Source organism: Oreochromis niloticus, linkage group LG17, assembly GCF_001858045.2.
Source record: "Oreochromis niloticus isolate F11D_XX linkage group LG17, O_niloticus_UMD_NMBU, whole genome shotgun sequence".
NCBI lineage: Eukaryota > Metazoa > Chordata > Actinopteri > Cichliformes > Cichlidae > Oreochromis > Oreochromis niloticus.
This window is the reverse complement of record NC_031981.2, coordinates 5,866,678-6,010,535: the sequence shown is the minus strand read 5'-3', so window position 1 is coordinate 6,010,535 and position 143,858 is coordinate 5,866,678. Positions and strand designations below refer to the sequence as shown.

At 41.4% G+C, this 143,858-nt stretch overlaps 5 protein-coding genes, 1 long non-coding RNA gene and 1 other non-coding gene across 17 annotated transcripts; 5 read left to right on the top strand and 2 right to left on the bottom strand.

Annotated features, from left to right (window-relative positions):
• The first annotated feature begins 12,473 nt into the window (after positions 1-12,473).
• Positions 12,474-17,365, top strand: pim3 (Pim-3 proto-oncogene, serine/threonine kinase). Its single transcript, XM_003445044.5, has 6 exons — positions 12,474-12,991; positions 13,245-13,354; positions 13,527-13,577; positions 13,753-14,116; positions 14,914-15,090; positions 15,490-17,365. Exons 1-6 carry the CDS (start codon positions 12,904-12,906, stop codon positions 15,690-15,692), a joined length of 993 nt encoding a protein of 330 aa, XP_003445092.1. The 5' UTR covers positions 12,474-12,903; the 3' UTR covers positions 15,693-17,365.
• Positions 17,366-68,963: 51,598 nt separating this feature from the next.
• creld2 (cysteine-rich with EGF-like domains 2) lies at positions 68,964-75,156 on the bottom strand. 2 transcript variants are annotated; one of them, XM_003445047.4, is made up of 10 exons: positions 74,780-75,151; positions 74,555-74,637; positions 74,208-74,318; positions 73,947-74,038; positions 73,124-73,300; positions 72,907-73,005; positions 70,373-70,456; positions 70,110-70,205; positions 69,460-69,600; positions 68,964-69,313 (listed from the first exon to the last, which is right to left on the bottom strand). In XM_003445047.4, exons 1-10 carry the CDS (start codon positions 74,921-74,923, stop codon positions 69,255-69,257), a joined length of 1,086 nt encoding a protein of 361 aa, XP_003445095.1. In that variant the 5' UTR covers positions 74,924-75,151; the 3' UTR covers positions 68,964-69,254. The 2 variants fall into 2 exon arrangements, 1 of the variants encoding a protein (XP_003445095.1); XR_266142.4 differs by lacking the exon at positions 68,964-69,313 and adding an exon at positions 69,719-69,830 and having other exon boundaries at positions 69,467-69,600; positions 74,780-75,156.
• A 289-nt stretch (positions 75,157-75,445) lies between these two features.
• Positions 75,446-81,310, top strand: alg12 (ALG12 alpha-1,6-mannosyltransferase). Its single transcript, XM_013271250.3, has 9 exons — positions 75,446-75,648; positions 77,847-77,979; positions 78,085-78,258; positions 78,359-78,553; positions 78,649-78,752; positions 79,308-79,531; positions 79,695-79,864; positions 80,022-80,097; positions 80,541-81,310. The coding sequence occupies exons 1-9, from the start codon at positions 75,490-75,492 to the stop codon at positions 80,776-80,778; spliced, it is 1,473 nt and encodes a 490-aa protein (XP_013126704.1). The 5' UTR covers positions 75,446-75,489; the 3' UTR covers positions 80,779-81,310.
• Positions 81,168-89,296, bottom strand: zbed4 (zinc finger, BED-type containing 4). 3 transcript variants are annotated; one of them, XM_005451745.3, is made up of 3 exons: positions 88,196-88,333; positions 85,728-85,962; positions 81,168-85,529 (listed from the first exon to the last, which is right to left on the bottom strand). In XM_005451745.3, exons 2-3 carry the CDS (start codon positions 85,767-85,769, stop codon positions 81,987-81,989), a joined length of 3,585 nt encoding a protein of 1,194 aa, XP_005451802.1. In that variant the 5' UTR covers positions 85,770-85,962; positions 88,196-88,333; the 3' UTR covers positions 81,168-81,986. The 3 variants fall into 3 exon arrangements, with proteins under 3 accessions (XP_005451802.1, XP_003445117.1, XP_005451800.1); XM_003445069.5 differs by lacking the exon at positions 88,196-88,333 and adding an exon at positions 89,162-89,296 and having other exon boundaries at positions 81,168-85,962; XM_005451743.3 differs by having other exon boundaries at positions 81,168-85,962.
• brd1a (bromodomain containing 1a) lies at positions 88,313-106,862 on the top strand. 6 transcript variants are annotated; one of them, XM_013271249.2, is made up of 13 exons: positions 88,313-88,409; positions 90,412-91,813; positions 91,914-92,082; positions 92,406-92,537; positions 92,661-92,789; positions 95,208-95,520; positions 95,626-95,946; positions 99,222-99,803; positions 100,217-100,358; positions 100,563-100,696; positions 103,590-103,699; positions 104,113-104,267; positions 104,990-106,862. In XM_013271249.2, the coding sequence occupies exons 2-13, from the start codon at positions 90,429-90,431 to the stop codon at positions 105,171-105,173; spliced, it is 3,756 nt and encodes a 1,251-aa protein (XP_013126703.1). In that variant the 5' UTR covers positions 88,313-88,409; positions 90,412-90,428; the 3' UTR covers positions 105,174-106,862. The 6 variants fall into 6 exon arrangements, with proteins under 6 accessions (XP_013126703.1, XP_005451795.1, XP_019202279.1 ...); XM_005451738.4 differs by lacking the exon at positions 88,313-88,409 and adding an exon at positions 88,430-89,195; XM_019346734.2 differs by lacking the exon at positions 88,313-88,409 and adding an exon at positions 89,404-89,543 and having other exon boundaries at positions 91,914-92,070.
• On the top strand, positions 94,928-95,000 carry trnak-cuu (transfer RNA lysine (anticodon CUU)). Its single transcript has one exon. It is a non-coding gene; the product is annotated as a tRNA-Lys (tRNA).
• A 1,733-nt stretch (positions 106,863-108,595) lies between the features above and the next one.
• Positions 108,596-129,655, top strand: LOC109195147 (uncharacterized). 3 transcript variants are annotated; one of them, XR_003214658.1, is made up of 6 exons: positions 108,596-108,835; positions 109,530-109,744; positions 123,818-123,899; positions 126,786-126,837; positions 126,964-127,145; positions 127,752-129,655. It is a non-coding gene; the product is annotated as an uncharacterized LOC109195147 (long non-coding RNA). The 3 variants fall into 3 exon arrangements; XR_003214657.1 differs by lacking the exon at positions 126,786-126,837 and having other exon boundaries at positions 127,756-129,655; XR_002056844.2 differs by lacking the exon at positions 126,786-126,837.
• The last annotated feature ends 14,203 nt before the right edge of the window (positions 129,656-143,858 follow it).

The window sequence follows — 143,858 nt, the reverse complement described above, 5'->3', positions numbered from 1 at the left end:
TGCTGAAAATAATGGGGACTCTTGATATTGATGAATCAACATCACCAATGCATTCAGTCCTTTTGGGTTCAAAAGCAATCCCATACTCTATTTGTTTTTGGCGATGTTACCTAACTATAGTCAGTACGAAAAATAAATATGGTGCCTGAGATCTGGTTTGGAAACCTTAAGAAGTGTTTTCATGCTAATGACTTGTCACAAGTCAAGAAGTTAATAATTCCCCTTTTCTGAAACTTAAAAAAAAAAAAAAAACAAGACACTGACATTATCTACAGCTACTCTTAGTACTATTGATATTCATTTAGTCTTTTTCTCAGATTGATCTTTCTGAGTTAACTTCAGTAATTACTTCCTCCAAACCATCAATGTGTCTTTTAGACCCCATTCCTACAAGACTGCTCAAAGAAGTCCTGCCATTAATTAATGCTTCAATCTTAAATATGATCAGCCCATCTCTAATAATCGGCTATGTACCACAGGCCTGCCAGCTGGCTGTAGTTTAACCGTTACTTAAAGAGCCTCTGACAGTGGACTCATCTCTGTGCTTGTCCTGCTAGACCTCAGTGCAGCGCTCGATACTGTTGACCATAATATCCTATTAGAGCGATTAGAACATGTTGTAGGTATTACAGGTAGTGAGCTGCAGTCCCCTTCACACACTAAGGTTAATTATGGAGTTCCACAGGGTTCATTGCAAGGACCAGTTCTGTTTACATTATACATGCTTCCCTTAGGCAGTATCATCAGAAGACACAGTATACATTTTCACTGCTATGCAGATGACACACAACTTTATCTATCCATGAAGCCAGGTAACACACACCAATTAGTTAAACTTCTGGAATGTCTTAAAGACATAAAGACCTGGATGTCCTCTAATTTTGTGCTTTTAAATTCAGATCAAACTGAGGTTATTATACTCGGCCCTGAAAATCTTAGTAATATGGTATCTAACCAGATTCTTACTCTGGATGGCATTACCTTGGCCTCCAATAACACTGTGAGGAGCTTTGGAGTCATTTTTGACCAGGACATGTCCTTCAATGCACATATTAAACAAGTATGTAAGACTGCTTTCTTCCATTTGCGCAACATCTCTAAAGTTAGAAATATCCTGTCTCAGAGTGACGTTGAAAAACTAGTTCATGCATTTATTACTTCCAGGCTGGACTACTGTAATTCATTATTATCAGGATGTCCTAAAAACTCCCTGAAAAGCCTTCAGTTAATCCAAAATGCTGCAGCAAGGCTACTGACAGGGACTAGAAAGAGAGAGCATATTTCTCCTGTATTGGCTTCCCTTCATTGGCTTCCTGTTAAATCCAGAATTGAATTCAAAATCCTGCTCCTCACATACAAGGTCTTAAATAATCAGGCCCCATCTTATCTTAATGACCTTGTAGTACCATATCACCCTATTAGAGCACTTCGCTCTCGCACTGCAGGCTTACTTGTTGTTCCTAGAGTATTTAAAAGTAGAATGGAAGGGAGAGCCTTCAGTTTTCAGGCCCCTCTTCTATAGAACCAGCTTCCAGTTTGGATTCAGGAGACAGACACTATCTTTACTTTTAAGATTTGGCTTAAAATGTTCCTTTTTGCTAAACCATATAGTTAGGGCTGGACCAGGTGACCCTGAATCCTCCCTTAGTTATGCTGCAGTAGGTGTAGGCTGCTGGGGGATTCCCACGATGCACTGAGTATTTCTTCTTCAGTCACCTTTCTCACTATGTGTAAATAGACCTCTCTGCATTGAATCACACTTGTTATTAATCTCTGTCTCTCTTCCACAGCATGACTTTTATCCTGTTTTTCTTTTCTCTCCTCAACCGGTTGCAGCAGATGGCCCCGCCCCTCCCTGAGCCTGGTTCTGCCGGAGGTTTAAAAGAGAGTTTTTCCTTCCCACTGTTGCCAAAGTGCTTGCTCATAGGGGGTTATATGATTGTTGAGTTTTTCTCTGTATGTATTATTGTATACAATATATATATTTACAATATAAAGCACCTTGAGGTAACTGCTGTGGTGATTTGGCGCTGTATAAATAATATTGAATTGAATTAAATTGAACTGAATTGACTTTTATTCAGTTTGACCCAAAATGAGTGGCTGAGGAAATGAATGACAGAGGTTGAATCTGCTATAGAGTCCAGCACCATGGTTTAAGAAATAAAATCCCATTCATATTGTCGATAAGGATTTTGGGATTTTGATTATGAGTCATAATATTGTAACTATCCAAAGTAGACTTACTACAAACTAAGGTTTTATGAAAGAAAGGCACAGGCTCTTTTAGAGACTAATGTGTGTGTGTGTGTTTGTGTGTATTGTCATCCCCATTTAAATCGGAATGTTATGAAAAACAACAACCCTGCGTATTACAAAAACTTGATGAGAAAGTGTTTTTAGAAGCTGAGACAGAAAGTCGTTTTCCAGACTTCTGGCCTCGACATCCATAGCACCAGAAATCATTTTGCAATTACAGATATTGGTCAGATTTAAGGCATTTCTGCATTGGACTCATTTTTCTAACCTTTCACGCATTTATTGTTTAACTGTAAGTCTGTTTGCAACCACAAGTATCTCACTCTGGTGGTTATTCAGAAACAATGCAAGTTTAAAGCATTTCCCTGTTGGCTTCAATTTTCAGACTCAGACTCTATGTCCATTTTCATATTGTCTATGCTAACAACAGCTAACCACCTGCTAATACAGATGAAATGCTAGCTAACCTAGTAAACTGCTTGAGTATGATATTGTCTTGAGTGGATAAGATCAGTTTGCCATTTGGAATTAAGTAGAAATATATGATACGATTGTAAAAAGCTACAATATACAGCTTCAGTCAGAGGTTTGCATACAGCCATGGTAATTAATGAATTTCTTTTTACAGGGTGATTCTACAGCAGACCTCTTTAGTAACTTTTTAAAATGTATTTTTAGTTAATTTATTTTGGTTTATTTATTCTCTCTAATCCACGCAGGATCAAAAGTTTACATACATTCCCAATCGTTTATCTTTTAATAAGTGGCGCTGAAGTTTCGAGAGTATCAGCTGTAGTGTTTTTTCACACTTTCTGAAGATAAAGGTTTTTCTAGAGGTCTACAGTAATGTATCTAATGCCTTTTTGGAGTCAGCAAAAATGTGTATGCTGAAACAGCCGTTAGATGAGTTGCCAATTAGTCAATTTGCATGTATAATTATCACTCAACAAATATACAGTACATTTAGTAATTATTCTTTAATCGTCAAACAGAGATGCAATAATGTTCTCACCAGTCATCCGGTACAGCAAATATTTGAACACCTACCAGCAGCAGCATCATCATCGCCATCATCATCAGCCTTGCATGGTGATGATATTACACATGCCAATAGTAACAAGTGAAGCGAAAAGCAGGAAATAACTGAACATGTTTCATATAATTATTTAATAACCGCTCTGTGTTATCTGCGACACGCACAGCTTCGGTTGGGGAAGTTGTGATTACAGTGCAAAAAACTAGCCAATTACAGCCCTGTATTTCAAACTGCTGAGCGTGCAAAGCCTGTTGACATGCAATTAGTCGGACCATCATTAGGAGGCATTTCATCGCTGACTCTTCTCGATTAATTCTCATTACCTCCCAATTTATGTGTGTGTGTGTGTTTGTGTGTGTGTGTTTACGTGTGGTTTGGCAAGGATAAGACAAAGTGGAGTGTGACTTTTTAATGCAGAAGGTCATTATGCTAATCAGTATCATTACAGAAGGCCACAGGCCCAAAATTGAGTCTAACCAAAGACCTCCTTCTACTCTTTTCGAGATTTCAGGTGTGTTTGTTCAGGGAACTAGGGACACTTCACCTGTTTTTCAGCGTATTTGTTTAGTAGCACTATTGTGTCAGTAAAACACTGAACATTTCCTGTTGTCTGATTGAACTTTGCAAAATTTTTAAAAAAAGAACTAGAATAAGGGAATCTACTGGAAAAAGTTATCGAGTTGTACTGCGGGAAAATTAGGAAATACAGGATCAGGTGATCTTAGCCCATCAAACAGTAGCCTATGAGAGGTCAAACTTTTGACCATTCTATTTTAAATGTATTTTAAAACCTTTAGTGGGCCTCTTCTGTTTAAGGATAGTGTCATTGTTGCTTTACACATGAAGAATTCCTGGAGACTATTCAGTTATCTTTTTTTCCCCCTTAAATAACACTATTTTTCCTTGTACATTAGTTTTGCACACATGCTGTCTTACACTATTGGAGGCTAAATTGCTATCCGTGCCACAGGATGTATTGAAGGTGATGAACTGCCAGTCATAATCCCACTTTACACCATTTAATCATCCTCATCATGTAAACCTAAATAGAGCCCATTTGAGCTTGAAGAGCTGATAACGCACACTCACGTCTCAATTCTCCATTCAGCGTTCATTTTAGTGCGAGTACTCAGGTGTGAAGGATTTAAGCGTCAGGGGCCGGCTTTTTATTGTGCCGGTGTCATAGGTGTCACAGAGAGGGGGTGTGCAGCTGCTTTGGCTGCTATTGTCACTGCGTCGTAACGTCGGGACCTATGGATTAGAGCTTCTGAGTGTTTAGTTTCTGCACAATGTGACAGAGCTCCGCTGTGACATGTGGCCATTAGCCATGCTCGTGAATAAGTAATGATGTGCCCATAGCAAAGATAAACACACCCTGAGATGTATAGCTTGTGTATATGGATGAGTAGCTCAATTATGTGTGTGGGTCTTTGCTTATTGGCAGAATTTCTTTTAACTGATATGTGTTTTTGTAAAATGTGTGCTTGTCTGTGTGTGCTTGTGCCTGTGTGTGTGTGGGCAGATACTGCTGACCAGGCAGCATATGCCAGGGCTCGGGCACTCAAAGACACACAGTCAGCACAATGCCTGTCACAGCAGCCAGCCAATCAGATCCCTTAAAGCATGGGCCAAAGGGCAGGCAGGAACCAATTGTCGTGACAGGGTCTTCGGTGCCCCGGTGTAACTGATGGCTCAGTTTGGCTCAGTTTGACTCTGACATTCAGCGCCTTGTATTTATGCTAACGGATGTTGCTTCTGTTTCTTTGCCACAAAGAAAACTTTCACTTATAACCCTAAATACATTTTGAATGACAGTTAATGTATTGTTTTGTATTAGATCATAATCATTACTTTGTGCAAATGTGGGCATTTCATACAGTGATGCATACACAATTACTTAAAAGTATCTTCCGTAACTTGTAATATAACCGTGTTACACAATATTTAATTATAGTTCCAAATGCAGAGATTGGAAAGCCTTATTACAAAGTACACAATGCTCACTATTCATTTGCTGTGGCAGATCATAGTAATACTACATTCTTCTTTTGCATTGTGGTTCTGCATTGGGCTTGAGTCTGTCAGTGTCAGACATTCATTTTTAGGCTATGCCAAGATATTCTAAACTGCATGTACACGAGCACCAAACGGAACTACACTGCTTTGTTTATTTCTCAAACTGTAAAAAGCTCGTCTGTTCGTCTTTTTGTTCACTTCCTTTTTTGGGGGATCGGTACATTGTAATACAAGGATAGATAAAAGGATAGCTCGATTCTTCGCACTGGACTGAATAACTAGACATGGAGGATACAATCGGAGCTCTGCGGACAAGCTTTTCTGCCTGTTCCTTCTGCGATCATAGGGTTAGGGGATTTAAGGCTTTGGTTTCAGTATCCTCTTAAGATAGCAATGGGCAGTTAGATGGATCAAGTTACTGGAAGGAAGGAGGCGAGGGCGGGGGGTACATATCTAAAAATTTTCATACGTGTACAGCGAGAGGATGATGCTGTATATGCGTCAGCTCATGTTTCAGAGAATTAACTACCAGCTGCTTGTGGAAAGGATTTCTGAAACGGTTTAAGCAACAGGCTACGAATGTGATTATTGACCGGTAAATAACAATTGCTTAATAAGGATAAGAGGTGAAAACTCCATTTGGAATGTAAACCATTCATGTCGGCTGTTAAGTAAAACTTGAATGTTGCTTTGATAACCATAATGGTATCCATATGGTCGCCTAAGGAGCCCATTAGAGGGAAAACAGTGAAAACAAGACACCTGTTTTGAATTTTGCCATTAAAATTGTGCTAATCTTTCCTACTGCAAAATGTTTTACTGCCTTTTCTCAGAGTTGGGCAGTGTGCCAGTCTTTTTACATGATGTACTCAAAGGCCAACCCAGACGCAAAACCTGAACTAACGCAATAAAAATGTGTTCCTATCCAAAATGATCAAATGGGATTTGTTTTTATGAAATCTCCTACACAAACCCTGCGGCCTGTTCTGTCCCCTCCTGCAGTGTTTATTCAAATGCTCAAACGTGCCCGCATTCACACTGACCATGTGCGCACAAGGATAAAAAGCCCAGATATGACTGTGAGCTTGCTTTTATGATGAAAGGTGTCAAAATAAAAGAAGTCTGAGAGTAGAAGAGAGTCCTTGCACTGTTTTGCATTACTTTTGCGCACTGTGTGACGGCGACTATGGAGCAAGCTGAAGTTCAGCAGCTCATTCACAAGTCATTGTTGCATTGAGCGGGCACACGTGCCACGTAGAAAAAGAAATCTCAGCTCAGCTATGTTTGATTTCCTTCAGACAAAACAAAAAGTATAATTATTGTAAATGCTAAAATACTGAGTGATTCAGACATGTAAAGGAAGAGATGCTATCTAATGCGTAAAGGATTTTCACTCCTTGTTTTGTCCTATACTTGCACCCAAACCTGCATGCAAGTATAAGCTTGGGCTGGCAGTGGAGTCTGTTCGGTAAATTCTGACTTGAACATTAACAGATGCGGTTAATTTTGTATCAATTAAAAGGAAAACCCTGGGCGTTCTTATTTTCATGGCGTTCGTATCAAAGTCACTCTTCAAACTGCACACAAGGGACCAGATTTACTGAACGGGCAAAATAATGTGTGAGCACAACCCCCTAAATAGTGCTTATATACACGTGTGGTTAGTTTTATGGGTGATTTACAAAAGTTGTGTTGTTTTTTAAACACATGTGCAGTCAGTTCATTTAAATATCAAGCATAAAAAATAAGACATGCAGGGGAGGGCAGGGGGTGGGGGAGTGGGGTTAAATACTGGCGCAACTAGAAGTAAATTGCATGTCCTAAATGTTAGTAAATCTGGCCCAAGGTGTCCTTTGGAGTCTGCCCTCGATGTAGCAAGTTAAGGTACTCCCAGCTCGTCTTATACAGATGCTTGTAAAGAATCCCTGGGCACTGCATTTGAAAGAATAAGCATGTGGTTGTATTCTACCGGGTTAATGATGTGAAGTGCATATCTGAATGCAAAAATTGATATTTAGGTAAACCTAAAGTTGTTTTCAGTGTTAAAAAATGAAAAAAACAAAAAACAATCTATGAGTAAAAGTAAAAGTAAAAAATGAGTGAAATCTGAATAAATCAGCAAACATAAACTAAGCGAAAAAAGTGCAAACAGCTTTCAAAGATAGCATGCAAATCCTGGTTTGTCCTAAATGACAAACTTTTGACTTACTCTGTCATAACCCCTTCAGTTTCCAAATGTTGTCTTTGTACGTCATGAAATCTGCAGAAAAGAGTGTGTTTGCAGCAGTAATAGACATACATTACTTCTGCAGCTGGTGTGCCAATGCACTGCCAAAGAACAGTTTTGCATAATTCTGAGACATCAGTAGTATCTGACATAGTATCTGATGTATAGTAAATGATGTTCTGGGATGAAAATGCATTGGGAAAAGGAGCATACTGTATCCAAAGCACAGAAGTGAAGGTGTAAGGGAATGTGTAGAAAGAGCTAATAACAGTTATGCAATGCGGCTGTCGGATTACCAGGCAGACTAGGGACCTGACATTGTTACATAACACAGAGTCCAGACTTTAATCCATATAGCGACCTGAATGGCATGCTCCACGCATGACTAGAAGCCTTAACCTGGCCTAGACAGGGAGAGCTGTCTCTCAGAGGAATATTAGAGAAATGCTCGCATTTTGATATTAAGGCATGCTCTCCATGTATTATATTTACTACTTTACCCATACTAATAAATAACATTGCTAAACCACAGTGAAGTCCTGGTTTTTAGGTTTACCAGTATTAAACTGTAAATTTACAACAACTGTTTCTTACTCTCAATACTCTGGATGGATGGATGGATGGATGGATGGATGGATGGATGGATGGATGGATGGATGGATGGATGGATGCAAGAAAGTACCCATCAGAACACTAAAAAATGAATGATTATAACTTAAGCATTGGATTGGACAGTAGATCAGATGTTAATATTTTCCTCAAATGAAAGGGAATTCCTCATATTTCCTTTCCGCATTGGCATTTACAGTATTCCCCTGTATTCACAGACATTATTACATTATAATCTACATCTATATTCACAAAAATATTACATACATTGTGCAGTATTGATGTAGTTTTACAGCAATTTATTAGAGTAGTCCTCTCTACCACTGTGAGTCGATGGCTCTAAGTCAAGCTGTTGCTTTCTCTGACTGCGCGGTAATACCCGGGTTATTCAAAATATTTGTATTCACTCTCATCTGATATCTACATGCAAATCGTTCACTTTTAGTACAGCGGCTTATATTGCTCTAGAGGAGGGTTAAGTGGAAGATTACATGAGGACACTGCTGAAGTCGACATGCTTACAGAGAACATAATACAAGTAGCTTCTATGCACACATGCAGACATGTTGGGGAATCTAACCCCAGCAGGAGGCTTGACAAATTCAGTCTCTAAGATTTCCCTGGCACGGAGAACCAGCTCAACCAAGCCAGATCGATTTCAATCGGCGGCTTACCAAAATGATGTGGCTGCCAGCGGGCCAGCGTGATGGGCCTAAAAATAGTTTCGACCAACCCCAAGGCTGTGATGTGGCCACGTAAGCTCTGGTGGCGTCTGGTTTTATGTGTCCCTACTGAAACCCATCAAATTACAGATGCAAATGCTTATCAAAACTATTTCCACTTGCTGACACAGTTTACTAAGGCAGCAATTAGAGCAAAGGAAAATGGGAGACATCCCAGGAATGTGGGAAAAAAGGAAGAGATGGGAAAAATGAAGAAATAGGAGAGATGAATAGGGAATGGGTGGACAGCGTCAGCCTGTCAGTAGGCCACAAACCAGTCTCTGCTCCCTCCCTCCCTTCTTTTTTTTTTCTCTTTTTTATCCAACATCCACAGATCAAACGACTGGTGAACATAAATAAAAGCCTTGATGATGATTTCCCATGAGAGCTGTGAACAACTGCATAGCATGCATTCGCATCAAGCTACGGCAAAACAGCTGTCCGCGCTTCTGCTGTCAGCACGCCTGGTTGGCCCGCTGCCTGACTCCCTCACTTGCTCCTCAAATGGTTCACATCACCGAGACAGAGGGAGAGAGAAAAGATTATGGTTATGAATACTTCATAACCTAATTGGCCCTTGTTAAGGGATTTATCAATACATAATACTGTGGATAATAAGATAAGGAGATCCATCCTGTGCGTTAAACACATTAGGTTATGTTCCATGGGGGGACTTGTGAGGCGGAAAAGCCTTTTTACATCCAAGGGCTTCACACTTTGCCACACTGTTTCAAACCATCAACCAGTACAATTGTGCTCTAATTAGTCATAGTAGCAGCAGCACAGCAGGTGTTTTGTGTAGTGGCACCTCATTAAGGGACATACAGAGAAAAGGAGGGGGTTCCCTTTTTATCCAACAGTAATATCTATTTCATGTCCAGGATCATGTGATTTCTGGGGCCTGGCCCAGCAGGCACTAGGTGATAGGCAGTAAACACCCTGGGCACTACATGGATCTATCACCTAATATCATTTCAGGTACATATTTGCCCAATTTGAGAGTGGATGAGAGTATTATTTTGGTCCGCATGTTGCACTTGATTATCTTGGGAAAATGGCAAGTACATGCTAATTCATGTACTCAGCCTTGAGTGTAAATTCAGGTGGAATGACACTATAGTAGTAAAAAATGAAAAGAGACAACACTGGAAAGAATCATAGTGTTAAAAAACTCACCAGTAGCTGGAGGTAAGTCAGCCGTTCTGGTTCACCTGTGCCAATTTGTTTGGACTGTGGGAGGAGCTTTGTATGGGAGAAACTGCGGGGCAAAAAGGACTGCCGAAAAGGAGCTTTAATTCAAAGATCTACAGCATCGTGAGCAATTACTAATAATAACTGCATGGGTCAGAGCCGTAATACTTCTAAAAATACATATGTGACCAGAGAATGATCCTGCAGGAGAGGCAGAGGGTGCTGCTGCAGGGAACAAATTTCCTTTTGAAGCATTATCCATTAAACGATTGAACTCTTTTATGCAAATGTTTTACAAGATAAAAGCATAGGAACCCTTGAGGTTCACCCATATATCTCCACACAATTTCCGTGTACATAGGAGCTTATCCTTGAAAAAAATAAAATGCAAGTGCCTGAAGCCTTCGTGTAACCTCTTGACACATTTTCTTTAGGGGATCAGTGCTTTGGTTCTCTTGTCAGCATCTTGTATGTATAAAGTTATACTACAAAATGCACAAATGCACTGATAGCATCAACTCCTTAGTCAAATTGTTCATCACATGAAGCAGCGTGTGATATCATTGGTTGAAAAGGTAAAAACACAGCAGGTTAGCCTACAGGCTGTTACTCTGTTCTCCAATGCAACCCGTGTCTGTGTGTGTATTTGCGTGTGTGCACACATTTACATAACTTTGCAGCCAGCAGGTCTATAGTGAGATAACGTTCCCTGGAACTCCGATGGTTCTATTTAGTTAGTAGTCACACACACGAACGTATAGCCTAAACACACACATACACATACAGAGGATCACAGGTAACATAAGATAAAAAGTGGAAAGTTCACTGAGAGCCAAGAGCACGTTTAATGTGCAAAAGTGAAAAGTCTACATTCAGAAATGGGGCAGCTGGCTCTACTAACCTTGACCAACTGATTATGTTTTTGTGGTCTATTATCTTTATACTAAGCTTGGATTTTATACTCCGGCCTGTGTGCAACATTGTATTGACCTTATTTATTATTAGGCATAGAAAGCAGCCTGTGATATCTGTAGAAACTCCATGCAACACAGTGCAGCGTGATCTGTTCAGGGTGTTCCAGTCTTATCATATTAGTTTAGATCATGTATATATGTGGGCTGCACAGTGACCAGTACCATGCATGGATCATCCAGTTACATAAACCTGGGAAAACGCCTGGCCCGCTTTCTTCTCCCTTCACTAGCAACAGAATAGTTCTCATCACACCTGTTTGTCACTGGAAAATTAAAAGTAACCACCACAGTGCAACTTCAGCCAAACATCTAATATTAAATGAGAAATGAATCAGTTGGAAGTTTTTAATTTTTTGATGGGCATAGTGTTCATTTGATAGACCGGAGCAGGTAGGCACTCCTAGATAAAAGGTAGCATGTTCACTGTTTGCCTGTGTGGGTTCTCTCTGGTTTACTCCAGCTTCCTCCCACAGTCCAATGGCATGCATGCTGGGTTAATTAGTGATTCTAAATTGGCTGTAAGTGGGATTATGAGACTATGTGTATGGCTCTCTCTGCTAGTGCTGTGATGGACTGGGTGACCTGTGCAGTATGTCTTCCTCTTGCCCTTTTTGTTTTTTTGCTTTTAAAAAAATGATGACATTCAGTGCTTTTTATCATCTTAGGCTTCTAACTCATTCCAGTCCCCCCCCCCACATACACACACATAAAAACTCTATTGAAAATGTTTTTTGCAGCATTAATAACACTTTGCCGGCTAAATAATGTTTAAACAGAAATAATAATTTTCTTATCTTGGATATATGACCATGCTCATTCAAAAAACAAAACAAAAAAAACATTAAATTATATGTCTCAAAAATAACAAACTGCTCATTTTTAAGTGATGGGAATTCTCCTGGGCTGTAAAAACAAAACAAATAACATGAGTGAGTACACACTGCAGCATAACAACGTGTAATCAGCAGGTGGTGAATAACAGTTAAGGCTGAACTTTCCCCTCCAGCCATACAAAATATGCGTTTCTGCAGAGGGACGGCAGAGGACCTATCAGAATTACCGCCACGTGAGCTCAAATGCCTGCTTTATTAGAATAACTTTTCCAGGATTGGTCCAAATGCGAAACATGGTATTTATAGATGATATCTAATTGGTCGTTGCCTTTCAACTTCATAGCGAACACAGCGCAAAGCTTCCAGACGATGTTCATGGGCGTCTCGTACTACGAGAAAGTAGTGCGCCGCGAAAATTAATATTGCAAGGATATTTTCGAATAAAAGTATGATTCAATTGTGTCGCGTGTTAAGTAGCTACATGGGAATGCATACGTGGCAAAAGGTCCCGAAAGTACGCGCGAATTAAACGATAGTGTCTACTTGTGTTGGTGGCGGAGGGATATCGTTTTCCTAGTGCGCGTCAAAATATTGGCTTGGGAAGACCGCGCCAAAGCTCAGACAGCGGCCACTGTTCAGTACAACAGTCCGCCGCAGAGGCCCTTTAAACGCACTCTTCTGTCGGCACGACTACTATACACATCGGAGTGGTCGGCTTCCCTTTCTTCTTCTTTTATTTTTACTTCTTAAGAGGACTGTTTTTTATCGGAGATACCTGAGTCGAGACACAGGAGTCATATTTGATGCTGGTTTTTGGGGAACGGTGTGCGACTTCGCGGTCGTGACACGACTTTGACGGGCGCGGTGCGGCGGAGTTGGCGCACTGCTGGACTGGATTTAATAGTCGCTCGCAGCCAAGACGGTCCGCACCACCATTTACACTGCGTCTGAACCCACTTCTTTTCTTACTTATATTGTTTCTTCGGACTCCCAGCGATTGAATAGACGTCGTCTACACGGTCGTTTCAGCTTGAATATGTTGCTGTCAAAGTTTGGTTCATTTTCGCATATTTGCAATCACTCGAGTATGGACCATCTACCAGTGAAAATACAGCTCCAGCCGGGTAGGTTACCGTTACACTTGAGGCGTCTTTTAACTTCATTTATATTGGATTTGTAATGTAATGGCTAATAAATTGGAAGCATATTCTTATTTGAACGTAAAGTGTGCTACTACGGTTGCAGCTGACCAGTTCGCACAGCTAGTAAACCACAGCTAACAAGTTTGACCTCGCAATGCGCGGTTGAAATGCTGCATTCACCTTTTTTTTTTTTTTTAATAACATTCCCCGTTTTATTTTGTTTTTCCCCTTGCAGTTAAAGTGGAGAAGGAGCCTTTCGAGAAGGTTTACCAAGTGGGATCCGTACTGGGAAGTGGCGGATTCGGAACTGTGTACGCCGGCAACCGTCTCTCTGACGGCGCACCGGTAAGGACGGGATCGAGAGGGGGGGGGGGTCTATGTTTTGGTCTTGCATGTGGCGCCATGAAAGTGGGGTATTTCTCATTTTCGGCAGCTCCCTAGCCCTCTCTGCCAGGAAACACGATGTGTGTCCCCTATAATTAACGCTCACATTGTATTCTTTTCTGTGTGATTTCAGGTTGCCGTGAAGCATGTCGCCAAGGAGCGGGTGACGGAGTGGGGCACAATTGTAAGTAGTCATCCGCCGACGGTTTTGTTTGTTTTGCAAACACCCCCACCCCGCCTCCCCGGCTGTTGCTGGGTGGTTTTTATATATCTATATTGTATTTTTTTTCCCCCATTCAAGAAAAAAATAAAATAATTTTACATGGTTATTAAATGCCTCCATTTGCCCCCCCTTACAGAACGGTACTATGGTGCCTTTGGAGATCCTGCTGCTGAAGAAGGTCAGCTCGTCTTTTCGCGGAGTTATCAAATTGCTGGACTATTACGAGCGCGCGGACGGCTGGCTCATCGTCATGGAGAGGCCGGAGCTCGTGAAGGATCTGTTCGACTTCATCACTGAGAAGGGCGCCCTGGACGAGGACACGGCTCGGGGCTTTTTCCGCCAGGTTTTGGAGGCGGTCAGACACTGCTACAGCTGCGGTGTGGTACACAGAGACATCAAAGATGAGAACCTGCTGGTGGATCTACGCACCGGGGAGCTCAAGCTTATCGATTTCGGCTCAGGGGCGATTCTCAAGGACACAGTCTACACCGATTTCGATGGTAAGCAAGCGCTCCTTTTTTTTAAAAAAAATTTATTTTATTTTATTTTTTTACTAAAATGTCTCATTAAATTCATCGCTGATAAGAAGGCTTCAGTGCTGGACGTGTGTGTTGTTTTGATGAATACGTATCCGTGTGGGCTGCGTTGTGTTTGCCCTTGATGCCCCGCTGTGCTATATTCAGATATGGAGGCGTTCACGAGGCGCTGACGCAGTCGTCTGTTTTTGGTCGAGGGTTTTCCTCTCCCAGAGTCTCTCTGCTTTTTCTTTATCGATGATCTGTTAAAGGATGCTGCTAATTTAAAAATAAATAAAAGATCTCTCATATCGCAGATATGACTCACAGCATAATTATCATATTGGTGGCCATTTTTAATCTGTGAATCATACTCGTCTTGTGATAGGGAGACTACTTTTAATGTTTCCGGTTGTTTTGTTTTTTTCCCTTTCAGTAAAGGTTGAGTCACTGTTATGTTTTGTGGATGCTTGGTCAGTGCCACGTAACATCTGTTTGTTGTGAAACCGGAGACGCTAGTTCACGTGATGGGCTCACGTTGCTTTTTTTTTTTTTTTTTGTTTGGTAACCAAGTTCCTCCTTCCAGGAGGGAAGGGAGGAGGGGAGATGCAGGCAGGTCACTCAGTTTGTGTTTTGTGGCGTAGGAAAAGATGGAAAGCTTTACTACGATGACTCAGCGATTTCAGACACATTATTCCCAATTTTTGTTTTTTTGTTTTTTTCTCTCCCGCCTGCTGTTTCATAACTCACCTCCCTCTTTTCCCCTCTTTGTTCTCTCACAGGTACAAGAGTCTACAGTCCACCGGAGTGGATCCGCTTTCACAGATACCACGGACGCTCTGCGACGGTTTGGTCATTAGGCGTGCTGCTGTACGACATGGTGTGCGGAGACATCCCCTTTGAGCAGGACGAGGAGATCCTAAAAGGGAGACTGTATTTCAGGAGGAGGATCTCAGCTGGTGAGTGTTAACACATGAGTTCACTCTGTTGCCCTCTAGCCATGATTACTGGTATAGCTCATGAGGTCTATATTTATAAATCAATTCACATTAGAGGAAGACCTTGTAATCATAATGGATGACCTGCTCAAATGGCTGGTAAACAGATTTATCAGTCATAAATAAAATTGAGGGTTTTTATTTTTGGGATATTTTGTTTTGTCTGTTTTTGATTTCCCTTGGTGCACTCTGTGCCAGTCCCACTCACCCTAGAGAGCTAACCTTAATAAAAAGGGATGTGTGTTCTGGTGCTGTGATTGTATACATAAGCTGTAGAGATGAATCCAAAATATCAGGTTCTCTCTTTCAGTTTGTTGGCCTTTTTGCCTTATTTTTTTTTTTTCTTGTTTTCTCCTCCAGAGTGCCAGCAGCTGATCAAATGGTGTCTGGCCCTGCGGCCCTCAGACCGGCCCACTCTAGAGCAGATCTGCGACCACCCCTGGATGAGGGCAGCGACAGAATCACCCAAGTCACCGGAGGAGCCTGTGGGCAGCGACATCCGCCTCAGGACCATCGACACAGATTCTTCATCAAGCACAAGCTCGAGCAAGGAGAGCCTCTGAGGGAGGCTCCGATAGACTTTTGTTGGGGGGGGACAAAAAACAAATAAGACTTTGTGGGGAAAGAAGGGGTGGGGATAGAAGGACTGATCTGCAGCCGGACCCTCTGACCCAGCAGGCCCGGCAAGAAAAATGTACTTTAATTTTCCTCTTTTGTAGGGAATTTCTAATTTATTACTTATGTGTTCTTTTTATCTTATAGTCCCCATCCCCTCTTTTCCTTTCAGTTGATTTTTACTTGTTTCCTAATGGGAAACATTTTGCTGTTTGGGCGGTCTTACCAGCACTATTTATTCCCCCCTCCCCAGTTTTAAACTTTAATTTTACTTTTTTTGTTATTAGGCTGGTATATACAGCTGGCAAGGCCCTCCTATTCAGACATGGCTGCTCTCATAGAGCATGGACATAACCCTTTTATTTAAATGTTTTAATTTTGATTTTGGAGTGCCTTTTTTTGGAAAGCTGCTTTTCGGGGGCGGGGGGACTTTTGTCAGAAACTGTTCTCTTTTCCTTTGTTTTCTTCTTCTTCCTGGAATAGCCCTCAGCGTGGCAGTTAAGTTGTCTCTGCTGTGATGGAAGGGGTGTTTAGGCTCTTTTTTGTTTTTGTTTTTGTTTTGTTCCCCTTCCTTCTTCTGTCCTCCCTCTCTCCATCACTGTAAGCCAACCAGCACCCAGCTGAGAGGCTAAAGTAGAAATAGACAGGAGAGAAGGAGGTTGGGGGCATGGGGGCTCTTCCTGGCAATGGAATACTTGAAACACACTCAACTCGACTCTGTGTCGCTCTCTTTAACGCTGCTCACTCACTCTATAGCCTGAACAGGTGTTTGGAAACTGGATCCTGTCTTTTCTGAATGTCTACAAAATGTCACCACACAGCCCACCCTTTTCTCCCGCTCTGCCCTCAAATGCCTGTTCCAGGGTTTATAGCCCTCCTGACTTGTCTGTTCTATATATACGCATACATTTTTATATTTTTTTGCCTCCCACCATCTCACTGCTTGACACTACATAGCCCCCACCCCTGGCCTTCCTCAGGGTTTGGGGTGTGAAATGCACAATCAATGCAATATTCATGGACTCAAATGTTTTTGTTTTTTTTTCTTCAAGCAAATATTGTATAGTGTGTAGTTCTTCTTTTTTCTCTTTTGTTTGTGTGTACATTTTCTTCCCTCCTCCATTTGGATTTAATTTATTCGTAAACATGTAGACATTCCCACAGTCTGTGGTTATTTATTTATTTATTGTCTATGCTTAAAAATCTCCCCCCCTTTTTTTTTTTTTTTGCATATCCTACTTGGCCTTTGGTTTGCATTCCTTTATAACTTATTTTTACATTTCAACTTTTTTTTAGATGTGGAAGATGCACTGAAAGCGGTTGTCATTGTAAAAGCAGAATAAAACGTTTACTTAAATTTGAAAAAGAGGATTTTTGAATGTTATTTAAATACTTAAAAAAGAAGTCTGTTAATGTTGAATGACTAAGTTTAAGAGAAATCCACCTAGTTTTCTGTGCTGTCGAGATTCATTTGAGTTCTATGGGGAGCTCGTACTCGTCACATAGCCTCATATTCGGAGACCCTTTCAGTTTAGCTGTGTGACTTGTGGCTGTGAAGGATGGATGTCGCTATTTTTTTATACAAAAGTTTCAATAAAAGCTCATTTTTATGTACAGAAAATGACTCTGGTGTCCTGATCTTTTTGAGCAAAAAACACCCCATAACAAAACCAGTGCATACAGGCAGCTATCTCATTGGTTGCCTCTCACAAACAGAAAGTTTGAACAGCAGGTGGGTGGGGCTTCAGTGCCGTCAGCCAGAGCTGTGTTTTCCACTCTGACATCTGCAAAGTCAACAACGCATATGATCACTTTTAGGTACACTGGCCTAATTATTTTAATATTTGGCTATAGTTAATAGGAGCGTGCACCAATGTAATAGCTGATTACTCACAGAAAATATTAATAAAAATAAAAATTCTAATAGGTTTCCTTTAGATTACCACCATTTGCAGAAGATGGTGAGATTCAGAGCCAGTGTTGTTCATCTGCTTGACAGCAAACCCCCCCCCAAGGAGGCAGGGTGAAGCTAATATACATGTCCAGTATACAGCACGCTTCATTTACACCGTCTATAGTGATAATAACAGCGCTGCAGCACGCGGTGGCAGCGGCTGCTGTCTGAGTGGCTGAAGACAAATCTAACAGGAGCCATTAACTGGATGACAACCTGCAGCAACCAGGGGGGCTAATAAGGGATAGATGTGCCTCTAGAGCTTAGGGGAGGAGACAATGATGGCGGCATGACAGAACAATGTTATGCATCATCACGCACACACAACACATGCATCCTCTTGAATTTAAGTGATTGCTTTTTCATTTTTATTCCCCCTGCTTGCCTGTCCGCTCTGCAAAAACACAACTCATTCCATTACAGGACTCGGAAAGCCCATGCCAGGCTGATGGCGCATAGGGACTAGGAGTGAGAAGCATAAAGTGTGTAGGGTATGCTTTTATTTTCTAGGGAGGTGCTGCCCCCGCTGGCCAATCAGTGTTCTCTCTGTCATCATACACAACAAATGCATGTCAACACTGTAAATGCACTTTTACAAATCTTGTATCAGGATTGTGTGAAGTATATAATGTTGATTTTTCAATTTGAGATATAATTTTATCTCTACGTGGAAATCAGCCAATCACAGGGCCTCACACCAAGAAAGCCATTATCCCTGCAAACGAGAGTCATCTCAAACACTCACCCACACATGTCCAATTTTTACTTGACTGGCTGCTTCCAATTTCACTTGAGTGGAGACATATGGGTACTTGAAGACTGTGCGATACAGCTGGTCCCTAAATCTTCTCAAGGATCTAAGTCATCTAAGGATCTAAGACTGATGCTGGGGAAAGACGGAGAAGGCTTTGCTTAAAAAAAATCCACTTGAAATATACACGTTGACATGTAGATTTAAAGCAGCCATGCAAGAGTCACCTGACTATATTTGTTCTATGCATCAGTGGGTTTCTAAATGATAGCACTACATGTCAAAGCCCTTACAGTCTAGAGAAGAAATCCCACTTAAATAGATGAAATGACCATGATATGACAGCCCAGCTACCGTATTTCCCCAAGCTCCAGCTTTCTTCTCAGCTGGGCTGGCTAAAGCAACATGTTAACCTTTGGCAAAAAAGAAGCAAATAACATCAAACTGTCCCTTTAATATTATTATTTATAAACCAGGATAACATCCAGACACACTGCAACTGGAGATGCCTCTATTAAATCAGTCTAACAAGCACATCTATACCACTGTGTGATGCAACACAGAGCCAGAAACAGTGGTTGGTGTCAGACTCCATACATTGACATCTGTTTCTATAAGACTCCTAGCTAATCCCTCTATTGTCTTTGTGTCTCTGGGTCTGGGTCTCTTTTTGGCATGCAAATGCCCTCCAACTTGTCTTCATCAGAATCCCCTCTCTCCTCGGAATGAGGCTCATCCACTCTCACCGTAAAATCCTCATTAAATGTAGCGTGGGGGATATGCCACACTATTGTCTCCTTGAGTTGAAGTCTGATCCCACAGGCTGATTAATATCATCCATCACTGCCACTTAGCTGTGGCAGCGAGGGAGTATTCAAATGTCCAAAATGTATGATTTTTCTTTCTTTTCTTTTCTTTTTTTTGATACTTGAAGATGTGTGTGGGTCTGGTGTGTCAAACTATTAAAAGAGGTCATATCAGTCATTCTCACTTGACACTTTTTGGCTTTTGGGTGCATAAAACTGTAAGTCTATGAAGGTTTAGGACTGATTACATCAATCTTTGTTTTCAATTCAATTTAATTGTGTTTATACAATTTATATAGTGGTGCAAGGTCTTTTATATTGTAAGACCCTAGAATAATGCAGGGAAAAACCCAAAAGTCGGATGGACCCCTATGAGAAAGCTCTTGGTGACAGTAGGAAGGAAGAACTCCATTCTGACAAGAAGAAACCTCCAGACGAACCAGGCTCAGCAAGGGGCCACGACCGGTTGAGGGTGATGGGAGGAAGATAATCTTATTCATCTTTATCTAAGTTGTATCTACAAAATCATTTACCTAAACCGCCTGTAATTAGCTCTGTATGCTAAATATGACATTAAGCTAGGATATAGGCAGTGGAAAAGATAGGCGTAACCACTGTGATGTCTCTCTCAATGAACTCCTGTTGAAGCCTCAAGCTGTTTTCCCAGTTTCAGTCTTGGTGTTTTGAAGCCACGTTGGTGTTTTTGACCTACAAATACTAATCAAGTCCATAAAACCATCATGAAAGGATTTACTGAGGTCACAGTGCAAAGGGGGCTGAGCGCCGTTTCCCTATAGACTTCTATATAACTGAAACCCACCAGGGTTTCCCCTTAGAGGCAATGCAGGTTTAAGTCACCTCTGCTTTGCTACAGTTTGTTTTATTCATTTCACCATAAATGTTTGTTCTAATTTCTTGAGAAACTCTTGTTTGCATGAAATAATATCACTAGTAACTAATGTGATGGTATGTCTGTGAAGGTTCTCAGTCATCCAGGTCATCGTAGTCTAAGGAGCTTAGAAAGAAAAGCGTCTGGACTTCTTTAAGTCTTCTTTAAGTTGCTTGAAGATGTTTCACCATTCATCCGAGAAGCTTCTTCAGTTCATTTGACCCCAGAACTGAAGAAGCTTCTTGGATGAGAGGTGAAACGTCTTCAAGCAACTTAAAGAAGTCCAGACGCTTTTCTTTCTAAAGCTCCTTAGACTAATGTGATGGTAGGTATGAGTCTCTCTTTTAAGGCATTTTCACACACTAACTTTAGATCATTTCATTGGAACCATGTCAGTATATTTATCAGTTTTCCTTTCTTTTCTTGTTCAAAGGCTTGTTAATGCACATATCTAGTCAACCAACCACATCAACTCATTTAGGTATGTAGCCATGGTCAGGACAGCTTGTTTGCGTTCAAACGATACATCAGAATGGGGAAGAAAGATGATTTAAGTGACTTTGAACATGGCACTGTTGTTTGTGCCATCACAACAATAATCTCAAACTGGTTTCTTGATCATAACAGTGATTTCATTGTACTCAAATGGCCTCCACAGTCACCAAATCTGTGTTGGAATGGGAATTTTTTATCGTGGGTGTTAAACCAACAAATGTGGAGCGACTATATTAAACTACCATGTCAACATGGACCAAAATCTCCAAAAAATGTCTTCCAGCCTATAGTTGAATCTGTGTTCGAGAAAAATTCAGTGCTGCTGTCCTTCAGTCATGACTCAGATACATCTCCTTTGAGTCTTACATTTACTCTCTCAAGAACTGATCAACTCAGGAACTCCTTCAGCTGTGGAATGTCTCATAAAACTCTTGTAGTACTTTAGATGTATAACTTGAGTGCCAGTAAGTTTCCATTCAGTCCACTTAACAGCACGGCCTTGCCCTACATGCTCTATTCTTCACAGGTGACAAGGGACGCAGCTTTCAGCTTATGACAAGTAGAAGAGCGAAAACAGCAGATGTTTGCTGAGATAGAAGGTGGCTTGAGAATAAAGTTGTCACAAAAAACACATTTATCACAGCACAAGCTCTGTCGAAAGGTACACCCATCTGCCTTTCTGTGGCTTGCTACTTAAAACGTTATATATGATTTGATACATATGACTGCGTACACTCAGAGCACAGGTTTCCATGAACCTTGGTTCACCTGTGAGAACAATGTCACAGTAATACACGTGGACAGTCAGGCAAGCTGTTTCTCTCTAATTCCAATATTTATGCAGAGCTCAATATGGGAACTTATCGGCTTATATATATGCAGATATATGTTTACAGAGATTATGCAAAGCTAAGCTAATCGCCTGCTGGTTTAGTCTACATATTTGGCGTGTAGAGATCAGAGCGATATAAAACCTCCCGTGCTACCAAGAAGGATGTTTGCCAAACTGTTGAGCTATTCCTTTAACAGCCTGTTGTGCTGCAATTATGCAACCGCTTTTGTCTTCGAAACAAGCATCAGTGGTGCTAGACAGTTATGGCGAGTTGATAAGTTGGACAGGAAAAAAAAAATTCTGCTGGACACATTTCTTAGCTTGTAACTTTTTCTTTTTAGCTCTTTAATGCTTTTAAAGCCATTTAGAGGGATTCAAATTGGCATTTTCTCTCTTTTATGATCCTGGAAAATCATTTTAATAATCTATGAATTAAATGGTTGTGTATTTTTGTGAATGTACACAAAGCCTTGAGTTGAAGCTGAGGTCACTGAATTCATAGGCGTTTTTTTGTGTGAGTGTGTACTCTCAGAGTAAACTTGCTGGCGCATTAAGGCTGTCAGTGGTGGCCGTCATAGGTGACAACTCGACAGACACAGAGGAAGATGCCAGATGGACTCTGGGCCTGAGGGCCCCGATGGGCACAGATGGGCGGGTGGGTGGCGCCCACACAGGAAGGACATGCGGCAGCATCAAGACATAAAAAAAAAAAGGGACAGAGAGAGAGAGAGAGTGATAAAGATCACACCAAAGCCAGTGATACTACACTTCTCACTCTTTCTCTCTGTATCCATGCCTGAGCATCTGACCTTTTGAATAAGGACATGTGGTCATTTGTATGCACGAGTTTACATAAGTGCATGCTGTTGACTGCAGTGTCCATGCGTGTATGTGTGCACGCTGTACTTTTTGGATGCCTCCCTGCCCGAGTCTGTTGTGCGCTCACACACCTCTCCCACATGAATATACTGAAGGGAAACAAATATATCCTGTGATTCATCTTTGTGACAAGTGCAGGTTTTTTAGAGCTGCATTTCAGCTCGTCTGAGCTTGTACCGGTCGGTCAGTTAGACCTCGGAAGATCATCGTCTTAGATGCTTAAACACATCTGCAGCACATTTACTTATAAATGAATGCAAGCTATAACAGGATATGCACTTATAAATATAGCCAGATCTTTCAGATCTTACCTAATGATGGGGTTATGATGCTTCTGAGGCATGCTTCTTTTCTCACCAGTGTTCCTTCCTGGCATTAAATAGACTTTATTTATATCGCACATTTCCAGTCTTACTGACCACACTGCCAACAGCATTCACACACACTCTTTGTATCTCACATACATTGGCTGCAGTGAATGATTTGCTTTAGAGTAGCTTGTGTGATGAGGTTAAACTCTTCTTGCTTTTCTAATATTTATCATTATGTTGAGTTTGTCGTGTCATTTCCTGTTTTATTTTCTTATTGTTGGTCTTTGTGTATTCTTGTCAGTGTTCTATCCTTGATAATTGAATACCAATTCTGAAACCAGTTTTGATCGATGTTTTTCATCATTGTCCTAATGGAACACCCAACTGTGTCCAAGACTGAACCACCTATCCATCCATTCTCTTTCGCTTATCCTTATCAGGGCTGGGGTGAGGCTGGAGTCTATCCCAGCTACGATAGGGCAAGAGGCAGGGTACGGCCTGGACAGATCACCAGTCTGTCACAGAGAGACAGACAATCATTCACACTCACACCTATGGGCAATCACCAATTAACCTAACCCCACTGATTGCATGTCTTTAGACAGTGGGAGGAAGCTGGAGTGCCCAGAGAACCGACGAAAACACAGGGAAAGCATGCAAACCACACAGAAAGGCCTCAACCAGGTTGAATTTAGGTGCTTGTTTTTTGATGTGAGGCAGCTGTGCTAACCACCGCACCACCATGCTACCCTTCATATTTAATATATCCTCAAAAACCATTAAACACCATAGAAGCTCTTGCTGAAATAATACAAACTAAAACCCTCTTATGCACATCTGAACACTAATTCAACAGAATAATACCTGCAGTCTATCAAATTCTTAATAACAGAGCAAAGATACTCTGTTAACGCACACAGTCTGCATTTTGCAAATTTCCTTCTTGGCTTCAAATATGCTAAGCTTTAGTAATATAGTAGGTCTATTGTAGGCTCTACCGTCAGCAGTGCTTTTCCTGTTGCACTCATACGGCTGCTTTATCTGCAGCAGCTGTGTGGCTTTCAGTCTCTATGGAGTGTTTAACCTCTTTGAATTTTTCTAATATCACAATTTTATCTGTTTTTTGTAAAATCATTAGCTCTTCTACCAGTAGACCTGTATATGTGTGTGATGTTTCAGATGCTGCCAGTGCCAATGCCACGTGACTGTGCTTGTAGCTGGATTGTTACTGAATCACTAGGATTTTTATTTTCCACAATAATTTGTTAATACAATAAAACACAACAATAAGAGACATCTTTCAGCTTTTCAGATATTTTGAAACTGGGTTTTTTTTAAACTTCTGTTTTCCCAAGGAAGCTATAAATAAAACAGTTGCGATCAGTCAACACAAAAAGGTTCAGACAATTTTCATAGTGCATGTTTGAGGTATATGTTTTTACTTTCAAAAATGTATTTGACAAAATTCAGTGGGCTACATACTGAATTTAGATGATAGAAAAAAAAGTATCGATCTTACCGCACTAGTATTGATCCTGTACCAGTACCAGTACTGGTATTGATACTGTCGATATCTGGATGGATCCACCAACCAGATTATACTAGTATTAATAATTTAATAATACGTTAATTTTGATAAGTGTGAAAACAGAATACCAACAGCTGTTGCTGTTTTGAACTCTTAAACACAGTAAGTAAATATTATTTAGTAGTGTATGTGTCCTTTGCCTTGAAACATCTTCAAGGACTTGAGTTGTGTGTAAGGCTTTGTTTTTAGCTGTCAAGGTTGCTGGATGCCTGGCTGCCTACTCCAGAGGCCTCCTGCTCTGTTACCCAGAGCAGAGTCTCCACGGGGACTTTCCAGTGGTCTGGCTCAGCATTCATTAGAAACTGTGCCGCTGCCAGAGAGGAGAACCTGGCTGCTTGTATGGTGGGAACCTGCTGCCGTCACCGCACACCGTGAAGGAACTCATTGTTCTGGGTCAAGAAGACATGCTGTAAACATAAAGGGTAGAGTGTGTTTTAAGAGACACTGAGAGAACAGGGAGACTCATGCAGAGACTTTAATACAGGGAGGCAAAACACATGCGCAATTGTACCAAGACATGAGACACACACACTCAAGCCCACCAACAGATTCTTGAGATGAAACAGAAACAAGGCTACAATGCTCCAATCATTTCTGTGCACCCTGCTTGTGTTGCCTAGCTTCCAAACAACACCAACAACTGCAGACCCCAGCAGGTGAACTGAGGTGACTGCAGCAAGTCAAGTCAAGTCAAGTCATCTTTATTTATATAGCACATTTAAAAGACATCAAGTGTCAGCCAAAGTGCTGAACAGAGGGATAATATAATAAAAGAATTAAAATAGAAAGAAAACATTTTAAAAAAGAATTGTAAGACATGTAAGAGTATATAGCATATAATGTACATGCAAATATGCACATACATATACAAAAACTGTACGCATTCACACACAAGCACACATATGTGAACATAACGTATATACACATACAACACCATCCAATAAGATAAGAGACCAAATAGACAGAATAAAAAAGGATATCAAAGAGATCCAAAAGCCTTGGAAAATAAGTAGGTCTTGAGATTCGATATAAAGACTTCCAAGGATGAAGAGAATTTTATGAAGGGGGGAAGACTATTCCAGAGTCTCGGGGTGGCAATGGAGAAAGCCTTGTCACCTCTAGATTTGAGCTGGGAGCGTGGAACTGATAAAACCATCTGACTGGAGGAGCGCAGAGATCGAGTGGGTAAGTGCAGGCTAAGAAGATCTGAAATGTAACCTGGAGCCAAACCATGGAGAGCTTTAAAAACAAATAGTAAAACCTTAAAATCGATTCTATGTTTAACTGGTAGCCAATGTAGAGATGCGAGTACTGGACTAATATTCTCTCTCTTTCTAGTACCCGTCAGGAGCCTTGCAGCTGCATTTTGAACAAGTTGCAGGCATGACACGCTTGAGTGACAAATGCCTAAATAAAGAGAGTTACAATAGTCAAGACGTGACGATATGAAAGCATGGATAACAGTTTCCAGGTCTTTAGATGACAGGATATTTTTGAGTTTAGAAATGCTCCTGAGTTGGAAAAAACTGCCACGAACAACTGAATTTATTTGCTTGTCCAGCTTGAGAGTGGAATCAAAAATGAAACCAAGATTTTTTACATGGGGATGTACATTAGCTGATAATGGGCCCAAATTGTTTCTTATGAGACTAATAGAGTCCTGCTTACCGAAGATTATAATATCGGTTTTGTCATGATTTAGTTTGAGAAGGCAAACTTAATGTGTGTGTTTGCAGAGAGAAAGGGTTGATCGGGAAGGCAAGAATGGAGAGGAAAACAAAGAGGAAAAGCAGAAGGTGAGAGAAAAGGAGGGATTAAAGGGGATGAAAGAGAGAATGCATGCGTGTGTAGAGAGGGAAAGAGAGAAAAGAAAAGACAGAGATCTTAATCGTTAAAGGTTTTTTTACAAGCTTGTAATATGATCAAAGGAACCATTGACCTGGTGCTCATTTTGCCCTGGGGCTGTTATCTGTTTCTCCGGCATGAGAACAGTCTTTCTGTTGATGAAACAGGACACTATCTTTGGAAATATTAACCAAAAAAACAACAGAAATTTGTTTCAGGATGTACTCTCGCAGGAACGTTCAGTACTTTATGTGTAAACGCCTCCCAAAACAATGACATTCAGCCTCACCTGTACTTTGTGTTAAGTGCTTTTCGGCAAATGGTTATATTTTAAAATGCCAAACATGGCGAGGGACTAACATTATGTCTGCTAATGTTTCAGTCATTTTATTTGTCATTCAGAGTACTCTAGGAGATTTTCAGTGATTCGAGCATGTGTGACTTTGAGCTTGATTATCTAAAATTGAAATAACTCCCCCCACAAATCTAAGATGTGATAAGTCATCCCAGTTAGAAGCATAAACTGTAAATAAAAGATGAAAGTAGTCATGATGACATCAGTCATTGGTTTATGAACATTTTGAAATAAATAAACCTCACCATATTTGGACAAGAGGGTTGAGCAAATCAGCTAAGGGCAGTGCTATTATGTTCATGTTATTAATTGAAATGGTAGGTCTGTCTAGATCAGGGGTGGGGAACTCCAGGTCTCAACAGCCAGTGTCCTGCTGGTTTTAGATATTAATATTTAGACTCGGGCAAATTCGTAGACTCCTCCGAATGCAGCCGACAAATGCGTCCTCCTTTTCCCCGAATTTGAAGGATGGGTCGGGTGTGTCCTTCGTGGCCCACCATATCCCATAATTCATAGCACGGCTCAGCCAAACTCCAGTTTCCGGCAATGGCGGCCGCTACTAAGTTTTAAAATTACTTTTATTAATCTTTCTGGGTCACAAAATAAACTTTTAACATATTTTCAGGCGAGAATGTAGCTGTGTAAACTTCAGATATCTGCTCGGTTTATCAAGGTATTGCATATTTGCAAAAGTGCTTCGACGTTTTCGGAGACGTCTGTTACCCACCAGCTTGATAGCTAACCGAGAGCTCGAGGGTCACTGAAGCCGCCGAGAACGGCACAACTCCCGGCACATCATTTTCAGATCACCGCGGACTTTCGCTACTCAGGTTAAACGTAATATATAAGTCACTTAGACAACCTAAAAAGGATATTGTTTGGCTTTTTTCAGTGTTTTATTTGTTCGTGAGTAAATCGGTTTGGCTGAGATTAAAGATATTAGATTAGATTAGATAAAATAAAACTTTATTAATCCCCCGGGTGGTTTTCACACAGCTGAATAAACGTCAAACAGAAAACTGATTAAACAGAAGTGTGAGACGGTCGAGAATTTATGCCAGTGTCCTGTTATATTTTACATAGCAAGGAGCAGACGGCTGAGTTTATTAAACTCCACCGAGACAGCGGTGACGCTAATCAGAAGGCTAGAGGGTCCAATTCCACAGCCGTTTACTTCCGGCCTACCCGACCTTCTGAGGACCCGGCCCACGTAGACCGCGAAGGCCGGGTCCTCAGGAGGATGCAGCCCATGAATTTGGACACGACCGTTGAGGAGGTAATTTAGCCATTTAAATCAGCTGTGTTGGATCAAGAACACATCTAGGACCTGCAGGCTCTTGAGGCCTGGAGTTCCCCCACCCCTGCTCTAGATGGAATAGGCTTAAAATAAAGTGTATGCAGCAACCAGCTAACTCAACAGCTGATTAGCTTAAGCATTCCCTGCTCAGAGTTATTATTTATTTCAATCTAAGTGGGATCATAATTTATGAAATGCACATCATGCTATGGGCTGTTCATTGATGGGGCAGTTAGCAAAGTTCTGGGTTCAGAACTCTCCAGAGCTCTCCCTGCACACATGCATATTAGGTTATCTGGTGATTATAGATTGTCTGCAGGAACAGTATTCTCTTTTGCTAGCCCTGTGATAGACTGGTGAATTCTTGGTATGGTAGTTAGTGATGCAGTTAAAAATGGTCGGAAATCATAGAAGTGGTCAAGAAGACCACTTGCTACCAAGTAACAAACCCTAAAAATATAATATTGAAGAACTTTCTCATTCTAGATGTACATTAAGACCTCTGTTTGACAATAGAATGAATGCATTAAGGACTTTGATGTAACTGTTGTTGTGATTTGGCACTGTATAAATAAAATTGAATTAAAACTGAATTTTAACAATGTACCTACAATGTCTCCCATCTTTTATATACAGTCTTTGATCAGTGGCTTAGTGATTCTGTGGCTAATGCCCTGGCTCTGACCATTCAACTTCTCACTCGGTGCTCAGATTTCTGTCAAACCAATTCCAGACATTTAGGTCAGCACAACAGAACTGAGCCCTGTGGTGCATGGCACCCAGGCGTGAGGTCTTCCTTTTTTCCACAATGTATGGGAGGGTGAGAATGAACAACTAGGACTCTGCTGGCCGAGAGTGCCGCAGGACTCCATTTGAGTCAGGTTTGGTTTCAAAATAACAGTCCGCAATTGTTGTCTTGAATTCAAGACAAACACGGCCCCTGCAGCTATCAAAAATTCATTGTGAGAGTACAGATCCTGGATACAGTGTCAGTAGAAGTGTAAACTTGAAATGAATATCTGCTCCTCTGTGACTCTCTGGTGTGAGCTACACTCACTTCCTCATTGCATGCCTTTTTAACTTATCGTACATATTTTTAAAGATATTTTGTTATTTATTATCGTATTGTTAAGGCAGAGCGTTTTATTTGGTCATTTCATTGCTTTCATCTGTCATTTTTATCAGATGTCATCTGTCCTCAGCTTAAAAACTGATGAACTCAATTCCGCCAGTTTAACTGTCACGATCGTATTAATTTCTTCCTGTTTCCGCATTCACTAACTCTCCTGTCATTTCAGATCCTACCACTCCCACTTGCCCTGAAGTAACACCAACTTTTCCCACCATTTAGAGTTACCTGATTCCCTAAACCTGGGTACTCACATACTGGACTTTAACTTTGGCCTGTCATTTTTGAACTGAACTCAGCTCTTCTTCTCCCTTTTCCTAGTTTGTTTCCCTCAGTAAAGATGAACCTGTTTGAACTCTATGACTCTGAGTTGCCTATTTACTGAACCATGAAAAAGCACCAATTGTCTTCGGTTATACGCATGCTAGTGAAGGGTCCACTATAGTCTACTCAACAATGAAACACTAAACAAATAAACACCTATTCATTTGTCTCTTTGTCATTTTAGCTGTAAGCTTAAGCAAAAGTCACATGTTAGTGGACACATCCAATGCAAATTTTGAATGTTTGGTCACTGAAAGAATTGGCTAAAAAAGTTCCACTGTGAATAATATATAGGTTTATGAGATTTACAAATTGCCTTCTGTTTTTATTTACTGCTCGATGTTTCTGTCTTTGTCTTCCTGTTTTGTTTTGGCAAATGCTTTTCTGTGTATCTTTTGCTTTTACTTCTTTACTGCTTTGACCTTCCTCCTTTCTGATCACCTTAACTGACTCAAAATGAAAATTAAAGCAGTGTTTGATAGACATGCGCAAAGAAATTCAATATTTTGGAAAAACGGGATTAGAGTTCTACCAAAGATGTGACAGTGAAACTTAGAGAGCGAGGTTTGGACCAGAGTGTCTCCTCTTCTGTGGTTAGCAGAAAAATAAGCAAAGAAGTTCAGCGTATGGACACCTGTATTTAAAAAATTCATTTTTGTTATGACTCATAACTCCTGTATACAACAATCAAGCTAAATGTATCATTTTGCATGATCACTAACCTTCAAGCTTTTTTTGCTTGTTTGTTTTTCCTTCACTGGAGATTTGAAAGATTTGGTGAGACCATTAATTTTATATTTCAGATTCTTTAGGATAATTTAAAGACTTATAAAACTTATAAAAACGGGGCTTCGATAACAAGCTATGGGAATGACAGGGCATTCATCCTCTCATTCAGGACGGTCACAAAAGCTTGCACTTCTCCTTGATGACTATGATTAAAGGGCACGTGTTTGCCACAGGTATGTAACAACCGCTCCCCTCACGCTACCAAGAATGTATGAGAGCTGCTTAGAAAGGGGAGAAAACTACCACTGTGTGGAGAAACTACTCCTTCATTTCTGCCCCTCCTACAGGCTTCTCACTCAACCGCATGCAGCAGGTCCACGATCAGGCTGCATTTTCACTGCTCGTTCAGCCTGAGAATATATGAGTTTGGGAGGACTCTGAGATTGAGAGGGAAGAGGAAAGGGTGTTATTTTGTCTTCTAAGAACTGAATGTGCTGAGAAGTTAAACAGAGAGCTTTTGATGATATCTGTAATGACTAGGTATGGACTTTTTGTAATAGCTTCAAAGAAACATTTAACATTTTTTTAAACTGTATTGTCACAGATTCTTCCAGGTGTATTATCCTTAACCCCTGTAGATGATAGTGACCCAAACCTTTTTTCACACCTTAAATCATTTAATGACTCATGTGATGATCAGAAAAAGATCTTTAGGACCCCCTCCAAAGGAAACCCCCAACATTAAAAACTCAGGACTCCCCACCATTTTTTTTTAAACTGAAGAAGCCTCTTGGTCTTTGCAAACCTAAAGATGTCCAGTTGCCTTCTTTTTTCAGTCTCTCAAGACTTTGGACAGGTAATTATTTACAGTATTTACTTTAAGAAAAAGACAAGATGGAGATGACAAATCCACTCATCTAACCCAGTATCAGTGAAACACATACCCAGCTGTGAGAAAGTGGGGAACCAGTCCTTGACAACATCCTGAAAAGGATCTTGGTGTGGTTGTTTTGGTCCATACCTAAGTGAGACTGGCCTGATCACATCTGCACAAACAAGGAAAGCATTTAAATGGACTAAACAGTAATTCAAGGTAGCTCAGAGTAGAGCTGATGGATGGATGGATGTATACATGGATGTGTTCCCATGATTGCATGTGGGATACGGCTTCAGTTATCAGTGCTGTGGCTCATACTGTGTGAATGTGTGAATGGCGTGGTGAGGAACATTAATGAAATGGAGCTGCCAGGCAGAAGGAAAAGATGGAGGGTGGAATGGAGGCAGGTGTTCAGACCTAAGTCTGACATAAAGTCATCATTTTATCAGACTTATGAAACTGGCAATGTTACCTATCCCATGACTGAAAGGAGCTCAAGGGTAACAATCTTCAACATTCAGATCGAACAGCAAGTATCTGATACAATCTTTTCCTAGAATTCTGAAAAAGTAGTGGTGTGAATATCATATGTTCGCCTTTGTTGGTATCAGAAATTGCAGATGCATATCGCTGTTGCCATAATAAGCCGTTCCTCCTGCTCTGCTCAAGGTGACTCTGTACACCTGAGGATCAGTGCCTCAGCGCTCAAACAGTGACTCAGCATCATTGTGTGTAAACATCAGCTCGGCTCCCTCTTATGAAAGAAGAAGTGTGTGGGGTGGGGGGAGCAGTCCGTCATAGAACTCTAGAACAGTGTGACCCCGATGCAGTGCCAGTGCGTCACAGGTAAAAACCCCCAAGGAGCTGGATTAGTGACGCAAGCTGCCACGTTCTCTGGCCTCTGTTTCTTTCCCTCTGTCTTTTACTAGGGTCCATTCATTCATAAAAATAGCATAAAAACTCTAAGAAACACCCCACAGTAAGTGCTCACTGCAGGAAAATAGCTTGAGACATTTTCGATTCTTCTAATTAAAAGAGCAGCATCTGCGCATTAGCATGTGCTCTCACCCTTGGGTTATTTCGTCAACGTGATCAGTGGTTTTCTTTTTCCTCAGAAGTTTCTCACTCATGCCAGCAGTGGTTTACACAAGAAACTCGCACTAACCTGAGAACATTTCCACTGTAAACAAAATAGGAGTCACCCAACAGGTTTTGGGAGTAGTACTGCATAAACAAAGGTGTTTTTCTTCTTTCCCACAGGGTTTTTAAAAAAAATTTATTTTTGTTTGTTTTTGTGTGTGTGTGTGCATGTGTGGTGGGGTGTGGGGTCAATTTCAGTCTGAAAAAAATAATCATAAGGGCAAGGTAACCTGTGCTGCTTACTCTTTTTTGCCCATTTTCACAGTTCCTGTTCAAGCCCCTCGTCTCGTCTCGTGTTTATCGCTCCATCCTCCTCTTCTGCTCCCTCTTGTTGTTCCTTTTTCCTTACCTCTACCTGCCTTTCCTCGACTCCCCATCACTCCTCACCCCCCTTCTCCTTGTTTACCGGTAACTCGTAGCTATGGCGATAGCTGCGGTTGTCACGGTGATCGTGTTACAACTAGGACAGCTAGTTCTGAGAAACAGGAAACAAGGGATTCCCAATAATAAGCCGCTATTGTTCCCAAAAGGCTCTCTCAGTGCCATTCTATTCCCACAGTGTGCTCACACACAAGACCACACACATGCACCAGGAAAGAGACACCAGATACACACTTGCACAAGAAAGGTGCAAATATGTACACACAAGCACATGCACAAACAAACCAGCCATATCATGTAGAAAGTGTCACGCAATCACAGTTTCACACCTGCCATGCACCGTTAAGAGGTAAACGTAACAGAATTCCAAGGATCCCTTCGGGCAACCTTAACTTCAAGCTGTGTCCCATTTTCATACCTAACGCTAACAGTGCATTCACTTGTTCCGTGTATTGGCTGGTTTGGGAAGTTTTTAAGAATGCTTGGATGCTTCCAATGAAATGTTTTTATTTTCTAGAGCATACAAACAACAGATTTATACCTATACAAAATACAAGATAAGATAGTGTTTATTAGTCCCACAGTTGGGAAATTGTGTACATATGACACAAAAGATACCGTTTGATAAGTGAATGAATGTTATTAGCAAGAGGGAGTGGAGAACATTGCACAATCTGATTGAAAAGTATTGCACATTGAGATATATACTGTACCAGTCAAAAGTTTGGACACACCTTCTCATTTAATGGTTTTTCTTTATTTTCATGACTATTTACATTGTAGATTCTCACTGAAGGCATCAAAACTATAAATGAACACATATGGAATTATGTAGTAAACAAAAAAGTGTGAAATAACTCAAAACATGTTTTATATTTTAGATTCTTCAAAATAGAATCGAAATTGTTTTCCAACAGTTTTGAAGGAGTTCCCAGAGATGCTGAGCTCTTGTTGGCCTTTTTGCCTTCACTCTTCGGTCCAGTCTCATCCCAGTCTCACCCCAAACCATCTCGATTGGGTTTAGGTCAGGTGACTATGGAGGCCAGGCCATCTGGGGCAGCACTCTATCACTCTCCTTGTTCAAATAGCCCTTACATAGCCTGGAGGTGTGTTTGGGGTCATTTTCCTGTTGAAAAAAAAATGATGGTCCAACTAAACACAAAGCAGATGGGATGGCATCAGGATACTGTGGTAGCCATGCTGGTTCAGTGTGCCTTCAATTTTGAATAAATCTCCAACAGTGTCACCAGCCAAGCACCCCCATACCATCACACCTCCTCCTCCATGCTTCACAGTGGGAACCATACATGCTGAGACCATCCATTCACCTTTTCTGTGTCACACAAAGACACGGCGGGTGGAACCAAAAATCTCAAATTTTAAATCGTCAGACCAAAGCACAGATTTCCACTGGTCTAATGTCCATTCTTTGTGTTTCTTGCCCCAAACAAATCTCTTCTGTTTGTTGCTTTTCCTTAGCCATGGTTCATTAGCAGCTATTTCACCATAAAGGCCTGATTTGCTGAGTCTCCTCTGAACAGCTGATGTAAAGATGTGTCTGCTACTGGAAATCTGTGCGGCATTTATCTGGGCTCTAATCTGAGGTGCTGTTAACTTGTAATTTCTGAGGATGGTGACTTGGATGAATTTATCCCCAGCAGCAGAGGTGACTCTTTGTCTTCCTTTCCTGGGATGGGATGAGCCAGCATCGTCGTAGCCCTTGATGATTTTTGCGACTACACTTGGGAACACATTTAAAGTTTTAGCAATGTTCCGGACTGACTGACCAGTTTTTAAAGTAATGATGGACTAATGATCACCCTGTTCAGTGGAGATACTGTTATAACAGTAGACCACACATTAAAACATGGCTGATGCCATTGCATTGGCACAAGATTTTTCGTGAATGTGAAAGTCCACCAGCAGCTGTTTGATTTTCCCAGTGTTGATTTGGAGGCGGTTCAACTGGTACCATTCGACTAAGTCCTTAGTCAGTTCCTTGTACTCCCTGCTGTCCCTGCCAGCGATGAGGCCAACAATTGCTGAGTCATTTAAGAACTGTTGCAGGAAGCAGGAGAGATTTCACCACAGAGATGTCTGTGGTGTATAAGGTGAATAGAAATGGAGCCAGAACTGTTCCCTGTGGGGCACTTGTGTATTGCATATGATCCTATTAGACACAGTTCTGGATTCTTACACATATATATTGACAGTTGGTATAAGGTGTTTGTGCTAATATGCTGGGTTTAGTTTTCAACAAACATGGCACTGTATTTTATAGCCAAACGTCTTTACTCTGTTGCAGAAGTTAGGTGGTTTGTTCCAATGCCATTTTGCGCACCCTTGGCTGGTGCCTTCTCCGTTTTTGAGAGATGTAGCGCTTGGCTTTTTTGCACTTCTTCTGAACATTGCACAGTCTGACCTGGTGAATGTAGCATATCCACTCCTGGGAAGATTGGTAACCACCTTAAATGTTTTCTATTCGTGAATCTTTCTCACTGCAGGTTGATGGACATCGTGACCATTTGGAAAACTCACACTTAATGAAGATCGGTTGCAAGTCTAGTGCAATCAACTTCATTTGATTAGCATGTGTCTTGCTTTATTTTACTATGTAATATTCATGATTTGTAGGTCTTAGTTTGTTGTAGTTTGCCTTGTCTTAGTTTCTTTTAAGACCTGCTAAGATCCAAATTATTTTTATGTCTTGATACCTCAAACCTGAGAATTTAAAGAGGGCATACTTTCTTTCGACCATGACTGCATGCTACCATTGAACCAAACTCAAAACAGTCATTGCATAGACATGTATAGTCCCATTTGATCATTGAATGTGTCTTTTGCTTCTTAGAGCAGGTCAAGATTGCACATTGCTATTACCATGTATAGCTATTTTTGTACTTTCTTCTGGTCATTCTTGGAGACAAGACCTTGAAAATCTTGTAAAAAACCATGTTTGTTTTAAAAGCTCTAATAGGCTTCATTTGCTTTGTTCAGGTCTTCATTTCCCCGAATTTGTGAAAAGTTAGTACAGCCCACAGAGCCACAGCAGCCACATTTAGTGCATGGGAAAAATGCTGAGCTGAAATAAACATATGAAGTAAATACAAGGCTACAGAGCTGAGGGTGCTGCTGAGCGGTAGATTTTCACTCACGCTGCTGCGTAAAAGATGCAGCTGCTCCTCGGGCTTCACTGCAGCCTGGCACAAAGTCCCACAGGCTTTTCTCTACAACCCATCCTACCACAGGAAGCTGAGCTGGATCGCAAAGGCTTTAGTTTAATAGGAAGTGAGTGAGTGCAATGCAGTATAACCTGCACCAGGGAGCTCAGATGCTGGCCAAGTAGAAGTAGGTCACATCCAGCGTCACAACGACAAAGTGGAAATATGGTTGAGCAGTGAGGCGACTGATTACGGCCTACTTTCTGACTCTTTCTGCAATCTTGCTGTTTTCAAAAGTTATATGGCTCACAGAAGAGGTTTGACACAGAATATATAACCTTCATTTAGAGCAGCCTGCTTTTATGCACAAACAATGGTATTCCAGCTTAGAGACAGCCGCTTAAGGACTATAGGCCTATATTCCAAGGATGGCATGTGCATTTGATTCATTAGATGGTTATTTAAAAAGGGTTCTCCTTTTATATCCAGAGGTAAACAATCAAAAGCACAGGAGAGGTCAGCGGATCAATGCAGCCTACTTTAAGATGAGGATGGTTTTCTTTTTCATGGGGTTTTTTTTGTATTCTGTTTGGAGGTCGAGTGAGAGCACATAAACTCAAAATAAATCACCTTGCACTCCTGCTTTCTGCCAAGTATTTGCTAAAAAATAAATAAAAAACACAGAGGAACACAAAGTGTCAGAGTAATACAGGAAAACTGTAAGACAGCCAAAGACAAATACTAATGTGGGCGTTTCCGTGTTCAGGTGGATGGCAAAGGTCCCAGGTGACCTTGTTACCTAACAGGCAATGATGCTGCCAGGGCTGTGGACACTTCCAAATCTTTTCTAAGATATTGTTTAGGAAGAGTAGAAAGCTTAAAGGGGATTAGATTAAAAAAAAGAAGAAGAAGAGGGGGGGGGGCAGAATTACAACAGGATCACTGTTTGGAGGGAAATAGTTCAGGTATTGTAGGCTACTCACTGAAGCTTATAATAATTCCAAAGTGCATCTGATTCAGTGATTTTCTATGACTCTGCACTTTGATGTTTCTATGCCCCTTCAGTAATGCATGTGTTTGAATTCTCTGTGTTTGGTCCTGCTGATCTCTGCTGGCTATTTATTGCTGCTTTCTTAACTTGACAGCAGAAAGACTGATGTAACTTCTGTGAACATGAAAGTACCTTAAATCTCTTTTCATTTAACTGCCAAAAAGGCCACTGAAAAAATGGTGACTTTTCTGATTGTAAGAAGACTTCCTGTTATAAACAAGATTTTTGGAAAATGGCTTCTGGCTCCTTTTCTGACCTCAGTAAATACTTTCCTGATGATTTTATGGGCCCAGTTGCAACTGAGGTAAGCTCATTAGCTAACCACTTATCACAAGTGGTTGGAAGCCACTAACCAATGGGTGATATCATGGTGGCCATGCCCATCTGTCGTATGGTCCAGTTCAGCTAGTTTTCAAGTCTGCTACAGTAAGCTACTTGCAAGTAGGCCTACCCTGCTGCTGCTCATTGACTGTCTAGAGTTAATTACATTGGTTTACAGAGTGCTGCTTTGAAGCCTCTGGTGAAATTGGATGTCTGGAGTAATGTTGACGAGCTGCCATCTGATGTTAGTGTTGGCCTACTAGCTTACTAGCTATGCACACACAGTGCTGGGAAATTGGATTTTTTTTTCTTCAAAGCTTTTTAAAAATATTTAGTTGCATGTTAATTATATGTGTATTAGCTGTATGTTACTTTGCACTAGCTATTATCTGTATGCAGCTTGAAAGCCAAGTGTTAGGTGATAACTTGGTACTTCACCCTTTCATATTTTCCAAATATGGTAATTTCTGACTCTAATTAACCAATTAAAATTGTGGTAGTTACAATCCTAATGTTGAGGCTTCACAAGCTAATAGATGTTGTCATGGTAGCTTTAGTCATCTTTTATATACAGCCTATGGATTTTTCCATGTTTTATTTAAACCTACTCTATATATATATTGAACTCCTTGTTGACTTATCTCCTTGAGTGGCTTACCAACAAAGCGTGTCAGTAATAAAAGGTTATGAGGATCGGGTGTTCTACCTGTTTTGTTTTGGATCTATTTTTGGAGGTTTCCATTGTGCATAAACAATGTATTTAACCTGGACTTACGTAAATCTCTGTTGACAGAGATATGTGATACAGGCTAAATTTACATAAAGTACAATGCTATTTCTGTGACATTTAGGCTGCAGCCAGAAGAGCCAGACCTCATTCCCTGGTGTCGTTACAACTTGCAATGACTGCAGCTGACTGGGTTTTTCTTTATGGCTGACAGCACTGCAATAAACTTGGAAAAAGACTTGAAGACAGTCTTTAATGCAACGTAAATACATTACTTATAACATTAGGTTCCACTTCTGGATCTACTTATGGACCCATATTTCATTCTTAGGTCAATATTTATATTCTTATGTAAGTACACCTGTAGTCTTACACCATGCAGACAGTATCTGCCTCTGCAAGAAACCAGTGCCATTCAAATGTTGCAGCTCTTTCTAGAAGGAAAGTGCATCTTGTAGCCAAAAGTTAGACTTAATAAACACGCTGGGGCTAAAAACATCCGGATGACATGCTGTTAAAAACTGTGTCATGAGGATGAACATGATGATAAGTTATTATCTCTAACCACTGCTCAGTCCTTTTATTTGCTTACCAGTGAGTGAGTGAGTGACATCATTGCAGGTCAACCGTTGGTGACTTTGGTATGCAAAGACCCACCTGTCAGAACCTGAGTCACGGAGCATACTGATGACATCATGGAGAGGCAAATTTTGCGTACGTGTATTTCTAAGACACTGGAGCGTGTCAACATCGCCCATTACATTTTCCTACATTCCCTTGTCGCCCCGAAGCACACACCCACCCTTTTCACCACCCGTGCTATATGCTCGAATGTTACATGCACGCATGTATAAGAACACATACATGCTTTGATATTCCACACAAACTCTTGGAAAAAACATTCTTTGCAGGAATATGATAAGACGTGATATGACAGATGGATCGTGCTGGTTACTGAAGCGCAGAGGACAAATGCAAGGCATGCTTGAATGGGGAGGGGGTGTGGGGGGGGAAACCCCACAGGTCAGCAACTTTCAAACTGAGCTTCTACTTGTTAAGAAGGCTATATATGTAAAAAGCTTATTCTGAAATAGATTCATACCCAGCAGGCTTTTGGGGTTCACTCGTGGGCCAGAGTACAAACGCAGGTCACAAGAAGCTTGAGGGGAAAAGAATATCTACTGTGACCATACATGCAAAGTCCTACATGCATGGATATTATCATTATGACAGTGATTTTTAGCCTGTTACGGTTTCATTTATTTCTCTGAACATATTGCATGAAGCATGAATAAAACCCTGTAACACAGGGCAATATTCCTTTGCAGATAGGAGGGGATAAGAAGCTGCAAAAAAGTGGGAAGTGCTGTAGTTTTCGGTTGGATGAAATTACTATTGTTTACAGGAGCATGAGGGCAAGAGTTCACGAAGCATGCTCTCTTATATTAAAAATGCATTATTTATTTTGTGTTTTATTGTATTGCGTAAATGGACTGCTATTTATGTATCACACTCCCTGCTTTGGACTACAGGACTACTTTTAACTACAAGCCTTTTCTTATTCTATGCACACACATGTCACATCGCACACACACACACACACACACACACACACACACACACACACACACACATCATTTTATTTTATAAAATTGCATGCAGAAAGTAACAAGTCATGGTTAAGACTGGGGCTTGGGTGTTATATTAATGCAAATATTACTGCAAATTATACTAAAAAAAGGTATTTTTATTTGTATCTGTGGAATACATTGCCTTAGATGTAATTCTGCAGGTAAAATCCCTCAGTTCATGCCCAGTGCCCTGCAATGGGGATTTGAACATCAGAAATAGATTATAGCACATTAAAAAAACAGTGCCCTGATCTGATAAATCACAATTTCTGTTTTTTCAGGTGCTTGTGGGAAAGATGGAAGCAGAAGGGCGCCCTCTGAGAGGGAGATAAGCCAGCAGAGGCAGCATCATGCTCTGGGTACCACTCTGCATGAAAAACCTTGGGTCCTGACCATAGACTGTATATAAAAGATGGTGGTCACCACATGAATGTGGTACATCCATTTGCGGATTCTTGATTTAGATAGAAGCTTTTCCCATCTTGATTTTCAGCCATACTTAGAGCAGATTGTGCAATGCCAAATTGTCAGCTAATTATCATCTAAGCTCAGTTAGCAAGCTACATTCATAAAGTTATTGGGTGCAATACTGTTAAACCTATGCACCTATGTACAAATATTTTTGCTTTTTTTTCCCATCCCTCCCAAAACATCTATTGCTTTTCTCCAAAACATGGGTTAGGGTTGTGGCTAGGCTTTGGCTTATTACCAGCCGAGAGGTCTAGATCAGAGACGACCCATATCGGCTGCCAGTCAATCAAAGCTTTCACAACCCTAACTTTAGGCTTGAATAAATTCCAAACAGTTATTTTGAAGGGAAAATTTGTTTATAGAGACCAAAACTGATCAAAATTGGCATAGAAACCAGACTGTAATCATGTTGTTTTCATCAACTGGCATTTTTAAATGGATGTCTGTAGTGATTGGCAGACTTTTGGAGCTGTAATGAAGTGGCCATTGGAGGAATTGTAGCTTTTACAAGTCCCACCTTGGCTTGATTTTTTTAGCCCCATGAGGTTGCTACTTGGCTTTGAAACTCATATGGAAGTAAATTCACACGTACCACCTGCCTAAACATTGTAGAACTCCCACGAACAATGGTATTCCCTTTAGTCAGGTTAATGCGTGACACTGACAACACTGTTCAGGATAAAAACAAGGAGATCGAGATGCTAACATCACCGCCTAGTTCATCAGATCTCAAGCAGATTGAACATTTATGGAATATGGAACATCCACCTGGCTGCTGCTACAGTAACAGAGGCATGCATATATACAAACTGAGAACAAGCTTAGCTTTCCACGTAGGTACTGTATATGCTTGTGCACTTGCTTGCGTGCTTGCATGAGCTCCGCCTCTCATGTTTTAAGTAGTCATGAACAGTCAGCGTTGCTCAGGATGACTAAAAATAGAATTGTAGTTGTCTGCTCAGTGAACTGCTCAGCACTGCTTAATTATTCAAGATGTGGAAAAGGCTGAGGACTGCCATTTTCTGCCTCTCTCTCTCTTCCTCCCTCCTGCTGGCTGTGTTTTGTTTCCAGTTACATGAAGTGTTAGACGGATGAAAGCCCCTGCGTCACCGCTGAGTGCGTGTCACTGTGTCATTCACTCGCTGTTGGATGATAATAATATCTTCTAGGCTTTTCCCCTTATCACGCTCTGCGTGCGTATCCGCGTTCACGCTGCTCATGAATAACATCCAACGTCAGAGGAGTAGGCAGGGTGCACTCACATGCTTGTTCCCATTTGGCTTCCCTGATGCCTAAAACTGACTATAACATGCACTATTAAATGCCGAATCTTCACAAAGCATTCATTAAATCATAGTTCTGATTTTATCCGGGCTTTAGTTATGAAATGAGACCCAAAAGATCTCTTGCTGAGATTGGCAGGATATCTTGTCTCACTTAAAATGGAAATGGGCTGCAATTCCCTTGGTTTTAGTAGTGATGGTGATCTCGTTTCTGGGCACAGATTCATTTAAGAGTGTGCCTGACATTCCAGTAAAATCAAGCCAGCATTATCAGCAAGTGGAAAGGCGAGAATTTGAGTTAGTCCTTAAAGTACTTCTTACGCAACCAACCAGGATTGCATATTCCACCATCATTATTCTCTAAAAACAGTTAAAGCCTCACATTTTTTATGATTTCAATTTGTGATTAAATTTTTTTCATTACATTATTCCCTCTGACTCAGTCCAACACTCTGCCTTCAAAGTTTGACCCGATCCAGCTAAAATCTTCAAGAAAACTGAGAAAGGAGAAAACTTGTGAGTCTGGCAGGAAGAGCAATCATACATAACCACTAATGATTGTAAGCCACAGACAGTATAAGTAAGATGGATACAGCTATCGTGAAGTTTGTGAAGTCCCCTTTTAAAGCCTTGAGATCCGCAACACAGCTGTTTGCCTCTTGATTTCATAAAAACAGATGCAATGTGTATGGGTGCATCTGACTGCAAATAATACTTCATGGTGTTGGAGCCAATGAGCATTCCACAGATAATTCTCATTTTTCATACATAGTATGGCCAAAAAAAGTAGAAAACAGACATTTATTTTTTTACATTTTTAATTTATTGAGAACATAATATGAACAGGAAAGTAGTTAATGAGGTCAAGAAATCTATTTCCTCATTCACTTTTTTGGCACTGGAAGTCTTTTCGCTATCATATATATATATATGTACTTTGTTATTTGCTATGTCATGTGTACAGCACTTTTTTTTCAGCTGACAGTTGTTTTGAAAGTGCTATGTAAATAAACTGCTTGCTTGTTTACCAAAGCTATGGTGGCCTTCAGACTGAATGCAGATTTAAAACAGTAACACAGTGACTTCAACAGAGTGGCGGTCCTAGCCTGTTTGGGGCCTTGGGCGAACACTCCCTCTGCCCAGGATACATGACCTGCCATTATCCAGTGACACATCTGCTTACCTGTATCTTTTGCTCATTTCTCCTCCTCTTCTTTTCTCTTTTTTCTAAACCGAGGACCTGATGTCTTTGAACTTTTCTTGTCCATCTTCCACTGGTTTTAACACAACATAACCTAATAGACCTACACCTTAGTTCATAGATTCACTTTGTCTCGGGTTTATTTCTGGGATTTCGCACAACCCAGGATTCAAATCATGAATATATAATGGGCTTGGATTTACAACATTGTGAATTAAAAGTGCTCTATTCGGAAGCAGCAGCCCCCGCCCCCTTCGACAGTGTGAGACTTTAAATCATCAAACTGTAAATTATACATTTTAAATTGTTATTGATCCCTTTACCCCAGTCCTAAAGTGTATATGTATTTTCTTACTCACTTTTCGCGTATAGAATTTTGAAAAAACATTGTTGCAAATTATAAGTCTGTATCATTATGTCTGGTGTTTTCGTGTTTGTTGGTTTGTTTTTATTTTGTTTTATTTTGCGAGTTATTTATTAGATGCTGCTCCAGCCAGCCAGAGAATCCCCCGCCGCCCCGCCCTCTCCTCCCTGTGCCGCAAGCAGCAGGCGCACCTCGCAAACGGAGGGCGCCCTTACTCCCAGCAAATGGGCGATAGAAAACCGATCAGTGCCCATGCCATTCCCAATATGCGCTGGCATGACTTCGGGGCATCACTATTAGTACGTGATTAGTTTGTTTCAAACTGCTGTTTGCTGGATAATCAGTAAACAGTAGCTAGCTTGGTTAGCATCAAAACCTGCTAACAGACTAATTAAATAGTTGAATTTTACTCATCAAGACTGGACCACAAACTTCTTGGGTGCACTGTACCTAACGGTAAGCCATATTATTTAGTAGAGAAAAGGCCTAGCAGGCAGTTATCGGCTACATCTACCTGTGTCTGCACAGATCAATCAAAAGGACCACAAATCTGACTTTAAACCCCAACAAAATATCAAGCAGGTACCTTGGTATGAAAGGTCAGCTACAGAGACCAAAAACACTTGTACTGGGTTAAAAAAAATTTAACATCAGAGTATAGAAATTAACTTGCTTCAAGTGGCTGCTTGAAGAACCAGAACTTTCACTCGTGCTTTATCTTTCAGACTAGAGATTAATGCTTCATGTTTACTGAGGGGTTTGTTGGAGCATCTCAGATTGACAGCTCACTGGATGTTTAGGTCTTGTCATTTTGTTGATAAAATACACTGAATACCATTATTCAGATTCTTTGGTATTATTGTCAACTATTTATGTTTTTTTTAATGCTATTTTTTCTAAGAGCTGCTTCCAGGGAGCTAATAATTTCGTTAAATAGCTGATGTTTAATGAAAATAAAAGGATTCTGATTCTGAGCTCCAGTGTATCAGAATAATAGAGTTGTTGAAGGAAATGGTGTAACAAGCTCCACACAGTCACACAACCTGAATACTAAAGGACCCTTGAATGACGTTGTTGATGTCACTCGCCCTGTGTGAATGAACCTCTTCGTCATCCATGGAAACCATCAACGAGAGAAGTCACTGTCTGGCGAGACAGTGGCAACAGATTTTGTGCGTGCACACCTTTCCATTATATCCAACCCACCATATCACATTTTGTTCTCTAGCTGTCGCCTCTTGTAAGGTTAACACGTCTCACCTCTCCATGACTGTTTACTTTTACTTTCTTAGCCTTTTTTTCCGGCTCTTTCCCTTCTGTTGGGTAATGCCCAGTTTGACGTCAGTCTTTGTCATATTAGCTAAGGTTATGAATTAGGAAGAGAATGGGAGTTGCAGAAAAATATATTTCTTTCATTCAAGAAGCATTAGCATATGAGAAACAGGTCTAATAAATGCATGTTCCCCCATAATTTATAATTTATGCTGACAGTCTCTGTCTTCCAGCTGTGCAAATTCATTCACATCACAAGCATCACATTTTCTTTGTTTATCAGTTCAGATACTCAATTAGTACACGTCTTTGTAGTGCACTAGTACTTTGTTGAGTGCTTGCATTTTAGTGCTGTCAGTTCAAACACAGTGAGTTTTTCACTAAGTGGTAATGATGTACTCAGTGATCTAAAAATAACAGCGGCAATGGAAGTGATCAAAAGGTCCGTATTCCCCAAGCAGAGAATCTATACTGTAAACATGAAAATGCGGTGTTTCCAGATAACTTTAAACTGAAACTCTGAACATAACATGCTCCTGACTACAGTATCTGTTCAGCATAACTGTCAACTTAACTGTTACTATGGTGATTTAGTCAGATTGAAAGGTTGAAGAAGACCGAAAATTCTGACTTTAAGATTGACATACCTCGCGCCATAGTACAAGGTTTAGGTCTTAAAAATGATGTATCCACAATGCACAGTTTTGTTGCTGTGCTTGGGATCATTGTCTTGTTCTTTGACCCAATTTTAGCATTAGCTCCAGAATACTCTAATATACAGCAGTGTTCATGTTTAACTTAATGGCTGCAAGGTGAAGAAAATCTCACCTTTTGCTACTCAGATTCTATGTTTTAAGATAAGATAAGATAACCTTTATTAGTCCCACACGTGGGAAATTTGTTTTGTCACAGCAGGAAGTGGACAGTGCAAAAGTTATGAAGCAAAAATTAGAATAAAATAAAATAAGAATAAATACAGTACACAACTGTACAGAATAGAATAAAATAAAATACTATATACAGTAGAATAAAATAGAATAAAATATACAATAAGATAAAAATAGAATACAAATGCTATATACAACTGAGTAAAAATACAACGATGCCAGAAAAGATTATTGCACATTAGTGTTATTGCACATGTGTGGATGTGTGTGTTTGATCAGCTGCAAAAGTCTTTATTGTGGAGTCTTACAGCAGTGGGGAGGAAAGACCTGCGAAATCTCTCCGTCCCACACCGTGGGTGCCGCAGTCTCCCACTGAAGGAGCTGCTCAGTGCTGTCACAGTCTCATGCATGGGGTGGGAGATGTTGTCCAACAGGGATGACAGCTTCGCCGCCATTCTCCTGTCACTCACCACCTCCACTGGGTCCAGAGGGCATCCTAGAACAGAGCTGGCCCTTCGGATCAGCCTGTTCAGTCTCTTCCTGTCCCCAGCAGAGATGTTGCCACCCCAGCAGACCACACCATAAAAGATGGCTGAGGCCACCACAGAGTCATAGAAGGTCTTCAGGAGTGGGCCCTCTACTCCAAACGGCCTGAGTCTCCGCAGCAGGTACAGCCTGCTCTGCCCTTTCCTGTAGAGGGTGTCTGAGTTATGAGTCCAGTCCAGTTTGCTGTTCAGATGAACACCAAGGTACCTGTAGCTGTCCACAGCCTCAATGTCCATACCTTGGATGTTCAGTGGTTGCAGTGGAGGATGTTTGTGCCTGCGGAAGTCTACCACCAGCTCCTTGGTTTTACTGGCATTGATCTGGAGGTAGTTCAGCTGGCACCAGTCCACAAAGTCCTGAGTCAGTCCTCTGTACTCCTTGTCGTCCCCATCAGTGATGAGGCCGACTATTGCAGAGTCATCAGAGAACTTCTGCAGGAAGCACTGGGTGGAGTTGTGGGAGAAGTCTGCAGTGCAGATGGTGAAGAGGAACGGAGCCAGAACCGTTCCCTGTGGGACCCCAATCTTAAGTTGTGTTGATACAATATGTCAAAATGACAAATAATAACTGTAAATTCAGTCACATGAGGTTGAGCTGAAAAGAATGATACCAAACAAGGCCAGGTTAACAGTTTTTCAAATGGTGAAATATAAAGGTAAACTCAAAAGTAGTCAAAAAGGGCCAATGAGACCCCAGACTCCAGAGGGTTAAATAAATAATGACAAAACAATGTCATGTTTTGTAGGTCATCTGAGGTTGTATTTATCTAATTTTAAGTCCTGCTAAGGTCCAGATTATTTTTATTTTGCTTTAGAATTTAAAGAGTGTTCACTTTTATTATTTATTTATTTTTTTACCATGACTCCATATTGATTCATGCTGATTGTGGGTATCCACACAGGTATCATTACCATCAGTAGAAGATGCTCTTTTCAATCTGCTCCCTGTTGGCCAGCCAATCACAGGACACTGTAGCTGGCATAAATACAGTAGTTACAACAGGAGGTCAAGAGAAAAGCAGAGTTCAGCCAGAGAGTTCACTCAGGCCGTTCACTGGCAGCATCCATCCAGCACGTTTGCCCTCAGTCACACAGACACACAAATGAATGAACCCCCCTGAACCTCTGCCACATAAACAGGCAGGCATGTTTGGAATGCCCACGTGCATTTACAGACATGTTTTTTGTGCCACCGGGGGCATTTGTTTGGTTAATCGGTTAGAGCAGGCAGCAGAGTCTTTTGTTGTTAGCTGGGGCACTGGGTGGGGCCTGATGGCTGAAAGAACCTATGAGCATCAGCAACATCCTGCTTTTTTCATCAGGGAGTGCAGGATGCATTCTTGTAGCATGGAAGCGCCTGTCACCTGATGTAATACCAGAGAGAGCGGGGAGCAGAAGAGGGCCCTCATTTTTTTAGCTGTCATGGCTTCTCTTTTCCGTCCAGGCCTCTGTAGTCCATCGGCAAGGGAAATAAAATCAGTGAAAAATCCTTTTTCTTGCCCTGATAGAAGTTTAAATTCAGGAGAAAAAAAAATCTGCCTTACAGAGTCATCAGCCATATAAAACCAAATGGCTAATATAATTCTCCTTATACTACAGATTCAACAACTCCAGCTCATCTAGGCATGTAGCTCTGAGTAGGCCCTGTGGTGTTGCTAGAAGGAAATCCTTTGGGTCCTGTGGGTTGCAGGGTGGGGCCTTCATGTACCTGTCTTCTTCAGGTTCATCCCATAGGTGCTCAATTGGATTGCCACCTGGGGATTTTGATGCAAAGCCTCTAGATCTGTGTTGTGTTCTCGAGATGCTGCAAAGTGCTCCCTCCGGGAAGTGTTGTTACTATGAGGAAGGTGTTCTTGGTCGGTAATAATGTTTAGGTGCGTGTCAAAGTAACACCTTAATGAATGTCAGGACCCAAAGGTTTCCAAACAAACCAATCCATTATAACAAGATACTCAAAGTGTGTCTGTGAGTATCTGTCAGTGGTTTTAACAATGTGCATCTTTGCAATTTCAGCATCAGCCGTCAAATACCAGGCTAGGTTATTGGGAAAAAGTAATACAAAAAGCTTTGTTAAGAAGTATCTTTAGCTGCTGTAGGTGGTTGGTGTCTCGCCTGTTAAATCTTCACTGTGAACATCCTAGCAAAAAATGTTTTCCCTGGTGACAAACAAAGCAAAGCATTAGCAGCCGACTGAAGCTGTGCATGTGTTAGCTGATTAGCATCAGCTGTTTCATTCACAGTTCACAATGACTGGCTCATTCACAGCTGTCAGTCGAAGTCACATTCGTGCAGGCGCACAGCAAAGTGACTCTTCTCACTTTTACTCCTTTTGCTGATAAACACTAACCAGTCTGATGCCTCAGTATCTGCACCAATCAAACTTGAGTACACATACAAGCAACTGGGCGCCTGTTACTTCTAGGCAATGCTGGCAATAGCAATATGTAGATATAGAGATATGTACAATAGAACAAAACAGTATATACAGTACACTTTACAGTATTGTCATATACAGCATACTACAGTCTTTAGTGTTCATCAGAGTTAATCACACTCTAGATCTCATTTTAACATATGGCATAGAAACTGAACATTTAACAGTGTTTCCTGAAAACCCTCTGCTGTCTGATCATTTCCTGATAACATTTACATTTACAATAATTGATTACACAGCAGTGGAGAGTAGACTTTATCAAAGTAGATGTCTTTCTGAAAGTGCTGTAACTAAGTTTAAGAATATAATCCACCCACTGTTATCATCTTCAATGCCCTGTACCAACATAGAGCAGAGCAGCTACCTGAACACTACTCCAACAGAGGTTGATTATCTTGTTAATAATTTTACCTCCTCACTACGTACGACTCTGGATACTGTAGCTCCTGTGAAAACTAAGGCCTCAAATCCAAAGTCCCTGACTCCGTGGTATAATTCTCAAACATGTAGCCTAAAGCAGATAACTCGTAAGCTGGAGAGGAAATGGCGTGTCACAAATTTAGAGGATCATCATTTAGCCTGGAGAAATAGTTTGCTGCTTTATAAGAAAGCCCTCCGCAAAGCCAGAACATCTTACTATTCGTCACTGATTGAAGAAAATAAGAACAACCCCAGGTTTCTCTTCAGCACTGTAGCCAGGCTGACAAAAAGTCAGAGCTCTACTGAGCCAACAATCCCTTTAACGTTAACTAGTAATGACTTCATGAACTTCTTCACAAATAAAATTTTTATCATTAGAGAAAAAATTACCAATAATCATCCCACAGATGTAATATTATCTACAGCTACTTTTAGTACCATCGATGTTAAGTTAGACTCTTTTTCTCCAATTGATCTTTCTGAGTTAACTTCAATAATTAATTCCTCCAAACCATCAACGTGTCTTTTAGACCCCATTCCTACAAAAGTGCTCAAAGAAGTCCTGCCATTAATTAATTCTTCGATCTTAAGTATGATCAACCTATCTCTAATAATCGGCTATGTACCACAGGCCTTCAAGCTGGCTGTAGTTAAACCTTTACTCAAAAAGCCATCTCTAGACCCAGCTGTCTTAGCTAATTACAGGCCAATTTCCAACCTTCCTTTTATATCAAAAATCCTTGAAAGAGTAGTTGTCAAACAGCTAACAGATCCTCTGCAGAGGAATGGCTTATTTGAAGCGTTTCAGTCAGGTTTCAGAGCTCATCACAGCACAGAAACAGCTTTAGTGAAGGTTACAAATGATCTTCTTATGGCCTCTGACAGTGGACTCATCTCTGTGCTTGTCCTGCTAGACCTCAGTGCTGCGTTTGATACTGTTGATCATAATATCCTATTAGAGCGATTAGAACATGCTGTAGGTATTACAGGTACTGCACTGCAGTGGTTTGTATCATATCTATCTAATAGACTCCAATTTGTTCAAGTAAATGGAGAGTCCTCTTCACACACTAAGGTCAATTATGGTGTTCCACAGGGTTCAGTGCTAGGACCAATTCTATTTACATTATACATGCTTCCCCTAGGCAGCATCATTAGAAGACATAGCATAAATTTTCACTGCTATGCAGATGACACGCAGCTCTATCTGTCCATGAAGCCAGGTAACACACACCAATTAGTTAAACTGCAGGAATGTCTTAAAGACATAAAGACCTGGATGGCCGCTAACTTTCTGCTTCTTAATTCAGATAAAACTGAGGTTATTGTACTCGGCCCTGAAAATCTTAGAAATATGGTATCTAACCAGATTCTTACTCTGGATGGCATTACCTTGGCCTCCAATAACACTGTGAGGAGCTTTGGAGTCATTTTTGACCAGGACATGTCCTTTAATGCACATATTAAACAAATATGTAAGACTGCTTTCTTCCATTTGCGCAACATCTCTAAAATTAGAAATATCCTGTCTCAGAGTGATGCTGAAAAACTAGTTCATGCATTTATTACTTCCAGGCTGGACTACTGTAATTCTTTATTATCAGGATGTCCTAAAAACTCGCTGAAAAGTCTTCAGCTAATCCAAAATGCTGCAGCAAGAGTTCTGACAGGGACTAGGAAGAGAGAACATATTTCTCCTGTTTTGGCTTCCCTTCATTGGCTTCCTGTTAAATCCAGAATTGAATTCAAAATCCTGCTCCTCACATACAAGGTCTTAAATAATCAGGCCCCATCTTATCTTAATGACCTTGTAGTACCATATCACCCTATTAGAGCACTTCGCTCTCACACTGCAGGCCTACTTGCTGTTCCTAGAGTATTTAAAAGTAGAACGGGAGGCAGAGCCTTCAGTTTTCAGGCCCCTCTTCTGTGGAACCAGCTTCCAGTTTGGATTCGGGAGACAGACACTATCTCAACTTTCAAGATTAGGCTTAAAACTTTCCTTTTTGCTAAAGCATATAGTTAGGGCTGGACCAGGTGACCCTGAATCCTCCCTTAGTTATGTTGCAATAGACGTAGGCTGCCGGGGATTCCCATGATGCATTGAGTTTTTCCTTTCCAACCACTCACTATGTGTTAATAGACCTCTCTGCATCGAATCATATCTGTTATTAATTTCTGTCTCTCTTCCACAGCATGTCTTTCATCCTGTTTTCCTTCTTCACCCCAACCTGTCGCAGCAGATGGCCGCCCCTCCCTGAGCCTGGTTCTGCCGGAGGTTTCTTCCTGTTAAAAGGGAGTTTTTCCTTCCCACTGTCGCCAAAGTGCTTGCTCATAGGGGGTCATATGATATGATTGTTGGGGTTTTCTCTGTATTTATTATTGTGCGATCTATTGTACAATATAAAGCGCCTTGAGGCGACTTTTGTTGTGATTTGGCGCTATATAAATAAAATTGAATTGAATTGAATTGATAGCCTGTAGAAAGAAGCGATACATATGTCTGCTTATTTTCACGTCCTTTCGTTCATGTTTTTACCACTTCCTTTTTTGTCCTCTGCTTGTCCAGTTTCCTCAAAATTTTTAAGGTTGCATATAACGGGCTGGCCCCCGCAACTACACATCCCCGCACATGTATGTACGGACGGAGTAGAGCCGTGGAGACCTGGCTCGTATGGTCTTATGTTGCTAACGTCAAATAAAGGTCTGTTGTTTGATTTAACTGACTGGCTTCGAGTTATCCGGCTAACCTCCACACTACATGCCCGCTGGACCTGCTAGCCGCTCCTTACTCGCCAGACTGCTGTTACACACTGCACGCTGTGCCGAGATATGTTACACTTTCAGCTAGCAGCTCTTTGAGAATCACCTTGTTGGTGCAAAAATACGAATACTAATGTAATGAATGTTAAACTGTGTTATATTGAAATGTATTAATTGTTAAGTTGTTTTTAAATGTAGACACAACACTGGTTCATCCCTTGAGTAAGGTGCTGTTTTTTATGCTTAAATGAGTCATAGGTCAGTGTTAAGTGACTTATCAAAAAAATTAAATAAAAATTTTCTGAAAATATTAAGCTGCAAGCTGTGGACTGTAACTACATGAAACACCAGCTGATGTCCAAACAAAACATTTGATAGACCTACAGAAAGCCTTGGGAATTATTGCTTAAGACGACTTTAAGAAAATGACAAGAAAGCCTGGCTCTTTGGAAGCAAGATATAAAGAAATGAGGGTTGGCTCAAGACTTTGACACAGTCCTGCATGATATGGAGAAATTTAGTCTTTTTAAGTGACAATACTATTACAAAACAGAGAGATTAGTCAACAAAACCTGCTTTACTGCTGCAACCTTTGCACAAATTAAATGGCTTAATCACTTAATCATACAAATCCCCTTTTTAACCTCACTTCATTTGATGTCTTCATTTAGGATTAACATACATTTAATTGAAATCAATGAGGAGTATCAGCAGGTCCAGCACAACTTGAAGTTTGGCTCTTATTTTTCACTTATCTGAGAGGTTTCCTCTGCTGGCTGTAACAAAATCTCAGGCATTTTAACCTCTATGCACTGCCAAAGCTTTGATGTCACATGAGAGCAACTGAGGTCAGATGGCACTCATGTGAGATTCATCAGAGTGGCAAAATGTCTTTAAGGCCAAACCAACATTTCAGAAGCACAACCAGGATGCATTTCATTTAGTACCAAGAGACCAAATATGATCCCCATGATCTGCATACAGCTGTAGGAAATTACAGGTTTCATAAAAGAACAACTGTTCAGATTATAGTTTGCATTAGGCTTGAATAACAGCCAAAAACCTTGCATTTCCCTCCAGAGTGAGTTAACAACTAGGTTATTGTCTTACTCTTTATGTAACATATGCCAGGAAAGAGAAGGAAGAGACAGGGAGGGAAAATTCCCCTTCAAACAACACCTTCCAGTGTTACGCCCTTGACAGCATGGACATTGTTCAACAGGTGCTTGAGTGAAGGTGTGTTACAATGGAGATGCCAAAAAAAGGATAAAGCAGAAATATCATCTAAATTTTGCCTGCACCTCCCAAGTCATGGTGCTGTGGGGTGAGATTTATTCTTTAGTTCTCTTTCACATAAAGTCAGCTGTATGTCCAGTGGAGGAGGAAGGTGACACTAGTGATCTACACTCACCCTGCTGTTAAAAACCTGCTCGTGAAGAGCGAGGGATAGGGGTGAAACTTGATGTTACCAGGAAAGAAATGTGGGAAGGCTCAGAATTTAAAAAACAAACAAAAATGGAAACAGATGCAGATGATATTGACATAATGCTTTGAGGAAACGCGAGCGAGAGTGAGCAGGATTCAAAGGCCTGAGCATCCCTGTATGTGTGTGTGTGTGTGTTTGTGTGAGGCTTAAGCTACCTCTGTTCTCAGTCACCCTTTTCCTCAATATCTTAAATGGCACTGTGTGGGACAAGGGCCTTGCTGCTTGGGGTGAGATGTGGCAAGATGCGTCCAATTTGGAGGGAAATCTTGATTTCTAACAACTGCTAGTTATGTAACCGTTGCCTACTGGTGGTGGTCAGAGGGCCCAGTGGCGGCAGTGTCCGGCAGCCTCGCCTCTGTCAGTGCGCCCCAGGGCGGCTGTGGCTACAATGTAGCTTGCCATCACCAGTGTGTGAATGGGTGAATGACTGAATGTAGTGTAAAGCGCTTTGGGGTCCATAGGGACTAAGCAAAGCACTATACAAATACAGGCCATTTACCATTTACCATTTAACCAAATTGTCGCTAGGGTGATAGCTCGAAAGTGGTGCAAGTACTTTGCTATTACCAGTTTCTTCCTTACAATCATACATATATTACTTAAATACTAAAAAATAATTATGCAGTGAGTTTTGGGCAAGCAGTGTATGAAGCACCCTTTTTGATACATGATCTATAAGTGGGTTTATGTATATTTTAGTAGCTGACATCATAGATACTTGTATCCAAAGAACAAGGGTCAAGCTATATGTGCTATATGTATACTTGTAGAAATTAAAAAGATTCCACTATCCATAGAATAATAAAAATCCAAAAACATACCTAAATTAAATTTGGCCAATGTCTTCTTCAACATCACCATTTTGGTCATGTCCAGATAAGATGTCAACTTCAAACATCAAGTTCTCAGAGAGCTGGGCCCGCAGCTATTACCCACTGCCACCTGCAAGTGCCTCATGTGCTGAAAGGCTATGTCAGGGGGCTGGGTTAAGGTCCATCCCAGTACTTTAACATTGTGTGTGGGGTTTTCCATTTGCTTTCAAAAAAGGCTAAAAGCCCAAAATTAGAAAACCAGACATGCATATCGTTTCTTATGATGTTGTGCGCAGGCATTGTATACCTGTGTAAGACTTTTGGTGAATACTGCAAACTGCAGCACTGTTGACTGTGTACTTCATTGCTACTGCTCCTGGCAGAATGTAGGTAACCCTTTTGGAGGCACAAATCACCTTAATTCAATGAAAAGTAGGCCAAACTAGCCAGATAAATTGTTTCCACCCAGTTTGAGAGCCAGACGGATTATCTGTAGTTATACGCCTCTGCCAACCACTCAAGTTGCACGTTGCGCCACTGATTGTCTAGACTCATATAATATCCAGTATGTAGTAGAAGACTTAGAGGGAGTTAGCGGAGATTAATGAAACAAAACAAATATGGTCACAATGTTCCCTTCTGTTCCCGAGTTCAATAACGGCCAGAGAAACGTTTTTGAACATCGAGACGTCACATGGAAATTGACTGCATGGTTACACAACTTCATGATGTCATCGGTTTATTGTTTATTGTTTATTGTGTTATTATTTTTATTGGTGAACTTTTTTTTTCCAGTGTATGATTTGGTATGTTACAGCCAAACCCTTGTTTTGTGAGACTGCAAATTTAAATCAGTTCATCTTTGTAGCTGGACAGACCGTGCAAAGGCATTTTACCTCCAACCATCATCATCATCATCACCATCATCAAATGCAATTGCATTTCGCCTAATGCATTTCCATATGGACTGTTTACCTCCATCCAATCAAAGTTAGCTAAAAATAAATAAGTCACTACTCCTTGAACTACAAATAGAGTTCATTTCTCAGGTGCTCAGCTGTTAATGATAAATGTTTCTTCACGTGGAAGAAAATCTTCTCACTGCTTCTCGCTGTTTAAGTTTAAAGTTTGCAGTTTGAAACAGGCTTTTGTTATGTAATCCCTGCTCTGGTAGTAGTCCATCTGGGAGTATTGTATTGGCACGTACAAACATGTGCAAGAGTGTGTCAGTGTGTGGGCGACAGCAAGATGGAAAGAGTCAAGTGAGTGAATGTGTGTGTTTTTAGAGTGCTTCTGTGTATGTGTGTGCGCACCAGCTCCCTTCTGCTTTGAGTCCAATCGATTAAATCAAATTCACTTCAGAATTGAATTTAGTTAATTCTGATTTTCCACCTGACGATTTGAATGGCCGTGCATCAGCGTCATCCTTGTTGCCAGCATGCAAATACTCCATCGTTTGTGTGTGCGCTTCTGTGTGCGGGGGCAGCAGCAGGCTGGTGAGTGGGCTGTTCACTGCCTTCCATTCTCTCCACAATCACTTCCACTGCATTTTCTACCAAAGCCATTCACAGCTATCACTAAAGAGCCTCAGAAACAGGATGTAGGCCAAACAGGAGCTGCTATTGGCCGCAGGAGCCAGCCTAGATTCTAGCATTACGTAAACCTGCCAGCTAAAGCTTTGTAGTCACACACCTAATTTAATCTTTTTTTCTTTGTTTATTTTTTTAATCAGTGAACTTCCTTCTAGAAGTACTTCCTCTAGGCAGTACCACACTGCATCTTGGCAATGTATCTGGGCAGGTATTTTGAAGTTCCCACCTAAAATTTTCTAAACTTCAGTTGGCAAAAGTGCATGTATAGTATCACCAATCAAGCCCAATGAAAAAAAAGCTTTCTTTTTCACAAGGTATAATTCAACTGCACATGCTCAGTTCATCTTACAGCTTCATTAACAGCTCAATCCAGTGGTGACAAACTCACTCATATGGAACCAGCTGAAAACTCCTTGAAACCACCAGTTGCCAGGAACAAACTGTGTATTCCCTGAAGTGGTTGCGGGCATTCGCTGTGAAACTGATTGTTAAGGCCCTGATCATGTTGGTCTAGAGACCAGTTAAACCACCAAACACAGGTTGCTAGAGAAAAATGTGTATTCTCCAGCTAAATGGCAAGTGGTTGTCAGAAGTTGCTTGCAAAGAGGCATACAGTGCAGCATTGAACCGCCTGGTGACCATTGCTTTGGTAGCCAGGAGGCTGCCACAGTCACCCTTAGTTTTTATGGAAGATGCTGACTTCTCTGCAAACATTCGCCAACTCCTAGCTAAGAATCCCACAAAACAGAAGCAGATATCGTTTCCCTTCAAAGTAAAAGCTGGTAAGGTGGAGCTTTGATTTTGAAAATAAACATTCTCCATTTCCAGTTTCATTATTGATCAGTCATTATAAGGCAAGTGTTTGCAGAAAGTGTTTGTAGCAATCTTCTAGTGACCTTGGAAATCACAAGGAGTGTTTTGATGCAGCACCCACTTTCTGACTGATGTCATGTAGCAACAGCCAGCAACCACTCACCAACTGGTTGGGGAATACATATTTTTCCTCTGTTACTAGATAACAACTGAAGACCTTTCACCCAAAGAGGCACCTCGTATGCACAATGTTTTATGCAAGGATCCTTTCATTGCTTCAGTTAGGCCACATCAGACTCCTTACGTGTGCCTCTTTAAACAAGCACAAACTCAAGGCTTATCCAACTCAAGATCGTTACCCCAAGGGCATGTTCTAACGCAAGAGAACATAACAGGAAGTCATGGTGTTCTTGGTGTCCTTTACCAGCGTGTTGTAAACTAAAAAATTCAGGTCCTCAGGCAAAGAAGCTCGTGGAGGCAGCAACATGGAGCAGTTAAGCTGGATGAGTTCTGTCTACAGCTGTGTCCAGCCTTTGAATTGCACATGTGTCCAGATGTTCCCAGCTATTAACTCTGGGCCACAGTGGGACAGTGGACAGTCTGCGTCTTCCAAAAAGGTTGCCCCCTAGTGGTCAGCTCTACAAAGACAGGGGTATTAGGAAAACGCCCTGAGGAAAATCTGCCATCCTCGATTAAAGGAGCGCTCCCCTGATTTTGCACATAAACTTAATTTCACTCAGTGTACACGCAAATCATGTGTTTTGTGATTCTGAAGTATAAGATCATTACACTTGGAACATTTAAAGCTGCTGTAGCTTAGCTGGAAGAGCAGCTTTCCCAGAAATCATCAGGGGTTTGGTCCAAATGTACAATATCGGGAATCAAGACATAAAAATGAGGCAATTAACATACCTACCATGGGAATTGGACACACTTTGTTAGATTTTATAAGTGATTGCATAATTTCTAAAATTTTCAATATTTTTTCTGTAATATTTTTTAGAAGAAATAACGAAAAGAAACAATTCATTTAAGTGAAGTAGGTGCTTCAGCTGGTTTAAGATTCGGTGTCTTGTCTTCTTCTCTAGTCAGTGCCCAATTAGCATCGTTCTATGTCCAATAAGTGACATTGCCCTCCATAATAAAGAAAAACTGTAGAGATAGCAGAGTTATCATCAGAGCGATGCGGGAAGTAAGAGGCTTTAGCAGAGCAGGCCTAAGTGGGGAATGAGTGGCATGTCGCTGGACCTGCGGCTCTATGTGGCAGATATATGTTTAAAAGTGCTGAGCTGACAGAGAGGTGACAGGCAGCGCTTAGCTGACCCAGCAGTGCTGCCCTGTCTCCGCCTCACTTTGTCTGACTGCAGACTCATCAAGCATAGCCCTCAATACAGAATGCACAAAAGTTGGGTTTCCTGCAAACTGTCTGAGCCACGCTTCATAATAAAAAAAAAGACTGAGTGTGATTGGTTTTAATAAACCATCAAACCTTCAGCCTAAAGCAGGCACAGTTTCCTTCACTAGAGCTGCAGTCACAAAGCGAGGATTTTTGCTTTTACCCTGAGGTTGTTGACCTGAACGTGAATCACCCATTGCACTGACCGAAAGTAGCCCTGCCGGTTGCATAACTGCCATCAGTGGGGTGGTCAGCGTGGCTAAGCTGCCGAGCCCTCCTGTGATCGCTGCTCTCTCTTTTCTAGGGTTCCCATCCAGAAAAAACAAAGCCATATGAACCGATAACAGCCAGGAAATGAGTTTCTTACAGAACGACACAGAAGCCGGGCCTGTTTCATATCCAGCCGATTATAATAAGGGGAAAATGGAATTGATGCCTGTTGCAAAAGGCTGCTGCTTGCTTTCATGTGGCCACGTGGCTTTGAAGATTCATAAGAGACTCTTGTCCTCTCTTATTATGTCGCAATGAGACAAATCCACTAAACTGACCAATAAAACATGGATCAACTTGAGTCACGTTTAGGAAGCTGGATGAAGATGTGACAATGATTTGGGGACTGACCAGCAGCAGAAGGCCATGACTTTGCAGCTGTCTGGGGAATTGAGTCAATTTCTAACATTTAAAAAAAAAAACTCCACTAATTAGTCAAGTTATATATACATATGGTCATTCAGCAACCTATTCATCAGCCAAAAAGCCTGCCTCCAGATCAACATGCAAGTCCATCACAGTTTGCAACAAGGTGCCAAGGGTGTTTTCTCACCCTTATCTGATATCTTTAAATGACACAAATGTCAAAGCTGCATGAATCTAAATATTTTTGAGCAAATCAAAAACAGCTGCATATGCTGTGAGAGGGGTTGTTCATTGGTGGAGGTTCTGGGTCAGTCGCACTGGTCTCATCCTCCTTGTTTCCAGCTTCCTGTCAACTCTCTTTTTCCCTGTCTCTTCTCTTCTTCTTCCTCCTTGAGTCGTGCTGGCCTGGCAGTGCGTGCCTAAGGTCCTACTGCCTGGCCCCTGTAGGTTGAGTGTGTCCTTTCTGCTCTATCGGGGGCTGGGTGGATGCCCTGTGGTGCCACAAGGGTTGTGCCAGCTGGTGTCCTTCCTGGGTTCCGGTGCTGTGGGCTCCTTTTCCTGGTTGTCTGTGCTGCCAGTATGGGTCCAGGATGAGCTGTCTGGCCTCTGCTAGATCTTGGTAGGTGTGTGTTTGGCTCTTGGGGAGGCTTTTCTGCATGATTTCTGGTTCTAGTCTCCATTGCAACTAGATCTTGATCTTCACTGTAGGTAAAGGCACTTGTGGTCTTTGGGTTCATGTGACGTTTGTTTGTTTTCTTTTTTTAGATGTCATTGCGGTACATTTTTCCTTCGTACATAATAGATGGTTGCAGATGGTTTTTGGTGGTGTTGGGATTGGAATAATGGTGAAGCACAGGTAATACCTAGGTACAACTGGTTACCAGGGGGTCACTAATCAGTCTCTAGGTCATTGTGACTGGGGCCTTATTCACTTGATCCGACACTCTTCCACGTCCAAATGACAGACATGTTAATGTCACCTTTTCCATCATGCATTTCCAAAACCTCAACAGGGGTCTATCTCCTTAGTATTGTTGTATAATAGGGCGTGCCCACTGGATTTATGACCTCAGTTATCGTCTCAAACTCATTTATAGCAAAACATGATGTTCAAGCAAAAAATAGTCGATAAAGCTGTTAGTTGTTATCATATGGTTTATTAATCAGACTCACAACTTGATTGTGATACCCAGTAGCCAATACACACAAGTGAATGGTTCAAAAAGCAGAGCATTTAGCTTAAAATGCAACATAACTCTCTATGGAAATGGTGGAGATAACAACATAATCAAAAGCACAGTGTATGTTAGTTGTTTTATTGAGCCACATTTTTACCCAAAAGTACCAAGAAATTTTTGTAAAAAAAGACTTTTGCAAGGATCTAAAAGACCCATGAAACTGTCATCATGCAACTATACAACAGATTGCTCCAGTTTAATAAGTCCACATGGCGGAGATTCAAGCCATGCTGCTGCTGATCCTAATTTAATGATCCGCAAATGTGGACATTTAAGTAAATGCTGGAAAAGGAACCAGCAGAAATGGCCCAGTTGAATAATTTTATGAGCTAAATATTGTGTTTAATGCTTGCTGTACTAAATAAAAGCTGGAACTGGTGACTAAGATGATTCGTCTATAAACTCATCAGCAAAATGTTTATAGAGGTCATAAATCATTTTTGAAACCAGAGCTGTTGCTCTCTGTTGGTCATTAGAAAGAAAATAAGGTATTTCAATGATGGCCATCTTTTGTATACATGCTCACCGATTATTAAAGTACAGAAGTATTCACTGTGCATGCTGTTAGAGTTTAACCATAAATCAGTTACATAAGAAAAAAAATGCTTGAAGATAAACACAGAATCAAACCTGTGACCTTCCAGCCTCGCCCCTCCACCTTAGCGCCCAGACTGTATCGTCTTTGTGACGCTTCCTCGATCCCTTACACAGCACCACCTTGTTCCTTCTCCTCCCTGTTTACACCCTCCAGTGTCAACACCGGCTCAGCACCATGGCAACACACACCAATGTGAGGAGAAAGGAACACCAGCCTTCGCCTCCACTGGGTTCTTACAGCTGGTTTTCAGAGAAAAGGTTCAAAAAAGAAAGAAAAAAGAAACAACTTTGAAGTCGGGTCCAACAGCAAGAGAGAAAAATGCCTTTGATGTGGCTCGCTAGCTCATGTTTTATGTTACTGCAGGTGTTAAAATAGGTTAACAGTGTAAAATTCTGCCTACTCATAGCAAAAAGTTTTACAACCACAGTGTGAAGCAGGTCGCGCTATCGCTGGTGAGTGACATGCCTGTTTTTAGGCTTAGGTTTTCCATTTAAACTGATCATTTTGATCAACCAACGGGGAAAGAGCATTCAAATGGTATGCAGCTCCCAGCAATAAGCACATGCCTGACTGTGGAGTCCTGCGTTTATCTAACCAACCAGGTGCCGAACATCTGCTTGGAACTGTCATCTGGGTTTACTTATGTGAGCTTTTTGTTAGGCTCTGGAGATATCCAAGCACGAGTCATCTTTTCAGCATCAAAATCTGTTTGAGTTATGAAGTGATATGGTGGACTTCAACAGAGGGGCCACATGCCTCAGCAAATGCACAATGTCATTACATTTTAATTTGCTATATTTGCATGCTATTTAATTTTTAAAATAACAGATCTAAACACAGCATTATAACATTATATTCTTCACCGTGGTCTCCTGGACGATAAACTACCGCTGTTCCAGCTTATTGATGTGTGCATTGTAGGTCTGTAAAATGGGACTGTAACCTTTTGGTGCCCAATATTTCCACCTCTGATGGGTCAAGGTATCATGTGGCACATAACAAAACAACAGTATTTAATCAGATAAGAAATGCTGGACAATCCTGATAGGAAATCTAAAACGGATGCAGCAAGACCCGTGGTTATCATTGTGATAACCAATGAATGCTTCAAACAGGACATGTTTATCTTTTAGCCGTTCGTCTTTAATGAAGTGAAAGTACATAGTTGTCCAAAACTGTGAGTTCCCTCTTAAACCCAGCCATCACATAACTTAACCCCATGCACATCTTTGAAGTGTGGAAGGTAACAATGGTCACACCTGGATTTGAGCCCAGAATCTTCTGGGTATGAGATTAAGGTGCTAACTACTGCACCACTGTGTTTCTATTGTTATAGCCTACATGCATAATTGAATGTCCTTAGTGCCCATACTTAACCAAACAGGGGGGAGAAAAGAATGAGTGACAAGTGGAAGTGCAAAGAAAACATTGGTACATGATAGGAATTGAGTGTTTTAAGGCTTTGTTTTGCCTGCTCCTCAAAAACATAATAGTAAGTGACACTTTAAAATGAAACAAAGCAGGAGTTTCAGACCAAGCATCAGTATGTGGCAAGGTGGAGCGAGAATGTGTCGCATGTGCACATCTGGCCAGCCACTAATCTAAGTGTTTGATTTGAGTCAGTGTGAGAAATGAGACAACGCACTGCAGGGAGGAGATTCATTCAAGTGCTCGTTCTCTCTTGACTTCTCCATCTCAGCGATCTCTTTAAAACGAGATCAAAGTCGCCCTTCTGTCTCCTCTCATTCCTGACGGGCGCGAGAGATCAGAGGCCAGACGACGGAGTCGCACGGTGGTGCCACGCACATACGCACACAAGCCAAATCTCATCATACTGCTATATGCAGGCGCAGAATACACACAGATACCTGCATGCGAACAAAGACACAAACAGACATGGGCGCTGGCTTTAAGATCAAACAAAGGTGAGTAGTGTCAGTCTGTTCAACCTGTCTGTGAAATCTCTGCACGGCACAGAGTGTTCCTGCTACTGCAGCTCCACGCCACTCCCTGTCTTCTCCCACCCTCCCCTTCTTCCTCGTCCTCCTCCTGCTCTGCTGATAAATGCAACTCTGAGATGTAGTTAGTGAGAAAATGATGAGTCCTAAACTCATGCTATCATTGTGCTTTTAATAAAAGAAAATAATAAAAATAATAAATAAAAGAAAACAGCAAAACACTTTTACTACTCATACTCTATATCAGCAGGTAAAAAAGAAGCCGGGGTTACATTTAAAAAAAGAAAAATACAAAAGTGACCATTTTCTCATTGACTTTTTGTTCCCAGCCCGATGAACCAACACAGCCAAATAACATGCTGAATAATTAAAAATGTTTGGATTTCTCTTATTGAACCGAGCAGTCCCAGGTAGAGTATCGTTTTTACACATGAAAGGAAAAGTGCAGTGTTATCGAATGCTTGGCTAATGCATCAGATACCGGCACATGTTGTGGGGGAAAGAAAAAAAAAGTCGTCAACCTAAATAATTCAGATTTACATCTTGTTTCCCTGTTTGTTTTCATCAGAAGTGAACTGAATCTGCTAAAGAAAAACATGTTCATCAGTCCAGAAACACAGAAGTCAGCAGACTGTGCAGCTGTGCTTGATTCCAGATGTCTTACACATTAACTTTTAGCAAGCAGCAGCTGAATATTCTAAACAAAACTAACCTTTGATCACTTAGACTTTAATTTGTTTCATATAAAAAAAAACTGAAATACTACATACAATACAATACAATACAGTTTCTGAAATTTGGATTTAATATACTGATTTGTGTCCCACCACATTAAATAATTACATGAACAAACTGTGCAACCATAGCAAGAGCTTGATTCGTATTGCCGGCAGTAAGTTGAAATCATTTCCTGTAGGTGTTGGACTCCACCAGGGCTGCCCTTTGTCACCGATTCTGTTCATAGCATTTGTGGACAGAATATCTAGGTGTAACCAGGTGGTGAAGGGACTCCACTTTGATGGCCTCAGGATTTCAACATTACTTTTTGCAGATGATGCAGTTCTGTTGATGACCAGCTTGCACATAAGCACGGTTATCTGCCAGAAAGGTGTCCCCACTCCCGGACGAGCTACTGATCCAAGATAAAGAGTTAAAGTAGCTTGAGGTGTTGTTTACAAGTTAGGGGAGAGAGGAGGGTGAGATAGACAAGCGAATTGAGGCGGAGTCTGCAGTGATGCAGATGTTGTACTGATCTGCTGTGGTGAAGAGAGAGTTAAGCATGAAAACAAAGCTGTTGGTTTGCCTGTCAATCTCCATTCCTGCCTTCATCTATTGTGACAAGCTCTGGGTAGTGACCACAAGAATCCGGCTACAGATACAAGCAGCAGAAATGAGTTTCCTTCCAAGGGTTGCTGGGCTTTCCCTTACAGATAAAGTGAGGAGCTCGATATTTAGAAGGGGACTCGGAGTAGAGCTCCTTTACACTGACAGGAGGCAGTTGAGGTGGTACCAGGTGAGGTCCAGGAGCAGACCCTGGATTTGGTGGAGAGATTAAATTTCTCAGCTGGCTTGGGAACAGCTCCATGTTCCCCCAGATGAGCTGGAAAAGGTGACTGAGGTGAGGGGAGTCTCTGCTCAGACTCTTTTCCCCACAAAACAAACCTGGAGAAGTGCTAGATGGATGGATAAACACAAATTTTCATCAGTCTGATCTTAAATCATGTGATTCGTGTCCAAAACAGCTTGCATTTGAAGGTTAGAAGGGTTGGCGGTAATGTCACGGGTAATGTTGCCTTTTAATTCCAAAGCAGAAGTGATTGTTTTTACACTTTATGGTATTCACTCGCTGGGCCCATGTCCTCATTTTAGTTTTGACAGCATTATAGTAAATAAAGGTGAATGGGTTGGACATGAATTGAGCTGCGGTTTGGGGAAGGCCTCGAAGGGGACTGGCAGATCCCCACGTACTAAATAGAAGTAAAGAAGTTAAAGAATTGAAAAGGGGAGGGAGGGTGGGGCACGTAAATGAAAACGAACAGGTTGTAGAACTGGGGGAACATATATAGATGAGAACCGTGGTCCCACTCCTGAAATTCAGATACTTCATCTCCAATTACTTTGTTATTCTTTGTTTTCTTAGGTTTAAGAAATAAAACTAAGTGGCTTGGGTTAGAAAAAGACCACGTTTTAGGTTAAAATATGAGACTTGCCACTTATTTCATGTTTTCTTGGTTGCCAGGACACTGTCAGTTACTGTCTTCAGACCAACTTTTGTTTATCTTTTTGGCATTTTATTGCAAAAAACAGAGAAAGGATGGAATCAGTCTGGAAGAGCATGGGGTCAAATTGACAGTTATATGTAATCTGTGATAATACAGCAATTAACTGTGATAAATCAGTGAAAATCGCAAATCTGTTACCATCTGCTGCAAATCTGCTGTCGGCTACATTCGAAGAAATTCATTTTAACTACTTACATTTGGAGACCAGACAGAACCTGATAGATTTGAAAGAGAAATTCTGAAATTCCTTCACAAATATTGACTTGGTTGATATTCAACTGCAGAAAGATTCACATGCTCTTCAACCTTGGTTTTATACTATTTTAACTAGAAGAAACCTGAGTAGCAACCAACTGAGTTGCAAGGAGGTACGCACTCATCGGTCCAGCTTGACTCATATCGATTGTAACATGTTGGAAATCTGTCTGCGTTTATAAATTAGGTTTCTAAATATGAAAAATTGCAATGCATTCAAAGTCAAACACTAATTTTTCCTCATTACAGGGCATACTAGTGTTACTGAGCTATAAGGAGTCTCAAGAACATCCATCACCACATGAACATGAAACATCCTGCAAATTGAAACAGATTCACTTCAAAGCTGAGCTGTCTGTTAAAATAAAAAACAAAAAACAAAAACTGATGATTCATGATGGTAGGGATGATTCATTCAAGGTCCTGCTCTGCAGCAGATTGGCAATCTGTCCAGAGGGTACCATGCCTCTCGCTGTACGACAGCTGGGATAGGCTCCAGCCCCAGAATTGGATAAGTGGGAAAAGAAATGGATGTACAGATGGATGGATGGGATGATTCATGTCCATGCACACGTATAAACCCTACAATAAAAAGGTGACCTGTCCAGGGTTGACACTTTTTCCCTATGGCAGCTGGGACACGCCCCAGCAACCCCGAAATCCTGAATTGGAAAAGCAGGAAATGAAAGGATGGCTTTTTGGTACACGAACAAAAATATTTTTGGGGGACATTTCAACATTCATCTTCAGACTGGGCTGCAAACACACCACTAACATACATTTAGTGGTAATTTCCCACTTTTCCCACTCTCCCTGATATAAACAGATTTTTACATTTTTATCATCAGCATTTTAGTGTCTTCCAGTTTAGTGTTTCATTGTAACCACATAACCTTCCACTTCCACACAGGCTCCTCTTAACAGGCAGTTGTAGTAAATGCTATGGATTGCGGATGTGCAGTTATAAATCCCACTGAGCATTTGCACTAGTACATCTAAGATGAATCTCATTGGAACTCATCCATTCTCAAAATGGTGGGTGTTTTAATTACATGTTGAGGATTAAGACAAGGTTGTTTCTTACCTGATGCACCACATTCACGTTTGGATGCTTTGAATTCTTTACCAAAATTGCTCCCATGAGCTGTGCGATTAGTGTGACACAGAAGCTGAGGCTAGTCTGACTGATTTATCGGCACACTCACATTATGGACAGATGTCAACTATTTACTGATGTACTGATATCAGCATTTCTAACAGTTGATAAATGAACATTTTAAAGAGTAAAGAAGAAACACGCTTCAGCCATGTTACAAGTGTTGATGTTGTGTAGTCCTTCCCTGATGACAACACATATTTGGAACGACACAAACACAGCAAGCAGCTGACCAGAGCACAGTCACGCAGTGTAAATGAGTCAATAAAACAAAGGTTAGGTAAATATTTTTACAGTTCGTATGTCTAGAAATAAAAATTGGCCAATATATTGGAACACTGGAAAAGAACAAATATCGGGTGTTGGTCTTACAAACCATATATTCATCAGGCTCTAGTTGAGGCACACAGTGAAAATCCAATCATGAAGGTGCACAAAAAAGGCAAACTTGAAGGGGAGATTAACCAAAGTATATAAAACAAATAAACATATTCAAATGGGAGCTGTTTAAACTGACTGCTAAAAATCACTGTGTGCTGGATTGGCATTGTTGTGTAATATGATAGTCTGCTCCCTACATATGAGTGAAAGCTAAGTTAATTTCAGATTTATACATTTCATATCAGACAAGCTATCCCAGGAGTCTTTCACATTGCAGTCTAGATCACCGATATACTTTAAACTATCTGGCTTCTCATCTAAAGCCTTTATTTGGTTACAAAAGTGCACACACTTCCCTGTTTGGAGCCTCAGATACAGACTTTATAATAAACTGCCAAACTGGATTTGTGGTCATTTGTGTTTCAAGGGTCATACGGACTGCAAGTCAGTGCGTTATTTCTCTGTTTCACGCAGAACAAATGTCTAATTTCCCCCTCCTTCACCTGAAGCAAACAGCTATAGCTACTCTTCTCGCTTCTATGTAATCTATCTGATGCTTTCACTTCTCTCCAAAGTCTACATTTTATAAAGCATACTAAAGGAGGAGTGCTGGTTTCTTTCACTCAGGCTCATTGCACATCTTTTGAGGGGTCCTCAAAGTGACCAACCAAGCGGCACCTTGAGGAATCCTGCATCCAGTTTGGGTCAGCCCTGCAGAGTTTCCACTTTGTCAGGCTTAATTGTTGGCGGCTGAGCATCCAGCTGGGTGAAAGGAAGGCAAACCCAACCGCATCAGAGAGGGCACCAAGTTTAAGGAGTGCCTCACATCAGAGGCGGCGCAGGCCACTAACAGACAACAAAAACACATGGTGCCACATCTGGCTTCTAGTTAAGCATGCAGTTTCCCTCAGTGTACCTCAGGACTGTGATTATCGCTGTCCCACTGCCTTACAATGGAACAATGAAGATTGTTGTCTAAGGATAGCTTTTGGAAACAGCAGCCCTGCGATCTAACCGCTGATGAATGAGCAGGAGGAGGAGAATCAGAGATGCCAGGAAATAGAAGGCACAGTGTCCTGGCAGGCTAAAACAAAAAAAGAAAAAGAAAAGGCATTTCTGAGTGTAGAAGATCCTGGTGCCATCAGCTTACTGTCACTGTATTTTCCTGCTCTGCTTGATGCTAGGCTTTCTCGGTAACCCCGTCAGCGTCCTCGCAGTCACCCCGCTACAACTGGACCATGTGTTTCACAGATGAGTTTACTGGCAGGAGAAAAAACCACCACAAAGTCGAGAGAAAATTGAGCAGGGTGCCCCTCCAACCACAGAGGATTGGTCCACATGCATGAGTAGACACATAAACACATCTTGATGCACGTTTTAGTTCTTTTTTTTTCTTGTGTGTGTTTGTGTGTGGAGACTGACCAGGGATTCACTACATTGCACGAAAATGAAGGCCAGCATCAGGAATAAACAATACCCTCATTTAAACAGCAGACAAGTGGTCGAGTCCTGTGATCAGAAGGCCTACCCCCACCTTGAATCCATCCATCACTCCTACTGCACACCTTACCACTGTCCTCACAAATGCCCTGCACCACCCTCACATACTACCTCATGCAGTAGTACAAAGACACAAAGACACAGTGCAACTCGTAATCTTTACTTCTCCATCAGCACTGCTGGCCACTCATCGTCACCTCTCTTCTTAACCTGGAAAACTCTTTCCCATGTCTTCATGGTACGGCTCATCAAAACCTTCTGTAGTCACTACAGCTTTTCAAATCACTCTTGTTCCTGAGACAAGAATGATGCTCACGCACCAGTACACTTCTTCTCCACTCCTCAGGTGTCCTCTGACCCTCAACCTAACGTCACTCACTTCAGTTTCCAAAGCCCTAAAAGCACAAAGTTCCCAAACATGAGCGAAAAACTAACCAATGGCCAAAGAAAAACTTTGAAAGACCTTCAGACACCTTTGTAGAGCTCAAATCCACTTTTAAAGTGACAAGAAAGTCTGGCTCTTTGGAAACAAAATATTTTAAGAAATGATAAGCGGGTTGAGACTTTTGCACAGTATTTAACATGATGTGTAAAACCTACTACAGGAAAGTGTACTAAGAATCTGAAATGAGTCTATAGACGTAACACAAGATAGCCTCAGACTTGTGAAACTTGCTTCTCTGACTTTGTTGAGACACTGATGATTAACTTCCAGGGGAAGTAAAGCGAGCATGAACCACAGAACATTCACAAACTGTGACAACAAGAACCACATTGATAATCGCAGAAAATTATGTTACGTTTTGGCATTCAGCTTCAAGAAATACCCCCGACTCCAGAAAGTCAGCAGTCCAAACAGAGTGACTGTGCATCTTAGATAAGTGAAATGAATCCCACTTTGTGCCGCGGCCTGATAAGACGGGCGCTGTGAGTGAATCACAAAATCTCTGCTGCACCACTGCCTCAGAGTGCAACAAATAAGAAAAGCCCTGTGCGTCAGAGAAAAAAAAACAGGTGAATTTACAGTGATTACTCATGGTGCCTGGTCACTCTGCATCAGCTCGCCGCGACATGATGATCCCCGAGCTTTCCCGCTTGAGCTGGTCTGCGGCTGAGGTGGAAGCATCATAACAAATACAGTGTACATCTCATAACAGCTAAACTCACCTAGATGGGTGTTGTAGCATCAATAATAGGTACACTGACTCATGTATTAGTCAGTACGCTGACTCATACTGGTGCTCTCCTAAGCCCTCTCCTAAAGAAAAAACAGTCTTGCTAGAGCTATAAATCATGAATTTTAAAGAAGGACAAGTTTGCTCATTTTTTTTCCTTCTACTACTTTTCTGCTTTGGCAATTAATTTTTTATATATATATATGTGTGTGTGTGTTTGGTGAACCCCAAATTCCTTTGCCTCCAGAAAACCCCTTTCCACATGGTGGAGTTAACAGTAGGCAGAGAGGTGGGCTCTCTGCTGCCTCACTGCTAGATTAAACAGGTCTTTACTTGCCCTTCTCTATGTCTTAGAGGGCCTTGCAGTCAAAACAGCTGACATCATCACAGAGGAAGCTGGGAAGATTTACCGCAAGGTGAGACTTAGGTTAGAAAAAGGTGTTTTGATCCACACAGGGCCAGAGGAAGGGCCTTTCCAAAAAGCATGCCAATCAAGGGTAGGTGATGGTTCTGGTTCTGGTTTGCAAGACCAAGCAGACGTCATGTAGACCCAGGCCGTGTGGTATAAGTGAGGGTTAATGTTGGTGGAAATAAGAATGATGTTGATATTGAATATAATGGACAATACGCAGCTGTAATCTGGACTAGCTTCAAAATATTTATGAGATATCAGGGCAAGAGAAGCACCGTCTAGTCCTGTCCAGATGGTTTAAAGCTGGAGCGTCTTTATTTCATATGACTATACTGCCATCCTGTGGTCATGCATGACTGCTGCAACATACACAAAAACTCCCAAAGCTGAAAGCATCCACATTCCAATGACAACAGTTTTTGATAAACTTCACATAATGAATCTTTATTGAAACATCTTTGCTTTTTAAAACCATATAAGACAAAGAAAACGAGTCTGAGCGCACTGGAGAAAAGCAACACCCAGCATGGTGAGAGCGTAAAAGGTCTCTTTTTTTTCCCCTCCGTCCATCATCCTCTGCTGGAAACCGCCGTCCTCTCGGCTCTCGTTGTTTCATTAAGTGCATGTGGTTGACAGTTTTATGAAGGAGGGGCTTCGAATGTGCAACAATGTCAACAGTTTGCTAATCCTGGTCCCCGTTTGTGACATCAAAGCTCTCCGTGCGGACTCGCGGTTGTCTCAGGTGCTTCAGACTCCTCGGCTGTATCTAACATAGGAAAACTTATAGCATTAATCACACTGCAGTCAGTGAAGCACACAAAGTAAACGTGTTGCTTAAATAACATCCACACATCCTAAATTACTACTGTCATAATGGGTATTGTGCTACCTCACGCCAACACTCATCCTCACCTGGCTGTTGTGTTTGCACACACTCCCCATCTCGCTCCTCGTAGCCTTCAGAGCAGATGCACGTGTAACTGCCTTGATTGTTGACACACTCCTGGTGCTCTTTTGTGCACACTGGCTCTGACTGAGAACACTCATCCACATCTGGCAAAGATTTAAATAAATTAATAAATACATGCAAAAAAAAAAAAAAATCTAATATATAGATAAAATATATAGAGAAGTTTTTCATGGGTGCAACCCAAAAATGCATTATCCTTACAAATGTGACATCAGTTAAGGGGAACTAAAACAGACTTTCCAAGGGTAGAATTAAGAGGTTCTGTCCATCCACAGCAGTCTGGAGCTCACAATATCCTTTCTTATTACAACAACTACAGAGACATAAAGGGAATATGTAAATATGCAAATATAAGGTGATCTAAAGTTAAGCCTGCATCCAACCGTGATGAGAGACTCATGCTTACAGTATGCATATTAATGACATGTATCATGAGGCGAGAGGCAGGGTCCACCCTGGACAGGTCGCCAGCATGGAAGCAATAAGAATTTCCTTCCAAGGACTGCTTCTTTTGGGTTCATTTGTATTAAACTCAAAGTGGAGACTGACACTTTAATGTAGTGTCAGAAATCTTTCAAATAGTGAATAATACCTGTGCAGGTTCCCTCTGTGTCTTGGTACCCGCTGGCACAAGCCTGGCAGTTATCGGGACCGGCTCCAGTGCAGCCGGAGCACACTGTATCACAGGCTTTGAGGAACAAACACACCGAATAAAGTTAGACAGGTCTCACAAAACTGTCTGCAAATGGATAACAATCACACACTTGTAATATGAAACATCTAACAGCGATAAGTTCACTGGCAGCAAATTTCCACGCTGCTCCAAAAGCTACTGTTTGGCATATGACCTCTTACCCTTGCAAGAATAGGAGCCTTCTGTGTTGAGGCAGTACTGATCTTCTTTGCACGGAACAGGGTCTTTGGAGCACTCATTTACATCTGCAACACATCAGACAGAGAGCCATCAAACAGGCTGGCAACCACACAGCGCCATCTGCTGATCATTCTTTGTGCGCTTTACCACATCAGAGTGAAAACACAAAAAATGTGTGTCTGCAGATTAGAACGTAGAGTTACTGAATAAAGATCTCAGGGGCAAAACTGGATGTTAATGGTGGAGGTCAGAAGAGAATGACCAAAGGGAAATGGTTTGACAAAATTAAAACCTTGGGTGGAGATGATAAGTATCACCACTGTGATTATCAACTTTCCCTGTTCAGCCAGGCATTTTGATTCAGGCTCTGTGTGTACATATGCTATACTGTATTGACAAAAGTGTATTCACAAAAAGTGCCAATATGAAATTGCAATCATATTCAGTATCAGTATTTTCCAAGGTTTTCTGAACATTGTGGATTCTGAGGACTTATCATTTTATGACACCAAGTTATGACCCCAACATCTGAATGTTGCAGCAGAAATCGAGACTCGTCAGACCAGGAAACATCTTTCCAAACTCCTAGTTTCCAACTTCTGGTGAGCCGGTGAGAACTCACAGGTCTTAGGTCACAGGGGTAGCGCACGGTGTAGTCTTCTGCTGCCGTAGCCCATCTGCTTCAAACTTCAATGTGTTGTGCGTTCAGAAATGCTCTTATGCATATCTTGGTTATAACAAGCGGTTATTTGAGTTACTGTTGCCTTTTACTCGATCAAAGCAGTCTGTCCATTCTCTTCTGAACTTTGGCATTTTCACCAAGAGAACTGCCGCTCACTGGACATTTTCTATGTTTCAGACCATTCTCTGTAAACCTCAAAGAGTTTGTGGGATTAATCTTATATGCATCATATATATGATATAGATCATTATATTTTAATTGTGCTCAAAAACATTTTTCTTCTGGCTTCATCAATTGTGGGTGCAAAATGAGGGTGAAAGCAAAAATGTTTGACTATTACACTGCCTCAAGATTCACCTGTGACCACTCCAAGAGCAGTTGGTGCCCGTCTCCACGGGAACCTGATCAAATGGACATCAGCCATTCTCCTGACAGTGTCAAGGTCCCTGTTTAAAACTGCCTTCTATAAGGAAAGCCTCCCACATGGTGGAGGCTTTCCTTATAGAAGGCAACTTTGTTTTGTAACCAAATGCCACAACACGATGTGTGACTATCAAATACAACAAGAACCACCATGAAACTTTGTAAACAGGTAAAATTTGACATTTCCATCCTGGAGAACCTGAAACGCTTGGATCCAGACACTTCCAACATTGTGAAGTGGAACGGCTTTTTCTTTGACATTGAGCAGTGTATATGCTTAAATTATGAACTCCTGGAGTTATGAACCTGTTTGACTAAAGTATCACAATAACCAAGAACTCCCCATAGGAGAACTGGGGCCAATTTTATACCATTTAGAAAATGCCCTATCCCACTTGAGTTCTATGAGAATCATACCTGCTGAATGCAAACCTGATAACATAATGGTTGTGGACCACTATCAGTGTCCGAATGAAGTCAAAGTTATGGACTTTGGCCTATCCTGTCATGTGTCCGCAGTAGTTCCTCGTGTCTGTGCACAGACTCTTTGGTACAGGCCACCAGAGGTTATGCTTCAGATTCCATTTAATTATTGAAACGTGGTCTCTGGGCTAAATAGCTTTGGAGCGTGCTACGAGGCTGCTGCTTTACCCGGGTAATCTGGTTCATCATACACACTCAGGGCCAGCCACTAGACTATCCTTGAGACTGTCCTTGAGAAAAAGAAGAAAGCTGCAGTGTTCACTGCTTAAATCCAGCCTAATAGACAGTGTTAAACCTATGACAGTTCTTTAAAGTAGGACTCCATGGTGTAAATTAGCCTTTATACATGTAGCCTTTTAATGTCCACTTTAAGCTTGACATGGCCATTAATCTCACTTCATAATATACCCCTCAGACTGCTTCAAGCCTTCAAGAAGCAAAGATTAACTCAAACAAAACCCAAAGTATGCAGAAGAGCATCTCTAAATAAACAGCAGATCAAACCTCGGAGAAGCAGAAGACCACACCGGGTATCAGCCAAGAACAGAAAACTGAGGCTAAATTGGACAAACCTGTGCTAGCATTCTGACTTGTGCTACTAGCATCAAATTTTAAAATGAACATAAATGTACTTAAAAATAACATTTTCAAGAATTTAGGAGATCTGGTACTGTTCTGAGTTTAAAATATAACTAACTGGTCCATTGTTGGTTGATTTGGCAACAATTTGTGTGGTTAATAAATTGTTATGAAACAGCAAAAAGATCAGAGATTTGCATTTTTATCCAACCAGTGGTATAATAATCAAAGTTGGAACAATGATGGAACCCAAACAGCAAGAACAATAACTCAGATTACCTGTTTATCAGAGTACTTTTGTTAAGATAAATATCATGTAGCATGGAGAGCTAGTACAAGTTGTCTTACCTACACAAGCTTCCTGGTCGTCTTCTTCCCAGCCTTCTTTGCACTCATCACAGTCCTGATTGGTTGCTCCAGTGCAGGTCTTGCAAGAGGAGTGACATTCTGCAGAAGTGAAGACCAAATTTCCATCAGTACGTTAATGATGGTGATGTTTTTCTGGTGCAACAGCAGGTAACTTATTTAGGTAAACTGAGTTTTTTTAATTTATTTATTCTTTTACCTGTGCACAGAGAAAAGCTGTCGTTCCTCACTTCGTTGAAATAGCCGTCGATGCAGTCTAGGCAGAACTCGCCTGTATAACCGTGGTGGCAGCTGCACTTCCCGTTTCCCCCACGGGTCCCGTCTCCATCGCACGCACCATTCCCGTGACAGGGTCGCTCAGAACCCCCCACACAGGCTGAAGACAGACACATTGTTTATGTAGTTTTAACCCATGTGGCACAACCAAGAGAAATAAGTAATGTGTGAAGTGACTCTGGCAAAAACCGGTATGATATCATCCATTTGTATTACGTCCTTTTTCCTCATGTGTTGCACTTCTGTAGCTGGTTACCAAGTAATCGTTGTCCATGTTAATTTGGTTTGAAAGGAGGCAATCAAATACGGCTGATAAGTTGAAAATAAGGCCTCCCCACTCTATACTGTCCCGGACTCCTCATCTCACATCTTAGTGAGCCTCATTTTAAAGCGATGTCAGTATAATAAGGTGTGTGCCACAGATGCATCATAAACTGTTTAGTTAAACTACCTTTAAGATGTCAGGTGTAACATTGCTCATGACATAGCTCATGTTTAGGGCCACTTACACACATACCGACATTTATTTCTGGGTGACAGTTGGGAGAACAGAGGAGGCCCAAATTAGAAATGGACTGTTTGCAAGTAGATGTTTTATAGATCTGACGACTTGGGACAGCATTGGAAAAATGCTAAACTATGACACAAGCGACCGGTTTTCATAATAACATTGGAAGCCCTGAAATTAAGATGAAACACAGGGGGGAAAAAATGGAGCACTGGTGGGTTCATCTGTAAATTCTCACCATTGCAGTCAGGTCCAAATGTTCCCTCTGGACAGCACACTTTGATGGTCTCTATGCAGAACCACTTGTGCAGATCGGGATGTTTTGTTTTCCTGTGTTGCAACAGGAAGAGATGAGGTTTAACAGTAGGTTACCAAATCAAACAAGCCTTTAAAAACGCAAACAACCCTGATCAGCATCTGCCAGCCTGTGTGATCATGTGTCCATCACTCATTAGGTCCCCTTTAAAATCCAACCACAACCTCATTTGCATCGACCCACCTCTTGAACCACCAAGTCTCAAAATGCTCCTCGTGCTCCTCCACCATGTGGTTGCACTCAAAGCTGCTGCTGTCGCACAGCCCCTCCACGATCTCCATCAGCCGAATCTCGCTGGGGTGGAAGGAAAGCAGCAGACGAGATGAGTGCACAAGTTAGTTTGAGATTGTAAACATACATCTCAAAATGTACAAGAAGATTTATATTTGCATGAAAAGAAAAGAAAACAACTTCATTTGATGGAAAGCACAGAAGCTCAAAAGCCTGCAGGTCTGGTGAAAAGTAAACAGCTCAGATCACAGGACCTGTGGCAGGGTGACCTGTAGGCTGGGCTCTTGGCTCTGTCTCACCTAGTCTCATATTTAGACAATTTCCTCTCCTCCCAGGCTGTGTTTCCTCCTCCAAAGTTCTGGTTTGCTGTTCTCTCGAAGCCCTGGCATACAACGCAGACATTTTAATTTTTGAGCCCAGAAATAGGAAGAACCCTGTACTGAGTAAAGGGCACCCAGGCATCTTACATTCGACTGACGTCTTTTCACGTCAACACAAAGGAAGGTTTGCAAACGCTCACTGACCTTGTTGAAGTTCTCGGTGATTTGCCGGCAGGTGTTGCAGGCGCTTTTTAAATCCTTCTTGGCGTCAGTAACTTGACAAAGTAAGACAAGAGTTAAGCAAGACACAAGGCTCAGCAGCTGCAGCTCTGGACCGGTGGACAGCATCTCAGCAGATCAATTCACACAATTTCATATCAGGAGACGAGCGCTCCAGCCACTAGCAAGCAAGCTTTCCACTAATGTTAAAGTGCTGCAGTGGTCGGACACATCTATGCGAGGTGTTCCTAGCATTAGATGAAAGATAGCGTTATCTATGCAAAGCGAGACAAAATGGTATTTACATGCCGGTTACATGAGAAAAAAAAAAAAAACGAATCGGTTCTAGTTTTCCGCGTCAGCGTCTTAATCGAATTGTGGCTTGTGGTTATTGGCTGTAACCGCCTGTCAATAAAATGGAAAACCAATCGTGAGTCGCCACGCGCGGGACAATAGAAAAAAACAAAAAAAAAATCCATCCCCACGTGGAAAATTCAGGAAGCTCGCAGATAAATTCAAAATAAATATTTTTTTTCATTGTGGTTGGATTTTTTTAAAATTAGGTTTCAATAATATTTCTCAAAAGCCCTACTAAAACAAAAACCCTCAACGCCTTAGCCAAAGTAAAAGTTGCATCGTTCACTTCCTGTGACTGCCGGAAGTGAAAATTAGCTTTTTGTTTTTTTTCAGCTGTCATGGCTGAAAAGAGGACTGTTTTGGGGCTACCGTTGTTGTTTTTATTAGCTTCCGTTGCTCTCTTGCATTTATTTATTTGCCCGTTCACTAAAGTTGAGGAGAGCTTCAACTTACAGGCGGCACACGACCTTCTGTATCACAGACTTGACTTTGACAAGGTAAGCATGCAGCCATTTGATGTGCTAATAAGCTAAGTGGATACAGAAAGCGCCTGTGGATGTAAATAAAACATTCGTAATATTTAATTTCCTTTTTTGTCATTTAAAAAATAGAATGACATTCTTACGGCCCTAAAGATGTTAAATATAAGGTACATTATGAAAAAAAATGTGACCTCAAAGCTGTGGGTACAGTTTAAATCCTACTTTTGATGTAATGCTACGTCCCAAACATACTGCTTGCTGCTGATGCTTGCTATGAAATCATACATACCAGTAGTTTGACAGCTATACTGTGGTGTGGACTGTTCCATCGTAAACCTATAGCTACAAAGAAAAAATAAATCTACACTGATTACTTTTAAAATGTGGTCTAATCCTCACCCATTCACGTCACAATATTAGAAAAATGCATTAATTCTCAATAAAACCAGAGAAGATTACAGGAGCTCTGTTGAAAAATGGAAAAAAATATGACCAAAACTGAGGGACATGGTGGTTGAACATAGGTATACTGTTGCTATTTAACCTGATTTATTTTAAGGCAAATCGCACTACACATAAGCACATCATGGGAGTAACTCGACCCTACTGGAACTACTAGCTTTGATGCCAGGGTTGGGGATAAAATCAAAGCCTCAAAAAAAGAGAGACCTATTGAATTTATGCCCTGAAGGCCACCAATAACTGTGGTCCTAATGAGGACTAATATTAGGGTCACTAAGTTTTGTAACTGACGAGACTTGACCTATATTGTTGGTTTTCAGCATTAACATTGCTTTGCAGTTCTTTTCTGCATTGTAGTGCTCTGATATATCACTACCAAGATTTATAAGAAAGAAATTTAAAATGTAAAAAATCCAAAGAAGAGACTGGAGAATCACCTTTCGGAGTATTGATGTTGCATTGCGTGTACACCAGAGGGCACTCTGAAACTACCCTGGCAAAACCTGTTTGAAATGCCACAAACTCAACAACCAGTTGATCTGAACAGCCTTGAGCAGAATGTAAATGAGTAATCCCTGACTTGTTGTGACAATAAAACATTTTTAAACAGAAATGTCTTATTACCTTCATAAAGACTCATAAATAACTACACATAAACAGATTTCCTTGACATTGATTATGTTTTGTGTGTCTGAAAGAAAAACAATAAGTTGATATATCGGAATTTTTAAATCACTCAATATCAATATCTATTGGGCTTTATTCTCTTCTGTTGTGGCATCAATGCTTTTTGTTCTGTTTTATTGTTTTTTACAATGTTGCTTATCACAATATATTACAACTTGATAACATGCAGGACTGTTGTGTTCCCTGGGATGAGGGTGTCCTGAAAAATAATAAGTCAAGAGCACAGTAAGCAGTCCTGAAACTTAGAGACACCCCCCCTCCAAAAAGCAAAAACAAAAAAGAACCCAATACACAGCAAAAATATTTGCAGCAGTCTTTACAGCTTGTAACATTTCAAATTAGGTGTTCACTACAAGATGAACTACACTACATGGCACAGAGTTGTCAGTAGTATCCTTCCACAGATGACAGAATTACTGTGAGAATGACTTAAGAATACATTGCAACACATCTCAAATTTGCATGAGAATGCCTGAATGTAGCTCAATTTTACTAGATAAATCTTCTCTGGGATGTTTAGACAAAGGTTTACCTTTATAAGAAGAATGCACTGTACATTGTAGGGGGTGAAACAATGCTGTGAAGACATTGTAAAGCACGGTGGAGGGAGGATCATGGTTTGGCTTTTTATTTTTGTTTTTCTATGGTCTAGATATCTGGACATGCAGAGAGTAATAAATTCCAAATTCAGTCAAAAACCTTTACAGCAAAATAGTGGGGCATCACTCCATGATTTGAAGCTTAGGAGAGGCTGAGTCAAGACAATGAAAATCCAACTACAGGATGATTAGAAAGAAGAAAATCGATGTTTTAGAACAGCCAAGAGAGTCCTGACTTTAACATAACAGAGACTGCTGTAGACACTTTACTTGTTTGTTCTGATAAAAAGGGAGAAATAAATCCATGACATCTGGGTAAATTCCAGGTCTTGCTTAGGGTCATGTGATGTGATTGAAAGCGAGAGATTAGATTGTTTTATCTACTCTTATTTTTGAACTCCTTGAAATCACTGTATGGTAGTGTGGCTGTATAAGTCTTACGAAGTACCTTGTTTTTCTTTTCAGTATGACCATCATGAGTTCCCTGGTGTGGTGCCGCGCACTTTCCTTGGCCCCCTCTTCCTCTCCACACTCTCCTCCCCTGTTGTTTTTCTGTCAACCCTGCTGGATGCACCAAAGTTCTACACACAGCTTATAGGTAGCATACCATCTCACTTTTTGTTGTTTACTATCCAAACCACTCAGATGTAAAGATAATTAAAATCTCTAAAGAGATGTTTAATGTGTTGTTCTTTCTGCACAGTCCGAGCTTCCCTGGGAGTGTGCGTCATCGGTGCACTGTGGCACATGCAGAGAGAGGCAAGGAGGCAGTTTGGCTCTACAGTTGCAGACCTTTTCTGCCTTATATGTGCATCTCAGTTTCATTTAATGTTCTACAGCACAAGGACACTGCCCAATGTATTCGCCCTGCCATTAGGTAACCCACCAGCTCTCATTGGAGTTCTAGTTTTTTTCTTTGTTATTTTTGGAACTTAAATAATCGAGCGTTATAATGATGAGTAAAATTCTCTGCTCAGTTCTTGTAGCATTCACATCATGGATGGCTCAGAGATATGGCCGGTTCATCTCCCTGTCTGCTTTGGTCATCATTGTGTTCCGGTCAGAGTTGTGCATCTTTATGGGCCTCATGTTACTGATGTCGCTCCTGAGCAGGAAGCTGGGGATGTTGCAGCTGCTGAAATATGCTGTTCCTGCTGGGATATTGTCATTAGGTTAGTGGTTCATCTATAATAAATACAGTGTATGTCTAACAATATTAAAAACATGCTGGTCACTGTTTGGGTTTGCTTTCCTTTGTCTCCTGCAGCTCTGACAGTGGCTGTTGATACCTTCTTCTGGAGGACGCTCCTGTGGCCTGAAGGCCAGGTTTTGTGGTACAACACCATTCTCAACAAAAGTTCCAACTGGGGAATATCCTTTGATTTATTCCAGCACACTCCTGTTTGTTTAGCTGTTTGATAGTTGGGAAAATGACGACCACAAGAAAAACACAGAAATGTATTAGAAAATGTGACATTTCACTTTATGGAAATAGTAGGAGAGGATAACTGTTAGAATTAGGACTTTGTTGACTGTGGAAAAATGACTTTCCTTGTTGGACTGAATATTTTAGTCATTTCATTTCACAACAACAGATTCCTTAGTTTATAATTGTTAATTTAATAAACGTTTTAATTTCATGGTATCTTAAAAGCGTGTTGATGAACAGCATGTTGATGCACTTTGTTAAATTATTCCTGTGTCAGTCCAGCTTCCTTTAGCATTCTAGCTCAGTTAAAACTCAGGTAAGGATGCTACTGAAAGTAGTATAAAAACAGGAAATGACATCGTCATGTTGCCAGGGTCTTGCATTCTATCCATTTAGAAATAAGAATAATAGAAACAGAATAAAATTCAATTTCATGATATTGTTGTTGGGTTTATTGTTGGTTGGTTATAGCAGTCCTTGACTGTTCTCCCCAGTAAACCTCTCCGTTTCTCTGGTACTTCTACTCTGCTGTACCTCGCGCCCTGGCCTGCACGCTGTTCTTTGTCCCCCTTGGCCTCCTTGACAGGCGAATGAGAGCACTGCTGCTGCCCACAGTGGGCTTCATTCTGCTCTACTCGCTGTTGCCCCACAAAGAGCTGCGTTTCATCATATACACTTTTCCTGTGCTCAGTTTGGTGGCTGCGCGTGGTTGTTCTTTCATGTAAGCTGAAACGTACAGCACCAGTCCTTATATTGGAAGAAGAGTGAATGATCCTAAAAAGTTTCCTTTCTCTTAAAATTGACATTGAAATTTGGAGAGCTGAAGCTGTTTGTCATGCTTTTTACTGTTTTTTTTTTTTTTTTTCTCCCTCCATGTGATTTAGTTTGTGCAACTACCAGAAATCCTGGATATACAAACTGGGTTCTGCATTTGTGGTTGGCCAGCTGTTGGCAAACACGGCATACTCTGGTATTTGCCTCTATGTTTCTCACCACAACTACCCTGGAGGCAGAGGAATGCAGGAACTACACAGGCTGTTGCCAGCTTCAGCAGGTTGGAATCACTTCAAGCTTTTTTTTTTTCTTTCTTTTTTTGTTTTTTTTGAAGGGAGCGCTCACACACGGTTACATATTTAAAAATCTGTCCGAAATGCAGGAGGCAAAGAATCGTGGTTTTCTAGTGAACTATCATTGTTGCTGTCTTTCCTCAGATGTGTTTGTTCACATTGACACCTACACTGCTGAGACTGGAGTTTCACGCTTCCTACAACTAAACAAAAACTGGAGGTTGGTGTTTTATTTTGATCTGAAATCTGCCCACCAATCTTTCTTTTTTTTAATATATAGTTTTAAATTTTCTATTTATTTATTTTTTGTTGGTGTTTTGAGTTAAGCTTAGAATTCAGAAAATATTTGGCCTCAGTTCAGTTTTCAGTATCTGTGTTGTCAGTTTTAGTTTTTTCAAATATTATAACATGGGTAACATTTGGAAAGGGGAAGATTGGAACAATCTCAGAATAGGTACTGCAGTACAAATATTTTGGAAAGGCAGGTCAGACATGCTGGACTTGAATAAACATGTCTGTGAAAGCCTTATGAAGCAGGTTACATTATGTGACCAAAGTGACAAAAATAAAACAATAAATAAAGCTTTATTTATTTTAGCTTTCTAAGTAAACTTAAAATATTATGTTAAACATTTTTAACACTTTACTTCCCATTTTCAACAGATATGACAAACGTGAGGACTTGAGCCCCACGAGCCCAGCTATGCAGATGTACTCGCACCTATTGATGGAGGCTAATGCGACCAAGATAGAATTACTCCAGGACACCCATCAGCCTCTGACCTTCATAGAAGGTTACCGCAACATTGCCTTCAGTGTGTTTCACTTCCCTCCTGTCAGAGTGCACTTGGAGAGAAAAACTGTGCTGATGGAGAGAAAGGCCACCAAAACAGAGACTTGAACAAGTGTTGGATTTTTTTTCTTTAAATTTGGTGACCACTACTGTGAAACCAGTGCTTTTACTGAATAATAAAAAGTATCACATTCCACTACAAAACATGATCGGTGTTGCATTAACATAGTCATGAATCTGTAAATCTTATCTGCTCTCACACAAGGAAACGAGCTACCACACTTTCTCTGTGAAACTATTTTGTCTTCTGAATAAATCTTTGTATTTTTTTTTTTTTAGCTCAGAGGATAAAAAAAGAAAGTTCACTGAACACTGGAGATGCTTAAAATGAAGTGAAAACATCTGAATTCTTGTACTCGTGCGCCTTAAGGCACCCCACACTAAACACCAGCTTTTGATAAGACACCAGTCTCATTGATAAGAACAAGACTCTACGATATTGTGTAAGGAAAACCTTTATTTACAAATGACCAAAATTTGCATGTTTCCAGTCTCAATGCTAAAACATTTATGAAATTAGGTTCAGAAGTCATTTAATATAAAAATGTACAGTACATTGTTTTACTCAATAATAAACCCATAATTTAAACCCCTGGACATAAACTTAAATTGTGCTTGAGAGACAAATTGTATATTCCAAACAAACCCCATTATTCAGAAAATACAGCAATATTATACATGATCTTATTAAAAACATATCGGCAAGATAAAAAAAATCTAATTCTAAATGACAGTACCATGAGCCACAAATTCACAATGAAAATTAAATAATATAAACTTAAAATATCTTTCAGTCACAGCATTTATTTATTTTTTGGGGGCCATGTTTTCATTCAGAAAACAACTCTTATCTTTAATCATAATATTCAAAAAAAGCATCCTGACGTGATCTGCGCAATTTCAACAATATTTACAGCGTTTTTGACCTGAAGTAGTTTTGGATAAGGCACAAGGAGAGAGTAGACAAAGGAAAAACATTGATTTAGAAGCAAACACATTATCACCAACCCCTACAGCTAGAAAAACCCTCCCTCCCTGATACACTTCTGAGACTTTTCATCACAACAGCTCCAAAGTGTTTTAACAGTAGTACAGAGAATACAATAAAGCCTCGATCTGGCCTTTGCATTGAAAATCAGTGTATTCAATGATATTTTACATTTTGCCCGACAGAACCCCACCCCCCATTTCACAGCTATGCAACTTGGTCCTTAAATAAAGGGTTTTCAAGTTAATGCTCAACAAAATAATTATGATCAGTACTGAAAATAAATCAAAGGGAGGTTGACCTTGAGGAACAGTAGACCCTCCATGTTTTCTAGCAAAGGCCTGGGCTGATTCAGGGCACAGTTGACACTAGCTGTGCTGAACAGTGTCTCTGCTGGGACGACGCTCGGAGGGCAACCCACGTAGCGGGCGGCTACTTTGGCAAGATCAGGCCATAGGAACTTTTTCAGGTTCCAGTAGTCAAGGGGGTCACAGCTTTGATCGAGTATGTCTTCCTCAAGATACTCCAGCACTGCCAGCTCTGAGGACTTTGGCTTCTCCTCGTTTTTTATCTTTTGCCTGATGTCAGCCATCAAGGACCAGAGGTTGTCCTTGTTCGAATTCGCGGTGCTGGATGAAACGTTGGCCTCGTTGCAGCCGTTGTGCAGCAGAGGCTTGACTGAAACTGAGGTAGAACAGGACATGTCCAGCTCCCGGATCAGGTCTTGTTTACATCTTTCAGCTTCTTCCTCTGTGAACAATGACGTTTTGTATCGCGGGTCCAGCATGGTTGCCCAGATGTATTGAGGGTCGTGAAGAGTTGCAGACATCCTGCTCACCATCGCTTCCTTTAGAGACTTGAGCATGTTGTCTATTCCCACGGTCTCGTCAAACAGCAGGTCTATTTTTCTGTTGAGAATATGAATGAGTGGTATCACTTGTCCCAGAGTGGCAGTGCGGTTGCTCATCTCCCTGCAGGCGACTTCGAAAGGTTTCAGTGCATTGCAGACTGACAGCATTACTTCCCACTGATCGCAGCTGATCATTTCCCTGAAATTGCACTCAATCGACATCTCATCGATGGCTTTCTTTTGCTCAACCAGTCGCTCCAGCATGAAAAAGGAGGTCATCCATTTGGAAGGGACGTCCTGAATGAGCTGGTTCTCTGGCAGCTGATGGACCCTCTGGAGCTCGGCCAGCTTCTCCTTGGCCTTTGCTGAGCGGTGCACACGCTCACAGATCTTTCGTGCAATACTCAGAAGGTTCTGAACCATTCGCTGGCTCTTTATGGCTTCACTAACAATGAGGTCGATGGTGTGTCCAAAACACTGCATGGTGACGTGACCGTGGTCCTCCAAGGTGTTTTTGATGGTGGTGTTGTCTGTTACAGTGAACCCCTTTTTCAGCCCTGATGAGTTGATCCAAGAATCCCACAGATACTCGAGCTGCTTTGGGATGTCATGCATATCGTGATCAGAGTCTATTTGTGAGACACTTAGGAGAGCAGAACAGTGAAAGTCTTGACCTTGGGGTCTGACACTTGACTCGTACGTCGCCCAGTGGGCGGTAAGGGTTAGGTATTCCCTTGTCTGGCTACTGACCCAAATACTAGTTGTGAAGTGGACAACACCACCTTCAGCTTCTTTCAGATGGGTCAACACAACCTCCTTCACCCTTTCGTACATATCTGGTATGGCAGTGCTGGTAAAGTAAGAAGAGGGTGGTAGAGAATACTGAGGCTGGAGGTACTCTAGCAGTCGATTCAGTCCAGCATTCTCCACCATAGCTGATGGCTGAAGATCCAGTGCGAGCATTTCTGCAATAAGTTTGGTGATTTTTTTGGCAACCGGGTGGTGTTCATCAAATCTCTCACGATTCTGTTCCGTTTCATAAACAGAAGTGTCCATGAGCTCTTGTTTAACATGAATTTCAGCAGACGGCACATCACCTGAGATAGTATTGTTACTTTCAAGAACATGTCCGTGAAACCTCTGCATGTGCCTGAAAAGGCAGCTTGTGCCGAGGTTAGTAGTCTTTTTGCCTCTGCTAATTGTGCGGCTACAGTGCAAACAAACCACCTTTGTAGGGTCAGCAGGCGAAATGGAAAAATGATTCCACAGTTTTGACGTCTTTTTACTGAAAACAGGCAGGGTTTGTGGTTTTTTCTCACTAAGGGGACTCTCAGTTTCTTTGGCTGAAACTGGATCTGTTGCACTGAGATTGGTGTAGGGATGAGGGGAAGATTCCTTATCATCTGTGCTTTTTTGGTTTTTGAGGACATCTGGGTGACGTCTCATTAGATGTCTCATTAAGCAGCTTGTACCAAAATCGCCCCGTTTCCCCCGGCTGATGACACACGGACAGTAACGGCACAGTGCTTTTAACTGGTCAACAGGTGACACTATGAAATGGTGCCACACTTCTGATTTAACCCGTTTCATGATCTTTTTGTTTTGCTGAAAAACTGAATGATCCTGATTGAGGCTGGGGCCTTCAGAGAGGTCACATGGTGATGAAGTCAGGGGTGTGTCCTCCCCATGAGTTTTGAAGGAGAGGTTGAGTGTGGTCTCCTGCCCTGAGAGATGCATCACCTCATCAGATTCTTCCTTTATATCCATGCTTTCGTCCATGCTTTGGGGTAGTTCATCTGATATGGTTTCTGGTGATGATGGAAGAAGGGGTGATTCTTTTTTGAGTTCCAGTGGATCTTGTAGTTGAGTGCGGGACAGCAGCGAGGGCGGGTTAGTATAGGGCGGTGGAATGTGATTTCCCTGTCCATTCTCCTCAATTACAACTTCTTTGTGGGCCCTCCACATATGCCGGATAAGACAGCTTGTCCCCAAATCCTTTCCATTTTTACCCCTACTGAATTCATTCATGCAATGAATGCATACTGCTTTGGAATTATCAGCAGGCGACAGGTAGAAATGTTTCCATACAGCTGACCTGCGACGGGAGCTAGAGCTTTTTGGGGTCCCTGGAAGGCGCTCGGGCCCTCCGTCTGACATGTCTTCGGCATTGTTTTCATTGGAATGTGAGGATGGGAGGGTGCTGCAAACAGCGTCGGCATTGGTGTACGGTTCTAGTTTTGGTTCGACTTTGGGTAACACTTCTTTGGATGACAGGTCTGAATTTTCAGCTGAGGAGGTGGACGGTGAAGTGTTCTTTGAGGCAGAGCTAACAATGCTATTTGTCAAGTCTCCGTTTTTTGGTGAGTTTGGGGAGGGAGGTATCAAAGATGAGGCAAGAGGGCTAGTCAGATTATTTGAGGATGCGTCGGCTCCTTCTTGCAAAAGCACAGTGGGGTGAGCCCTTCGTACGTGCCTCATTAAACAACTCGTGCTGAGGTCTTTTTCGTTCTTACCCCGACTGAACTCTTTCATGCAGTATAAACAGATTGCTTTGGTACTGTCTCGTGGTGATATGCAGAAATGATTCCATGCTGGAGATTTTTTCCGTGGGTTGGTCTGACTCCTCATAGATGACAAAAGGCTCTGAGTGACAGCGTCCATGGCGACATCATAAAGGGTGCTTGTGTATCCACTTAGTAAATTGCTATAGTCATCGCCATCTTTAGTTACAAAAGGGCCAACTGAGCTTCCAAAGGGTAGCCTGTCATCATCCTGGGTTTCTTCCTCCATTCCATTAGCATCCTGGATCTCCCCTTTGCCATGTTCACTCAATTCGCTGCCATTTTCATACTTTTCACTCTCTGCATTTCCCTCGGTGTCAATGTTTAGGCATTTGTCTGAAAGAGTGGGAGAAGCTGCAGCACTCTTATTTGCTGTGTCTGTCTCAAACAGTCCGTCACCCTGAGAAGAAAAGTTAAAACAAGGAAGAGAGTCTTTATCCAGTGTTATTGAGGAGCAAGCAGGTGACTTTGCATCAGCAGTTTCACGGGGGTTAATGCTGTAGGATTTGAACACATAGCCATCCTGCCCTTCAATTTTCAGGCAGGTCCCTTTTGCCTCTCTTTTTCTGCGTTCTATGGAGCCATTAGGTTCACTGACCATTTCCTCGCCCATATGTGAGACCTCTTCCTCCCCATCCATGGCAGCAGCCCAAGCGTTTCTGTAGAATAGTCAGGTCTGCGGTGTCAAATGCAATCGCTTTTTTCAACTGTGGTCATCGATACAGCAGCTCTCAAGCAGGTGTTGGGATGTGGGTGTTGCCGTCCAGGACACAGAGCGCGTGCTCATCCCTCTCCATTTATGACTGGAGTAGCTCCACTCCTCCGTATAAGACCTAGAGAAAGATAGGGAGCGAGAGAAAATAGATCAGATAAGGGTATTCTAAAAATAAACACGACTCCAAAAACCAGTAACACAACATGTTGTGCCATAAACAACAGATTGTACTTTCATTTAGCCACACACAGCCACAAGGAAAGTATAGAGATTAAAAAAACAAAACCACTTATGTAAATCAGGTTTCATTAAACAACAAGAACTGACCGCTGATTGATTTGACTCTGCAAGCACTGTTATGGTAGTAGTAAACATAGAAATTTTGATTTTGCAAGGGGTAAACCATTCTGTCGGAATAGACACAGACAGGTTAAGGCTTAGTCTTCCAGTATTCAGGTGCAGCTTGCACTTTCAAGGATCATTGTGAGGCTCAAGTATTGCGTCATAGCTTTTAAATGCACTCGGCTACCTAGGAAATTCATGAGCAGAGCAATGCTCAAAGTGTATTCCGTTGAATTTCTGCTTCATGCGATCATCATTCCAAGTTGCAAAATCCTGTACTTCCACAGCTCAAGACTTGATAAAAATCTTTTGACACAAGTAATGCTTTGGACCGTTTCCTCATCTGATTGTATTAAGTAACATATCAGATTTATGTACCACTAAAAATATGCTGCACAACAACCAAGCTGTTTAAAACTTCACTCAAGTACATCCTTGAGTATGTAGATATTATATTGAAATACTTGAGCAGTTTATGAGCAAAAGCAAACCTGTACAACTGCAAGCAAAACACTTTGAGTACTAACCTACAATGTAATAACCTTTTTTGGTATAAAAGTATGATAATCTGATATAATACAATTTTATATACCCAGGTGCAACAAGCAAGTGAAAAATTAAAGGAAAAACATAAAAACTTTTATTATCGTCTTGTCCAACATGTGCTGCCATTTGGTGTTTTCACAACGGTAGCTTTCTATCACATCAGCACAAAATCTCCCTTGAGTGTTATATTCAGTTACTAGGAAAGCCACAGCATAGGATTTACTCATAATTTCAATATTCAATTAATTCCTGTGAGCCCCTTGAGCCTTATTGGTGGAGGCATTTTCATTCTGAAAGGTGTTAAAAAACTAATTCAACCTGACTGCAGACACATAATAGGCCATGGGAGCAGGTCTAATGTGGTCCATTAGGAATGACAAATTAATGTTATGCCTCTGTTCCATTACCTCAGTAAAATTTGGCAGTAATATTTACTGCCAAATTTATAATAACATATAATAACATAGTGCAACTATGTGCCAGCTAACTGAGAGAATGCTGTGTAAACCAAATAAAATAAATTAGGGTCAATGCTGAAGCAATTTTTCCTTAACTACAAAATTCACTCAGTGTTAACACCCAAATGTGTGCAACTAAAAAAAAAAAAAAAAAAAAAAAAAATACACCAGCTCTGAGAACATTAGCGTAAGTACTCGCTCACATGTAAATCTGGTTATTTTAAACAAACAAAAAAAGAGAAAAAAAAATCTAAAATTCACATTTAAATCAGATATCAATCACACATTAAAATGTGCTCCAAAACAGCCAACTTTAAAACTAAATACTAGTACAAGATGGGGCTTTTAAATGTAACAAAATAACCAAGTGTTTTTCTACGTGAGCAGTGGCAAACCAGTTTTCCGGGTTTGGCTAAAGCGCTAGTCAGGAAGATGCGAGAGGACAGCAGAAATAGCCAACGCTAACTAGCCTGCATCTTCTCTTAGCAGAGAACTTGTAAATGGGTATTTACACACCGGCTTTCGACTCAACCCCCAACGAACCAAAAGTCACACTTACCATTAAACTTGCACCACCAATATATGCCAATATGTTCTATAACAAACATTACTGGCAGTTAAGCTACATCATCAGTAAACACCACGGTGGCTATCCTGGTGCTAACTGGCTTAGCCGCAAGGCTAATAACAGACAAAAAACCACGCAGACACAACACTTGGGTGGCGTGGATTTGTATCACAAAAAAATAACAGCATTTACAACTATCTTATTAGCCTTGCATTACCCCGAGGAACACGTTCAGCACATTTCGGACCACACCATGACTGCTAGCTGGTTAGCTGCCAGCTAGGCCACACACAGGACACACTAGCTAACCTGGCGAGGCAGAACCCAGCCGTGGCGACACACGAACCACACGGGATCCGAATCAGATCTAGACTCACCTCGACGTCCTCACCACATTCAGCCCCTTTCACACACACACACGAGTTCGGTATACTTACTGTTAAGTACGGCGACTTGTTCACTGGGTTTCGGTTCCTAAACGGTTAAATATGACACATTTGATTGATCCGGAGGGGGGTTCACTTTTGTTGCTTTTGTCTCCTGGTTTGCTAGCAGTTCGCGTTCGGCCGAAGCAGCTCCACACAGCGACGGACGGAAGGAACAGGTTTTAATGATGTCACCGGGCACTGGGTCTCCAGTATGGCGAAGGGGGTAATAAATTTCAGTATTAAGTTACATAACACGGTGTTTTACTTTGACTTTTTACTAATTATAAACTGAAATGTTTAACTAGTCCGTTCTAATGATAGATTCAGTGACTTCATTTGCATATTCAGTTAACTTGTCGACCCATTTACACCACCTAATAACCTATTTTCACAGAAATTAAAATTATTCGATTTTTAGAAATTTACGTATGGTGCAGGTGTAACAGGAAAAAAAGTAACACATTCATTTGTTATTGTGAAATAATAAATCAGTTAATTAATAACTTTTCGCGTGTGTTGCGTTCACGGTCTGGAGCGCCACGTTGGGGTCCAAATGAAAAAGTAAATGCAAAAGATTTTAATCAATGCAAATTATAACTGCGCTACACCGAGGGGGGTTCTTGCCCTTAAAAAAGACGTCTGGGCCCAGCGGACCGGTCACTGGGGTGGGGCATGTTGTTCTGCTTGTGTCCTCCAACCTGTCCTCTATTACTACAAGAGCAAATAATAACGCCAGAGCATGACAGACAGGCATGACACTCTGAAAGTCTTCTTATCCGCTGCTCTTATGACTTGATAGCCACGGCCCTCAGAGTCAAAACAGACATGTCTCAGCTTTCCTTACACAGCGCTACTGTCCGTATTCGCGCTTTGTTAGGTTTGCAGCTTTGTCTTTGCAAGGCTAGTATGGTTATTACAAAAGGCAACGCACTGATTGTGTGACAGATGGGCTTTTGTGTGAAATCTACGACTCACCACAGACATGACCTCCAGCGTCACACGTAGACCGGTGCGTACGGGTGGGAGTTGTCTGCTGAAACGCATTGTTGTGTTGGGGGATGATCCGTTCGTGCGGCTGCTGCTTCTCTTACTGCTATTTGCCTCTGCTCGACTGTGGCTAGCGAGTGACTCTAGCCTGTGAATGGCCCACACAGCAAATACTTGTGTGCTTTGTGTAGAGTTTAATATCGAAACTTCAAGGCACAAAGCGGCCTCTTCCTCTTTTATTAGCAACTGAAAAGAGCCCCGTATCGCCCGTTGGATGAGAACATTGTGCCCGGAATTAGCGCCACTTAGTAGGCCGTGTAGCCATTGCTTTGTAGGACTGCTGGCTAGCAAAACTGCTCGTGAATTTGAGGTATGTGCTGGGTTTTATTTGCTATGCTGTGGTCGGTGCGTTGGCGAAAGGGGGACATGTTGTGCAAATGCAAATGCAAAAAAAAAAATATGTTAGGCTTAACTAGCTATTGTAGCTATTGTGCGCCTTTTAAGGGCTATTGTTTTTTTTGTTTGTTTTTTTTTTACGCCATTCGCCCCGTTTAGCGGACGGTTAGCGCCGTCTGCTAGTTAGCTGGCTAGCTAATGTTATTGTTAGCACCTTGGCCACTTTGGCTGCGAGTCCTTGCTGAAAAGGCGTTACACCTCTGCAGCAAATGGGCAAGTGCTCACTCCTGCGCTCCCATATTGCCCCGTGTAACCGCCTCCCTCCCCAATTTAAATGCATGGACTCATTGACAAAATTGTAACGTAAAAACTGGCTGCTATGTTGTAATTCACAACACAGCTAATCTGTGTTTTTTGGGGGCAGGGACATCGGTGAAAACTGGAGGTTTCTTTTGCCCTCTTAGTCACCAAAACTCTGTTAAAGTACTTTTTAATACATTTAACCCGCAAAGTGTTGAACTTTTTTTCCCGTGTTCTGATTTAAAAGACATAAGTTGGAATAAGAAGGTGTTGCTTGTCAGTTAAACAGGTACACTTATTTTTACCAGACATCTTATTTGCGTGTTTACACTTTAGTTTCGTCGCAGTGTTGAGCATAAAAGAAGCTGTATCAGGGAATTAAGTCTGTCTTTAAGTTTGCAGTGACATTATTGTATTTTACTGTGATTAGGTAAATAGCCTAATTTTCTAATGTAACTATTATGACCTTTATTTGAAAATTCAACTGAGATGCTTCCAAGCATCGCATACACATTTCTAACCGCTATCATGTATCTCCACAGCAACACGGAGCGTCAAGATGAAGAAGAAGGCTCGGCAGCACCGGGTTGCGGTGCAGAGGCCGCCATCTCCTATCAAGCCCTCGCCCAACAAGCAGATCTTGACCTATGCCCAGGCGCAGCGCATGGTAGAGTTCGAACTCGATGGCCGCATCCACCGGCTCAGCATATATGACAAGCTGGACGTGATCTCGGATGATGACCCCATGGTGCAAGAGATAATGGAGTGCACCAGCAATAAGGAGAATGCGGAAAAATCGAAGCAGCAGGTCCTCCTGAGGTCAGTGAGACTGAAAAACAAGGAGAAGAAGAATGCCGCACTTGCCATCGCAGGCCATGTAGAGGGAGGTGGACACCACGCTGGTAGCCACGCTAGCCCAAAACTTCCAGAGCCTAAATTCCGAACTGTAGAATATAATCTTCCAGCTGTTCCTAAACGCCCATCTGCCTTTTATAAATACATAGATAAGACGGAGGAAGAACTAGATGAGGAAACAGAGTATGACATGGATGAAGAGGATTACGCCTGGCTGGATTTGGTCAATGAAAAACGACGAAGTGAAGGGGTTAGTCAGGTGTCTCACAATGTTTTTGAGTTCCTTATTGATCGCTTTGAGAAAGAATTGTACCTGGAGAGTCTGGACAAAGGGAGCGAAAGGCAAGCTCCTATCGATGATGATGCTGTCTGCTGCATCTGCATGGATGGAGAGTGTCACAACAGCAACGCGATCCTGTTTTGTGACATGTGCAACGTGGCCGTACACCAAGAGTGTTACGGAGTGCCCTACATTCCCGAGGGTCAGTGGCACTGCAGACACTGCCTTCAGTTGCCGACTCAGCCAGCAGAGTGCATCCTTTGCCCTAACAAGGGCGGAGCAGTAAAAAAGACTGATGATGACCGCTGGGGCCATGTAGTCTGTGCCCTCTGGGTCCCAGAGGTGGGCTTCTCCAATACCACATTCATTGAGCCCATCGACGGCATCAGCCACATTCCTCCAGCGCGCTGGAAGCTCACCTGCTATCTCTGCAAGGAGAAAGGGGTTGGCGCTTGCATCCAGTGCCACAAAGCCAACTGTTACACTGCCTTCCATGTCAGCTGTGCCCAAAAGGCTGGTCTCTTCATGAAGATGGAGCCGATCAAAGAGGTGACAGAAACAGGAGAGCCCACCTTCTCTGTGAAAAAGACGGCGTACTGTGGAGCCCACACACCTAACGGGTGCGTGAGGAGACCTCTTGCCATCTATGATGATTCCAAACTCAGAAATGGACTTTGTAAGAAGGGGGACAAGGGCAAAGGACAGTCAAAAGGAAAACAGAAACAGAAGAGTAAGAGCAAGAAGCCCGAGCCTGAAGTGGAAAGTGAAGCTGTACCACCTGCTACTGTGCCTACTTTTCCTGCTCACAGGTATATTTCGGTACACTTTTTTTTTTTTTCTTTTTTCAACCTTGTACTTCAGTGGGAAATACTTTTTGTCTTCTAAAATCCCTAATTTTCATCCCTCTAGGTTACAAACCATTCTGAATCAAGTATCAATACAGAAGAAGAAAGTCTTTGTAGAGCTGGTCCTCAGTTACTGGAGACTGAAAAGGCAGTCCAGGAATGGGCTGCCCCTCATCAGACGCCTTCAGACAAGACTGCAGTCACAGAAGAATGTGCAACCGGTTTGTTCCTCTGTCAGTTAAGCGCACAAGACTTGTAGCCTTCATTTATCTTTTTTCCAAGGTTTTCAAATATGTTGTCTCATTATTTGCACAGTCATAAATTATGCTATTGTTACAATTTAATGTTTTCGTTCAATACTTTACTGCTTGTGTTAATGAGATTTTTGACCATGCTGTGTAAATCAATAGCAGTTTGTTGTGAAATGGGCATCTTATGTGCCAAATGAAAGAAGTAGCATTTGTTTGTTGAGAATTTGTGCAAGTTCATAATTTTCCGGTGTTCAGTTCTTTAATGTGTCTTATGTTTTTTTTTTTTATTTCCATGCGTTCCCCAGAGGCAGAATGAAGAGGAAAGCAGGGCACTTAAGGAACAGCTGAAGGAATGGCACCGCCTCCGACATGACCTAGAGAGAGCCAGACTGCTGCTGGAACTAATTCGCAAGAGGGAGAAGCTCAAGCGGGAAGAGGTCAGGATAGGGGAGTGATGCATGGTTGGGCAGAGTTGTGCTTGTCTTACTATCTTAGAGAAAAAGTTCAAACAAAACAGAAATGTGATGATGCTCACTGTTATCTTTTGTGTTTTCTTGTAGATTAAACTGCAGGAGACGCTTCTAGAGATGCAGTTAACACCATTTAGCATTTTGCTCAGAGCCCTCTTGGACCAGCTCCAGGCAAAAGATCAGGCCAGGATCTTCACCCAGCCTGTCGATGTCACTGAGGTGATATGCAGCAGATATTCAAACACTTTCCATCTATTCTATCTATGATTGTACTTTAATTCACACTGTAGTACTGTTAATTATTCTGTGCAGAAGTTTAAAACTGTAGGCTTCTTTCTGGCTCTGCCTTGTTTCTGCCAAGTTCCTTACTGTGTTTTCACTAATGACACATACAATTCATACACAGAATAACACATGGGATGTGCCATATATCATTATGCCAGCTCCTTGAAGAAGAATAGTAGATAAGAAAAAGTGCTGACATGCTTGTAGGAACAACTGTAATATCTGGCAACACCCTGACAGACAGATAGTTAAGGTGTGTGCCGGTTGAGATTTATATAGCACGAAATCACAAAAGCTGCTGCCTCAAGGCATTTTGTATTGTAGGATGAAGATCCTACAATGTTAGAGGGAAACCACAACAATCTGACAACTCCCTATGAGCAAGCACTTGGTGACAGTAGGAAGGAAAAACTCCTTTTTAAAAGGAAGAAACCTCTGACAGAGCCAGGCTCAGGGAGTGGCAGCCATCTGCTGCAACTTGTTGAAGCTAAAGGGAAAGAAAAGAGAACAGAGGGAGTTAAGATGCCAGAAGACTATTGGTCAAAAGAACTGTAAAATTTGGCTATAAAGAGGGCTTATTGTAGTTTGTCTGCTATATATAGTTACAATTGTGGCAGCTCATATTAGACTTGTGTGAGAAAGTGAGACAGTTACTCAGGCTTCAGACTGCTTAAAACTGACAATTTTAGACATTTTCTCACCATGGAATGTTTATAATATCATGGATAGGGCATATAGTAAATCCCAGGTACATCAATCAGGGTGTGAGCACAGCAGCCCCATCAGCCTGCCATCTAGACATTTTGTCTGTGAGGGGCAGCCAATAACACGAAAACTGGCTTTAAGTCAGGGGGGCAGGGAGCTGGGAGTTAGAACCTAGCAGCTGCACCAAGATCCATCTTAATGATAAATATTGGTTGCTCTTAACTGTGAATCTAGTTGAGCTGAAGAATAATGCCATGGATTTAGAAGCGATCATAGTGGGTCCATTAAAGAAAAACAAAAATAAAAAAATATATGGGGCGATCGTGGCTCAAGAGTTGGGAGTTCGCCTTGTAATCGGAAGGTTGCCGGGTCGAGCCCCGGCTTGGACAGTCTCGGTCGTTGTGTCCTTGGGCAAGACACTGGTGGTGGTCAGAGGGCCCGGTGGCGCCAGTGTCCGGCAGCCTCGCCTCTGTCAGTGCGCCCCAGGGTGGCTGTGGCTACAATGTAGGTTACCATCACCAGTGTGTGAATGTGTGTGTGAATGGGTGGATGACTGGTTGTGTAAAGCGCTTTGGGGTCCATAGGGACTAGTTCAGCGCTATACCAGGGGTGGGCAATTCCAGGCCCCGAGGGCCGGTGTCCTGCAGGTTTTAGATCTTTAGATCTCACCTGAATCACATGATTAGTTCGTTACCAGGCCTCTGGAGAACTTCAGGACATGTTGAGGAGCTAATTTAGCCATTTAAATCAGCTGTGTTGGTTCAAGGACACATCTAAAACCTGCAGGGAGACCGGCCCTCGGGGCCTGGAATTGCCCACCCCTGCGCTATACAAATACAGGCCAGTTACCATATGCACTTTAGCTGCCATGCTGTTCGACAAAGCTTCAAACTTGGCTTATTGGTTCAGATTTCTACACCTTTCCTTGTGTTTTGCCTTTAGTTCCTTTTTCTGACTGTCAGATAAGTGTACCAGAAATGGTAACACTGACATAAATTATTTGTGGAAGTCAATTAGAACTACTTTTGTACTCTGGTAAAGTAAATTTTATGTCTGTGAACATCTTGACTATAAATCATCAACACACAAAATAAGACTTTAGAAAAAAAAAAATTACTAAAAATTTTCTATTCTGCGTTTCCTTACACATTTGTTAGAAGCTTAACGCAAGCAACCAGCGCTCAACTGCTTGCTCCAGTCACATGTTCTGATCTCTGTGACTCATGTTAGACATTACTCCACCCCACCCCCCATCCTGTAAAAGTGTTAAGCAATGTGACTTCCTGTTAGGGTGAATGTGTAACAAGAGCTCATGGTCTGCTGCATGGTCGGGAGGCTTTGGAGGTGAAGGGTGCTCTTCTTCATAAGCCCGGCTAGCTCAGTCGGTAGAGCATGAGACTCTTAATCTCAGGGTCGTGGGTTCGAGCCCCACGTTGGGCGCAGCTTTTGATCTTGAATCTGTTAGAGTAGGTTCCTGATTCTTGGAATAGACTCTGTTATTGGACAGTGGGTGGAATTTCTACATGGTTGAATTGCTGTCAAGAATCTTTAATTTAAAAAGCCAAGTTCAAACATTGCTTAATTTTTAAAAAAAACATTATTAAAAGTAATTTACAAAATATTCATATTTCTGATGCTTTCTTGTAGGTGCCTGATTATCTCGACCACATCAAACACCCGATGGACTTTTCCACCATGCGGAAACGCATCGATGCCCAAGGCTACAACAACTTTGATCAATTTGAGGATGACTTTAACCTCATTATTGAAAATTGTATGAAATATAACTCAAAGGACACCTACTTCTATCGGGCTGCTGTGCGACTCCGAGACCAGGGTGGGTCCTTGCTCAGAAAGGCCCGTCGAGATGCAGAGAAAATCGGCTTTGACACGGAGAGCGGCATGCATTTTGCAGATGCTCCGGAAGTCAAAGCACCACCATCGTTTTCTTGGGAGGATGGTAAGGGAAGAGCACGCCTCTCTGAATAACTAGTTATAAAGTAGTTGTGGTCAATCTATCTTCTGATGATTCCTTGTTTGTTTTTTGTTTTAATTCTCTTCTTAGTGGACCGTTTACTAGTACCAGCTAATCGGGAGCAGCTGCCTCTGGACAAGCAGCTGCAGCAGCTACTTGAGAAGTTTGATCTCACCTGTGCCATGAAGTCCAGCCCTTCCCGCAGCAAGCGGCTCAAGTTGCTGAAAAAGACCATCAATGATGTGCGCAACGAAATGAGCCTGAAGAGAGTTCTACCCTCTCACCACCACTGTTCTTCCTCGTCATCTCCAACAGCTTCAGCATTGTTTTCAACAGCTCCCTCCCTCGCAGAGCTGGTTACAGCTAAGGAAGAAAGACTGAAGCCCAATGGGCACTTCTCCGAGGATGACGGTATGTGTGAATGCTTTATTTTGAAGTTGGTTTTCTGCTTGACCCACTGGTCGTTACAGTCTCTGCGATTGTAAAGAGAATCACGAGTACAGGTCAAAGGTCAGACCTAAGTCTTAACCTAGCCTAACCACAACCAGAAAGTCCCATGATGTTCTCTCTATAAAGCATGTCGGGAGGACGGGAAAATCACAATATCACAGTTTAAAGAATGATTATGAAACCTGCTCTGTTTATATGGAAGTGAGCATTTCTGTCAGATATGATGACGCTTGTAAATTGTATACTATGTTGATGAGGTGAAAGCTCTTAGAGCATTTTGATTATTATATTATTTTCTAACAAGTAGCTACTTTATATTAATGTTTAACACAAGTTTAGAGTAAAATTTGGTAATTTTTCCACCCAGGAAGCTGTTTCAAATTTACAAATGGACAGATAAATAGATATATTTCTAGTAGAGAGGTTACAATACCAGAAGTGTAGTAATGTAGTAATCAGTATCAAAATGAGTAGTAATTAGTTGTGTTAAATCACTGACATGTTGGTGACAGACTGTTTAATTAGTATTGGATGTGATGCAACCACAAAGGTAAAACATGCATTCCCTGACTGGTTGGTGGGTTCCTGGAGGATGCTGTCTGCTGCTGGGTAAAATTGGAGGATGTTTACACATCCCCAAACATACAGTCATCCTCCATGTGGTTGCTTTGTTCCAGTCACCTGTAGGAAGATGTGCCCTTGTCTGCAAACATTCTTTAACTACTAGCTGAGAGATACTAAAAAATGTCACACAAACCAGAAAGGAAGTTTCTGTTGCACGTGTTGGCTGCAGCCCTGAGACACAGCTTTTACTTTGAAGGCAAACTTCTTTTACAGCTTCACTATCACTCAGTGTGTGACTAGCATTCTCAGACAAGTCTGCATATTTCCTGCTAGTGGCAGGTAAATGCAGATATCTGTAAGTGAGCAAAACAATCCCAAGGAGGCTTTCTCCCACTTGGTCACAGAGTACATGTTTTTCCTAGCGACCAGTGGCTGCCAGATGGTCATGCAGCAGACTACTCTGTGTAACAGACACTTTATTCTCTGTCACTACACTGTCACACTCATCGAAATGGCAGACAATTGAACATCACATGGCTCGCGGTCACGTGGCTGCAAAAAAACCCAACAAAAACTATTGTTAGGTATTGCAAACATTTCAGCCTATGGAACAAAGCCGATTTCACTATAACAAACAAAATGGACAACAAGAATAATATTTTCATACCCGACTCTTACTGTCTTTGTTATCAGCAAATTGGAGTGGAGCTATTGTGGTATCTACACTATTTGTGGGTGTCCTCCTCCCTCTTAATTTTGTGAGGCTAGGTTAGAATCCTTAAAGATGTAGGCGGCCCCTGTCATTTCCTAGGAGAACTGCAGGCTTGATACATACACTGCTACCTATAATACTAAAACACATGTGTTGTTGCATTTTTCAGAAATTTGGTCCCAAAAACAGTCTGTCATGAGGCAAGATGATGGCTAACTATGTATGTTTACAGCCACAGGAGACCAATATTCCCTACTCATTTAATAATAACATTTGTATGTGCTTTGTATAATCATAGGTATCCATGATAAAACATTCAAATACAACAAAGCTATCTATTAGGTGATATTTTTCAAACTTGGATTGGTTCTTGCCTTATTTGCTCACTAATTGTAAAATAATATCTGAAACATGTGATTAGGATTTTGTTACTATACTAAACGTCTTTGAACATGACCAGGAATCTCGAAGAAACACATACAAGCTATTAAAGTCCAGGGTTTTGGAACATGTGACCAAAAAGACTGAAGCAGAAAAGCCACAAATTGGTGCATAAAAATTGACCTGAATGTAAGGAGAGAAAAAAGATGCTCAGACGTTTGCACCCTCTCCCCTCTAATTTCAGTCACAGAAATGTTCCTTGCTTTAAGCACACCATGAGTGTATATTTTGATAAATAAACAATATGAAAAAAACCACTAAATAATTACTGCAGACTCCCACGAGTCTGACTGTAGAAACGAAATGTATAAAAATACAGTATTGTTTCATTTTTATTCAGGAAGAGTTTCACAGGCGGGTGAAAAAAAACTATAGATGTGTGAAAAACAAAACTCACTAGCTTTGATCTATACTCTGTAAAGGATGGCTAAACTTTAAAACTAGAATTGTTCAAAGAGCTTTCTGATACACAAAGCGATTTGTGAAGTCTTTATTCCGACTCGCTGAACCAAATCAGAACAACTCGAGGTTTACTTGTCAGTGGTGGTTGTGCTTTAGCATCAGATAAAAGGTGTTATTGCTAAATCCTGAAAACACTCGTGTGTTCCCTCTTGGAACTCATCCCTGAATGGGTCTGAGGAAGTGGCATTGTCCACATCTATGAAAAAATAACCTTCCAGCATCACCAGCAGCATCTTTTGACGTGGTGACGCACGCACACATGCACACGCACACACAGAGTGTGACTGCAGTGGCTTCCTCAAGCTTAAAGCCACTTATTGAAATTAAGAGTTTGCAATTCAAAGATGGCATTACAATGTGCTAGTGCAAAGGAAAAATTCATTGTTCATTTTCTTTTTTTAATAAAGATGACCCTGTTTATGCTAAACACTGCTTGTTTTACTTGTATGATAAACACAAGGTCATATAATAATGTGCAACATCAGCATTTGTGCAAACACAAGGAGAAAGTGTGGGCACTGCAGCAAATTATTGTTAGTGAAAGGTCTCTGTCATGGACACTTTAGGATTACATTTTGTTTTTTTATAAGATGGTGTGGGCTTCAAACAGTATTTATACACGTGGGACTGTATGTTGAACTCATTGTGTCAGTGGTTAGTAATTTAGCATTCCTTTACATTAAATATGTAAAGTATAAAACTTAGATGTTTAAAATCATTTTTCCACAACGAATACTGTTAGACCCGTCTGCTGCTGCAGCACTGGGAAGCGCTAGTGGTTCATATAGTTTAATTTTGTATTTGACTCATGTGCAGCTCTCCATCACTGTAATGCTAATTGGTAATTGTGCAGTGCCTCAGCCAGAACAGTCCTGCACCCAGGAGGAGAGACACAGAGAGACCTGTACAGTAGCTAACTAAATAGTAGTTGCTTTGGTCTTTAAAAGAAATCCACTGTGCTTAGTGGTTCACTTAAGCCTGGCAGGCGACTGAGCTACCACTACACTGTTAGAACCCTGTGTGATGACAAAGCTCACCACTGTTTATTGTTTCACAGGAGATAAGTCTCTTCCTCCAAAACTGGAGCCATCGGATACCATTCCTCCCCTCATCCACTCAGACACAGATCCCGAACCCCCCACCCTAAAACCAATAGATGCCGCCCCTGACTGTGAAGACAAGGTTCACGGCAAGCGAGCCAAGCTGGATGGGGAAATACCAGACCTGCTCTCCTCTCCCGCATGCCTCAATGGCCATGCACACAACAGCCTCCAGGACCCGTTGTTAGAAGGTGATGTGAGCGTGGTGGCAACGTCGACCCTCGCAGAGCCCACAGGCGCGGTTAACCGCAGAACCGCCGTTCTCTTCCGCAAGTCGAAGGCAGCCAGCCCGCAGAAGCTACCCAGGAGCGGAGACGAAGAGTCCGACAGGACTGACGGAAAAGAGGGCGAGGAGGAGCAAGATGAAGATGACTCACAGCTAGGTTCCAAGTCCTTCCTGTCAGTGGTCATACCCAGGCTGGAGACTCTGCTTCATGGCAAGAAGAGGAAGCACAGCGGCAGCAGGGATGCAGAGGAGGAGGGTGGAGAGGAAGAGCGTGAAGAGTCGGGCGAGTCTCCAGTTAAACGACTCGACACTGGTGAGAAGTTTACTGAGGAAGTCCTCTGAAAACACAGGATTTTAAATAAACATTGATTGATTCTCATATAGTCTCTTGTTTTAAAGTTCTTACATGGGGTAAATTCTGCTTTTGTGTTCTGGTATTTAAGAAATAGAAAGGTTCTGATTAAATTACTACATTAATATTGAGCTATACCTCCAACGTCTTAATCTACCATCACAAGCAATGCAGAGAGTTGTCACAAAAGTCATCTAAGTCAGTCCTAATTAACAACCCTTGTTTACTCCTTTTCATCTGTTGGGTTAAATCAGAGAATGGCTTAACAATCTGTAGCTTGATCATCGATATTTGACAGGAGTGGCTGGGTTAAAGATTGTGGCCTTTGGATCTCAGTCTAATATTTTTTGAATTCGCTGCTCTGCTTCTTTTAGGCCTGCCAAGTGGTGCTCTTCAGGTCGAGGAGCAGAAAAAAGTAGAAGAAACCAGCAGAACTAGTAGACCTGTGGAGCCTCGAAGACGCTGCGCCTCTGAGTCATCCATATCCTCATGTAGCAGTCTGCAGGGAAGCACCAGGTAAAAATTTTTGTTCCCCTCCCCATCGATAATCTGCAGCTGAATAGAAATGAAGAAGCAGCAGATAATGTAACACAGGCCTGCTGCAGGCAGTTTGCCTGTTTAGGCAGCTGTGTATCTGATCTATATTATCAAAGCATGCGTGCCACCTGATATTTTTGAAAGTTGACTTTGTGCTGTGTTTTTCTTGTGTTTTGCTTTTAGCACCATTCTCAGTCTTCCAAAATGTGGGAAGGGAAAACCTGCCTTAGTCCGGAGAAACACTGTGGATGATAAGAGCGAATTAATCGCCTGCATCGAAACTGGGAATTTTGCAAAAGCTGCACGAATCGCTGCTGGTAACGTGACCAGATTGTCAAAAGAATTTAAATGCATGTGTGGGGAGTGGGTAGACATCTTTCACAGAAATACAAATAATAACTATTTTAAATTGTAATATACTTATTAACTTACTCAGTCCTGCAAACAAAATCGATTAAAACCATAGTGAAACTGGGTTTTTGTGGTAAATACAAGGATAATAATAGAGAGGAAACTTTTTCTTTTTTTTTAAACAACTTTAGGGTGTAAACAGATTTTACGAGTTGTCTTTAAACTTGGTTATTATCAGTCTTTTCAATTCTGTTCAGCGCTTTATTGTAAGATAAATATCCTCTAAGTCAGGGGTGGGGAACTCCAGTCCTCAGTGGCCGGTGTCTTACAGGTTTTAGACCTCACCCTGGGTCAACACACCTGAATCAAATGATTAGGTCATTACCAGGCCTCTGGAGAACTTCGAGACATGTTGAGGAGGTAATGTAGGCATTTAAATCAGCTGTGTTGGATCAAGGACACATCTAAAACCTGCAGGACAGTGGCCCTTGAGGCCTGGATTTCCCCCACCTCTGCTCTAAGTTATACAAAGAAAACTCCAAGAATCAGACGGCCCCCTTTGAGCAAAGCACTTGGTGACAGTGGGAAGAAAAAAGACTTGTTTTTAACAGGAAGAAACCTCTGGCAGGTCCAGGCTGCTGTGAACGGTTTGTGGTGAGGGGAGGGAGACATGACAAAAGACACACTGGTCGTGTCCAAATTCATGGGCTGCATCCTCCTGAGGCCGCATTTGTAGACCGATTACGTCACAGCGACGCGCCGAAGGCTGTCCAAATTCATAGACTCCTCCGAATGCAGCCCACAAATGCGTCCTCCTTTTCCCCGAATTTGAAGGATGGGTCGGTTGTGTCATTCGTGGCCCACCATATCCCAGAATTCATAGCGCGGCCCAGCCAAACTCCAGTTTCCAACAATGGCGGCCACTACTAAGTTTTAAAATTACTCTTATTAATCTTTCTAGGTCACAAAATAAACTTTTAACATATTTTCAGGCGAGAATGTGGGTGTGTAAACTTGAAATATCTGCTCAGTTTATCAAGATATCGCATATTTCCAAAAGTGCTTCGATGTTTTCGGAGACGTCTGTTATCCACCAGCTCGATAGCTAGCCGGGAACTCGAGGGTCACTGAAGCCGCCGAGAACGGCACAACTCCCGGCACATCATTTTCAGATCACCGCCGACTTTCGCTACTCAGGTTAAACGTAATATATAAGTCACTTAGACAACCTAAAAATGTTATTGTTTGGCTTTTTTCAGTGTTTTATTTGTTCATGAGTAAATCGGTTTGGCTGAGATTAAAGTTATTAGATTAGATTAGATAAAATAAAACTTTATTAATCCCCCGGGTGGTTTTCAAACAGCTAAAAAAACGTCAAACAGAAAACTGATTAAACAGAAGTGTGAGACGGTCGAGAATTTACGCCAGTGTCCTGTTATATTTTAGATAGCAAGGAGCAGACGGCTGAATTTATTAAACTCCACCGAGACAGCGGTGACGCTAATCAGAAGGCTAGACCGTCTAATTCCACAGCCGTTTACTTCCGGCCTACCCAACCTTCTGAGGACCCGGCCCACATAGACCGCAAAGGCCGGGTCCTCAGGAGGATGCAGCCCATGAATTTGGACACGACCACTGTAGAATAGAGCCAAAGATTAATAATGTTGAAAACAATGCTGAGCAGGTCATTTACCTTGAAAGCAGAAACTAAGATCCCTTTAGAGAAGTTTATTTTTGAGGAAGCTGTTGTTTGGGGATCATAGTATTCATTTCAAATATTAAAGACAGCTTTTATTGTTAAACTGCAACCAGATGGGATTAAAGCAAAAAAACCAAATTGAATGAGAAGCAAAACAGTTTTGAAAATTCCTGTTTTTATTAGATTAAAACGTTACCCTTAACTAAACATATGACAGACAACGGCAGGTTAACCGTCCACGTTATTTTAACAGCCTACATTTAGGGAGTTTCTTTTATTTGTTCTTGACGACCATGCCTCCTGGCTATTAACTGTTTCTTACTAAGTCAAGTGCAAAAAAAGTTATACTGAATAACAATAGATTTTTTTTTTTAAAGACATTCAAAATGAGTCGTTGACCTGGTTGATTATATGTGAATTTGCAGCCTTCTCAGGAAAAAAAATTACCCTGATGATATAGATGTCTCAAAGTTTCACAAAAAAAACTCATGCATAAAATATGATTAACTTATTATTAAAGGGTTAAAATTTCTTCTTGACCAAAATATACAGTGTGTATCGTGACAATCCAATGTAAATATGTGAAAATGGGATCATATTAACAACATTAACAAAATATTTATTGTAGTCTGTTTGATTTAGTACGACTAGTAAGTAACATTGTTATGTATACTCCCAGTTGTCTGCTGGTCCCGTACGTTTCAAAACGTCTCTGAAATTAAATAATGTGGCTGAACGGTGTTTTTGTGCTACTGTGTGTCAAAGCGCTCCCAGAGGTTTAACTTGATTTAACCAGCAGACACCTGGTATTCATACATACATATAAAATCAGGGTTGGAAATTAACTACAGCTACCAGCCAAGTTCTTGTGAATTTTGGCACTGACTGGCTAGTCTTTATACGCTGCTGCCACCGTGGCATCTAACCAGTCAGCATCTGGAGACTCGGCCCTCATCTGAAATTCCCTTTTGGTTAATTAACAGCTGAGGGTGTCTGGTAAATTTTAATATCTGCCTCTCACTGTGGCTCCCAAAGTTAATTTCCCACCCTGATTTGGTGCCCCGGCACTTGCAGCATGGCTTTATTTTTTTTGAAATGTGTTTCTGTGTGTGTTTAAACTCTCACACATAACTTGTCTGGTGTTGTTCCCACTTCCATAGAGGTTGGCAACAGCAATATTTGGATGCCTGCTAGTGCTGCAACTGTTGCATTGGAACCCCTAAAGCTAGTTTGGGCCAAATGTAGTGGATACCCTTCCTACCCTGCCTTGGTGAGTGCTTGTGGGAGAGAAAGCATGACAGTCGCTGACTCTAATCTTTTTATTCTGACGTTTTTTTTGCCTCCTTCCCAGTCTGAGGACACTCTGATAGCAAATATATGACACTTTTATCCCACAGGACGAAGCAGTCCTTTCACTACGGCTGCTGTTTTCAGCCGCAACGTGGCCAGATTGCTGCTTGTAAAAATATTCAGTTTTTCCTCTAGGTGGCAGCATTTCTCTGTAAACCAGCAATTTGAGCTTTGCATGAAGGGACAAATGAAGAAGCAAATCTTAGTGGCACAAGCTGGTAGTGGAGGTGCATGTGTGTAGAAATTGCAATCGTCTCTCTGCTATATCTTTGCATTTGTTTTATAAGTGTGTGTGTTTGTAACGCCCCCTTTTACCTCCCCTACTGCAAATAGATCATCGACCCCCACATGCCACGTGTGGGCTGCCAGCACAATGGGGTCTCCATCCCCATGCCCCCCCTGGACGTGCTGCGTATTGGAGAACAGATGCAGTACAAAGCAGAAGAGAAACTCTACCTCGTCCTCTTCTTCGACAACAAGCGCAGTTGGTGAGTGCCAGTGTCTGTATTTATCAGTAAGTAAAGTGGGTAGTTGGATCATTGAAATAGTGTACAAAAAACCTGCAAAACCTCACACCTTCCTAAACACGCACATTTATTTTGGCATGACTCCCGTTACCGTGCAGAAAACCTTTTAGCTTTCCTGTATGTACACTTGGGATGCACTGATTGCAAAATTTATTTTTTCTGCTTTCTTACAAGAACATTTTCTATATTAGACAGAACTGACCTGTGTTAGTCTTTCAGCTCTTCAGCACATTTTTTTTTTTTTTTTTTTTTTTTTTTTTTTATAAACCAAGCACAAAGTTGATATGACACAACAGCTAATTAGTCTCCACTGATGCTGGTAAATACCAAGATATCTGCTGATATATCACAGGACCAGTGTAGACATTAACATTTCTAATAATGATAAAACTGTCATAATTAAAGCTTTTTGTGAAGGGGAAAATAATTATAGATGCTTATGGTATTCCATAAATATTACACTTTTAAGAGTTTTTTTGTGGTCAGTTACTTTAAAATAAATAAATAAATGAATAAATAAACAAAACCCAGAATATATATGGTTGCTTGTCATGTTAAGGTTTTAGCTTTTCTCCTGCTTTTTCCTGTTAGCAGGGTGCTATTTTCCTGTCAAGAATCATAGGAAACATTGACCTCTAGCTGCTTTTCCAATAATGTGACACTAGTGTTGCTTTCCCCTACAGGCAATGGCTTCCTAGATCCAAGATGGTTCCTCTGGGGATAGACAAGACCATAGACAAGATTAAAATGATGGAAGGACGCACATCCAGCATCCGTAAGGCTGTCCAGATCGCCTTCAGCCGTGCCATGAACCACCTGAGCATAGTGCAGGATGAGCCAGTCAGCGACCTCAGCGACGTGGACTGACTCTGACTCTCTGCCCTCGCACACAAACACACACACAGATTTGTACCTCTCCTGTACCAAATAGCTTGTGACTACCCTCACCCTCACACCCATCCCGGACCCCCTCTGTCTCTGCAGGAGACTGAAATGTTTACTGGGCACCTGCTGTAACAGGTGGTGTCTCTTCCTCATCCATTCCTGTCCGTACACACTCCTACCACGTCCCGACGGGATACGGCTGCTGCTGAAATGAATGTGTCGATCTCTGCTCACCACCTCCAGGCTTAGAGACTGCTATTTTTGTCATCCCACCTTCCCACCCTCACTCTAGTCGACCATGACTGCCGTTTTATCATTTCAAGGCAAAAAAAAAAAGTGTCAGTGATTAATTTCATACGCTTTTGGTAGTCTTTTACCAAATCAGTCTGTGGTGTCAAGACTCGGAGTAAAACGAAAACTGTCACACTGACTTAAACTTTAAACCGTTAATTTGGCATCCAGCCACAGTCGTCCTTTTGCTAAAAAGAAAAGTGGGCTGCAAAACTTCTCAAGTGGTCGAGATCGTACATTTCATGCTTTCACAGAGGCTTTTTACTGGCATCAAATTTGTGGCCAAAGCCTGTGTTGGTGTTATGGTTATCTTTACATTCTCAAGTCAGCTCCATTTGTATTGTAAATGTAAATACTGTGTACAGCTGGCTGACATTAACTTATTTTGTAGGTTTGACAGGAATCGGTACTGTACAGGTGTTTTCTTAGTATTTATACTTGACGCATTCTTGGCACTAGGGGGAATGCTGTTTTGCCAGTGCTGTGTGAACAAGAATTAAAAAAGTAAAACAAACGCAAAAGCCTTTGTATTAAGGAGATTAGGGCTAAATTGTCATGTTTCTGAAAAGTATCAACCTATTCCCTTTTTTCATTTTTTTTTTTTAAGTTATTGAAGTTTCTATCATAAGCTTCCATTTGGCATTAAATCATTTTGTATTACAAATAGTTTTAGTATATTTTTGTTCATATATATACACACACATATATATATATATATATATATTATATATTTATATGATTTGAATACATAGTATACAGTTTGTAAGCCTCTGAAACTCATACAGGCAGTGTGTGATGTTGTGGACACAACATATGTTCTCAAGAAACCAAAAGAAGAAAAGAAAAACAAGAAAATAACATAAAACAAAAACATTGCTACCCAGAAGTCTTTGATTGATTTCTTTGTGTGATGTGTTGAAACTGTTGCCAAAAACAAAACAAAAAAGGAGAAAAAAAGTGTATTTCCATGTGATACATTTGACTGTTACTTGGTTTTGCTGTAGTCGTAGGGAGATGTGCCTGCGTTAACTTATTGTAAAGTATTTGCATTACTTTATATTTGAGGAAAGATGTGCAAGCTGATTGTGGTAAAGTGGCACATTTTGTGGTGGATACTTGCCTTTTTAAGTAACTTTTTTTCTAACTTTTTTTTTGTAGTTGTAGACTTCCAGATATTTTATTTTATACTCTTGCCTATTTTTGTTTCTTTATTTCTGGGTAGCATTGGGTAGTTTTGGTATATTTCATTTTGTATTTAACTGTAGTAGTTTTCTTTTTTGTTTGTTTTGTTTTTTAATCAGATGATGCAAAAATATTGCTGGGACTGTTTTTTGTTTGTTTTTTTGTAGTAAAGCAAAAAATAAAACATACAAATAAGAACTCATGTAGCCTTTTTTTCTTTTTTTAGGTATACTGTCAAGCTAGTGCACTTTTTTTTTTTTTTTTTTTTTTTTTTGAAAGCCTCATTCAGTATTTTCTAATTAATCTGCAACTGAAAAAAAATTCTGTTGCTGTACAAAATTGCATTCAAGAAGTTTTAGCAATTTAATTTTTATGCAGCTTCTGGATGTATATTAGTACATACTGTACAGTCATATAGGTAATAAACCTGTACAATAATCTAAAGCTACTTGAACAAGCCTTTTATTATGCTATCTCTAGTAAAATTTATTATTTGTTACACTTAAAGTGCTTGTGAAAAATGTTGCCCATCGTGGATATGGTTATTAGATTGTTGCTAATACATCAGCGTGTAAGTGGTGTTTTACTGCTGGTCCACATGAAGCTCTCAGCTCTCTTGGAGTGCATTTATACTGTCAGAGCCAGAATTTGCTGAATAAAGACACAATCTTTGTAGTTTTGCTGTGAATCACCATAGTAGATTTTAAATCAAAGATTGATGTGCAGACTTTAAATACTTGAATTCAAGGGATTAACAATAATTTGTATTGACTGTCCACTAATTACAACAATTTTAATACATCGGAGGCTCAGACTAGCATAATTTCATAATGGCTGTTTTTAATTGTTGAATGAAATCCTTATACATTTTCTGATCTTGAACCTCACCAAATGTTGTGTTTCTTCCTTTGAATTGTTCTTTAAGGCCTTTACTGCGTCTGGTGGATTGAAATTGTAGCATTGAAGAATATCCCATTTCTTTGCCATGAGAAACTGGGACTACTTCTGCAGTATGATACAGTACAATTCATCCTGCTGCTTCTACCAGCAGTCAAATCATTAATAAACAATAGTGACCCAATTTCACTGGCAGACATACATGCCCATGCCATAATAATGCCCCACACAATGTTAGCTGTTGTGTTTTTCTTAACCATAGAAATAATTTCCACATCAATAACTGCCGCGTGTGGCTCACTTTAACGTTAAGTGGGGTGGACTGGAAGCTACCTCTTCTGCCAGTGTAAAGAACTTTAACTAACGTATTATCCCTGAGATGTCTTAATATAAGAAACAGAAGATTGTGCAGACTGTCCTGTATTTATAAAGCAAAAGATTTTCATTAATTCACAACAAAGGTCCTTTTTTGGAAACTTTCTGTCATTTAATTGTTTACTTTGGTGTACTATAAACAGCCACAAATGAAACCTAGAAAAATACAGGTGAAATTTCAAAATCCATTTTCCACATGCCCTCACCTTTGGCAAACCTGTCCAGTAGGCCAGCTTGGGATCGATTCAGGGGCCAGGGGCCAATTGGGCCTTATGTTTGATATACCTGTCCTAAGCAGTTAATTTAAATATCTATCTATAAATCTAAATATATACAAATTAAAGCTTTAAGTCTGCACTTCACTCACACCTTAACTGATTTAAAATACATTGTGGTGCTATACAAAGGAAAAAACTACAAAAACTGCGTCGCCTTCAAACAAATTATGGCCCCAACAGTTAAAAAACAAGCGCACTTATGTACTAGTCCTTCATGTGTCACAATTCTCAGTCCGAAGCTACCTGTTTTAGCTTCTGTCTCTTTATAGTCACACACTGTATCTCGTCTCCTTGGTGGAGTGACATATAAGACTTAAAAATAACATAAAAGTAACGCTCAAGATAAATAAATGTAAAAAAAAGTTATATAATTACCTATGAAACGTAGTAAAGTACTATTTAAAAAAGACAAATTACAGTCGGAGTCCCTACCAGTTAAGCTAACTGGTGGATACAAGTTTTGCATCAGTTCTGATTAAGATGGCAGCCACTTTCCACAGGGAGGCGCTGTTGCTCCACACACACACACACACACACCCGAACACCTCCTCCGCCGTGCAAACACCCGGCGTGCCCGAGTGTCCACCTGCTTTGCTCAGCCCCGGTCGTTTCTCCTCTCGGGTAGGCATCAGTATTCAGCATACAAACAGTTTTTTATTACTGTGTTCAAATGGTGAATGCGGCCGATTAGAAGACTGTCAATTAACGCTAAATCACTTCGAAGACATGGGTTTGGCGCTTCTCTCCAACAGCTCAGATAAAAAGTCTGCTAATGCCAATCCTTGTCCATCTCTACCCTTAACTCCATTTTCCTTTTTTTTGCCACAGCGAGTGGGCAGACAATTTCTCTCTTAAGTGTTTTATTTGTTTATATGCTAATAGTGCGATGAAGTTAGCTCACAGAGAAGGGGGGGGGGGGGGGGGGGGCATGTAAACTGCTTTGTGTGGGCTGGAGTTGAACCTGCACCGTCACGCTTGTGGAGTTTTGCTCTGTGGGTTCTTTTTTCCTAAGTGCATCTTAAAAGGCCGAAGCGAGGCACGTCTTCGATGCAAATATAGCAGAAAAACTGTTGAAATATGCATTTTACTTAAGCCAATACAGTTTCTGTTATTTCAGGCTCCTGACATTCAGAGAGGTAAAGCAGTTTTATGGGGATTAAATGAGCTAGTAATGGCCCTGTGATATAGAAGGCCACCTTCAAGTCGCTGTTGAAAGACATCTCCCATCTTCATAAACAATTGGAGCTAATGCAGTCGCACAGCAGAGTCTGACTCCATCCCTCGCTCCTCTCTTTTGTCTGTCTGTCTTCACCAGATACTAATTGCGCGGGGAGGTAAACACGGCAGTCAAGTGGAGAGGACGGCGAGTCAAGCGTGAATATCAATCTCCCCACATCAGTGTCATCAGATGACTTTGACTGAGTTGAAGGCGGGCCTCATTAGAGATGTGGTGCAGGCAGGGGTGCCGCGGGTGGCAATAACATCCAGGCGTAGGGCTCTGATGTTCTGGAAGTCTGCAGAGCTCACCAGGTAACAGGCCTGCGGATGTATAATCCAAGCCCCCCCGCCAAACCCGGCCCTCACAGAAGTGTCAACAGGGTTCAGGGAGGAAATGTCACATTCCCCGCATAGGCGTGCTCCTCTGCATGAAGGCGTGAGGAACAGCACAAGTTCGTAGGTGTAAATGTGCATCCCGTAGTCATGCAGCCGATTGTTATGAGCTTGTGCCACCAGCTTTATTTTTTTTTCTTTTGCCCTTTTTTCCTGGCTCCATGTCAGCAAGTGACAGCAAGAATTGCCTGCGTTGCACACAGGTGTCAGACCTGGCAACTAACTTTTCCCACCGTGCCGCCAAGATTTTTGGGGGGAGGGGGGATAGAATATGGCGCCTGGGACTTTGACTTCTCTCACCAGATCAAGAAGGAAGGATGTCAAGCAGATGCATTTTGCATCTGAGCTGGTGTCGCACGTTCTCTGTCAGCAAACCCACAGCGGAGATGTTGTTATTTGGCATTTGCTTTTTTATGGCTTTGCAGATATTTTTAATTTGGTGGAGTTTTTTCGTTCATGAAGTTGAGGTAATGCAAGCAGAGGAAAAAGAAAAACACAATGGCTAATTGATAATTGGCTAATCATATTATATTTTACCCCTTGGCTGTAAAAGCTTTAAGTCTGCACTTCACTCACACCTTAATTGATTTAAAAAAAGCAGTTGGGGCATTGTGATCACCCAGGTGGGCAGCGTGGATACACAGGTTAGTGAATACAATAACAGGAGAAAGAGGCGACGTAGGATTTTTAAATTCATACCATGGCCCATCTGCTAAAATACTTGGATGACTTAAAATGACCTCAAGGTTAAGGTCAAAGGTCAAGCTTTCTGAAAATCTTCTGAACTTGATAACTTGGGAAAGATGTTACCTGGGATTTTCAAATTGGCATCTACTAAAAACCACTGACGAGTGACCTTGACCTCAAAGTCCTAGGTGATTTTCAGAAAACTTGACCTATGACCTTGATTGTGACCTAAAGAAGGAAGTCACCGAGGACTTACAAATTTATACCATAGCTGCATCTGCTAGAAAGCTGAGGGGTATCACTGGCGGCCATGAGTATTTTTATAACAGTAAAGAGCATAACACAGAGGCCCCTAATCAACTTGATCTGTGAGAAGTTGTTGTTGTTTGTTTTTTATATTTTATAGACTAAATGATGGGAGAAATGGTGAATGTTTGCCTTTAAACCAACATAGTTCATTTGGCACCACTGGCAAAAGCACAATGGAATGATCTAGTTTAGCAAAGGTGAGGCATAGCAGATGCATAGAAGCTACAGTTGCTAATGTCAAGACACCGGTCAGTCGGTGCAGCCATGCCATCCATGCCAGAATCCAGGTGGTGAGGTATTAAAAGAGAATTTAACTTACTCAGAGTTGTTATGAAAAAGTAAAGTATCCATAGATGCCCATACTGTTTTTGCCCCAGGATATAAACATACTTTTCAGTTCTGTGAATTCAAGACATGGGAGTCTATGGAGATTGACTCTGTACTTTATCATTAATTCTTCTCCAAAGAATTGTTTTCACTGTAATGAAAACAAAAACAATCCTGCATTATCATGAGCTCTGTGGGAAAGTTGAACCACTGGGACAGGGCGGCAGTACTCACTGCTAACTACCAGATGTGGCGTGTTAAAGCATGCGTGATACTGTGAGGTTAGATGCTACTTAGTAAAAGGAGAAGCACAGCCATGACTACTGTGACTCCTCTAAAAACTAAGCAAAGATGAGGTCCAGTGTAAATTCTACTAGTTACAGCTAGCATTAGAGCATTAGATAAGCTTTTTTGAAATTGATATTTGGTGATTTAAAAATCCCTTTTCCTTTCATACAAATGAAACATAAAAAAAACTCTCTAATATTTGTTATGTGTAGCTAACATTTGTTATGTGTATGTACAATCAGCTGGTTGTTGTTTGGGACGTTTCAAACGTGTTGCAGTCACAGAGTTCCCCCTAGTGGACAAAGTATGCAATGTCAACACTCATAACATTGTGTAGGGTGTTTTGCCCATTTCTTATTTACTTTTCAGGCTTTCATTTAACAGCAGTTATGAATGCTGATACAACTGGCTAATATCAGGCAATACCATCAGTCTGCCAGTAAATTGGTTAGGTTCCAGCTAGCATGTCACATGTCACACAGTTCTTTGAGTGCAGTTTTTGAAGAGTAGCTGATTAATTTCCAGCAAAAGTAGTAATAATTGTATTTTTGCATGAAATTTCAATTTTGAGTTTAATAGCTTTTGTTCATTTTCATCACATTTGTGTAGCTGTGAAACTAAGCAGGAGTGACTTTCTTTTGAGATGTTCTCATGTCACTCTGACCGCTTCCTAAAATGTTATAGTGTTTATGCGCTGCCCAACACAGTGCTCCCAGGACAAGCTGATTTCCAATCCTCTGCTGGGATTTTAGTTTCCAGATCTTCATTCCATGCGTTTTTACCCTTTAAAGGAATCTTTGATCAGATTCCTTTTCTTAAACGGTGCTTTGTGATTGTTCTTTCAAACAGAAGATGTTTAATAAGTGCTCTGGTCTGCTCTTAAATACCTGCCAAAATGGATATGTCAGCACGGACATGCTTCAATGTTGGCTCAAAATGACATTAGATTCAAAAGTCACGTTTTAAAGTTCTTTTGAATCACATTGCCAGACATGCCGGAGAGGTTAAAAAATCTTGGGTTTTACTGTGAATTTGTGGCAAAGATATTTCTCCAACCAGCACAAAAGCCTAAAAAATGCAGATGAGAATCATCTTGTTTGTGACTGAAAGTTCAGAGGTGTGTGAGGTGACTCGTAAAGGAAACACTATGAACTGTGCCCCGATCCTCCTGCATTAAACATCGCGGAAACTATCCACTTTCCATTTTGGAACACACACACAAATATTATCCTCCACCGCTCCCTCCCTGCTTCTTTCCTTCTCTCTCTCTCCCTCTCTCTCTCGGTCTCTCTCGGCAGGTCCCTGATAGGCCCAGTCTCCAGTGGCTATGTTCAAAACACTGGGCCAGAATAGCACGGGCCCTAGGTAGATAAATATTTATGGGGTGCGTTTACTTCTTACCACAGAGGAGAAGTAGAAATAGTGTTTCCAAGGTGAGCAAAACAAACAACTTCAAAGGAATTTAAATGCAGTTCATGTAAATTTTCTCCCACAGTCACATGTTTCTGCAAAGATTATCGTTATATTGTTAATGAAGGATTTTGCGCCTGATGCCAGATGACCTGATTATTGTGTGTTTGCAGGAGCCCAGAGGCACTGGCGTAGATGAAGCTAATGAAAGCATGCGCACACAAACATGTGCCGTACATTCCTAGCCATAAGGTTGTGCCATTAAGTCGTGGCTTCTGGGCAGCAGTCAAACCAGCAGCTACATTATTCATTGATCAGAGTGGACTGTGATCAGAAACAGCAGTGCTAATGGATGAGATGAAAGAGATGCTCAGCACGGAATAAACCAAAGAGAGTAAAAAAAAAGAAGAAGAAAAAAATCAACGATCCTCTGGGATGTCATTTATTTACTGCTAATCTGTAAAATGCTATGCAGGCTTTTCACTGAGGCTGCAGCTTAACACCTGAGATCTAATAGCTACGGTTAAATCTGGGGGATAATATCTCTCTGGAATCCCGTTCAATAATTCAGCTCGCAGACGGCTGCTCGTCACATGTGCCCCCATCAAACGCAGTCAGGCGATCGTCTAATTATCTGCTAATGTCATGATTCAGCTGGCTCCGGAAACGTGCCGATGATGGCGTGCGTCTGGGGCGGGCTGGCTGGCTGGTTGGTGGGTTGCGGGGGAGGAGGTGGGAGGTGGGGGATCAGCAGGCCTCGGAGCACAGCCCTTTGATGTGAAAGATAATTACTTGTGTAGTTAAGATAATTAGCACAAGTCCAGAATAAAAGTAAATAGGCTAACTGTCGCTTCCACTCTAGCCTGAATGAACTCAAGCTGCGAGCCAAACAGCGTGTGATTTTCCTCACAGCTGAAAGTGAAATAAGATTCGGAACGAGCACTCGGACTTTGTGCGGTGTGTATAGTGTGCGTTTACATTTTGGATGCGCGCTTTGAAACTGCATAAAAGTCGTAGAAGATGATGTTATGATTATTGGGCATTATTGGCACATCTGGTGGTTATTTGGGGAGTAGGTTTGCAGGGTGGGTCATGTAGTTTCCGGGTTTTAACATTTGAGGGATAAACAACAAAAAAAGAAGAAGCCATGTCAGGGTTAGGATTGAGAACCATTTTCAGATCATCCAATTCATTGAAATTCTACGCCCTCCAGGCTCCTGAGTTACTTTATCGATGCTGTTACTCCATTATGACACTTGCTCATCACAAAGCAGCTTTTTCCTAATGTATCAGTGGAACTTTTGCACGTGCATATGTTTTTTCAACCGTATTTCTACCCCACCCGAACTTTGAGATGATTAAAAAAAAGTTGCCTTTTTTTTCTCCTCTGCTCCCAAACAGAAAAATTGATCGGGAATCAACAAGGGAATCGACTATGAATCTGACCTTTAAGCCGACTCGATAATGGCACTGGTATCAATACACGAGCTGCATCACAGGCTCTGCTCTTTTTGGGTGTTGTTTCTTAGCTTTCCATCCTATGTCTGACAATGCAAAGTATGGAAAGCAATGCTGAGTTTTTGTGTGGCTATCCGTGATCAAATTTTCATCCATTTTTAGGGAGTAAAAAAAAAGCGGTATTGATTTATGGGCCAATATTCACACGACCTTCTCAGCTGCGCTTTTGTGCCTGCTGCATGTGAAGCAGTACATGCTGAAGGTATTGTAAAATTCAGAGTCGGAGCCCGCTGCTGGACGAGCTACGTGCTGTAGCCATTTGTAAATTACCAGCAGGCAGGATTACACTGTTAGTGTCACTGCTCGTGCTGCGGATGAGGTAAAGCTTGTTATACTTTCCTGCTGTCAAAACATTACTTTCTACTAAAATTAGGCTGCTACCTACTCAGCTCTATTGATGCTTTTAAAGGAGCCAGTTGACTATTGTAGCCACTGTATTAAGAGTCTAAATAGAGCATTTGGTTTTCTTTATCCATCAGAAGAAATGTTAAGGTCACAAGCGTTGTTTTACAGAGTGTTACAAACCCTTTAGAAACAAGAACCCTTACAGGGTGATGCAGGATCTTGGATGTGCCTGCACACATTTAAGCAGGTTCATCTTGGCTCTTATGGAAAACAGAGCCCCCCTGCTGCTGGGATCACCATCCTGCCACATTCCAAGGACACTGTTGTGATAGACAGGGCTTAATGTGTATCTTGCCAGAATTGGATTTGATCCTGGGGACTCTGCCACGAGGCCCCCCTGTGTTAGGTTTTCCCCCCATCCCCCCAACACACTTCTATCTCCCCCCTCTCTTTTTCCGTGTCAAACAAACAGAAGCAGAATTGCCTCTTCTGGAGCTCCCGCCTGTTCGATTGCTGCATTGTGACAAGATCATGTACGGATCTGTGTCGCCGAGTGCTTCTTGTGTTTTTCCCAACAATGGAGGAGAAGGGGAGGATTTGTGTGTGGAAACAGGCAAGCAGGGAAAAAAAGAGCAGGTGTGACTCTGTGAGCTTGTTTTGACGCCTGCGTATATATTTTATGTACAGGTGTGTGTTGGAGAATATGTGCCTCCCTGTACTCGTTTGCATGCCTGTTTACGCTTGGGGACAAGAGTGGGGGGAATCGTAGATGCACCTGCTGCCACAAAGCTGTAATTTCCCTCGCAGAATTTAGCCGAATAATCGTACTTTCCCTGCTGGCGCATCGTGCTTCAAAACACCGATGAAACGGAAAAAAGCGGCGATTTGGGGCGTGATTGTCGGAAACGCCACACCTCCCCACTCTGTCTGGGGTGAGTTGGCATGGCAACTGGTTGCATAACCAGCCAAAAACTTTTCCCTACTCTTTATACCTAAAGGCCTAATCATATCCATAAAAGGCAGCACGTATCTGAAATAAAGCCAGGCTTGAGTCTGAGGCATCTGAACTGTCTCCACAGTCACATTAGCTGTCAGCATATCTGTAAATAATCTACATTTTATACCAAGCTATCATTAATCCAGAAGACAGCGAGAATAAAGATACCTCGGGCTTGTCGTCACTGCGATACCGCTTAGATACACAATAGTAGCATCAGTTCACGAGTCTCCGTGTTGTGAAGCTGTGAGCAAACCAGCGGGGCCCCATTCTCCCCGGCTTTTAGATAGCTGACTCTTGTCTCCCGCAGATCTGTGGCGGTAACATCCTTATCTGCAGCAAAAAGCCTGCCATCCAGGTTTATCCATTTGGCTGAAGACTGACATTACTGCAATAGTGTCCCTTCTTATCTGTTTCTGAGGCTGAGGAAGCAAATGCAGAACAAGACAGACTACTATTTCATCTGGGGAAAAAAAGAAAGAAACAATGGTTTCATGTGGAGGCACTGCTGAAGCGCCATCTTTTATCCATTCTCATGTATGAAGGCAAAGTGTGATGAGCTGTTTTTAATCTGTGTTTGTGTCCTAGCATAGCAAACACACACATACATACATACATACATACATACATTGATACATTGATTGCTCTTTTGGAATTTCCATGAACTAGAAAGTTCTAGGAGCCTGGAGTTTTTTTTAAATACCTGCAATTTGGCACAAAAGAGGTCAAACTAGGTATAGCCCCACATTTCTCTGCATTAGCCTAAAGCTCATATTAAAACTGAACCTGGCATTGTGTCTGTGAAGGTTCTCAGTCATCCAGGTCATCGTAGTGGCCCAGGAGGGAACTCCCCAGACGCCTTAACGCCCAAGGCCATCTGACCTCAGGAATTCACATGACAAGGTGGGGCCAGGTTTCACAATGAGCTCACCCGAAACCCTGGCTGATTAGGTCCCACACCCGCTTTCACACCTTGGCTCATGTGATTAGAGGATCACCAGGGGGTCCTTTGTCCCTCTTTGGGGGGATACTCCCACTGGGTTTAAATCTGGGACTCTCGGCCATTTGACCTTAGAACTGAAGAAGCTTCTCGGATGAGAGGTGAAACGTCTTCAAGCAACTTAAAGAAGTCCAGACGCTTTTCTTTGCAAACTCCTTTGAACCTGGCATTCTTTGAAGAATTTGGTTGGACTTTTTTATTATTTTTTTTATTATTCACCAAGATCTTGTTTTCTTTTTTTCTATGTTATTACATTAAATCTGCTGCCACTGTGTATATTAGCTTCTAAGATATTATTATTTTGAATTATTTAACTAAGAAAATAATTGGATTGTTCATAACACTACACAGTGTGGTCTAAGGACCAAGATTGACTTAGACCACAGCCACGCAGGCCTAGAGCCTGGTCAACAACTATCTAGCAACCAGCTGTGAGAGAAAAAATGTCTGATTGGTGAGTCTTACTGGCATTTGCTACATGCAAACACAGCAATTTGCTAGAAAGCAAAGCAATCAAAAGGAGGTTCTTGGTGCAGCATCCTCTTTGTGACTGATTTCACCAAATGACCTCCAGCAACCACTCACCAACTAGTCTGAGAATACAAACGTTTCCCTAGCAACCAATGGTTGTTAGCGGTTGATGAGTGTTCTCTAGGTTTGTGATGCAAATACACCTGCTAGCACATGCTAATAGTAAGTTATGTTTTTTGGTTTTTCCTTTAGCTGGAACTGTTTTTTTGCACTTTTTACTGAATCATCATTGGAGACTTGTTTGTACGCTTGAGGGAACGCAATGATATAAAAATTTTGAACAGTATTGTCACTTTTTGTATTATGAGTTGTAATGCAAAAGGCCTAGTCAATGGCTACTAAGAACTTTGCCCCAAAAGCATTATTGAGAAAATCTAACAGTAGACAAAAAAAGTTCTTTTTTAAGAAAAGCTACTGCAGGACTTGGGTCATGAAAATCAGAAAACGACTCTGCATGATGTTAGACTGAGTGACATTCTACATGGAAGGCATTTAGAGAGGGCTATGCTGTGAGGTATTATACTTTGGATAGGCTATAAGTTGAATGTCCACTGGTTTTCGATCCTCAGGGTGCCGCTTCAGGGGAATGCAGCGCTCAGGTCAGAGATTGTTAAAAAATAAAGGATGGTCTGTCAGACACGTTAGAGAAGGAACAGCGATGTGCTTTCTTTCCTGCTCTGCTTGTTGTTTTTTTTATCACTGGATCTGGCACTGTTCTCCTGTCAAATAAACGCACTAAGTTATCTTGCTAGATGGTAACAATAAAGCCACTGCGGTTTCTTTTCCCACAGATTGCTGGATTAAGTCAAAGTGATTCATTCTCTTTTTGTAGCCCTCTTCAGCTCTTTTATTGTACCCCTCCTCCAGCCAATCCTTTTGCAGAGTGTACTACCTGTTTTTCCTGTAGGGACCTGTTAACGCCACTAGATATTTCCCTGTTGCACCTGACTCCTTAAGTGTTTGTGTATTACTGTGTTTTAACACTCCCAACTGCCCACACTCATACTGTTAAATGATTAATGCTTAATATAAGGACCTACCGACTTTCTCGCTCAGCACGTTCCCTGCCTCTTCCTCCCAGTCCCCGTTCCGTGTTCGCCACCCTCCTTCGTGGCTATTGATTGTAGAACAAAGGGGAGGGACTTGGGCTGACCCCCACATTACAAGTGTGCAAAGTATAGTTACCTGCAGTGCTTTGTCCTCACTCTTTACTCACATCCCTTCACCAGCCCTCTCTCCACAAGCCAAACAGATGATTGAGGGGGGGCTGGGTTAAATGAAACATGCCAGTTTTTAATGGAGTTTATTTACTTAGTTGTGTTTACATATTAATGTCAGTTATGATTCCATCTGCATACTGGGCCGCTGTGTCTGTGTATCTGTGGTGGAGGCTTAATCCTACTCTATATAATGCATTAGGAGCTGAAAGTGAAGCTCTTGTCACTAGAACCCACATGTGAAACAGGTTGTACTCTCCAGCAAGGAAGTTGTTTGGGCGTAAGATTTTGTCTTTAAAAAAAAAAAAAAAACTAGGGCAAAGCCAAGGTGGAAGTTGGTAAATGAAAAGTCTTTAGTGAAAATATTGATTCCTTAAGAAGAAAAAGGTAGCAATTTTGCATGTTATAGCTCATTAAGTACAAGTGCTTGCATACGATTAATAAAGGCTCATTAAACTGTTGCAAGTAATTTACACAAAAAGGAATAAAAGAACTTTTGGCTTAGAGGTATCTTTGCCTGAGCATTTAAAGCATTTTGTGTTGTATGAATTGGCTTGGAAGGTTATTAAGGTAGCGTGGAGGAGGATGTTACTGGGCTTAACATCAATGTCCAGTTGCTTAGCTGAAGGAAGGCCATCTCACTGAGGTAATAAGAATATACGATCACAGCCTGCAATTTCAGATTGATTTACCAAAGCGTCAAAATTGATTTTGTGTACTTTCAGACATTTGTGAGATATTTGCACTACATGATTTTTCTTTTTCATGGAGCACATAATTGCAATTTGTCCGCCCTGAAGTCTGATTCAGATTCTCCAAAAGGAAAACTTTTGATTTGATATTACAGTCATTCGCAGCAACTCGCTCTCCAGGGGGTGGCTCTTTGGTTGTTAGAGGGTGCTTGGAAACACTGCAGAGTTGCCCTGCATTCGAGGATTTATGATTTCATTCAGCAAATCCAAATATTTGCGTTCAGGAGAAAACTAAACTCAAATAGAACATTTCAATTATATGTGCTGTAGACAGTGCTGAGAGTACTGATAAAAAAAGACAAACTCTGTAACGGCACTGTTTTAGGTTCTTAAGAAAAGATATTGACATGACAAAGCTTCATCCTGGACTCCTCCACTGTGCCCCTTACTGAAAAAAATGTAACTGATGATTCCCCAATTAAGTGACATGTTTACCATGGTAATCCCTCCTCACCAAGTAGGTCACCTACTTGGTGAGGAGGCTGTTGGAGGCGGAATAAACAGGCCTTTGCATCCACACTGATCATTAGTTTATGGAAATGTTGAAATACAGGCTTAACAAATGACTTGAGCTTAATGATTACTCTTGGTGTTTGTTACGCTCAATTACTCTGTGCTGCGTGTTAAATGTATTTCAAATATGGAACTATCCAAATCATGGCGGTGGTGTCACACATACAGAACAGGAACCACAGACAGTATGAAAAGGTCTGTCAGCAGATCCCAGATGTTCATTTCTGCTGCACGCTTTTCCACTACTAGCACGGATGCTACTGGAGATTTTACACTGAACATTTTGTTCTATGTCAGCTCTCAGGGCAGAGGTCATTTGGGTGATGTGTACTGTGACAAGCCACTGTTCGTGCAGGTCAAACAATCCAGGCTCAGAGGCTGTACAGATATTTAATAATGAAAATACAAGACTGGGTTTGTAGCTACATTCAGATTTCCCCTGTATACAAAGAAAGAGTTTCTGTCAATAGAAGCAGTACATGTTTAATGAGACACTGAACCAGGGAGTTAAAGGCACACAATTGGACCTGCACGTACGTCATTGCTTACAAGACTACGCAAAGGACTTCAATGTTTCACAGTAACTTTGCTGTTCATCACTCTATCTATTAACTTATATCTTATGTACATTAGTGTACTACTTAGGCAAGCTTGATTAATTAGGTAAGTGATGAACAGCTATTGCAAGGGCACAAAACTGAATTTTTAGCTGCATCAGTAGTTGGTAGATTCATTAATTCGCCAGACACTTTAATTAGTCTACCAGCTAAATTGCATTTTAAGAGAGTCTGGTTGTTTACCTGCCAAAGTGTGAAAATAGAGTATATAAACAGCCCTGGAGAAGCTTACCGGCGTATGTCTGGTAATGGCTTCCACACTATAGCTATCGAAAGCTGCAATTCTTGTTTCCTTATATAAGTTGATCATGTTGCTTTATGTGTGTGATGGCATTCATTTAAGTTTAACATTAATTTGAGGTAGAATGTCAGAGCTGAGATGTGTTGACTGTATGACTAATGTCTGAATCTTTTTTTAATACCAGGAGTGTCTGCAGATACTTGACCTGAGAAATATGAGTTTAGTCTCAAAAGACAGAGCCAGTGTTAGCTGGAAGTTTTTGAGTTGCTCCAGCAGGAACATGCAGAGGCGTTCGGAGGTGCTCAGCTGTATGTGTGCTCGAAAGCTGTGGGCTGCATGTGCTCCACATAGCTGGAGAAAGTGCTCAAAGCATTGTGTACAATCTTCCTTAATACCCCTGCTAGTGGACAGGATTTTGTGCACTTTGTCCAAGAAATTTTTGATTCTACAACTGTTTTTTGAGAATCACTGAATAGAAAACGTGGCCCTTATCAGCAAGGAAGTGGACATGCTTTTGCCTGCCATGGCGATGTACAGTGCAAGAGTCTTGACCACTTTTATCTTTCAGCAAAGCCTAAAGTCTCTTGTGCAAGTTGTCTTATCATTTCTTTAAATATTGTTCTCAAAGGTTGTTCAAAGCTTCTCTTTGGATTTTGGCTTCCTTTTATTTTTTTCTCTGATCCCACACTGCTTTAGTGATGTTCAGGTCCGAGCTCTAGGGAGGTCAATCCCAGACTGTTAGTGTTCCACTGTGTGTTTTTAATGATTTGGCAGTGTGCTTAGGGTCATTGTCATGCTGAAAATAGCCCAGAGAACTATTGCACAACTTAAAAAAGTACAAGAAAGTCTTGCACCTTGGAAGCAAAAGTATTTAGAAGCAAACGAGGGTTGGCTGAAGACTTTTACACAGTGCTGTACAAATCCTAGAACATCACATTGCATGAGATGACCCTCTTCTTTATGGCGTCTCCAGGACAGATGAGCCTGTAATGATATTCATCAGTAAAGACCTGTCTCTGCTCAAGAAGGTAATGAATAACTCACCATGGATATAACGTACATTTCCATTTCAATAACTGTCCACGGTGATTTCGGGGGAAATATCCAGCTGCAATTTTTTTCAGACCGATAATGCAAAGTCACAGTTCAGTAATCACAGCGAAGTTGATTTAAAATGTGATGAAACATTGCAACATGAGAAACCATTATAATATTAATAGATTTACATTCAAATGCAGATGGACAAAAGTGAGTAAAAGCCAAATGTTCACCTGAAATATTTAAAACCTTTAAAGGGATTGTGGAGAAAGATCATATAATGGCTTGTGTACAGAAAATCCAAGCTTTTTTTCTTGTGTTTGAGTTTAGAAGAGACTGTGTGGACTGTTTCGCTAACATCGTCCAGAAAATGCAAGACAAGCACCATGAGCACACCATTGTGAGGCAGATGGCGTGTTTGGACCCAGCAAACATGTCCTCAGACCCAGACTTGTGCCAGGAAAGAATGAAATGACTTGTTGAGCTCTCTGCAATCTGTCAGGAGGTGTCTCTGCTGGTACTCATGTTTTCAGAAGTCTAGCTGAGAATGTACATTGCACTTACCTGAAGGTTGTTCATTGTCACACACAATGCAGCAGTGACAGGATTCTCATCTTAGTAAATGCTTTCATTACATTGGTAGCTGAAAACACAAAACCAGTAGAGGAGGCTTAAGGTAAATCACACCCTTATGGCCCTGCTAATCAACAAGTCCAGCAGATGGGAGATGTTGGTCTTTCAAAAGGGTGGTGTTACAGCCATATCCAGGGGTGGCTGTAGCTTTGTTAGCCTTTTGTTAGCTTTGAGAAGTCATCTCTTTCTGGCTTTATCTGAGAATCTACTGCTGGTTGGCTCTTCTAAAATATCTGTCTAAAAAGTTTCATCTTCCAAACAAACTTTGTAGCTCAATGTTTGTTTCTTTGTGAAACTAGAGATGTGTGATACAGGCCATCAGGCCCAGAGTCTGGTGGTTAGTATCGTATGACTGTTTATGTAAATATGGGAGTTAAGTTTGGTTGTAAATGAGATTGAAGCTGTAGTGGGAACTATGTGTAGTAAATCTTTTTACTGTGATTGTTTTCAGAGGTTGAAGCTCCAGCAACAATTACAGTATATAGAACAGTTTTATCATATGACCAGCATGCCTCGGTCTTCATCAGACAAGTTCATTGAGAATTAGATGGCATTATACACAGGTCTTTCATTAACATAAAGAGCAAAAATTCCTAATAGGAAAGATTTGAATAAACCAATCATGTGCATGCTTTTTAGCTGTCTGATTCCACCCAATCCACCCAGTCTGATTCCACAGTTGTCTACATCCAGTAAATTTACCAATGGACCAATGCAACACCAGCAAGGATTGGCTGGCCATGTCGTCTCTGATACAAGGCCTACTAGGGAGTGTCTAATGGTAACCCTAATTAAGTTAGGCGCCTAAACAGGAAGAGTATACACCCTGGACAGGTCGCCAGTCTGTCGCAGGGCCAACACACAGGGACAGACAACCATTCACACTCACTCGCACATTCACACCTAGTGGCAATTTGGATTATCCAATTAACCTATCCCCACAAGCTGTATGTCTTTGGACGGTGGGAGGAAGCCGGAGTACCCGGAGGGAACCCACGCAAACACGGGGAGAACATGCAAACTCCACACAGAAAGTCCCCGGCCTGATGTTGGAATTGAACTCAGGACCTTCTTGCCGTGCGGCAACAGTGCTAACCACCGTGCCACCGTGCTGCCCGAACTGAACTGAACTGACCATCTAATAACAACAAATTACATTAAAGGCGTTTCTCAACAATGATGCACCAGGCAGATGATTGCATAACACGTAGGACACAAACATTTGCCAACATTGGGACTAGTCGCAAATATCCCTAATAAAAACGCATGGATTTAGAAGTCTTCCTTCATGCACCTTTCAACCGCTTTAGAACCTGATACTTCTCTGAAACCTTGGAAGTTGAGCCAGTTTGTCAGCAGTTTTTGTTTCAGTTTTTGTTTTTTGGGGGTTTTTTTAGCCAAAAGTCCATTTAATATCCAAGTCCATGTATGGATACATTTTCCTGCTTTATTAATTTGGATGATTCAGTTGGAAATACCACTATGACAATGCGATGAAGAAATATGTAAATAAACCTGACGAACCTACGCCTGCCTACAGCACATTTCCATGAAACCCTGTCTTTGCAGTGAAATGAACAGAAAGTGGCTCAAGACAGAGTTCAGGAGTTCAGGAGCAGAGCAGCTATGGAAACATCATCTGGCTCAAAAGGTGAGATTGAGGCCTTTACAGTAAAATAACACAATTTGACTTTTACTTCCATCATATGATGCTTGCTTTTTTTAGTTTCAAGATTCTTAACAAAACTGTTGCAAACTGTTGGCAGTCGGCTTTGATATCCAGTCCAACAAACACGTCTGCCGTGTCACAGACTTTTGAAAATCCACCGCTCGCCATGTTGTGAAACTCTGCAAACCCGTGAAACTCATCACAGCCAGGGACAGTTTTATTGTTCAGTGTGCAATTCTATAACTGCCACTTACAAAAAAAAAAAAATGAGGAAAAACACCAACAATTCATTTAGCGGGCTCTCCAAAGCAATCACAATTACAGAATTGTTTTCCTTCCCTTATCAGCGCTTCTCACAAACAACAGCATGGGATTTAGCACAGTGGTTAGCACTACATAATGCCATACACGTCACCGGTGATGAAATATATTTGGAAATATAATTAGAGCTGCATGATATTAAGACCACAGTCCTGTTATTGAGCCACGTCACCCAATTTCGACAAATTATGTCTCGGAGCCTGAAACCTTTGTTCCTTCTCCCTCCTGCTTCATACTTCATGTTAGTGTGTGTATTTAGTGGAAACACCAGGAGGCTCCAATAGTTTGTACTCTCTTTTTTCCACATTGATTATTGTTTTGCAATCCTCATGAAAGCAACAATTTGAATGCTCATGAGCGTCTCAAGATTGGAGCCTGAAATTACTTATTTTTCAATTCATTAACACCTATTCATGGCTTATTAATTAATATAGGACACTAAGTATTCCCAACCACAGCAGAGGGCCACACTTTTCCCATGGAGTGATTTTAATCTTATGATATTAGCATCTCACTTTACTCATGGGCCTGTTTGCCCCACTTAGCCTCGCTGCTGCTCCCAAATAGGCCAGTCCAGTCCAGTCTAGACCAGGGCAGGAACCCTGTGTGTGTGTGCAGGTGCAGCTGGTGAATCCATCCAGCTGCTATTTGTCACGCACTGGCTCACTCCCAACCCTTTTAGCACCAACCACCAACACGATGCCACATATATGCATTGTCGAGATGCCGTTGCGTGTCTGTGTGTGGCGAGGGCGCAGGCCCAAGTGTAATGGTTTGATAAATCACCCACTAGCTGCAAATTAATGAACAGCATATGGGAGCGAGTGCAAATACACCGCCAAAATGAAACAATCGCACCAGATTGCTTTATCTATGGAATAACCCCCCAAACAAGGAAAATGAAAAAAATCAATTAAAGCACCGATATATACCTCATGCTGCTACAGTGCTCGTGTCGCTAAGGAGAACTGAACAAAGCATGTATTTTGTGTTTATTTGCATTAGAAGAAGGGGAGGGTCTGCTGAAGGTCAGTGTAAATGGAGAAAAGGATGGGGAAAAAACTTTGTGTTTGCCTAGAAAACAACTTAAATCAACAAGCTGGAGTGGATTGAAATTGGATAAAACCTTCAGGGCTGCCCCTCAAGAGTATGAATTCCATATTCATTATGCTTGAATGTTGTAATTTCAAGCCCTTACCACCTTTAAAAACAGAAAAAAACAAAAGGAGAGAAGTTAGAGTGGTGCTGTTTCTCATTTTTCAGCAGAGGACACCTTCAGTGTGACAGCAGTGCATATGTGTTGAGATGGGAAGGGACAGGCGAGCGGAGGAGGGACGGCCAAGAATAAAGTGAAAAGAGTTAGGTGGTCAAGTCGCCACCTGTGATCCGCAGTAAAACTAAACCCTCTCATTCCCCATCCTCTCCTCCTTCGCCTCATCCCTTTGTTTTTTCTGGGGTCTTTTTTTAAAGGTCCTCAGAGGATATTGCCGCCATATTCTTTCAGTGGTAAAACGTCCCCAGGCACAAAGCTATTTCAGATGCTTTACCGGCGGGCCTGCGGTGATAGAAAAGGCGTAATTTGTTTTGACTTTGCCTCTCACACAAACCAATCTCCCAGTGTTATTTAAGTCCCGGCTCTTCTCTCGCTCTCAGCAGCATGTGACGGCAAACAACAAATCTCAGGTTGCCATGGATCTATGCTATTTATAGGTTGTTTGTGTGTCTTTGTGTGGGTTTGTTGCTTGTGAGCGTGTGTGCGTGTGTTTAATTGTTGGAAGTTGTGTACGTGTTTGCATACACGCTTTTTTTTGTTCCCCTCTCTCTTGTTTGTTTCCGTCGCACAGTCGAAATACTGTCAAAGCCAAACTATCGCAGTGCGGATTCAGTCACAATGCATTGTTGCCAGACAGGAAAAAAAAAAATCTCTCTAACTTTGAATTAGAGTTTTAAAAAAAAGAGTATTCATGCTGTATTCCCAGTGCAGTCATATCTGGGCTGGTGTTATCCGAGGATACAGAGAAGAGGAAAGTGAGCCTAGATGTAGCGACAAGAAGCCTAAAAAAAAAGAAAAACACCTGATATTCCTGAAATAGAGTGCTTCATTATGCCGGAGCAGAGAAGGATCCAGCCCCTGCCTGTTGATAATCAATTCCCTCTGGTGACTTCTGAACTGCACTCTAAAGCCACGATGCAGGAAAACAGAGGATAAAAGAACATCCTCAAACTTTCCGGAGTGAGCTGCAGTCACAGCTCGCTTTGCATAAGCAGATGTCAGATTTTTAGTTTGGTTGTTTTTTGTTGCCTCCCTTCTTCTCCTTTAACTGTACTTGACGGCCTCGACTAGAAGAGCCTTTTCTTGTCGAGAAGTAATTCCGTATCCACCCTAAAACAAACAGCCAAAAAGATATTTGATTTGATGCCACTTCCCACATTACCGCATCCCTGTCACACTCGCTTTTTTCCTGCCACCAAGAACAACTTTCATCAGTTTCCCCTGCATCATGTAAAACAGTGGTTCCTATTTTTTTATTTAACATATCCCTACAGTGGTATCAGATGCGCTTGGGTGCCCACACATCCATCACCTACCACACTTCAAGTATGTTAAAAATAAATTTTCAAAAATGTTCAAACAATTGTAATCTTTTATCAAGAACTTTTGGAACAGACTCCATATTAGGTATGTCACCAGAACCGATACTTACATTTTCTTAAACTACCGCAGGTGTTGCAAGCAATGCATGGAGACTTCATAAAACTTAAAGCATGCAGCCAGGACAGCACCTCAAGGCACGGAAGGCAGGAGGGGATCAGTCAAAATGACTTTGACAGGGACTTCTCCACTACATCAGCAGATGGCTGCCCCTCCCTATACCTGCTTCTGTCAGAGGTTTCTTCCTGTTAAAAGTGAGTTTTTCTTTCCACTATTGGCAGGTCCTTGCTCACAGGGAGTTGTTTGATTATTGGGATGTTGTCTGTGTTACTGTGGAGTCTTTAGCTTCCAATGTACAGTGCCTTCAGGTGACTGCTGTTGTGATTTGGCGCCATAAAAATAAAAATTGAATTGAATTGATTTATATGTTTAAGTCTTGGTTCTATTTTCTGAACCAAAGCCTAGTTTTTCTATGCAGCATATATATTTTACTTGGTCATTTTAGACTCCATTGATTAAAATAGGCACCTTTTCTGAAAAGTTTTGATGATGTAGGGGGATGCTGGGAAATATATTACTTGTACTTTCTGACCTGGCTCCTTCTTCTTGTGAGGCTCAATCTGTTCTGGGCTTGTGGGGCCTAGCTGAAGAAGATGGCATGAATTTGTAGCATAGGCTTAGACAAATGTGTCCATGCTCCCAGTCTCAGACTGCGGTTGCTGTCCATGGTGCTGATCAAAAGCTGGATACTTTTGATATTACTGATTTTTGCTGTGTGCTATTTTTGCATTTACAGTGTTTGTTTGTGTGTGTGTGTGTGTGTGTGTGTGTGTGTGTGTGTGTGTGTGTGTGTGAGACAGAGAGAGAGATATGCTGCTGGTACACCGTGGCAATAAGGGCCCAAAGAGTTGTCTGCCCCGGAGCCTATCACAGAGTTGTTGCGCCTGTGCTTCCTAATGAGGCTTCTTCAAAACAGATCATCGCAGCGAGCGCGTCATCTCACTGATGCCAAAGAACACCTTTTGTGTGATGCCTGCAGCTTCTGTCAACATGCCAGTATTTGATGTCCTAATCAGAGAGTGCACTGAAAAAAACATGAAGTAAAACAAATTCATCAGTTTGCGACTGTAGCTTTGGTTTGAAATCGCACGCATTTGCAAATTTGTGACTTGCCGCCCCATCTCTGCGTGCATTCTGGGATATGAGACGCCGCAGAGAAAAAAGGGAGATGATGATGTACATAGAACCCATCATATATCCAGGGCTCTAATTACTTCCATGCCCCTCCCCCTGTGTCTTAGATGGAGGAAGTGGAGGATCAGCACTTTCCATCCCTCCTACCTGCTCTATGTTCTTTTTCTCCTTTGTCACAGCAGGGCTCGTGTTATTAACCTTCTGTCTGCTCAAGCACATAGGACGCTATGGTCCTTTCTCTCTTGCTGGAAGCTCATTTTAGACAGTTGAGCTTCCTTTTGAAAATTTTCATGTCTCTCCTGCAGCATTCTTGCCAGGATCCAGATCAGGAGACGAGGCAAATGGAAGAGGAACACATCAAAAGAGACAGATTGACTGGACAGTGTAAAAAGGTTCTTGTTACATTCAAGTTGATAGTAAAGGAGAAATATGAAGAGAAGAGGAAGATGAAGTGTTGAGAGGACAGATTGAAGAAAAATAAAATGGCCTTCTTGATGAAGAGCAAGTTTGATATTGAGTGCTTGCACGTCCATACATGTATGCACGTTTGACTGAAAGCGTGCTGCACAACACCAAGGGGCCGGGGGTCTACTTAGATTTGATGGCTGGAGTCCTTCCCTCCCACGGCCTGCTCTCTGTCCTCTTATTGCGGCACTCTGTCAGCCTCATCGTTAGAGCTGCTAAGCACCTCTCAAGGTGGTTATTGTACCTCTCATTAGCGCAGTGTGCCGACTACGCAGCGACTGTGGACGAGAGCCAGGCAGAGACGGGAATACTCATTAGATGTGAATCATGCGTGAACACAGAGGACCCTCCCTGCTGATAAACTGACAGTTTCCCCTATACGACGGGCTCAGATACCACCCCTGTGATGACCAGCAACCGGAACTCATGGTGTAGCACATATAAAAGCTGAATTCATGCTCTATTCTTTAAGGGCATGTGAAAATGATTGCTGCGTTTTAAAGTGTTGCTGTGTAGCTTTTAATTGCAGCCACAACGAGATACACAGTAGTTAAATACTTCTAATCTGGCACTTATGAGAATAGGAATGCCACATAAGTGGATTGTAAATGTGTCTGCTGATTCTCTGACCAAATGTCAATTCCGATTTTTTTTTTCTGTCTGCAAACCTTCTCTGCATTTCCTGTCAATAGTTTAGCAATTCAGTCTGTTAGCAGTGCAGCCTCTCTGCTGGTCACTGTACTGGCCTTCTGCTTGTAATGTTTGGAATACTTCTAAACTTAAATGACCACACTGGTGAGTTTGCATGTTTTATCCAGATTTGAAACATGCAGTAAACAGTGTTTTCTTTACAGTCGCAGTATTAAATGTGAATACGTTTGTTCTGCTGTTGGTTCTGTGATTTTCATGCTGAGGACTGGGCTTTGTGCTCCATGTGGTTCCAGTATTTTTCTGTTTCCACATTAACCCATAGAGTGGTACGGTGGTTAGCGCCTCAAAGCAAGAAAGACCTGGGTTTGAATCCAAGGTGGGGCTCATCTGAGCGGGCTCTCTCCAGGTACTCTGGCTTGCTGCATACAGATGATAAAATCATTAGCACCTCACACTCCACCCAATGAAATTCTATGTTTTTTGTCAAAAGTAACAATTCTAAACATGATAGCTTTCTTTAGAAAATCTTTTTCTAAATACTAGTTTTGTGTGGTCATTTTGTTTACGTGTGCAAAATAAATAATGCAAACATCCAAAATAAAATTAGGATGTTTAGAAAAGCTTTTTAAAAAAATTCCTCGCTCTGTTTAACAGCGATTTAATAAATGCTTAAATGAAATGTTCACGGGGGGCTAATAATTTTACTTTCATCTGTATATGTTATATTATAAATTGATTGGAAGTTCTTTGTCTCTATGTGTGACCCTGTCCAAGGTGTATCGTAGCTCCCACTTCATGACAGCTGGGATAGGCTCCTGCTTCTCTTGCTGGGATAGGCAAAAGTAATAAATATGATAATACTAATAATATTTATTATTATTTATAAATACAAATGGATGGGTATTAACACCTTATTACAAAGCTTCACATTCTGTTTCCACTTGGGATCTGAAGCCGACCCAATCATTCCTGGCTGAAAACAGAGTACTTTCTTTGTGCATGTTTGCTTTAGCGTGAGGTAAATGGAAGTCACGGTTGTACTTGTGTAGTTAGAACATTGTGCATTGTGAGAACGCAGCAAAGAAAATGAAAGTGGCAACATGACACAGCTGTAATAGGATGTTTTCTTCAAAACTTTCCGCCATTGTTGCGTCGATTCAAAACTGCTCTCTCTCTCTGTTCACCTCATCGATGTGTTAATTGCTTGTTTTGGGGACATGACAATGATTTCATGCGATCCTGGGCTCCCAGGGAACATTGCAGCATTGTTAAAAGTGTATTAGAAGCCTTACTTTATTTTACGGCAATGTAAACTGATTACCTCTTGGTTCGGACTATTTTCAGTCAAGAAATTTCAAGACATTGCTTTAGTCTTTGATGCTTCTAAATGACGGCGATCTGTTAAAAGAAAAAAGGAATTTCTCAGTTCAAACATTAAAAAATGATCCACATGCACATATTTCATGTCTGTGGGGATGTGACTTCCTCATCCACAGGACGCTTTTGGCTGGTTTGATGAAGATGTAAACAAAACACATTCAGTGCAGCGGTTATCTTTCTCACCAGACCTCCACTCATTGGAACACGAGTTGCTTTATTAGTGTTTTTGTATGATCAACAAAGCAAAATCCTTTCTTCCTTTCATACACACTCCTTCTCCAAATCTCTCTCTCTCACACACTCACACACACACACACACAGTGTGAGTTTAGCCATTTTTACAGGAAACAACAGAATGCGTCACATGTTCTATGAAATTGCCCTTGACTAAGACGCTTAAATCTCACTTCCTCCTGCGTTCTTATCAGTCTGGAAGGGAATGTTGGTGAAAAACGAGATGCTAAAGAGTTGATTTTTAGAGAGTTCTACAATATCACAGCCTTTCAAATGCAAGTTGACACATCTGTTTCTGTACTAAGCAATGCTGAAATAGCTGTTGTGATCCAGTACTCCATTAGGGAAATCTGCCCTGTTAATTTACGTTCTTGGCTTTTTCAATGAGCTGATTAAGCCCAGATCCTTATGTCAGACCTAAAAGACTTAAATTAGTGTCTCATATTTGTGAAAATTAGAAGTTTTCTTTGTCAAACTTGATGTGCTTTTTTCATAATTCTGTGGTGAAAAATATAGAAGATTTGAACATTGGTATTGGTGCGTTGAATTTTGGGATGATATTGGAGAATGAGCTGCTTGCCCTCAAACTGCTGATAAAAAAACCCCCATCTTGGACACAAAGGCGGTCAGTCAAAAAACGTGGAACTGAAAGGTCTAGTCGTGAGGACACGGGAGATTCATAACCCAGTTCAAAAGAGTTCAACAAAAAATTTCAACTGTGTACCTACTTGAAAACGATACAAAAAGAGAAACTCAAATTCTGAAACTGAGAAACAATACACTTTTCCAACAGAAGGATTAAAGTATCCATTGCAGTTTCTCTGGGCATCCCAGAAAATTCATCTTATAGTGAATTTTCTGGGATTTCAACTCCTGGGAGAGTTTGGCATTGTGTTAACACACTCCTAATTTAAAGAAACACCATCTGCGCAGCTTGGACACATCATCAGTGAAGACCCCAGGGTCATCGGGTGTTTCAGGTCTTTGATCTTCAGACACCCTCATCTGGATGACCCAGCCAGAGTTGATCAGGTCCCGGCTTGAGTCCAAGCAGCGTTCTACACCATGGTTCCCCTCTCTTTTGATCCACAGCTACCTGGAAGCTCTCTCTGCAGCTTTGATGTTTTTGACTTTCATGCAACCCTCTGGTACCAAGTGTGCAGTGTAGAAACTGCCCGGGAACACCCCGCAGCCTAACTCAGTGGGTTCACAGTGGGCCATCCACTCATTCCCCCTGATGACCTCAACAAGCTCCTGATATTTTGCCTTCTTTCTCATTCATGGGCTTCCTGAAACCAGTCTTCCCAGAGCATTGTGAGTTCCAAGAGCAACACTTGCTTGGGAGAGACAGATGTTAAAAACAAGACTGACCTAAATGTTGTTGTGGTGATACAGTCCAAAAACTTTTGTTGGTTCCCCAGGTCCACTTGTAGCTTCCAATCACGAGCCAAGGCTAATAAGCCTGTTCAGCTCTTGAGCTGGTATGGAGGTTTGGACCCTGCCTCGATAAAGGAATCACCCAGTTGTGATCTCATCTGGTGTTTGGCCTGTTGGATCCCTGTGCAGATCACGTTAGCTATTGCATTCAAGACCTGGTTGTAGGGACGTGTAGCCATGTCTACCGTGGTAGATTAGGGCTGCAGCTCCAAGGAACTTCTTGGCTGACATAATGGACATGCTAGGATTTCTGCAAGACCTACAAACTGCAGATACCTCTACTTTTATAGAGGTGCTCACACTTCCTGTTGATCAGTTAATCAAGTGGATTTGATTAGCAATATCTTTCTGCTACTTCTTAATTCCTATGGCAGCAGTAAGGGTGAACTTCTTGTAGAAACTTTCTTTTTCACATATGGCATGGCTTCATCTGTTTTAGGTAAGAAAAACATGATTTTTTGTGACCACATGACATGTTAAGGTGAATAAGTGTAGTTTGTTTTTTATCTTTACTTCAAAGTAGAAGTTATGTGCCGGGTGGCTTTCAAGATCTGTTTTTGTTTTGTACCACAGAAACCTGGACAGCCTGAAGCTACCCAAACATGAAATACAAAATGAAATTGAACTCCTTTTTTGTGCTGTTCCTATTTTTTTAAGCTCTGACTTAGCAGTCCTGTAATCACACTTCTATTGTTTGCCCTGGTTTTTTTTTTTTGGTTTTTTTTTGGGAAAACACCACTTAGAGGCATTTCTCTGCACATGTACAGGGAGACAGCAGAGTTTCGGTAGATTTGAACATTTCCATGCAGATAATAACTGTGGTTTTGTTTTCCTCGTTGCTTAAGCATTGTTGCTATGGTTTCAGCCCTGACTTGTGTTTTAAAATATATGGCAGCGAGCAATGCAGCAAAGCTTGCGATTAGCCAACAGATCTTGCTTGTAGCTGGCAGTAGCTCGCACAAAGTGGATGTTCTTTTTCCTCATTGTTTGGTGCTTATTTTCTTATTATGTGTACTTGTTTTGGGGAAAATGATCAAAATCAGGACACTGCAAATGTGAGTGCACACCCAGAGGCGAGCGGGCATGTGGGCAGCAGACACACATAGTGGATTATAGCTGTCCCCAGGGGCTGAGTAAGAAGATGAATACACACAACTGGAGCAAAGGATACTGAGCTCTCCCTTTGTCCCATACCAGTGAAGAGTACAGTAGACAAAGGTTCACTATAGAATCTTATACACCCCGAGGTGCTGTCAGCTCCCAATGGGCAGATTGATGGGTTGTCATAGGAACATACTCTGTTGAATGTATGTGTGTGTAAATTGCTATGGGAGAAAAAGAGAGGCAGAAAGAGAGAATGTTAACCACTCGATAGAGTAAGCGAGCCCTTCATGGTTAAATACAACTTTTTTTTTCTTCTCGCCTTTCAAAGCGATCAATATCCCATTTGTGGGTTTTAGGGCCTGTGTGTTCCCCAGGCTTTGGGCTCCTCGGCCCCACACTGCATCAATAAATTACATTTGGTTTCTGTGTCCAATTGCTCTCATAGCTTTAGCAACCATAACAGAGGATTTCTCTATTTCTTGTACTCCAAAGGCATTGATGCCAACTCAATAGCATCCTCTTGTTGAGATTTAATTCAAACAATGCTTTATTTCATCAGCTGTAAAAGTAAAAAAAAAAAAATCTCTATGTATAGTGATGCATCACTATACCAGAAACCACTGTAACGCAAAAGAAACCAATGCATAATGCATGAATCTAGAATTAGGACAGATTGATAATTCAACAAAAGATTTAACATTGTTAGTACACTTTACTAGCAGACAGGGCAGCTGGATGTTGCACTAAAACTAAAGTATTTCAGACCAGAAACAAGCTAGCATACCAGTCAAACCAACTCATTTCCAGATCTTTTGGCTGGATTTTCAGATACATTGTGTATGTGTCATCACATACACAGTATAACGGTTCTTGGGAACCTTAGTGCTCTTACAGGGTTGCTTTCACCTTTTGTCCACTTCATCTGTCTGCATCTATATCTCCATGATACATTTGTTTCAGAGCAGTAGAGAGGTGCAATGAGTGGTGCAATAGAGAGCAGAGGAGAGTGGCAAATAGGCAAAAACTTTCAAATTGAACTGAAATGAACCAAAAGCAGATAAAATTGGGTTTTTTTAAAAAATTCTTATATTTTTAACACTTTAGATTTTATGGGCAACTGGTTAAAAAAAACTTCATAGGTCTTCTTTTCACTACATAAATGCAGGGAGGACTAACAGTGATACTGAATTACGCTTCAGTGGTAAACCGACATTATAACTTACGATGTAAGAAGAAACTCCTTTTAACCCTATACATAACCTTTCACGTAACCTGACGTGCATCTCACGAGAAATGTAACTACACGTCAGGTCGATGCAGCCCACAGTGACTTGATTAGTGTGGAAGGTTGCAGTGTAGAGTTAAGAGGGGTTTCCAGTTACATCATAAGTTAGGTAGCAGAGTTCCTGTAGACGTGTAAATCAAGGTTAAGTAATGCACACAGAGAGACGTGGTCACTAAGGGAAAATGTGTATTATGGTTGGCGAGTTGTTGCTAGAGAAACCTCCCTGTGATTGGTTAGTTTAATAGCCAATTGCAAACACTTTCCAACTACTGCCTGAGCAGTAGAGGAACTTGAAATAGTGCAATGCACACAGAAACTGTAAAAATAAAAGTTGCACCTTTGGAAACATATGGGACAACCTTTACTGTGAAGGCAAATGGCTCCTGTCTCCCATCTGCATCATGCTTTTCACAGTTCACTCAGTGAGTAGTTGGCAAGAGATTTCAGAGTAGTTGGCAAGAGATTTCAATGCAAACTTTCACCTAGCGACTGCGAGCAACCTTCAGAGACCACTTGCCACTCGGTCACAGAATATACATATTTCCCTATAGTAACTGGAGGTTGCCAATGGAATCTCTAGGTTTGTGTGACCGGGGCTTTAACAGTTGACTCCACTGGCCAACTGGTTGGGTAATACCCATTTTTCCCTAGTGATCAGTGCTTGTCATGGTGACATCGACCGGTTTCTAGGCCTGTATGGGAGGGCTGTTGTGTAACTGATGGTACCACTAAAGCTGCAGCAGTGAGTAGACCTGCTTTTACAGTTTGCATGCTGATGCTGGTGCATGACTTTCCAAGGGGTAAATAATATCCCTCTTCGAAGTACATAAAAGCACATGTAAGCAGATGATAACTGGTGTTGAGTGAACCAAAGAAGAATAATTGCCATATCATGCAGCAAATGTGAGAGCGGCTCACCCAGCGGTAGACTGAGTGGGCAAGAAATAAACAGTTTGCCCTGTTCATGGGGAAGTGCGTGTGATTGGTGGTTTATAGCAGTCATGATGCAGAGGGGCTAATGGACTGCAGCCAGCTAGTTTCCGTCTTGAACTTTCACGGATCATCACAGATGTGTACAACTATGTTATGATTACCAGTGGCAGTGACATTACCAGCAGTGCTACACAGACTTCTTACTCTGCATCGCTTGATTCATCAGTAAGAAGCGTTAGCAAGTAAGGCAGATGTCTCCTATAAACATTTTCAGTGTCTTAAAGATTATATATCTGAAAAGAGATATATGTTCTTGTGCCCTTGTTCTTCTCTGACCTAACACAGGCACACATGTTGTAAGTCTCTAACACTCTTAGCTTCAGCAGCAGCAGTCAAGATGTATCAGATATCATTTGGATCAGACGGTGCATCCATTTCTACCATGGCCATTGAGAACAAACAGCTCGCCTCCTCGACAAACACTGGTCCTCCCTGCCACATGCACCCCTACTCTTGATTACCAGAAAGATGCAGCGTAGAGCCAGGCCTATTATTTCCAATTTCTCCTGGAGAAAGTTAATCTAATGAGCATTATCGGCAGCTAATGGGAATTATAATTAGTCAGATGCAGCAGATTATCTGCGCATAATTAGCTGTGTCTGTCAGCTCCAATTAGCATGACAGGAATTAGGAGACTTTGGAGTTCGTAGCAGGAAGGGAGGAGAGGGGGAGAGTGAAAGAGGAGGGGAAGGAGACGGAGAGATAGTAGAGGTGGGGAAGGAGAGAGGGAGACGAGAACAGCAGGGGAAGGGGAGGTGTGGGTCTTTTTGGGAGAGGCAGGTTTTTGGCTCTGAACTCAGCCATGTGTTAACTAGAGGAAATGTGTACAGAAAGTAGGATGAAAAAAAAGAATTTTTGCGTGCATAAAGGAATGGTGTTGATGGGTTTCAGACAGAGAGGGGACTGCGGCAAAGACAAGGAAGACACGGACATGCGGAAGGGCATTGTGGTAGTTAAAAACTATCCTGTTACGCAGTACGTGTACATCAGCAGCCATGGATGCTGTCAGATTGCCCTTGAGCAACACATTGAACCTCAATCAATAAAAATCTTTCAGGATGACCATGACAGCTAATGAAAATTAAAAATAGTGCAAACTAAATGAATCACTACATGTATAGAGGTTACTTTAGAAAACAAGACCACTGCCACTTAGGGTTAAACCCGTATCATCACGATCAAATGTTTATCGAATAAAAACACCAAATCCATAACAGCTATGAGCAATATGTTAAAAACAGAATAGCTTTTCATTGACTTTAGCTGATTAAATCACACGCTGTTGTAAATGAAAATATTACAAGGACGTGATGAGGCAGCTTTATTATGCATTAGTCCAGCCGTATTCATATGCCATATGGGACTAAACAGTGATCTTTTTCTAATGTAGGTCCAGTGTAAGAGATGACGGACAGGCCTAATATCCCAAGTCAGTTGTATGTATTTAAAAATTCCTTTTAAATCCAGAGTTCCTCTTCATTTTTCACTGGAATAGAGAAAACACGACTAACAGGCCTACAAGCTATTTCTGTGACAAGGATACCTAGGTAGTCTTTCTACATTACATATTAACCAATTATAATCTTTACTATATCCTCCATTGTACCTGGCAAGGGTTCCTTCATGGCCAGCACTGAAAACAGGGACAGCTACTATGTCTTTCAACCTGCACATTGCATGTAAGAGTGAAATACAAATTTGTCCTCTTGAAAGTGCATCCGTTGATTTGTGGAGACCCATGAGCAATTAAACAAGCTGTAAAGCTGCTCTATAGCACTGAACACCTTTTAAAGCGGTGCTTTTACAGCTAATGTGTTACCAGACAGCCATCTACTGAAGTGCATGGGCATTTTATCATTTATTTGTCATTGTGGTCCAGGTGGTTTGATAAATATGTCTAAAACCATTACTCTTTTTGCTCTGTTTTGGTCTCACCTAATCCATAGGAAAATTATCTGGCACTTTAGGAGCTAAATGCTTCACTGTGTTCATCGTCTACTTGCTGACTTACTTATTGGGATTATTAGACCTGCTTACACTTGGAAGTAAAAAAACAAAATCGAGCTCAAAGCCCGTCTGTAACACTGTGTAACTTTAAGACCAGTTTGAATACCTGCTTTCTGCTTTCTTTAGTAGGCAGTTTTTCTGTGATTTGTCATATTTTATGAGTATTTTCTACAGTCACTGGCAGTTTTGTTACTAGTACCAGGTTGAACCCCCCCCCTCCTTTGGTTTCAGAACTGCATGAATACTTTGTGGCATAGATTCCAAAAGCTGCTGGAAACATTCCTCAGAGATTTTGGTCTGTATTGACATGACAACACATCCCAAAGGTTTAAGACACCAGTTTGAGATGATTCGAGTTTTGTGACATCATTCTGTGGTCATAAAAGAATGGACATCGTCAGCAACAATACTCAGGTAGGCTGTGGTGTTTCAACATTGCTCAATTGGTACTAAGGCCCAAAATGTAACTAGAAATTACACCAAGTGCAACAACCTGAACCAAGAAACCAGTCTGGATTCATGCTTTTTATGTTGTTTATGCCAAATGATGAAAATGAAATCTACCATGTGAATGTCCCCGCAGAAATTAAACTCCAGATCAGGCGCTCTTTTCTATTGTTCTGTTGTCCAATTTTAGTGAGGCAGTGTTAACTGTAGCCTCAGCTTCCTGCTCGTAGGTGATAGGAGTGGCACCAGTGTGGTCTTCTGCTGCTGTAGCCCATCTGCTACAAGGTTTGATGTGTTCATCATTCAGAAATTCTCTTACTGTGTGCATGCCTTAGTTGTAACGAGTGGTTTACTATTAGGTTCTTAAAAGCAGGAAGCTCATCTGATCTCTGAACACCAGCAATGCATTTTCACCCAGAGAGATGGTTGTGTGGGGAAATCCCTTAAGATCAGCAGTTTCTGAAATACCTTTTTACACATTCAGTTTTAACTTCAGCAGGTTGGTTGATTAAATATTTGTATTAATGAGAAACAAACATAATAAGGTGGCTGATTATTGTTTTCAACAGTTAACAAGGTGTTTCTATAAAAGAGCAGGTATGCAAAGCAAACCTGCTGGTTAAAATGGGCTGCAAAGCTGTCAAATTATCTATGGGTTTGCCACTTTAAGCAACACTTTTTGCCTTACACAAAGCCCACCACACAGAACTGTTGACTACAGCATCTATTTCACTGTTTTACTCTGCCTACCTGGGATCCTTTTTGCTTTTGCAGGTACACATTCTGTGACTCACAACAACAAAATGGAAAAAAAACCCAGCTTGTGACATTAAAAGAACACCAATTTGTCTGGCGTTGCTGCAACTAAACAAACCAATTTGTAATGTTTTTAATCAGCCTCATATTACCAAACCAGCTCCACTGGAAGCCCTCTGGGAACTGTTCTCAATGAACACGTACAGGAAGATACACAGGCAGCTAAATAGCTTTTGATTGAGAAAAGACTGTGTTACATTTGCATAGATTATCTCCATCTATTTGACCAGGCTGTATGTGTCAGTAAAGTGCAGTCTGTAAATAGCTGTAGTCAACAGCAGGGAGCGGGCGAAAGCCTGAAACGCACACAACCTCACCCAACGCGTGTTAAACAACGTAAACAACGGCGCACACAAACACAGTTAAGCTAACACGCCTTGCCTGTAAGCAAACACGCCTGCACACATCCTCACACAGACATGTTTGCGGACATAAAACATGCGAGCAGGCACACCGGAACACAAGGGAGGCACAGGATTTCAACAGGGCAAAGTTAATAAAGTAAAGCCTTAAGCTTTTCTTCGGTTGAGGTTATTGATCAGACACGGCTCATATTTACTGATGGATACACAACACTGTGAACTGTAGGTGAAATATGTGCTCGCACACATAAATACCCCCTACATTCAGTCCGGCATGGACAGGAACAACTGAAACCACATCAATGCATGCACACATGCTCCTTTAATACACAAACACACACGCTTCTCCAATCGTCGCTCAAGGCTACTTCCCTCCCCATTGACTCATACTGTGTCAGTGTGTTTCCTGTCGTCCCCGTCTGGCTGTGTTGATGTCTTGCTTCTTTGACAGGCGCACTGAAACTGACAGCATGATTTGTACTCCAGCACAAACATGCCTGGCAACATCAATTCCCGTGGTATGACTGGGAAGCACCTGGGATTGCCCGTGACTGTGTGTTTTACATTTTTAGGTTAAACTGTAGCACGCTGCGCAGCTGGTGAGCCGCTGCGAGTTCAACGCCTCACTCAAGTGCACTTTGTTTAGTGCTGATTATGACTGTCATCCATTCCCCTGTGGATTATATAAGTTCCTGGTTCTTTAATGTGGTTTATGTTTGCCTAGGTAACCACAAATGAAAGTCTTTGCAAAAACTTTCTCTAATTTTCAGTCTAGAGGTTCTATCTGACCATTTTCAATGAAATGTTTGTGTTATTTTTCTAAACAAATTAACACTAACCTCTGTATCATTAAAGCATTAAAAAGGAATCTAACTCACGGGATAAATCAGTGTTGTATCTAACATAACAGAGAACTTAGCAAAAAAGCTGTTTAAAGTTGTATCTTAAGGGATTGAGAGTAAAAATGAATCGCTTAATTTGTTCCCATTCTACAAAAAATGTCAAATATCACACAGTTTGGCATAAACTTGTATTTTTACAACAAAAAGGGAACTTCCAGAGAGCTATCTCGGCATGGTGTGCAGTGTGTACTTAAAAAAATTGGAGGAAACTGGACAAGTGGAAGACCAAAGAAGTGACAGATCTAAAAGAATTATCTATAGCAGATAAACGATATTTGAAAGTGATATGCTTAAGAAATAGGAAAGAAATTAGCAAAGACATGGCACAGGAACTAAGAGATGAATCTGACCCTTCAGCTGATCCATCTACTGTTCACTGACACCTCATCAGAAATGGTCTCATTGGTCGCTGTCAAGAAGCTGTTCTTAAGGAAGGGAAACAGGGAGAAAAGGCTGATGAATGCCAAATTACACATGAATTAGACTGAAAATCAGTGACAGTAGTTCATATGGAGCAATGAACCAAATTTGACATTTTGGTTCAAATTGTCGTCAGGATGTATGGAGGAGCTCAGGGGAGAGAAACAACAGTGAGTGTGTACAGTCCTTTGTGAAACATGGTGGAGGCTCTGTCATGGCTCGGTGTTTCATTTCAAGCACCAGTGTTTTCTTGTCAAAACTGATGGTATTTTGAATGCAGAAAAGTTTTTAATACCACCTCCCTTCTGATTGAAAACAATTTTTTTAGCATGACAATGATCACAAATACCTTGCTAATGCTGGATAGAAAAATACGCAGTGGAACACTATCAGTCCTATCAGAGCCTGGACCGTATCATTATTGAAGCAGTGTGGGATCTTCTTGATAGAAAATGCAACAAAAGGCAGCCAACATCCAAATAAGAGCTTTCAGTGTCTTTGCAGAAGCCTGGAGAACTATTGCTGAAGACAAAGAAATGAAAAGAAAGCTTGTCTAGGAATGTTGAAGAATAAAGGTGGTCGTACCAAAAATGTACTTTTACTCCTGTTAGAACTGAACAAACTCTGTTTTGACTTATACACTGTATTTCCATGTTTCAATAAATTGCTGCACCTCTCTCCCATTTTTTCAGCAAAGTAAGTAAAGAAATGACTCGAGACTTTTGGGCAGTACTGTATTCTTGTTTAAATTGGTTTTGCACATCATTGTTGTACAGTAAACAGTAGTCTACTACTGTTTTTGTCTGGCACGCCTGTGTAAGCAGAGATTAGCTCTAGCACTGGACATCAGTACAATGCAATTTCAGTTGATTTTTAACATGCGTTGCATTTAACCTCACAAAGATGGATATTTGTACAAAGAATTATGTTGTGCGATTGTATAAAAGGAAGATCTAAATACAGGAAACAGAACACCGGGGAGATTGGAAGTAGAATAAACTGGAAAAACTTTTGATAAAACTGAATGAAAAGAGCATAACAAAGGCTGCGTGCAGGTAGTAAATTAAGCAGAATTCTAAAGAAAAATTAAAGCCCCAATTTTAGTGGCCCAAACAGGGAAATTAAACTTGGGGAGCTCAAAGGGGCAAGCAGGGAGTGGTGAAAGACAGTCTGACAGACAACAAGGAGAAAGACTAAATGTATGCAACGAATTAATCAAACACAGCAAGTAGAGGTGGGAGGTAAATCAACAGAGGGGTAAGCTAAATGATAAATGAAATAGGAAACAACACAAGAGATAACTGAAAGTTAACTTAAAAGTATTTACTGAAAATATTTCAGCATCCTTATTTTGTATTAATTAACATTAAAAGATGTATGTACGTGGTTTTTGCACAGTCTGCAATAAGATATTTGAATGTTACATAAGGACCTCAAAGTATTTTAGCCTTTGTAACAAATTTTCTAAATGAGCCTCCAGACACCATAAGGGGGGAATTTACATCACCAGTCACAATGTTTGGGCATTTTGATTGGAAGGCAGGAGAAGCCTCGCCACAAATCGATTCGTGCCTGCGAGGGTGGGCATGGTTCAAGCTGCACTGAGCCTCCCAGAGTCGAGTGTGTGTCTTCTGGGCAAAATCTGTGGATTAAGGGAGGCCTGAACTTGAAACAGGAAAGGACAGAGCAGTCAATAACACACTGATTAATGATAATGGCATTCAAGCCAGGGGGATAATCTTTCTAAGCTCTTTTTATCTAAGGACCGATTGACTGAAAACATGGAGGACAGAAAGAAAATGCACCAATTCCCAAGCAAACCAGGGGCTTCCAAAGAGGGTAAATGTTTGTTTGTGTCTTCAGTTTTTATAAGCGTGATTAAAAATGCATCAGCTGTCATTGCAAGCCACAGTTATGAGTTGGCTAAAAATGATGTGGATTTTGTGCTCAAGTTATTTGCGTGCCTTAGATTTTTTTTTAGCTTGGATATTTTTTTCTCTTTGGGAATATTTAAACAAAAACAATCATTGTATTGCCTTTTTTGCCAGCACACATTCTTGGAACTTTCCGGATGTGAATATATGCATAATGCCGTCACGCAGCGCTTCGGGATACCATTTATTTTGATAAGCGCCAATATTTTCTTCCACCAAGTGTCCATATTACCCCACAAATGCATCATCTATCTGTGCATCCATCAGTGCAATCTTCTGTCACCTTGCTACAAGATATGATCATAAAAGCCTCACTCATTATAATAACAAATAGCCTCCTCCTGTTTTACCCCCATTATCAAATGCTTATTGACGGGGATGAAATGGAAATGATTGCTTATCCTGGTCTTTTAGCGTCAATCTGGCATATCTGAGCCTTGAAGGCTCAGAAATTTGTGGTCCTCATGGTCAGGCCTTTTCCACTCACCTATGGATTTTGCCACAAGTGGTGCCTAATTTATGCAGCGTCATGAATGCAATTATGCTGTATGTCCACAGCTCTGAAGAGCCTCGGGGACGCTGACAGTCTCAAGAAGGATTGGTTGCCGCTCGTAGTGTTTATCTGAGGAGCTTGTCATCAGTGTGTGGATTGGAGATGGATGTTCTGCTTTCAATTTGGTGGAAGAGGACTGCTGAGCTTTCTGAACTTAGGGGCCCTGTGGGTTGGGATGCTGCCTTCCATCCCTTTATCTGTGATCCTATACTTCTTCAATTTCCACCCTTTTTTGTGCCATTTCTCTGATCTCAGAATGGAGGCAGTTTGCCCCCTCATCCTCATCTCTTCACCTCTCCTGCCCTCTGCTTCATCTCTCTATCCCCACCTTCATTTCTTTCTCTCATGTCCCTCCGTTCCTCTCAATCTCTCATTCAAGGGGCCAAGCACCGACTCTCTTGGCCCCTTGCTTCCCGTTCGATTGGCCCAATAGTTTATTCACTTCACCCAGACACAAAAGACATCAAGCTGACTGATCAGTGGGCAGGAGCCAGGGCACGACTGATCAATGAGGCCTTGGGCAGAGAGGAGGAGGAGGGGGTAGGAGGATGGATGGAGGAGGGAGGCCAGCGGGGGAGAAGGTGGGAGGGAGGAGTGGACAGGTAGGCTGACAGACGCACAATCAGCGGGCCAATCGATGGGAACTTTTGCTGAGCTCAGATAAGAGTGTGCTGCTCGTTCGGGACATACAAACAGATCCTCACTGACAGGAGCTTTTGTTTCCTCATTCTCATGAGCTTTATGCTTCTGTAGGTGACACAAGTGAAAAAAAAAACACAAAAC

Excerpts from the sequence above, each read along its gene's own strand:
- zbed4 (XM_003445069.5), bottom strand. The coding sequence starts at position 85,769 with ATGGATGGGGAGGAAGAGGTCTCACATATGGGCGAGGAAATGGTCAGT.
- brd1a (XM_013271249.2), top strand. The coding sequence starts at position 90,429 with ATGAAGAAGAAGGCTCGGCAGCACCGGGTTGCGGTGCAGAGGCCGCCA. Across the intron at positions 95,521-95,625 it reads ATCGTTTTCTTGGGAGGATG|TGGACCGTTTACTAGTACCA; the intron begins GTAAGGGAAGAG and ends TTCTCTTCTTAG. Across the intron at positions 100,359-100,562 it reads AGTCTGCAGGGAAGCACCAG|CACCATTCTCAGTCTTCCAA; the intron begins GTAAAAATTTTT and ends TTTTGCTTTTAG.
- alg12 (XM_013271250.3), top strand. The coding sequence starts at position 75,490 with ATGGCTGAAAAGAGGACTGTTTTGGGGCTACCGTTGTTGTTTTTATTA. Across the intron at positions 78,259-78,358 it reads TGTATTCGCCCTGCCATTAG|TTCTTGTAGCATTCACATCA; the intron begins GTAACCCACCAG and ends TTCTCTGCTCAG. Across the intron at positions 80,098-80,540 it reads CAACTAAACAAAAACTGGAG|ATATGACAAACGTGAGGACT; the intron begins GTTGGTGTTTTA and ends CATTTTCAACAG.
- pim3 (XM_003445044.5), top strand. The coding sequence starts at position 12,904 with ATGTTGCTGTCAAAGTTTGGTTCATTTTCGCATATTTGCAATCACTCG. Across the intron at positions 14,117-14,913 it reads AGTCTACACCGATTTCGATG|GTACAAGAGTCTACAGTCCA; the intron begins GTAAGCAAGCGC and ends GTTCTCTCACAG. Across the intron at positions 15,091-15,489 it reads CAGGAGGAGGATCTCAGCTG|AGTGCCAGCAGCTGATCAAA; the intron begins GTGAGTGTTAAC and ends TTTCTCCTCCAG.
- creld2 (XM_003445047.4), bottom strand. The coding sequence starts at position 74,923 with ATGCTGTCCACCGGTCCAGAGCTGCAGCTGCTGAGCCTTGTGTCTTGC. Across the intron at positions 74,638-74,779 it reads TCACCGAGAACTTCAACAAG|GGCTTCGAGAGAACAGCAAA; the intron begins GTCAGTGAGCGT and ends GTTGTATGCCAG. Across the intron at positions 70,206-70,372 it reads AGGCTCCTATTCTTGCAAGG|CCTGTGATACAGTGTGCTCC; the intron begins GTAAGAGGTCAT and ends TGTTCCTCAAAG.